A 144,179-nucleotide genomic window follows, 5' to 3' on the forward strand; every position below is an offset into this window, starting at 1 on the left:
AACAGCTAGTGTGTTCTGGATAATAGTAAATATTAATAAGACAGTTTGGGGTTTTGTTTTAACATTTTCCACAGATTATTGTCTCAAGGACATTGTGAGGTAAATTCCCCTCCCTGTTCCCTGAGGAGTTTGGGAGGCCCGGTCTATTGAGGCCAGGGCCTTGTTAGCGTAGGGCTGGCGGGCTGCAAGTGGAAATTGAGCGTCCCAAGGCAGTCCGCAGGCTCTGTGCTCTCGCAATATTGGCTGGCCCGGATGGCCTCCAAACCAGAAGGTAGATTCGGGGGAATCTGTTTGCGGGAAGTGGGGGGACTCAATGCAGCAGAATGTTTTGTGGGGCCCGGAAGAGCACTTCTGCTCCTCCCAGCATCACAAAAATAAATGAAATGTTACCTTCTTAACTCGTCTACGACTGGACCGACTGGGTGTAGCAACATTTATAAAGAATATGTTTATGATTTTTTTTACCCCTGGCAAATAGAAGAACTTCTAGTTTCTTTTCTGGTAATTCCTGCTTCCTGGTGGAAACACTTACATTTGGATTTTCCTTCTCCCCCCCAACTCATTATTCAGTTCAAGTTGTGATTTTCACTTTATGGAGAATCATAGCATAGGAATCAGGTTCAGCCATTTCTCACTTTAAAGGAGAATTTTAAGGGAAAGCTGTTGAGTCTGTGTGTCCCAGTTATGCGTATGATCAATCACTGGACACAGACAACAAGAATAACTTTTAACAGGTCTTTACTATTCGGAGGTCAGGGCTGAACCGCCCAGCAAATCCCTACACAACACTTATATACCGGTGTGGTCACCACCGGTATTACAGTATACAGCAGCCAAGAGAAAGTAGTACATCTCTTAAGGTAGTTCTCTTAAGGTGGAACAGGTTACATACACCACAATCCTCCCTTTTTAGCTTAACAGTGTATATCCCCATTTAACATAACATAATAACTAATATATATATATATATATATACAACTTCATGCAAAACAGTTCAAAGATTCAGTCTCTGAGGAGGCCTCCTGATTCGAGTTGGATAACGCCTTTCAGGGGTCTCTGATTCTCGTTGCTGGGGTGACTCATCTAGTTGGTCTCTTATGGATTGGACATCATCAGGTACATTCACTTCTGAGGTAGATGCTTCAGGTTCACTAACTTCTTCCACGGTTGTCTCTGCTGTAACCATGGGTTCGACCCTTGTTCTCGATTCTACCAGTTGGTCAGCATGACGCCGTATTACTTTTCACCAACATCTACCGTGTACATCAGGGGTCCTTGTCTGGCCCGAATTGTTCCAGATTGCCATTTCTCGTTTTTATAGTCCCGGGCTAACACTGGTTGTCCTATTTCGAAACTCCGAGTGGTCTTGTGATTTATATGCTGGAACTGTTTGTTTTCAACTTCCCTCCGCACATTTGGTTTTAACAAGTCCAACCTGGACCGCAACCTCCTGTTATAGAACATCATGGCAGGACTTTGGTTTGTCACTGCATGAGTGGCGTTTCGATATGCCAGTAGGAATTTGTCCACCTTGTGTTGTAGTGGAATCTGATCTTCGCTCATGGCCTTCATTGCTTTTTTGAACGTTTGTACAAATCTCTCGGCCAACCCGTTTGTAGCCGGATGATATGGGACAGAGGTATAATGTTTCACCCCATTCTTCATGAATTTCTGGAATTCTTCTGACACGAACTGCGGTCCGTTGTCTGAACATATTTGTTCTGGCAATCCATTTCTTGCAAATATCGTTCTTAGCACCGCGATCGTCTTTTCCGAGGTAGTGGTGGTCATCTTAATCACTTCTGGCCATTTAGAATGTGCGTCCACCGCAATTAAAAACATGGAGTCCATGAATGGACCAGCAAAGTCAATATGTACACGTTGCCATGGGGTTGAAGGCCATTCCCATGGATGCAGCGGTGCAATCGGAGGTGCATTTTGCACTTTTTGGCACCCTGAACAGCTTTTTGTCAGATCCTCTATCTGTTGGTCGATACCCGGCCACCACACATAAGCCCTAGCAAGGCTTTTCATCTTGACTCCCCCCAGATGACCTTCATGCAGTTCCTTTAGAACTCTCTCTCTTAACTTAGGAGGAATAATCACCCTTGTTCCATACATCAATGTTCCTTGACAGACGGACAGCTGTTCTCGTCTTGCTGAGAATGCCAGTAACAGTGGATCACCATGTGCTGGCCATCCCTTCACTGTCACTTCGTAGACCCGGGACAGTGTCGGGTCGTTCCTGGTTTCTCTTTCAATACTTGCATTGGTGACTGGTAAACATTCGATGATGGTCGAGTGAAATAACTCAACAGGGTCAACCGTCGGTGCCTCCTCCTCTGTAGGTAGTGGCAGGCGCGACAGCCCATCAGCATTACCATGCTGCTTTGTACCTTTGAATTCGATCTGATATTGATGTGCCCCTAGGAAAAGGGACCATCTCTGGAGTCTCTGTGCTGTCATCACCGAAACACCCTTCTTAGGGTTAAAAATGGATACCAACGGCTGGTGGTCTGTCAGAAGCGTGAACTTTTGGCCCTGCAGGTAATGATTAAACTTCTTTACTCCTCACACAAGGCTGAGAGCCTCCCTATCTATCTGAGCATAGTTGCGCTCAGCGGAGGTCAATGATCTGGATGCGAACGCAACTGGCCTCTCCAGGCCATTTGGCAACTTGTGTGAGAGTACTGCCCCAATACCATATGGAGAAGCATCACAAGCCAAACAAATAGGCAGCGTTGGGTTGAAGTGAGCCAACACTTCCTCTGAGGTGATCAATGCCTTGCTTTTGCGAAAGGCCCTCTTACAGTCCTCGCTCCACTTCCATGGTACTCCCTTCTGCAAAAGAGCGTTCAGCGGGTGCAGCACCGTGGATAAATTTGGCAGAAACTTATGGTAATAGTTAATCAACCCGAGGAACGACCTCAACTGGGATACATTATCCGGAGCGGGAGCCTTCACAACAGCTTCGATCTTGTCAGGAGACTTATGAAGCCCCTCCTGGTCAATGACATGACCACAGTACGAGATCCTCTTCTGAAAGAACTCACATTTCTGGCGATTAACTCGAAGTCCATATTCTTTCAATCTGGTGAGCACCAGTTCCAAATTTGCAAGGTGTTCCTCGTCATCATCTCCTGTAATCAGAATATCGTCCAGGTAACATTGTGTGCCTGTAATTCCCTGTAATACCTGCTCCATGGCCCTCTGCCAAATTGCTGGAGCCGATGCCACTCCAAAAACCAGTCTATTATACCGGTACAAGCCTCTATGCGTGTTGATCGTGAGATACTGGCGTGACTCTTCCGCAACTTCCATCTGTAAGTACGCCTGCGCCAGGTCTATCTTGGTGAAGTGTTTCCCGCCAGACAACGAAGCGAAGATATCCTCAATCCGCGGAAGCGGATACTGCACCGTGTGAAGCACCGGATTAACGGTGATCTTGAAATCTCCACAGATGCGAACCTTCCCCAGTTCCCCCGGCTTGTTGCTCGATGAACGCTTCATGACGGGAACAATGGGCGTGGCCCACTCACTCCAGTTTACCTTAGACAGTACTCCTGAACGTTCTAGCCCTTCCAGCTCAGCTTCCACAGCAGGTCGTATCGCATAAGGTACCGGTCTGGCTTTGAAAAATTTCGGGTTTGCATGTTCTTCAACCTTGATGTTTGCCGTAATTCCTCTCAGTGTTCCCAGTCCCTGTTGGAACACCTCTTTAGCATCGTCCAATATTCTGGACAATCGTTTAGGTTTGACATCTTTTTTACCGGAATCTACCGTTAGTGCTTTTAAGGAATGCCAGTCCATATTTATTTTCCTAATCCACTCCCGTCCCAGTAGTGGTGGACCTCCCTCAGGTAGCACATATAAGTCCATTCCTCGGCTTTCTTTGCCCTTGTGGACCACCTTTACCTCAATCTTCCCGATGGGGTATACTCTTTGCCCCGTGTATGTTTTCAATACAATCTCCGTATCCCGTAGGGGAATATGTGGGAATAACCTTTTGTAATCTTGCTTATTCATGACCGTCAATGATGATCCAGTGTCCAATTCCATCTTCACTTGGACTCCTGCTATCTGAAGTGTGACCCAAATTGTTTGGAGGTCTGCTTCCTTACCAACATTGTGTACTCTTAGACTACCCAGTTCATTACTGCTGGAGTCTGAATCTGACTTCTGTTCGTTCGAACTGTTCTCTGTCACCTTGTGTACCTTTCTGTACTTTTCCTGCAGTGACTTTTTGTTGCTGGTCTTCTTTCCTGACCGGCATACTTTAGCTATGTGACCAAGCCTGCCACATTTTCTGCATTCCTGATTTTTGAACCAGCACTGGTTCTGATCGTGCGTTGTCTTTCCACAACGATAACATTTTACTGTACCCAAGACCATTTGATTGGTGCGGAGTTCCGGTGACCGTAGCTGCATTTCCGCCATGCCTCTCGCTGCGGCTTCTTGCGATGCTGCAATAGTGACAGCTTTATCAAGCGTAAGATCATTCTCCTCAAGCAGTCGCTTTTGTGTTCCTTCTTTTAACAATCCACACACAAATTTATCTCTCAGCGCATCTGCTAGTCCTGTTCCAAACTGACAGTACTTCGATAGCTTACGCAGTTCAATTAAAAATTCAGCGTTGCTTTCGTCTTTCAGCTGCGTTCTTCTGTAAAATTTAAATCGTTCCGCTATCATCAGCGGCGTGGGGTTTAAATGATTTTTCAGGACAGTAACAATATTCGCGAAAGTCTGATCCGCCGGTTTATTTGGTGATAGAAGGTGCTTCAATAGCCCGTATGTCTTCGCACCCATTGAGCTTAATAAGGGTAGTGCTTTCTCATCATCTGGTACCTTATTTGCTTTACAATAAACTTCCATGCGTTCTACATACGTGGTCCAATCTTCGATATCGCTATCAAAGGTATTAATGTTCCCATGTTTAGGCATCCTTGCAAGTTTTCAAAATGGCGGCTTCCCACGCTTGTCTTCTTCCCCCGCCTACTAAAATGGCGGCTTCCCACGCTTGGCGGTCTTTCCCGCGCTCGTCTTCTTCCCGCCGACTACAATGGCGGATTCCCGCATTTGCCTTCTTCCCCCGCTGGCTGCAATGGCGATTGCCTTGCTGCTGCCGTTCTCGCCTCCCCAGCGGTTCTCAATTCCCCGACGCTGCTTTGCCTCGCAGCCCCGCTTGCAGCCCGGTCCTTTACACCGGCTGCGTTTGAGTTCTCCGCGGCTCTCGTGCCTTAAGCTGCCCCAGTCGCTGCGCCTCTCGGCCTCGATTGCAGCCCGGCCCTTTTTACCGGCCGTGGTCGAGTTCTCCGCCCTTATTCCTCCGTTTTCCCTCCCCTACTCCACAGCCAACGCGGCCGACTTTCTGCTCGTGTCGCTGATCGGCTTACCCACCACCATGGTAGAAGGGATGATCACTGCCTGTCGCTGATGGAGGGCTTAGTGGTCAGAATTTTTCTTTTTCTTTTTAACCCGGGTTCTCGATGCCTCCCGTGTGATGGTGCTCAGCAGGATGATGAGGGCGGATGCCTCTTCTCGACGCCCGTTCTGAGGACGAAGCTGCCTTGGATGTAAAACTGCCGCAGGGTAAGATCGGACTTGTCGCCACTGTTGAGTCTGTGTGTCCCAGTTATGCGTATGATCAATCACTGGACACAGACAACAAGAATAACTTTTAACAGGTCTTTACTATTCGGAGGTCAGGGCTGAACTGCCCAGCAAATCCCTACACAACACTTATATACTGGTGTGGTCACCACTGGTATTACAGTATACAGCAGCCAAGAGAAAGTAGTGCATCTCTTAAGGTAGTTCTCTTAAGGTGGAACAGGTTACATACACCACAAAAGCTATTTAAAAATAATTGCACAGCGACTTTAGTTATTTACCGACAAAATCGGTAATGTGATCTGAACAAAGTGCTGATCTGTAGTGACATTTTATTGCAACATTTTATTCAGCCATGATCTCATTGAATGGCGGAGCAGGCTCTTTTACAAGCAGCAAAGTATTAATGTAGTTAATTAAGCATCAGACCATTTGATCCTCTGCAGAAGTTGTGATGGGAGGAGAATTATGTCAAATAGTTACAAACTCCATGGGGGTGAAGTTCAATAAGGCCTGAAAATGGGCACGGGCATGGGCACCACAATGCGAGAGATGCCCACGCCCATTCAGGAAGTGCAGGCAGCATGTCAATTTGGTGCTGCTTGCTAATCAACAGGATAGGAGCGCACAGCCTAGCGACAAACAGGCTACTGACAGGCTGTGCGCTCAGCAGGGGGATGAAGTTCACGTCACTGGTGCGAGTCTAGCTTTAAGTATAGGTGGGCTGCTCCTTTTCAAGGCAGTCACCAGCTCTTAAAGCTGAACTGCTGTGGTTGTGCATTGAGCAGTGTGTGAGGCTGGTGGTGCAATTAGTAGGCGATGGCTTTGGAAGATGCATTCACTGACCTTGATCAATGGTCTGAGGACATGAAGCTTTTTTGGGCACTGGAGCCAGGTCCTGGGGGCGACACAGTGACCCCCTTGACGATCTGGTCCCACATCCTTCTTTCTGGAGGGCCTCCTGGCCCCCTGTGGGTAGAGAACCTCTCTGGCAGTGTTGCTTTCTGCACATAAAAAATGCTAAAAGTGCTACTATCACAAATGGCTCAACAGGCCAGTGAAAGATCCCTCAGGGTCTCGGACGTAGCACTCCAGCTTTGTGCAGGGGGGTCAACACTGCAAGAGAGATCTTCTACCCACAGGGGGCCAGGAGGCCCTCCAGAAAGAAGGATGTGAGACCAGATCGTCGAGGCGGTCACTGTGTCGCCCCCCAGGACTTGGCTCCAGTGCCCAAAAAAGCTTCATGTCCTCAGACCATTGATCAAGGTCAGTGAATGCATCTTCCAAAGCCATCTCCTAATTGCACCACTAGCCTCACACACTGCTCAATGCACAACCACCCCCATCACTCACCTACCAACACTCTCTACCAAACACGAGGCACACCTCACATTCCTAGCTTCACCTCACCCCCTTGGAGGAGACAGTGCTGGCCATCCTTGGCCAATGGCGGGGCTGATAGAATACAAGATGCCGGTATCCTCCTACGTTATCCTCCTTCTCACATTCCACTTCCCCCTCATCCCACAATCTCTTCTGATTTACAAGCTGCACATAGTGTAAGCATGCACCACTTCCTTTAACCACTTCCCCTTACACTACCCTTGTGACTTCCTCATTTCAGACACCCAAGAAATCCAGCCTGTCCAGTCAGTGGTTGACCAAGAAGAGGGAGAGGAGTGTGAAGAAGAAACACCGTCACTCAATTTCACTCTCCCAGCCACCAGCTCCTCGAGGTTGTCCTGCAAGTCCATCTGCAGTGTCCTCCACTGAAAGTCAGCAGCCTGCCACCAGCTATGCTGCAACCACTGGGGTAGCACTGCATAACATCACTAGGATAGGCAAAGGCACACACAAGACAGTTACTAAAAGAATGCACAAGGGTGATTAGTTTAAAAAAAATGTAATATTGAATGCATAGATCGATAAAGTTGGATCGGAAAGGTTACTTTGTGGTGGCTTTTATTTCAGCATTGTTGCCAAGAGGAAAGAAAGACAGACAGACTTGCATTTATATAGTGCCTTTCACGACCACTGGACATCTAAAAGCGCTTTACAGCCAATGAAGTACTTTTCGCATGTAGTCACTGTTGTAATGTAGGAAATGCGGCAGCCAATTTGCGCACAAACTCCCACAAACAGCAATGCGATAATGACCAGATAATCTGTTTTCGTTATGTTGATTGAGGGATAAATATTGGGCAGGACACCGGGGATAACCCCCCCCTGCTCTTCTTCGAAATAGTGCCGTGGGATCTTTTGCTTCCACCCGAGAGATCAGACGTGGCCTCGGTTTAACATCTCATCCGAAAGACGGCACCTCCAACAGTGCAGCACTCCCTCAGCACTGCACTGGAGTGTCAGCCTAGATTTTTGTGCTCAAGTCCCTGGAGTGGGACTTGAACCCACAAGAGGACACGGTGATGGTCAGTAACAGAGGGAAGGTAAGGTGTGGGACAAATGTTGAAAGGGGAATTGGGGTTGTGTTCACTGGTACCGCAGGTGGATAATTTAATCCTGGATATTCCGGTCAGAAAGGGACTGTCTGGGTTGCTTCCTTCCTTTTGCTTTTTCCCCTTCTGCTTCTTCCTCCCTCTACGAGAAGCTTGTCCCCTTTGCTGCATTTCTATGTGATGCTGCAGCCCAAGAGGAACTGCAGCTAGAGCCTCCAGGACTGGGAGAAAGTGGTCTTCTCAGAGGCCTTCCTTTAAGAGCCAAAGCCTTGCAAACGTCCAGCAGCACACACTGCATTATAACAACTTTTGAAATATATTGCACCAAGCCACTACGCCAATAAAATGCAAAAAAAATCCAAAAGCAAAAAATCTAAGTTGTGTGTGTCCCTTTAAGAACTTGCAGGGCTACGGGGATAGAGCAGGGGAATGGGACTGATTGGAGAGCCAGCATGGGCTCAATGGCCTCCTTCTGTGCCATTGTGACTATGACTCAAAGGAGTCCCTTTGGATTGGTGAAAGGTTAACCCAAAGTTTTATTTCTAGAATATGTAGTATGTGCTAATTTTCAGACAATTCCTATTGATGCAGAGCAGGATAAAAGTACGATATTGCAATTTCCAATGTCAAATGGAATTCAAAAAACCTAAGGCAAAAATAGGATGTTCTCTGAACGTGCTGAACCTTAGCCCATATCTTCTGAAAGGCACGCGTTAGCCTAGATTTTCCAATTGAGTGCAATGCCCACTCGAAGTGGGGCAAAGTGTGATTCCCACCTTGTCTAATGAAAACTAACCCCACTCTAATGTGGGTACGCTCCAGGTGTTAGAAATGCCCGATTGAGATCTCACTCAATAGGGGTGATAAAAAGCATGTTGCTGCAGGATTTAAAGGACTGCAGCATCTTAAAGAGCCAAGCATCATTCAATAGTTTATTTTTGCTGCACCAAATAAATGACTGACTGTGACAATGTCTGCTGCAGGACAGAGATCCCCACTCACCCCCACTTTACGGATACTGATGTGGAAGTGCTGCTGCAGGAGGTTAGGTAGAGGAGTGAGGCCCTTTTTGGAACAGGGAGACATAGGGCTCCAAAGAGATCTGCACAGACCCAGTGGAAGGAAATGGCCAGGGCCATTCGTGCCAACTCCAATAACCCACCACTGTAACCCAGTGTCAGAAAAAGGTTCATGACCTCACCAATCAGCCAAGGGCCACCCTTCCAACAGATTTGGTGACCGATCTCAGACAAGCATCACCCAAGGCCTCATTAACATCATTGATCTCATTAGCCCTGCTGAGCTGTAGATCAGTGACTATGCACAGCCAGTGCCTATTACTATGGCGTGGTAGGAATATGCATTGATAATGCCGGTCTCTCAGGATAGCAGCACATGTACCCTCTTGCCAGGCCCCTGCGATGCCTGCATATGTGGTAAAAAGGAGACAGGGTCAGGCTGCCTGTGCAGCAGCACAAGAGGTGCAGGTCTCAGCTGCTGAGTCGGACACCCTCAGTCCCATGGAATGCAACGACCAGCCACCTCACACAATCCTGCCAGTCAGGTAGCACCAAAGAAAAGTGATAGATTAAAATTGAGTTCATACATCACACACTGGTACCAAGGGGAAGCATTAGAGGAAGACATTGGCACAAGCACACAGTATAGGTGATCAGTAAATTTATGCTGGCACTAAAGTTGTGCGTGCACACATCGTTTTGGGGAAAATCTAGAAGTTGCTTTCACGAGGTTGCCTGAATAGGAACTCTGTATTTTAGGACATGTGTATTTTTAGTGTAGGGACTGCAGTTGATGGAATATTTTTGGAGGGGAGAAGGCCTTCTGTACAAGAGATGTACTAATGTCTCTTGTAGCCAGCGACAGGTGGTCCTCTGCTAACAGCAGGGGCTATCCTCCTCCTCCAGGGTCTCCACAAGCCTTTTCATAAGGCAAAGTTGTGCAGTGGACATCAAACAACCACACTCCTGGAGTGCCTAGCCAAACTGCATTGCAGTACACCCTCAGATTGATCAAGGCAGCCGAACCATACCTTCAACATGCTGACCGTGTGTTCAATCATCGCTGCGGTGGTGCATAGATCTGATTTATACTCAGCATAAGTCTTGGGATCCCGTGTGACGCACGGCTGCAGAGGATAGCCTTTATCTTCCAGGAACCATTCCATGACAACAACAACAACTTGTATTTATATAGCCCCTTTAACGTAGTAAAACATCCCAAGGCGCTTCACAGGAGTATTAAAATATCAAAAAAATTTGACACTGAGCCATATAAGGAGAAACTAGGGCAGGTGACGAAAAGCTTGGTCAAAGAGGTAGGTTTTAAGGAGCGTGATAAAGGAGGAAAGAGAGGTAACGAGGCGAAGAGGTTTAGGGAGGGAATTCCAGAGCTTAGGGCCCAGGCAACAGAAGACACAGCCACCAAAGGTTGAGCGATTTTAATCAGGGATGCTCAAGAGGGCAGAATTAGAGGAGCGCAGATATCTCCAGGGGGGGGGGGGGGGGGTTCCTGAAGGAGAGTACAGAGATAGGGAGGGATTTGAAAACAAGGATAAGAATTTTGAAATTGAGGCACTGCTTAACCGGGAGCCAATGTAGGTCAGTGAGCACAGGGGTGATGAGTGAATGAGACTTGGTGCGAATTAGGAAACAGACAGCCGAGTTTCGGATGAGCTCAAGTTTACATAAGGTGGAAGTTTAGAGGTAACAAAGGCATGGATGAGGGTTTCAGCAGCGGATGAGCTAAGGCAAGGGCGGAGACGGGCGATGTTACGGAGGTGGAAATAGGCAGTCTTAGTTATGCTGTGGATATGTGGTCAGAAGTTCATTTCGGGGTCAAATACGACACCAAGGTTGCAAACAGTGTGGTTCAGCCTCAGCCAGATGTTAGGGAGGGGGATGGAGTCAGTGGCTAGGGAACGGAGTTTGTGGCGGGGACCAAAAACAATGGCTTCGGTCTTTCCAATATTGAATTGGAGAAACTTTCTGCTTATTCAGAACTGGATGTCGGACAAGCAGCCTGACAATTGAGACCGTGGAGGGGTCGAGAGAAGAGGTAGAGCTGGGTGTCGTCAGCATACATGTGGAAACTGACTCTTTGTTTTCGGATGATGTCACCAAGGGGCAGCATGTCGATGAGAAATAGGAGGGGGCCAAGGATAGATCCTTGGGGGACACCAGAGGTAACTATGCGGGAGCGGGAAGAGAAGCCGTTCCCTTTCAACATCAGAGTGGTGGCAACTGGATTGCATTAAACTTAAACACATTGGCAGCTGCCAGGTGAACAAGCACTGACTTGCATGCCACAGTGCTGCTGGTTGCGATCGGGGTGCACGTTGAGTGCAATCCTTTTCTGTTGATATAGGTGGTGACATTGAACAAAACAACACATTTGGCTACGTAGATGCAAGATTTGACTTGATCTTACCTTCAGGAATCCTGCCATCCTGAAACTGCAGTGCCTTGTCATGTTGCCGTCAGTTGTCCAAGCCTCCAGAAATGGAACAGTTGCTAAAGTGGCCAGAGTTCTGACAGAACACAAGTGCTCCCCATTTGCTGCTCCCAGTAAACTAATTTACTCAAGCACAACAGGTGGCTGTTGTGTATAGGAGAAATATTCAGATTGCTGTGTTAATTAATTTAATATTTGCATTGAATTACAGCGTATTCTGACACCCAGCAGTAGTAAGGTTAAGGACAAGAAGTACAGGAAACTCTCGTTTAAACGGCACCTAAATATCCGGAATTCTCTATTAACCGGCAAAATTCTCACTCTGAAAACAACACCTCAATAACTGGCAATGTTGCAGAGTCCGAGTCTCCCGCGGTGGCCGAGTTAGTCAGTGGGGGTAGTTCTCCAAACTGCCACTACTCGACTTCTTGGCACTGTCGGAAGTCGGAACACCTCAATAACAGGAGTCTGACTCTCCCGCGCTGCCGGTAGTCTCTTCTGATCTGCCATTTTACAGGGGTACTGTGTGTCTCCCTCGCTGCTGGTAGTCATTGCATTGCATTACCCTCAACTGGCAGTACTGTACTTAATCAAGCATCTTCCACCATCCATTTAACACAACATTCTGTAGGTGAGTACCCAATTACTGTATACTGCACATTTCTTGATTTTTTTTATTTTTCTTTGTTAAAAATAGCCTCGGTAGATAACCCTCTCCGTCATCCGGAATTTTTGATCAACCGGCAACACGCCGGTCCCGGATACCAAAGAGTTTCCTGTACTTCACAAATTATAATTGTTTATCTTAGGTGCCAGCCAAGTCCTTAACTGTGTGGTGAATATATAGTAAAAGACGGGAGGTAGTGAAGAGCAAGTATCTAGCAATTTAAGTCATATGCAACTACAAAATTCATGAAGGAGGCGTTTCATGGGATTAGATTGAGCTTTCTCCTAAGATTTCACAGGGCTGAAAATGTTAAAACCATCTCAAAAGCTTTGCTTGAATTAACACCAGGCAGCAAAGGGAGAGTTATCTGATCACAAGTTAAAAGTTACAAATCAAGAGTGATCAGGCCTCTTACCTCAGTTTTTATTATTACAGCAAAGGTAATAACAGATTAACAGAAGTAGGTCAAATAAGAGACTAAAAATCCAGGGTCCCTGCTCCACAGCTGGAAGTGCAGTGAAGCTGAACTCCCGATGACCTGCAGCTACAGACACCGACCCTGTTCTAACTGGGGTGATGCAGATGTGACTTTCTCTTTCCGTCAGTATAAAGACGCCTTCTGTACAGCTCCTGCCATGGCTTGAATGGTAAATGCAGTGCCTAGTGTGGAACTTGCTAAATGAAATACAAGATGAGTTGACTGTCCTTTGGACAGAAACGAGTTAATGCACTTCAAGGCATTTTGATCAATGCATCATATAAAAACAGGCATTTATATGATAACTATTATAACTGAACCAGAACGAGTAGGAAAGGTCCACGTTTGATCGCTGATGTGTGCTGATTGAACCAATCTCAGTTCAGATGGATGTGGGAGCTTTACAATTAGCCTTGGTGCCCCTGGGTAAGGGGAGGGGAATGGGGAGGGGGGGTTCTGATCATTATCCATTCCACAAGCTAGAAAGAAAAATATTAATAGACACAAACCAAATTCCCACAACCTATGAAGGCAAGTTAAATTTTTATTTTTTTAAAAAATAAATGTACACTTTTTCTGTAAGGTTAGTTTAGGAATTGATTTAACAACGTAATGCCAACAATACATGTTTGTTTTTGAAAACCTCTGCCTTGATAATTCTGGCCTATTTTCTTCCCCCAAGTAAAATTGAATAAATTAGGTAAAAATCACCTAAATTTCAACACAAGTGGCCATTCAGCCCATCATGCCTGTGCTAGTTTCACGCCAAGCTATGCACTCCGATTGCACGTCCCTTTTCTGTACCCTTTAATATTTTTCTTCAAGTGCCTCACTTTTAAATGTCATGGTTGACTTAACTTTACTTGGCATTGCATTCCAGTCTATTAATCCTTTGTGAAAAAAATTCTTCTAACCTCCCTTTTTATATTTCTAATACGAATCCCAAATTTATGCACCAACCACTGAAAATAATCTTTTACTATTTACCCCCTTGAATCTTTCAATAAATTTGAACACTTCGGTTATGTCCCTCTTAGCTTTCTCTGCCTCAGTTTTTCTCTCCCAAGTCTCCCATCCCTGGGATTACCCAAGTGAATCTACATTGCACTTTTTCCAATATCCTTTCTATAATGGGGTGCCCAAAATGGCACATTCAACTGCGTCCTAACTAATATCTGTACAGAATGATCACTATGCCCTTGTATTTGTGTTCAGTGCATCGATTTATAAAACCCAGAATCTCTCTCTTATTTTAATGCCTTTTTTTGTGTGTTTCTAAGTGCACTGCAATCCCGCTTTTAAAGATCTGTTAAGCTGCACTCCTGTTCATCCACTCAATTAAGCATTGTACCCCATTGAAGGTATAGTTCCATTTTCTGTTCTTTTCCCCCCCTCCCCCCAAACATGTACAACTCCATATTTATGCATCATGAACTTAATTTGCCACATGCTCCCCTAACCGGTTTTCTACATTACAACAGTGACTACACTTCAAAAGCACTTCATTGGTTGTAAAGCGCTTTGGGACGTGCCGAGGTTGTGAAAGGCGCTATATTATCGCTAGTCTATCTTTTTGCCCTCTTGCGGCCTCCTACATTCTTCTTTCTCAGCTTTTCATGCTCGCAATTATTGCAAATTTTGATCTGCCCATGGCCAAATCTTGTGTGTACATGGAGAAGGGAAGGTCCCAACACAGGCATGCTGCCAATCTGAGAAAGATCCATTTACTCCTACTCTCTGCTTTCTATCTTTCAGCCATCTCTTTATCCATGCTGCAACTTTCCCCTTAATATCATGGATCTTAAACTTTGTAACAAGGCTCTAATGTGGCACTTTATTAAATATTTTTTGAAATGAAAATGAACAACGCCTACTGCATTCTCTGCCTATATGCTTGGCAATTTCCTTGAAGAATTTGACTTAATTAATCAGACATGATGTTCCATTTACAAATCTATGTTGACTGGTTTGGATTAGTCCATACCTTTTGTTATGGTCACTGGCGGTTTTTCTACTACTGACGTGAGGCTAACTGGTCTACTGTTACATGGCCTATCCCGGTCTCCCTTTATGAATGGCTCCTTTGGCACAATATCTGTTTCCAAAGAATTTGTAAAAAAAATTATGGTTAGTGCAAATGCTATTTCATTGCTAACCTCTCTCATAGATTCATAGAAGATAGGAGCAGGAGTCGGCCATTCGGCCCTTCGAGCCTGCTCCGCCATTCAATGAGATCATGGCTGATCATCCAATTTCAGTACCCTGTCCCTGCCTTTTCCCCATATCCCTTAAGCCTCAAGAAACATATCCAACTCTTTCTTGAATATATTTAATGAACTGGCCTCCACTGCCCTCTGTGGCAGAGAATTCCACAGGTTCACCGCTCTCTGGGTGAAGAAATTCCTCCTCATTTCAGTCCTAAATGGCTTACCCCTTATCCTTAGACTATGACCCCTGGTTCTGGACTCCCCCGCCATCAGAAACATCCTTCCTGCATCTAGTCTGTCCAGACCTGCCAGAATTTTATAGGTTTCGATGAGATCCCCTCTCAATCTTCTAAACTCCAGTGAGTATAAGCCCAATCGACAAAATCTCTCCTCATACGTCATTCCTGCCATCCCAGGTATCAGCCTGGTGAATCTTCGCTGCACTCCCTCCATGGCAAGAACGTCCTTCCTCAGGTAAGGTGACCAAAACTGCACACAATACTCAAGGTGCGGTCTCACCAAGGCCCTGTACAACTGCAGCAAGACATCCTTGTTCCTGTACTCGAACCCTCTTGCTACGAAGGCCAACATACCATTTGCCTTCTTAACCGCCTGCTGCACCTGCATGCTTACCTTCAGCGACTGGTGCACAAGAACGCCCAGGTCTCGTTGCACTTCCCCTTCTCCCAATCTATTGCCAGAAGCCACCTGAACAAAAGTCACTGGAGACACATCTCCCCTCCACATGAATATGTAAAATATGTTTAAAAATTACTTGCATTTTTTGTTGCAGAGCTCATTTGCTGTTACTGAAAACAATGCATGCCAAGTGATGTCAGCCTGCATTCATGTGGACTATTGTCATTTCTTTGCTCAGTTAAAACTTCACAATTCTGTGAATGAAATAGGTAAAACTAAGAAATAAGACGTTTAGCACAAAATAAATACGTTCCTAGTGGTTTAATACACAAAAGTAACATCCAGGGAAAACTTTGTACCATTCTGAAAGCTTCTGTGTGAGCAGAAGATAGCAGCAAAAGGTTTAAACTGGCAAAATGTTAAAGAATGTAACGTGGTGTGTTCCGACAGCCTCAATAACTCAACAGGTGGAAATACTATCTGAATCATAAGTTTAATGCAAAAGCAATTATTTGTAAATGTTTTGCAGAAAACAATGTACAATATGCAGGTGTAGGAGAAAGGAAACCATTCAAAAAAGATGGGACGCAGCGTTATGAAATTAGTTTGTCACAGAAAGTAGAACTTTCATGAATGACAATTTTCTTTAATATGTTTTGATTTAATCCTTACTGCCAATTTTCTTAGGCATCACTTCTTACACGTAGCTTGTATTTTTTTTGTCGGAATACTTAAATTAGATTTTAGTTTACTTCTTTCACAACAGCAGATTGCTTCGATAGCACTTCTGATTGGATCTCTGCAGTTCACAGCCACACGGTCCAGATTGAAATTTCATCAATGGGAAACGGAAAACATGCACCATCTCGCCAATCAAAACGAATGTGAATCAAAAATCAAGAGTCAGTATGACAAAACAAAGGCTTAACATGAGGATAGCCACACATTAACTCACAAACATCACGAGCAACTTTTCTGCAAGCAACTGGAATGCTGGTTCATGGAAATTCAATCGTTGCATGCTAGTCAGCTAGCATTAACTTCCAAATATAATGCAGCTCTTAATCCGGAACCATTGTAATCTAGCTCGTCACTAAAAATATTTCAAGATTTGAAAGTTGAAAATTGTAGGTACAAAACTAGAGGATTACTATTATTTGGCACTGGGATCCAATGTCGAAATGATGTGGCATTAACCTAATTCTGTGTTCATTTATTAAATACTTTTATAATAAATCTCAAGAGTACGAGCACGGGCACAGTTGTCACTATCAATTGCACTTTGATTAGTCCTTAGTTTACAAGAGCTGGACTCGTCAGCATCCAGAATCACTTCAGGGAAACAAAAGAACTTTAGAGTGCTGACAGATTGGTTGTAAACTTACCATTCCAGTACATTTCTCTGAAATTACCACTGGCAGATACATGCCCTGTATTGGTACTGCGAAAAGCTGCTATAAACCAGGAAACAATACGGGAATTCGAACTTCAATTTAGGACTTACACTGGACCTATACAAGCAATGTCTGTGTCACAGTAAAGGTCTAACAATGGAATACACATCCCTGCACTGGTACAAGTATGGTATCTGTACCGATCCAAAAATCAATGACTTCAAATGTTCCAGCCAGTTAATCAAAGGTGACAAAATGAATGTATAACTTTTCACTCCATCCCATTCACCCATTTGAAAGTGCTGTAATATCCGATTGTACTGTAGTTGAGTTAGTGGCATTTGACCCTATTGTAGTGTTAGTCATCAGCGAAGCTGTTGGGTCCATAAGATTCTCAGTCTCTTGAATTTTGAAGTACACTACGTAAAATATCGGGACAATAATACCCACTAAAAGCATGATTACCACAGCATTCCACCATCGAATACCCCAGTCTGCTCCATGATGAGCATCCTTTGGAGATAACGCGTCTGAATTAAATCCATTGGGTGTTTGACAATAGACCACTTCTTCCAAGCGGTCTTTACATTGATCTGTAGACTGGATGATTTTCTCAATATCCTTGTCAATTTCCTCAAAATATTCACTCAACTTATTCTCGTCTGTTCCTTGGTCCTCTGCAGGGCAAGCCTCTGCATACGTAGCAGTTCTGCTCTTTGCAGAATTAGCCCGTCGCCGTTTTGCCTCTTCGTGTGCTTCTGTCAACAAACTGTGCTTTTTCACAGGAATTTTTATCGTTTTTAAGGCAAAGAAGTCTTGCTCTCTGATGAGGTTGTTCACTCGTTTGAGGTCTGCAACCTAATGCAAGCAAACAAAACTTTATTTTAATCCATTGAAGTATTCTTGGATACCTTGTTACAATTTCTCAATGTAACTTTAGTATTTCACAAAGTTTTTTGGAGGGTTTATTTTCCAGCTTGGAAGCTTTGATCAGAATTTTTTATTTTTTAAATCCTATTTACTGGATGAGCAAGTCTTTAAAATGGGAAAATTTAATTTTTGCTTTGCAACTTATTTTTAAATAAAGTGGAAGCATAAACTAGAATGAGAGCCATCCAGCACAGGCACGATCTCCCTCTGTGCTGCAAGATTCTACGACCTGGAATTTCCTGGAAAGTTTTGGCATAACCATGGCGCAAGAGCGTTGCTACGCCATGTCTTCCCCCCCCCCCCCCCCCCCCCAAGAGGTTTGCGCTTAACCGATTTACGCTGGCTCTACACTGACATCAGCATACGTAAATTTCCTCAATCGTTTGCGCCACTCCAGAGATTCGTCTGCCGAAACGCGGATACTCATTTGCATAGTGCCCCCCCCCATGCAAATGACCAGCTCGCGAGAGTTTCCTAGATTTACACGAATAACGTGCTGACGTAGATCTACGGCTAAAAATTTAGGTGCAGCACTGCCCGAAGTGACGTGATATCGGCATAACTCTGCTGAGGTACCAAAGGGTTGCTATCACTGTCAGTGTATCCCAGCATAAATCACTTGTCGATGAAAGGTACACACAACATAAGAACGTAAGAAATAGGAGCTGGAGTAGGCCATTTGGCCCTTCGAGCCATTCAACAGGATCATGGCTGATCTTCAACTCCACCTTCCTGCACTATCTCCATATCCCTTAACTTCCTTTGATCCCAAAAATTTATCAACCTCTATCTTGAATATTCTCAATGACTGAGCATCCACAGCTCTCTGGGCTAGAGAATTCCAAAGATTCACAACCCTTTGAGTGAAGACATTTCTCCTCATCTCAGTCCTAGAAGGCCTACCCCTTATTCTGTGACTGCGACCTCGTGTTGTAGATTCCCCAGCCAGGGGAAACATTTTCCCAGCATTAAATTTAATCCATTAAATTCACAGATAATGTACCTACTTATTTCTATATTAACAGGGAACAGCTCCATAATATTTTCCCATGTGACTGAATGCGGCACTTCCCTGCTGCCAGGTGGATCTATTGGAGTTACTCTAAAAAGGACCGATTTCCCAATCAGACGCTGCCAGCACATCAATAAAATCAACTCTAGTGTAGATGCAGATAGAAATCCATCTTTTGTCTATAACTTTAGGGAACCTTATAACACATTAATGCTGCATATGTACAGATCACCAAATATGATCTTAAAGAGTGCAATCTTAAAAAGATTTTCAGTATAAAAGTTAGCCACCAACTGTATAACTGTAACACACACACATCGCTCTTTCTGAACTAATTCTAAGGCATTGATTAAATGTAATGACTCATTTTTCCCTGCCATATCTGGTCTCATGTCATGCCTACGAGCAAATTCCAGAGCAGGGGGCCTAGGCTGTTGAAGGCACATCCCCCAATGGTGGAGTGAAGGGCGAAAGAGGAGACAAGTGGCCAGAGCCAAGGGAATGAAGAGTTCAGGGGAAGGCAGGGGCAGGGCGGGGTGGGGGAGGTTAGAGATAGGGAAGGATGAGGCCATGAATGGTTTAAATATGAGGATGAGTATTTTCAATTTGAGGCACTGGGAGACTCGGAGCCCATGTAGGCCGGCGACGACAGGGTGATGAATGAATGGGACTTAGCGTAGGATAGGCTACAGGGTGTGGAGTTATGGATGGGCTGGTTTACGGAGGATGGAGGTTGGGAGGCTGGCCAGGAAAGCATTGGAAAAGTCAAGTCTGGAGGTGACAAGTGCACAGATGAGGGTTTTGTAGTGTATGTACTTTGAAGATGGAACTATATTCTGCAGCCCCTGTATACTGCAGTACCAGTAGTGACCACCCCTGTATATAAGCCTGTGTAGTAACTTTGTACAGTAGTTCCCGTTTTGTCTCCATTCAGTAAACACCTGTTATAACCAACTTCTGCAGTCCGTGTCTCAATTACACACGGACGTTACAGGTTTAACCAAACATTTTGGCAGTCAAAAAAGAACAGTTTGAAACTCCACCTATATTACCTGCCAAATATGTGCCAAAACTAAATTTTCAGCAGTCTCGATGGTTGACAGCCAGTGATGAACCTACATGTTACCGATTGAGTCTTTACCAAAAGGACTCCAATCTTGAAGGGTGTCTAGATCCTATCTGTAAACAAAATCCGCACCCGAGCTTAAAATTAAGAGTCTCAGGACCCAAGTCTCATTTTGGCAGAATCTACCGAGACACAAAACACAATATCTAGGCTTTCATTAAAACACTACGGAGACACTGCGTCATTTTCAAATCTCTGAGGCAAGGCAATATAGCAGAATCTAAAAGGCAGTCCCTTCAGAGGCTCATGTTAAATGTAAAAGCTGCAGCTTCACTCTTTGAGCTAAATGTAAGTCTATAACAAAATAACATTTTCAGTAAACTACTATTTATCTCTCTGTAATTACCATCTCAACTATTATCATCAGCCCCCAGCCAGCAAACTAGGTGCAAATGTCTGAAATACATTATGTCACCTCCACAGGGATAAAAAAAAATCCTGACACAGCTTCCTTATTACCCCACAAGTACATCCGTGGTGAAGCGCACAGCACAACCCCACCCCTCCCCCCCGAAGAGGGCTTGTACAGGACAATCTGTCTCGGTGAGAAGGTTATACACTAAACATGTTTATAAGTATTAATAGGAGGAAAGGAATTGCATTTATATAGTGCCTTTCACGACCTCAGGGCGTCCCAAAACACTTTGCAACCAATTAAGTACGTTGTAGCCACTGCTGCATGAAGTAAATGAACACTTCTGGGGAAACCATTACACAGAAGTCATCTGAGTTTAAAGTAAATTGATAAGAATAGAAGAGATACACTTTGGGTTGGACTTTCCTCAAAATGGTGGCTTAGGACTTCTGCCTGCCCCTATGAGACCCCCAGAACCCTGACCCATTTTCCTGGGTCAGGATTTATTACTCATGCATTGTGGTCTCTTGGGTGACCGAGGCCCACAGCCCCGAGACCGGAGAAGCAGCAGACCTGCGCGGGAGCAGCCCGAGGCGGGAGAGCTTAAAGGCTTAAAAGGGAGCAGTCAGAGGCACCGAGGCCCACAGCCCCGAGACCGGAGAAGCAGCGGACCTGCGCGGGAGCAGCCCGAGGCGGGAGAGCTTAAAGGCTTAAAAGGGAGCAGTCAGAGGCACCGAGGCCCACAGCCCCGAGACCGGAGAAGCAGCGGACCTGCGCGGGAGCAGCCCGAGGCGGGAGAGCTTAAAGGCTTAAAAGGGAGCAGTCAGAGGCACCGAGGCCCACAGCCCCGAGACCGGAGAAGCAGCGGACCTGCGCGGGAGCAGCCCGAGGCGGGAGAGCTTAAAGGCTTAAAAGGGAGCAGTCAGAGGCATACCAATCCAGGTTCCAGGAGAGAGGTAAAAAGTAATCCAAGTGTGACGTCACCAGGGAGCAGGTAAGTGATTGGTTGGTGAGTATTTCTCTCTTTTCAATACAAGCTTGAATTCTGTGGTGTTAAATTTCTGTGGTGTAGTGGGGACAGTTGGTAAATAAAGCGCCCTAGAGTATACCTGTAACTGGGGTATTGAATAAATTTTTTAATTAATTAAAGGAGTAAGTCATGGCAGGAGAGTTCAGACCCGTGTTCTGCTCCTCTTGCTCCATGTGGGAAGTCAGGGACGCTGCCAGTGTCCCTGACGACCATGTGTGCGGGAAATGCATCCAGCTGCAGCTACTTGTAGACTGCATTGCGGCGCTCGAGCTGCGGGTGGATGAATTTTGGAGCATGCGCTATGCTGAGAGGGTCGTGGATAGCACGTTTAGCGAGTTGTTCACGCCTCAGGGTAGGGCAGCACAGGGGGTGACCATCAGGCGGAGCAACAAAGGCAGGCAGGTAGTGCAGGGAACCCCTGCGGACATCCCCCTTTCAAACAGGTATACCAAGTTGGATACTGTTGAGGGGGATGACTCACCAGGGGAAGGCAGCAGCAGCCAGCTTCCTGGCACCAGGGACGCTTCTGCTGCTCAGGAAGGGAGGAAAAAGAGTGGGAGAGCAATAGTGGTAGGGGATTCTATCGTAAGGGGAACAGATAGGCGTTTCTGTGGCCACAAACGTGACTCCAGGATGGTTTGTTGCCTCCCTGGGGCCAGGGTCAGGGATGTCACTGAGCGGCTACAGGGCATTCTTAAGGGGGAGGGTGAGCAGGCAGAGGTCGTGGTCCACATTGGGACCAACGACATAGGTAGGAAGGGGGATGAGGTCCTGCATCAAGAATTTAGGGAGCTAGGTAAGATTAAAGAGCAGGACCTCAAAGGTTGTAATCTCTGGATTACTCCCAGTGCCACGTGCTAGTGAGTATAGGAATGGGAGGATAGAGCAGATGAATGCGTGGCTAAAGAGTTGGTGTAGGGGGGAGGGTTTTACTTTCCTGGATCACTGGGCCTGCTTCTGGGAAAGGTGGGACTTGTACAAGTCGGACGGGTTGCACCTGAACCAGAGCGGGACAAATATCCTTGCGGGGAGGTTTGCTAGCACTGTTGGCGGGGGGGGGGGGGGGGGGTTTAAACTAACTTGGCAGGGGGATGGGATACAGAGGGGAGCTGAAATAGGGGGTGATGTGCTGCCAATTATAGAGAAAAAAACAAGTCAGCTTGGTAGACAGGGCAAATATATAAGGGCAAGGCTGGATGGCATCCATTTTAATGCAAGGAGTCTTGCAAATAAGGTGGATGAACTGAAGGTGTTGATAAACACATGGGAGTATGATATTGTTGCTATCACGGAGACATGGTTGAGGGAGGGGCAAGACTGGCAGCTCAATATTCCGGGGTACAGAATCTTCAGGCGAGACAGAGGGGGAGGTATAAGAGGAGGGGGTGTCGCAATATTAATTAAGGAGTCAATTACTGCAGTAAGGAGGGATGATATATTAGCAGGTTCCTCTAATGAGGCCATATGGGTGGAGCTTAAAAACAAAAAGGGGGCAAGCACTTTGCTGGGAGTGTACTATAGGCCTCCAAACAGTCAGGGGGAGATAGAGGAACAGATATGTAGGCAAATCTCAGAGAAATGTGCAATAGGGTAATAATAATGGGGGATTTCAACTTCCCCAATATTAACTGGGATAGTCAGAGTGTGAAAGGCTCAGAGGGTGTAGAATTCTTAAAGTGCATCCAGGAGAGCTTTTTGAGCCAGCATGTAGAAAGTCCTACAAGAGAGGGGGCGGTACTGGACCTAATTCTAGGGAATGTGGCCGGCCAAGTGGAAAAAGTGCGAGTAGGTGAGCACTTTCGTGACAGTGACCATAATATGGTAAGATTTAAGGTGGTCATGGAAAAGGACAGGGATGGGCCGGAAATAAAGGTTCTAAATTGGGGGAAGGCCGATTTTAATAGGATAAGGCAGGATCTGGCCAAAATGGACTGGGATCAGCTACTTGTAGGAAAATCCGCATCAGAGCAATGGGAGGCTTTCAGAAGGGAGATTGGGATCATACAATGGCAACATGTTCCCGTAAAGGTTAAGGGTGGTTCCAAAAACCACAGGGAACCTTGGATGTCAGGGGATATACAAGAATGGATTAGGAAAAAGAGGGCTTTTGGCAGATACAAAAGGCTAAAGACGGAGGAAGCCCTAGAGGAGTACAAAAAGTGCAGGGGGATACTTAAAAAAGAAATTAGGAGATCAAGGAGGGGCCATGAAATAACACTGGCGAGCAAAATAAAGGAAAATCCTAAGATGTTTTATAAGTATATTAAGGGTAAGAGGATAACTAGGGAAAAAATAGGGCCCATTAGGGACAAAAGTGACAATCTGTGTGTGGAGCTGGAAGATGTAGGAGGGGTTCTAAATGAATTTTTTGCATCTGTTTTCACTATGGAGAAGGACGATGTAGACATAGAAATAGGGCGGGGGGACTGTGATATGCTCGAACATATTCACATCGAGAGGGAGGACGTATTGGCGGTTTTAGCTGGCCTAAAAATGGATAAATCCCCAGGCCCGGATGAAATGTATCCCAGGCTGCTGTGTGAGGCAAAGGAAGAGATTGCGGGGGCTCTAACACATATATTCAGGACCTCTCTGGCCACAGGGGATGTGCCAGAGGACTGGAGAACCGCTAATGTAGTACCATTATTCAAGAAGGGAAGTAGGGAAAAACCGGGGAACTACAGGCCAGTGAGCCTAACATCAGTGGTAGGAAAATTATTGGAAAAAATTCTGAGGGACAAAATTTGTCTCCACTTGGAGAGGCAAGGATTAATCAGGGATAGTCAACATGGCTTTGTCAAGGGAAGATCATGTCTGACTAATTTGATTGAATTTTTTGAGGGGGTGACTAGGTGTGTGGATGAGGGTAACGCAGTGGATGTGGTATATATGGATTTCAGTAAGGCCTTCGATAAAGTCCCGCACAGGAGACTGGTCAAGAAGGTAAGAGCCCATGGAATCCAGGGTGCCTTGGCACATTGGATACAAAACTGGCTTAGTGACAGAAGGCAGAGGGTGATGGTCGAAGGTTGTTTTTGTGACTGGAAGCCTGTGGCCAGTGGGGTACCACAGGGATCGGTGCTGGGTCCCTTGCTGTTTGTGGTCTACATTAATGACTTGGATATGAATGTAAAAGGTATGATCAGTAAGTTCACGGATGATACAAAAATTGGTAGGGTGGTAAATAGCGAGGAGGGTAGCCTCAGTCTGCAGGACAATATAGATGGGTTGGTCAGATGGGCGGAACAGTGGCAAATGGAATTTAACCCGGAAAAGTGCGAGGTGATGCACTTTGGGGGACTAACAAGGCAAGGGAATACACAATGAATGGTAAGACCCTAGGCAAGACGGAGGGTCAGAGGGATCTGGGTGTGCAAGTACACAGATCCCTGAAGGCGGCGGAACAGGTGGATAAGGTGGTAAAAAAGGCATATGGGATACTTGCCTTCATTAGCCGAGGCATTGAATATAAGAGCAAGGAGGTTATGATGGAACTGTATAAAACACTGGTTAGGCCACAGCTGGAATACTGTGTGCAGTTCTGGTCGCCACACTACAGGAAGGATGTGATCGCGTTGGAGAGGGTGCAGAGGAGGTTCACCAGGATGTTACCGGGGCTGGAGCGCTTCAGCTATGAAGAGAGACTGGGCAGATTGGGTTTGTTTTCCTTGGAGCAGAGGAGGCTGAGGGGGGACATGATTGAGGTGTACAAAATTATGAGGGGCATAGATAGGATGGATGCTGAGGAGCTTTTTCCCTTAGTAGAGGGGTCAATAACTAGGGGGCATAGATTCAAGGTAAAGGGCAGGAGGTTTAGAGGGGATTTGAGAAAGAACTTTTTCACCCAGAGGGTGGTTGGAGTCTGGAACTCACTGCCTGAAAGGGTTGTGGAGGCAGGAACCCTCACAACATTTAAGAAGCATTTGGATGAGCACTTGAAATGCCATAGCATACAAGGCTACGGACCAAATGCTGGAATATGGGATTAGATCAGGCAGGGCTTGATGGCCGGCGCGGACACGATGGGCCGAAGGGCCTCTATCCGTGCTGTATAACTCTATGACTCTCTATGACTCTATTCCTGCTGCCAAGAGGGAGCCTGCTAGTTACACCAAGGAAACTCCAGCAGTGTTGCAACAAGGGAGCTTAAAGGGGCAGAAGGCACCAAAGATGGCAGGAATTACAACTTACACAGGTAAGTGAGTGGGGCCTGGGGTTAGATTACATAGGATATCCGGCACAGAAACAGGCCATTCGGCCCAACCAGTCCATGCCGGCGTTTTTGCTCCACTCGAGCCTCCTCCCGTCTTTCCTCATCTAAATCTATCAGCATAACCCTCTATTCCCTTCTCCCTCATATGCTTGTCTAGCCTCCCTTTAAATGCATCTATACTATTCACTTCAACCACTCCCTGTGGTAGCGAGTTCCACATTCTCACCACGCTTTGGGTAAAGAAGTTTCTTCTGAATTCCCTATTGGATTTCTTGGTGACTATCTTATATTGATGGCCTCTAGTTATGCTCTTCCCCACAAGTGGAAACATTCTCTCTGTATCCACTCTATCAAAACCTTTCATAATTGTAAAGACCTCTATTAGGTACTGAATTTACTGCAGCAGTAGCATAATGCATAGCCGCCTAATCCGATTCAGTTGTACCATCTTGAAGATGCAGCCAGGCTGATGGTCTCCTAGTGGAGTTGTTGTATATATGAGGTGGCAAAGGTCACTCAACCCAAGAGTAAAAAACTTTCTTTGTGAATATGGCCAATCAAAAGGAGATTAACGTGGCTGCATGTAACAGATTTCAGAGTCTCGGCTGAGCTGGACCTGTTTCTGGCTGGGGCGGAGATCACCTCTTACAGAAGGTAGGTGCTGCAGGGAATTCAGGGCCAGAATGATCTCCTGGACTCGTTTCAATCACCTAGATGGGTCGGAGAGGAATTTCCAGATTCCCCCCCCCCCCCTCAAATTGGCCTGGGTTATTTAATGTTTTTTTTGCCTCTCCCAGGAGATCACATGGTTTCCAGTGGGGTGGAGTGTATATGTTGTGATACACAAGGTATTGCAATTGTGCGAGACAGGCTCGATGGACTAGATGGTCTTTACCTGTCCGTCCTACACTTACCGAACAGCCATACTGCAAAGCAAAAGTATTGAGGTGGTCACCGTCGACAACCTCTCGAACAAGAAGCACTGTACTGTCAGACTTCTCCGCAGTAACACTGGGCCACTGACACTCTCGACCTCTGGGCCGCAGTTCAATGCTATCCTTGTCTTCGTCTGACTCCTCGTCCGATGTTGCTGCATCACTTCCAAAGAGATAAATTTGACCATCTTTTGAAGCGTGAACGTCTACAGGTGCCTGGAAGGATCGTGTCTGCCCATCTCTCAGCCTCATCATACTATTGATACCTACAACAGAGAATTAAATCTTGGGTTTATTCAAGCAAGTAAATTAAATTTTGTTGTCATCCTGGAGGTGCAAGGAAATTTAGTTGTGTGTAATGAGGTGAATACACTCAATTGCACTTTGACCACAGTACTGTATACATAACAGTACTTAGCAGAGGCAGAAACCTTCTCTGGCTTTATCTTTTAAACTAATAGAAACAGCAGGATCCATGAGTCAAGGGGTTATCAGGGGCTGACGATGCTTTTTCAAATTTAACTTATGCAGTGCAGACAAAACAAACACAGACCTTTGTGAGCGTACAGTCACTCTGGGTACATTCAAAGTCGCCCTCGTCCCCTTTCTAACCTTGTTATACTGTAGTTTTCGTACTAAACTTACTGCAGCAGTAGTATAATGCGAAGCCGCCTAATCTGATTCAGTTGTACCATCTTCAAGTTGCAGCCAGGCTGATGGTCTCCTCGTGGAGTTGTTGTATATATGATATATGCATGTTTGTTATGAATCATCGTGCTATGCTAACTACAATTAAGTTTCTGGAGAAATTGAACGACATGGGAAAGGGTTAAAGGCCCACGGCAATTAAAATGTATGTCCCTGCAAAACAAGGATGTGGGTTGCAGTTGTTCTGGCTCGAATGAGATTACAATAAGGACATTGTTGACAGGAAAATGAATGTTTTAAAGTTCTGACATGAAGATGTGTATATGGCAAGCATGAAAAGGCTGAGGTGATCCAGCAAACCGCTGAAGAATACTGGAGGGCAACGGAGGGAAGTGAAGAGGAGTGCAGGGAAATGGACGTCTGCACTCGGCGTGCAATTAATAATGGACTGCTGAAAAGTAATAAGCAAAAAGGACCTTGAGGATAGCTAAAGTAGGGAAGGAAACGGTCCGTAAACACAAGCTGAAGAGGATGGGTGAAGAAGGCGAGGAGTCATCCTCGAAGAAAGAAATCTCAATATTGGTGGACATTAGTACATGTAAGCATGCCTGAACTTATAATGTAGTTGAACTATATATATCATGAAAGACTAATAACTATTTATTTAATTTGGATACTAGTTAGTGAGAATTAATCAAACTGACTGAAATCTAATCGAATCAGTGTGGTGCTCTCCGATTGAGTAGTTGGACTACTCCGGATGTCTGTCTGATGCAGAATTAGTTAAGAGAAAATTTATTTATTGACGTCTAAACCTAGCGTTATTACTCTGTTATAGTTCCACGACTAATATCGCATCAGCACTAATAGTAAAGTGTTATTCATAAAAACTTATTTTTTGTTTTCACAACAATGTGCAGGAAACTTTCGTTTATCCGGAGGTTAAATGTCCGGAAAGCTCTAGCTACCGGCAAAATTCAGGAGTCGGTTCAGATCATTTTTTTTCTTTTCGTTGCTTCTTTTCTCCAGTCCTGGCTCTGCCAGCATCTCTGTAGCTAAGCAACAGCTTCAGCTAGACGCTTGCAAGCTGCGCCGACTGTTTTGAAGCTGTTGCTAAGCAACAGGGTTTGTTGCTTCACACGGAGCTCTGTATGTTTTAACATTAGCGCTGGTTTCTACAGCAGTTTTGATCTAACGGCACCAGCTCGGTCCCGTCGGTGCCGGATAGCAGAAAGTTTCCTGTAGATTATACAACAAACGGCAGTTTCCGTGTCACAGGAAAAAGTACTGATTTTGACAGAAAATATTTGCCACTAACACCACGATCCTTTGGCAGCTAAAGCACCTTCTCACACAGGCTCCAAATAACACCCCAGCTGACAGGCACACATTGTCATACATGTTCTACTGGACATCTTGTAGTGAAATGACACTACCTGCACCAAATACCAAAGTGTTCAACGTGGTTACTATTTACTGACACTTTCCTTTCAGGTTTACTGGTTACCTTCTGTCCCCCTCTTGTGCTCCACCTACACATGGAGCAACAAAGGCTGCAAATACATCCATTAATTTAATAGCAGTAGGAAGCTGCTACAATACCTGGGGGATCAGATTTAAACATTGTTAATACTTTATTTTTGTACAAAAATAATGAGGTTAAAATAAAAGATACAACAATTTATCATCGCTCAGAAATGTTTTATGTACAAGGAATTATTTTGAAGGGCAGTGACTGTAGTTATGTAGACAAATGTGGCAGCAATCCTACACAGAGGAAGATCCTTCAAACAACAATGAGGTGAATCACCCATCTGTTTTGATAGTATTTCTTGAGGGAGAAATGTCGGTACTTTAAAAAATAAAAATATTGCAATGGGATCTTTAACATCCACTCAAACCACTGGATCAGATGTTCTCGGATGGGACTATGCTATTGCAGAATTAGCTTTTAAATTGCGCATTCCTTCATTTAAGCATCCAGCTATGAAGAGAGTGTTATTTAAAAGCCATTATTACACCCATGGCTCAACTAGTTTCTTCTAAAATGCAAATATAGAAATCTACACAGCCCATCAGAAAATCCTGGCTAGCAAATAACATGCAGCTTTTTTTCGTTCTCACATCTCCAGGCAGTCTTCAAATGATGTGATTGTCCAGTCATAGATGCTGAATGGTTATTTTCACAACAGAACATTGTGCACACTGTGGGATGGGCAGAACGCTGCACGAAGAAAAGTAAAGCTGCATTTAGGATTTGACAAGTATGTGTTATATATACAGCATGAACTAATGTTTCTGCTTGTGGGAGAAAGGTTTCAGTTTATGTAATTTATTAGGGAACGGACTACTTCCTTATCGGGCAGTCCACCAGACTTTGCGGTTTCTCATCGCAGCTCTTAAATCTTTCACTAAACAGGGATAGTTTAGACGACTAACTAACTCATTCAGACTGCAATAACAGCAACTTGCATTTATGTAGCACCTTGAACATAGAAAATTGTCCCAAGGCGTTTCATCAAGGCATGGGGAAAACAAGCACCGAGCCAATGGCGGAGCGATTAGGAGGCGTGTCCAACAGTTTGATCAAAGAGGTGGGTTTTAAGAAGAGTCTTACAGGAGGAGAGGGAGGTGGAAAGTGGTAGGCACCTCTGCTAATGGTAGGGCGATGGAAGGCCATAGTTGCTGGAGCGATCCAGCAGGGTGGGGGGTGTCTAGAAGAAGTTACAGCGATAGGGAGGAGTGAGGTGATGGAGGACTTTAAACACAAGGATGAGAATTTGAAATCCAAGACACTGGGAGATGAGTAGCCAATGTAGGTCAGCGAAGACGGGAATGATAGAGGAGTGGAACTTGGTATGGAGTAGGATATACAGGGTAATGTTGAAGGCTTCATATATTGGTATATAAAGTCAGCTTCATATATTGGTATATAAAGTCAGCTAACAGCTCATTTTTTTTGGTGTAGACAGTTGGAGAAGTCAAAGCTCACCCGATCAAGGAAACACTTGCAAGCAGATATTCTGGTGACATTAATTGACGTTGTCTAAACAGGTGAGACTGTCTTTCTCTTGAGACATCAGAGCATGACGCCAGGGTCGATTCTGCCTTCAGTGATTTGAAATCAGATTCTAAATTAGGAAGAGTTTGTCGTGTGCGAATACTTCAACATCACACAAGTTATGGACAGATCCCTCAACAGTGCCTCATTCAGCATGTTGGAGAAGACTGGTGATCGTTACTGATGGCTAGTGAGAAACTTGGGAATGTATTTTAACCTTCCAAGCGAAGTCGTGGAACTGAAACTAAAAATAGTTTGGTGCAAATTATTAAAAGACTGTACTTTGTGATGTGAAGTCAAACTTGCCACCAATTTTTAATTTCAATTGTTATTTAAGTAATATTGCAGCACCCTTGGTTCTGAACAGCTGATGCCACGACTGCAGCAGCTCCATGGACTTGAATGGAGTCGGCGCTTTCAATTGGCTTGGGGACTGCCTGATCCTTGGGGGGGGGGGGGGGGGGGGGCGGGGGAGAAAGAGAGGAAGGAAATCTCTACTGTTACATTCCAACGTCGGATCGCATTACAATCAATGGGTTTGCTACAGGGCCTTTCCTGTAACCTATGACCAAGGTTATTTCGTGCAAAGCATTATATACAGTTGTATGTGTAGCCTTTGGAGAAAACTGGGGTGGAGAGGGGGTTGTTACTGGCAGAAAGAAATTCTTTGAAATCTAATCCTCATTCCTAGCTCCCTGCCAACAGCTGGTTGGCACAAACATCTCCACCTACATAGATTACACAACAACCTTCTTCAATAAGCGGCACCACACCCAGATAGGTAATTGTTAAAGCTCTGGTAGCACAGCCAAAATCAATCAGGCACTGACACAGCAAATAAGCACAGTCATACATCACTTGCACACTTATCAATCTCTAGGGCTTCCCATAACAGTAAAGCTTACGTGTCACGTTGGTAGTACTCTCATAACCGAGTCAGAGGTTATGGGGTCGATTTTCCCGAAGCTGTCAGGAAGGAGGCGGGACTACAACTTTCGGGTTTTAGTCCCGCCTACATCGGCGCCTGGCCAATCCGTGCGATTTTCCCTTGATTGACCTTGTTGAGCCCGCCCAGCGGGCTCAGCAGGCCAATTAAGGGCCTCCCGGCAACAGGTGACATCACAGACTGCAATTTCATCTGTCAAGAGTTCTTGACAGATGAAATATCAGTGTTTCACAGTTGTTTGAAGCTGTCAAACACTGACAGTCTGAGTTCTGACATGAGTCCTTCTGCACAGACTCAGTTAGAACTCACACCAGCACTCAAAGTTGAAGGCTGTCACTTTTGACAGATCGCAGCCGTTCAGCTTTTAGTGCCGGCTGAGTGATGGGCTCCCGACAGTTACAGGAAGAAAGGCTGTGATGGTAAGTACAGGTAAGTAAAAGTTATTTACACACTTAGACACACCAAACACACTTACCTTTGCACTCATGCACCCATCACTCACCTGAACACTGACATCGCGACCCCTCCAACCCGACGGCCCTCCTGCTCTAACCTGGCGTGGTTTGGAGCCGTCGGGAAACCCAGACGAAACCCCTCAAAATAGGGATTAGGCTAAAAACTGCCTGTTAACTGGCAGTTAATTGGCACTAATCCCTTCCCACCTGGGGTCGGCGGGTCCCCGCTGCCTCTGAAAGTTGCGTGGAGCGGGGTTTTGGGCGGGATGGTGTCGGAACCCCCGAAATCGGGATTTTCCCACCCCCCACACGCCTGACGCCCCGCCTGACGGCTCCAAGAAAATCAACCCCATGAGTTCAAATCCCCACTCACGATTCGAGTACAGAATCTTGGCTGACATTCCCATGCAGTTATTGTTGGGGCCCCATCTGTATGTTCCGGTGGTCCAAGTAGGGTGCTCAAGATCCCACAGTACATTTCAAAGAAGAGCAGGAAGTTCTCCTAGTGTCCTAGCCTCAACTGTCAGCTGTGAGTATGTGTCAGTGGGTAGCCTGAGTCAGAAGGTTGTGGGTTCAAGTCCCACTCCAGGGACTTTGAGCACAAGAATCTAGGCTGACACTCCAGTGCTGTGCTGAGGGAGTGCTGTACGGTTGGAGGCGTTGTCTTTCGGAGGAGATGTTCACCCGAGACCCCGTCTGCTCTCTCAGGTGGACATAAAAGATCCCATGGCACTATTTCGAAGAAGAGCAGGGGAGTTATCCCCGGTGTCCTGGCCAATATTTATCCCTCAACCAACATAACAAAAACAGATTATCTGGTCATTATCACATTGCTGTATGTGGGAGTTTGCTGTGCGCAATTGGCTGCCACGTTTCCTACATTACAACAGTGACTACACTTCAAAAAGTACTTCATTGGCTGTAACGCGCTTTGAGATGTCCAGTGGTCGTGAAAGGTGCTATATAAATGCAAGTCTTTCTTTCAACCACCACCACCAAAAATAGATTAAAAGGCCATTTTTAACAGTCTCATTTCTGTTTGTGGGATGTTGCTGTGCACAAAATGGTTGCTGCATTTACCTGGCTAACAGTCACGGAACTCCAAAGCAATTCATTGTACGTGAAGCGCTTGGAGACATATCTGAGGGATAAGATGCCCGTCTTCTTCTCGCTTCCCCACCAAAAACAAATCAAATTCTGAGGTTCAAGGAGGATAGAGACCAGATTTTGTTTCTTGAGGTTTCTTTTTTTTTTATTATAAAAAGAGCACCACGTGAAAACTATCCAACATGTTAAAAAATGGCCATTCCTTGTAAACACTAGATAAGAACAGAAGAAATAGGAGCAGGAGTCGGCCATTCGGCCCTTCGAGCCTGCTCCACCATTCAATGCGATCATGGCTGATCTTCTGCCTCAACTCCATTCACCGGCCCTATCGCCATATCCCTTGATGCCTTTACTAGTCAGAAATCTATCGACTTCTGTTTTGAATATACCCAATGACTGAGCCTCCACAGCCCTCTGGGGGAGAGAATTCCAAAGATTCACCAGCCTGTGTGAAGAAATTTCTTCTCATCTCAGTCCTGAATGGCCTACCCTTTATCCTGAGGCTGTGGCCCCTGGTTCTAGACTCCCCAGCCAAGGGAAACATTCTCCCAGCATCCACCCTTTCAAGCCCTGTAATAATTTTGTATGCTTCAATGAGATCCCCTCTCATTCTTCTGAATTCAAGAGAATACAGGCCTAGTTTACTCAATCTTTTCTCATACGACAGTCCTGCCATCCCAGGAATCAATCTCGTGAACCTTCGTTGCACTCCCTCTATGGCAAGCATATCCTTCCTTAGGTAAGGAGACCAAAATTGTACACAGTACTCCAGGTGTGGTCTCACCAAGGCCCTATATAATTGGAGTAAGACATTGATATTGTTTGAAAATACTTTAAATTGGCAAACTGTATTTTAAGACCTTTATTATATCCTCCCCGTGGTGATTTTTCCCTCCCTTCTGTGGTATAGTTCCAATGGTTTCTTATTCCGTGACTGACAGATAACAGCAAATGCCAATATCAGCTTTATGCAGGATCCATTAACATCAAAAGGAAATTCAGTTTGATTTGACCAGAGATGTTGGGTGAGTTGCTGCTATCAGGGACTGTCTCTTTTTGAAGGTTCTTTCAACACAGACTTTGCATGTCAGTTCCAAGTGTTTATACTGTTAAATTCATTTTCTGTAACCTAGCAGTAGACCCATAAGCTCAGTTTTAGCTGCGAATCAGTGATATAGCTCATTTCTTTGATTTGCAGCATTTACACTCATCGGGCCTTTAACCAACTGCAAGCATTTTCCTCCATATACCTGTGTGCTTATACAAGCTCTGTTTACAAAGATGACCACAAATCTGTATTGAATAGCCAGTTGTGAGCAAAAGGAGCATCAACATTTACGACAGCATGTTCAAAGTGAATGCCAATAGGGGGGCGTTTACACTGCTTTGCAGCAATGCTAAAGTTATAAATCTGGAGTCAGTGCTTTGCCTGACTACAGAGAGAAGCAGTGCGAGACTCCTTGGAAGGGGTAGTGTCACACCAACAGAAAATGCCCAAACATAGAGCAGGTCAATCAGCATCTGTGGAGAAATCAGACACATTTATGTTTTGGGTGCTAGCTCTTTTCTCCACAGATGCTGACTGACCTGATGCACATTTTCCACCGCCTTCTGTATTTGTTTCAGATTTCCAGCATCTGCAGTATTCTGCTTTTTACTTGTGGTTTCACACCACTTGGGTCTGATACGGAAAGGGGTGTCTTCCCAGTGTAGTGTCAAATTAGGTGCAAAATGTGTTGAGGGGGGTCCCCTGAACTTCCTGGACATTTTTTTTTAAAACCTTCCAGCAATTAATTCCAATGTTTAAAGAATGCAGATGTCTCGCTGCTGAAACATTTAAAATTGAACTGCTGTGACAGGAGCTCTGTATAAATGCAGATAGTTCTCACCCCCCCCTGGGCAACAGAATTGAAGTTCCACACAGTTAGTGTAAAGCCAAACTGCAGCTACCAATCTCAGGCCTGTAGCTGCAGTCTAAATGCACCCACAAACTGCAAGGCGTTTGTATGGAAGGATCATTATCTTATCTGTCAGCAACATGATACAAACATGGCAGTGAGATTCTGGCACTCGTAAAATCGACATGCCTCCCATTTCCTGACCCACACCTTCCATTTCCTTATGATAAACTTTTAGAATGGAAACCAAGGCAGTTAACCTGGGTCTATTAAAACAGATGCAAGAAGTCACACAACACCAGGTTATAGTCCAACAACTTTATTTGAAGTCACAAGCTTTCGGAGCGCTGCTCCTTCGTCAGGTGAAGTGGAGAGATGCATAAAGACACAGCTTATATAGTCAGAGAATAATGTCAGATGTTTACAGGTAATCGTTCTGACATTATTCTCTGACTATATAAGCTGTGTCTTTATGCATCTCTCCACTTCACCTGATGAAGGAGCAGCGCTCCGAAAGCTTGTGATTTCAAATAAAACTGTTGGACTATAACCTGGTGTTGTGTGACTTCTTACATTTGTCTACCCCAGTCCAACTCCGGCATCTCCACACCATGGCTATTAAAACAGGTAAGAGATCAAAAATTGATTGGCACTCTAAAGTCAGGACACTATAGCGTGCACTGCAGAAGGTGACATTCCACGGTGCCAGGGAGAGTTAGGATGCAGGTTATATCCAGAACTCTCCATCTAATGCAGTCTCATTCTCAGCTATGTCGTCAGAAAAAGGGGCTGATCAGAGGCCAGGTCCTTACCCTGTGCGGGAGAGAGGCAACACGAGAGAAATGAAGGGCAAAACAAGAGACACGCACACTTTAAGCAAATAAAGGTGGATCAGTCCAGCACATTCTCAGACATCTCTCCATGACTGGCTCAACAGGAGGCCGGGCAAAGTCCTAGGGATAAATCATGAACCCACAACCTAGTTGAGGAAAGTTACAAGTCCCACTCCAGGGACTGGAGCATAAAAATCTAGGCTGATACGCCAGTGCAGTGCTGTGCTGAGGGAATACTGCACTGTCAGAGGTGTTGCCTTTCGGATGAGACGTTAAGCCAAGGCCCCGTCTGCTCTCTCAAGTGGACGTAAAAGATCCTATGGCACTATTTCAAAGAAGGGTGCCCGGTGTCCTGGCCAATATTTATCCCTCAATCAACAAAACAAAAACAGATTATCTGGTCATTATCACATTGCTGTTTGTGGGAGCTTGCTGTGTGCAAATTGGCTGCCAAGTTTCCTACATTACAACAGTGACTACACTCCAAAAGTACTTCACTGTCTGTAAAGCGCTTTGAGACGTCCGGTGGTTGTGAGAGGCGCTACATAAATGCAAGTCTTTTTTTTAAGTGTTGTAAGAGCTGGAGAAGGACTTGCAAAATAAACAAATAGATGCATTTTGTGCGAATGATTTCTGTAGTGAAGCTGTACTTCCCTCCCCCTCTCCCCCAATCCTTCCTTCACCAACTCCAAAGGTATCCCAGGCTGTGCATAGGTGTAGGTGAGGGGACAGGTAGCCTGCCTATTTCCAGGCCTCTGCCAATGAGCTGACTACTACAAGTAGCTGACAACAGCAAGTTTCTTTTTGGAATTTGTTGCTGCCTTCCTGTGTAAAGGTCACTTGGCTTCTGCTTGTTGTTTGCCTGCAGCAGTGCAGTTGAGACTGGCAATTCAGCAGCGTGGAGCGACACCGAGTGTGTTTTCTGGAGTAGAAAGCTCAGAGCTTTGACAAAGCTGTAGATTTGTGGGTTAACAGCTGGATTAAAAAATGACCATAAAAACTGCTGGATTGTCCTAAAAACACGACAGTCACCAATGTCTTTCAAGGAAGGGAACCGACTACCACGACCTGGTTTGGCCTACAGGTGACTCCAGTCCATTCAATTATACAAACAATAACCAGGGATAGGCAAATAAGAACAAATAAGACCGAAGGTAAACCAGCTCATGTGGTTTCAACAACATTACCACATGCACAATAATTCAGTTATACTGGCTTATGGCGCTCAGAGAGCAGAATGCTTCTAGTCACCAAGATCCAACCTGGCTTAGTTATACAGCAGTCCGAACCACAAAAGCCAGAACAAAATTTCTTGTTTTGTTTGCGTGTTCATTCTGAACACACAATACAACCAGGGCAAATGGCAGCCAATGTTACAAGCAATCCACCTTTGACTATTCAGAAGGGGAAGGATAAATGGTGCAAGAAATGGAAAATAAAAACATGCTAGTGTAGTCGGTTGCTGTTAGTGGACAATGTTACACTATCGGAGTGCGGTGGACTGAGACATCCAGTCTCCTTCCATCAGCACTCCAAACCATCGTGTAAATAATCAGAAGGTTCAGGAAGCAACGGCATCATAGGCCGACTAAAATGTGGACATCATGTTTCAGCTGTCAGATTGAGGGAGCCAGCTTTAGTAATGTAAATGTGGGGAGCTGGATCCATGCATTTGCTCCATGTGGGGCCCTATATAAACGTAGAGCCGAGCATGCCTAGGGAGACTGGCTCCTCAGTCCAAATTGAAAGTGGGCGAGAGGAGTAAGGATGTCACTCTTCCAGTACTGCAGGAAGCGCTGTATATTGCATAAAATATAGACGATTCTAAAGCTGCTTCTTCTTCTTGTGTCCACGGACAGTCTATACATAGCCCAGCCAGAACTGGACACATTTTTGCGCCTTGTTGTTGGATTCGGCAAGATCTGCAACAGTGCAGGGTTCCTCTAACGGTGGGCATTGCAGGAGCTAAGGTAGAATAGAGGGCGCTTTCCCCTAAATCTGGCTTGCAAGCTATCCAGACTGGGGTTGCTCAACACCAAAAATGAATGTGTATAGAATCATAGAATGATACAGCACAGAAGGAGGCCATTTGGCCCATCGTGCCTGTTCTAGCTCTTTGGTAGAGTTATCTAATTAATCCCACTCCCCTGCTCTTTCCCCATAGCCCTGAAATCTTTTTCCCTTCAAGTATTTATCTAATTCTCTTTTGAATGTTACTACTGAATCTGTTCTCATCACCCTTTCAGGCAGTGCATTCCAGATCACAGTAACTCGCTGTGTAAAAAAATGATTCCTCATGTTGCCTGTTTCTTTTGCCAATCACCTTAAATCTGTCTCCTTTGGTTACTGACCCCTCTGCCAGTGGAAACAGTTTCTCCTTATTTACTCTATCAAAACCATTCAAGATTTTGAGCACCTCGATCAAATCTCCTCTGCTCCAAGGAGAAAGACGCCAACTTCTCCAGTCTCTCCACATAACTGAAGTCCCTCATCCCTGGAACCATTCTAATAAATCTCTTCTGCACCTTCTCTAAGGCTTTGATGTCCTTCCTAAAGTGTGGTGCCCAGAATTGAACACAATACTCCAGCTGAGGCCCAACCAGTGTTTGATAAAGGTTTAGCAATAACTTCCTTGCTTTTGTACTCTATTCATCTATTAATAAAGCCAAGGATCCCGTATGCCTTTCTAATAGCCTTCTCAACTTGCCCTGCCACCTTCAAAGATGTATGTGGGATGTAACGGAATCAGGCTCAGTTCCAATGACATCATGTTATAGAGACAGCTAAGAAGGAAAAAAATTAATGAAAGTAGAATAGGAGTCAAGTACTTTATTGATGGTCTCAAACTGAAGTTGCAAGCTTCATTAGCAACCCACTAAATAGTACATTTGCAATAGGTGATAAGAGTGTGTAAACCTTCTTCCCTAGTTAGGTCCTCGAGACTGGATACATTCCATGACAGTAGTACGAGGTTGTCCTAAATCTACTCAAATAATCTTGCTAGCTAAATGTCAGCTTTCAAAAAACCTAAAATCACAAAGACAGAGAGTTCTGCATGTAACAGGCAGCTAGTGCTTTACTGTGAAATTCTTACATTCTTATTTGATAAATTGTTCAGTCTCAGTAGTAAAGTACTGTGAAGCTAACTAGATACATTATTGGGCCGTAATTTGCGGCCCCTATGGGTGCGTACGTGCCCGTAGGGGCCGCGCAAGTTCCGGGTTTAGGCATGCAAAGCGCATGCGCTAAAACCCGGAACTTGCGATGTCAAGAATCATCTTGACAGATCGCACGCATCCCCAGGGGAAGGGCCTCCACGGGCGGAGAGTTGCGCTATTTGCTCAACTTCTGTCCAGCGAATGCCCATGAAATTCTTACGCCTGGTAAATAAAATGTTTTCATTCATTTAAACATTAAAACAATGTACAATAAGGTACGGTTATTTTTAGACCATTTAAAATATGTAAATTAATTTTTTTTTAAATTAATTTTTGTTTTAAATGTTTAATTATATTGTATTTTAATGAATTTTAAATATGTAATTTGTTAAAATTTGTTATGTTAAATCTATTTTTACTGTCATCCCCATTCATGTTTATAGAGGTTCTGTATAAACGGAACCTCCATAAGTATGAATGGGGATCTCCCTTCTTTGATTGGTTGGGCCGGCCCATGTGATCCCATGGGCACTTGTGAACCACCTGCACCCCTTGGGTACGTGGGCCTCTGCACAGGCCTACGCACAGAGGCCCAGGAGCGCGAGTGTCCGAACCTCCGGGACCATCAGGTAAGTTCGTAGATTTTTTGCCGGTCGGAGGCATCCGCCTGCGGGAAGCCTCCGACCTCAAGTTCAGGCCCATAATAGCTTGAACCGCACTTTAGGCCACATCAGTATGTCAACAACTCGAGAGAGTAATGCATTGCCACCAAAATAAAGAAAAGCGCTCTGGTAACTAAGGTTACACAAGTAGCAAACCACAAAAATTATGCAATTGATATCACAATACACCTGTATGCATTTACATACTGTAAAATAGGAGACAGTTCATCTTATCCTTGTTGCGATACTTATGCAAACACTCACTGACTTACCAAAAATCAAAGTTAACCTCCCAGCTGCAGTGAAGCATTTGCTCCAGCGTGTTAGCATCTCTGTACATTCAGACAAGGGTATCAAGGGAAATGGAGCAAAGGTGGACAAATGGAGTTCGATCAGCCATGATCTAATAAATGGCAGGCCAGGCTCACGGGGCAGAATGGCCTACTCCTATGCTCCTAGATACACATGCTTTGCAGTAGTTTGAATGTACTGCATCAGCCAACAGACCTCAGTGGCATTTTGGACTGGTACACTTTACTCCTCACAATTCAGTCATTTTTTGCGCTAAACAAACTGGAATTATCCAATAATTCAAATTATGTAATGTAACTAACACAGCAAAGTGGGAATTTCGTGCTCGCAAAATTGAATTAATTTGAAATAAGCAACTTTGATTAAGAGTAGACTGTACTGATGTAGGATTACTGTGCATGACTTGAATAATTGACTTTTAAATTCATCAATGTATTCTGCAGACAGAGGAGACTATCATACTACCCTGTTGGCATCATTAATCTGTTGTTCCTGGCATAGAGTCTCACCCAATGGGACCGGATATCAGGAAATCGTAGGAGTGATTAAAATTGCTTTACGAGATTTCAAATATGCTCTCCTGGCAAGTGAGGCGCTGAGCTGGGAGTGAACAGGCAGAAAATAAGCACTCAAATTTTTGTGGAGGAGCTATTTTTGTATCGTGCTACAAAATGGTTGAAAAGACCAAAGATTCTGCTGTGGCTTTACACTAATTTCAGACCAGTTCTGCTGCTGCAAACTTTATTGCAAGGCTGACTATCCACTGTTGTGTAAACAAGGCGCATTTTGCGCCAAATTACCTAGTTACTGAAAAACCATTACCTTTCTTAATAAATGTTAGCAAAGTCAAACATTACCTAAACATGGGGTTTGGGTCTACAGCTCAAACGTTTACATCGCTCGTCCTTCTCTACTTGGTTGCAAAACGGAATGTTGTTACAATTAAAACTTTGAAAGCAACTCCGTTTTTGACTCACTGTGGCCTTTTGAATACATCACTAATGATGCGATGAACAGTTGTATGCCTATTCATCTTCACTCCATAATAAAATAGTAATTCCAGAGGTGCTAGTAAGACAAATCTTACTTGCGCTTTATCCCAAATCAAATAATAAAACTGTTCTGAAAATTACTGACAAGATTGAATTGTTCCCAAATTAGCAGCTTTGTATTTTTAGTTTGCTTTAACAGGTGGACACTTGTAACAGTGAACTTTATCCACAGCCAATGGGAAGAAAAGGTTATCTAATTCAATTTAACACCCCGCCTGATTTTACAATGCATTGACCCTTCTAAAAATTCACCTCTTCGACCAAGCTTATGATCACCCCTCCTAATATCTCTTTAGCTCGGTGTTCGATTTGTTACACCTCTGAAGCACTTTGGGATTTTGTTTCCACGTTAAAGGCGCTACATAAATGCAAGTTGTAGTTGTTCTATATACCCCTAGAAAAGCACCTCTCAGATACTTCCTTTCAAGACTGAAAAGCCCGTTTCTCCAGTTGTTCCTCATAGCTCAGATCTCGAACAGTAGGGATTCGCCTCAATGCTCTTCTCTGCACTGCGCACAGTATTCAAGGTCTGGTCTGACCACAGCACTATACATTAATAAAAAGTAGGGGGACAATATGGGAAACAGTATGGAAATGATAAATCTGAAAAATCAGTTTCATCACTAGTCATGTAATTGGGCCTCTCCCTTTTTACATTAAATATTATTAATAATCTTGCATATATGTAATCTGTCTGTCATCGCTATTATTTATCTCACTTTTAGGGATGTGGTGCTGAAAATTCTTGTCTATAGTCAAACATATGTGCAACGGAGCAGGAATCCTGTTACATTTCCAGCTTTTTCCAGTTCTGATGAAGGGTCCCAGACCTGAAACGTTAACTCTGTTTCTCTCTCCACGGATGCTGCCTGGCCTGCTGAGTATTTCCAGCATTTTCTGTTGTTATTTCAGATTTCCAGCATCCGCAGTATTTTGCTATTGTATGATGTCAAAGGTTTATCAGGCACAATTCTGGGGGTCTTCTAGGCCAAGACTCGGATCGGAAGACCTCAGTGGGCCCCACTTCCGTCCCTACCAGGATCTGGCTGCCAGTTTCTTTCTGGCTGCGAGATCAGCGAGTGCAAAGGAAGTAGGAGCACTTGGAATTCCAGTGTGGGAAGCCATCCCGCTGGCCCTGCTTCCTTGTGGTGTTATGGGCCTTGTATGGCGCGGGTGGACGGTCCAGTAACCCACCCAAGGCACCAGTTGAAATTGGTGTTGGCGCCTCTTCTGGAAGAAACCCAGAGTTTCTGGGTTTCACCCGACTGCCTGTCTGTCTGTCTGTCTGTCCTGCCAAGTCTCTTGCACCCACTTCACTCCCCCATTGCACGCCAGCCCGTGAGGAAATTCAGGGCCAAGATATCTTCCCTGAATGTTCTCAATATAAGACGTCTCCACCAAATCCAGCCACGAACAGGGTAAAGTGACTTAGTGCTCTGAATGCAAGTACCCAATATTACTCCTTACAGCAAAAACAATGGGGAATTAGTGCTCAAGTTTTAATTATGAGGAGTGTTATTCCACATAGCATGATAAGTAAACTGCACCAATGTTTTTCCCATCACCATCAAAACATATTTAAGTTCATTCAACAGTGGTCCTGGCTAGACACCAAACTGTATGGTAAAGTGCATGTACAGGGAAACACATAATTAAATGTCTAGAAAAATTACAATGGTAAGCATAATATATGGGTTTTAATTTTATAAACAAATAGAACTTTGTTTTCAAAGCTTATGATGTCATCAGAACCAGCAGGATTAGTTAGAATACGTTATGATATTCTGTGTTTAACTATTGTTTCAAATTAAAGTACAACAAAGAACAAGGCTAATATGCTGTCAGAAGTAGTACCTTGTTTAAGTTGACTAGCCTCCGCAACTCAATTTATTGGGGTGTTTATGCTGCTGGGCAGCTCCACTGAAAATACAAACCTGCCCATTCCCCGTTTCTCCCACCCTGCTCCTTTCTGGTTCCCGTTCCCACCTGTCAATTTCTCCCTTTCCCAACATCATGTTCCCAAATTGTACGAACCTACTAAACTCAAACATTTCTGTTTTACAAACTGCGAACAAAGATTTTGTTTCTTTTGCAAATTCAATCTGAGCAGACAGGAGAGGCCAGTAAGCAAGTGATCGAGCTGGGGATTCAGAAGCGAAGTCTAGCTGCTGAGGTGGATCTCACGCTGCTCGAGAAGTACAGAATTTACTTCGCTAAAAATCTCATCTATATCCGACACGTGCGGAGATTAGCGGGAAGAATGCAGGTTATGAACACTGGACAAAACCATTTCCTGTTGAAGTCTCTAAACAAGCTGGCTTTACCAAGAGGAAAGAAAATGGCCATCAGCCAACTCGCCCTCTATGCAGGCAGATTGACATGGACTTAAATTAGGATCTTGCCCCATTAAAGGAAACTGAGGCAGAACTCATTCAATAGACCAGAGATTCTTGCGCGGATACACTTTATTCATTTTATTTTTTCTAAACTATTTTGCAGGCTTGAGGTGCTTCGGTAAGCTCAGAATGGTTATGCTGAACTTGAGAGAGAGCTCTTCTACTGTACCTTCAATGTTGCTACTCTTCTCATTGTAAAACAGCAGAAAAGAAGGATTCTTTTTTTATTTAAACTGAGCATGTGTTGGCACTCAGTGTGTACTCTAATTGTTGTCATTGTGACTGACATTCTATGCATTTCTCCAAGACATAACAAGAGAAGGATTATTACTGAGATAAAATACACTCAGCTATACCAGTGAACAAGACACTTGTGCCCACATATTACAACTGGTTTGTTGTATCAAGAGGTGTGGAAAGTTACAAATCATTACTTATACTTGGATGATTTGACACTATTGGGATCAGGGTTGGAAAATGCCCATTTACTGTACTAATGTAAAAAAATAATTTCACTATTAACAGCAATTTCCTGATTTAGAAACATAGAAACTAGGAGCAGGAGTAGGCCATTCGGCCCTTCGAGCCTGCTCCGCCATTCAACGAGATCATGGCTGATCATCCAAACCCTAGCACCTGGTCCCTACACCGACAGCCATCCCACCCAAGCCCTATCCCCGTAACCCCACATATTTAATCCCCCCTAACACTAATGGCCAATTTTTATCATCGCCAATCAACCTAACCCGCACATCTTTGAACTCACCAAGTTTAAATGCTAGAAGAACATAAGAACATAATGGATGTGGTTTACTTAACACTTTATTATGTAATCTAACAACTAAGCCATTACAGGTCCGTTCGAAACAAGAAAAAGTCCCTATTATACGAAAGGGAATCACAACTACCAACAAGAAACTACAGTATTAATAGGTACAGGTGTAAAAACTTTTGAGAGCACCCTATTGCTAAACAAAGCAACACTTCGCTTTATTAAATCTAGCAGCTTAAATTATACCAAACACTGTTGCATTAAAAAAAACAAATGATCAGTCTACTTATTGAATAATACATGTGACTAATATTACTCAACGTATTGGGGAACAATGTGGTGAAAAATCCATCCTAAACCTCATGGAAGTAACCCAGTTGTGCACAGTAATACATAACTTTTTGGGTTTTTTTCACCCAACTTTCTTCCCTTCTCTGAAGATATAGGTCAATTTGGGGTAAGGTTTTACGAGATGCCTCCTATACCTCACCCAAGCGCTAGCTTAGCTGGTGAGTTGACTCGATGTGGGTCATCACTGCGGAGCTGGATCTCGTTCTCACTTACCATCCACACATGCACACTCTTCCTCCAGGGACGCTAAACAGCAAATCTGGCCAATTTGTTCCTCATTAGCTCAAGGACACTGGGCCCAAGTGAAAAGCTTCTGCCCCATCTGAGATCACCTAACTCGGCACACGCAAGGCATCGAACCAGTGTTACACAATATGGTGCAATTACATACTGAAAGAAATCTCAACAAGCTAACTGATATGAATCTATGAAAGCTTTCCCATTTCATTAGAGGGACTGAAAAACCATGGTGCCTTGTATTTCACCGGAGTGATCCCATTATCAAGCATAATCCACTCACTAATGGCACATTTGGTAAAAATTCACAAATGATCTAAGCTATCTAGGGGGACACACAAAAAATCAAGCTAGCACTTGAAATGAATTGTGCTGTCAGATATTTGTACAGTATATGTATACAATTTAAAAATTACATGGTTGATTTCTTAGATAGCTTAGTGGAAGCTGACAAACTTCTCCCCCTAGGGAAGCTTAAGCTTAGTGGCACTTCTTTTGGGACACAAGCCTTACATGACAACAACTTTTGCACAACTGTAGATTTCAGCCTTAGCTCAGTGGGAACACTCTCATAGAAACATAGAAGATAGGAGCAGGAGTAGGCCATTCGGCCCCTCGAGCCTGCTCCGCCATTCAATGCGATCATGGCTGATCATCCAAATTCAGTACCCTGTCCCTGCTTTCTCCCCATATCCCTTGATCCCTTTAGTCTTAAGAAATATATCTAACTCCTTCTTGAATCCTCTCGTCTAAATCAGAAACCGTGGGTTCAAGCCCTACTTCAGCACATAATCTAGGCTGGCAGTTCAGCGTAGTACTGAGGGAACGCTGCACTGTCGGAGATGCCGTCTTTGGGACGAGACGTTAAACCTCGAGTGGACATAAAAAATCCCATCGAAGGAGAGGTGGGGAGTTCTCCCAGTGTCCTGGCCAATCTTCATTCCTCAACCAATGCCATCAAAAACAGATTATTTGGTTATTTATCTCATTGCTTTTGAACCCTTGCTGTGTGCAAATTGACTGCCACATTTCCCTACATTACAACAGTGACTACACTTGTGCTTAATTGGCTGTAAAGTGCTTTGTGATGTCCGGTGGTCGTGAAAGGCACTATATATATATGCAAGTCTTTCTTTTTTTCCTTCCAGCTGAGAGGGCAGACAGGCAATTAATTTGCTAGTCCCTGACAGTGGAAGGGTCCTAGAGACTCATCTTGTGATTGTGTTTTATTGATAAACAACAACTTGCCTTTATATAGCACCTTTAACATAGTAAAACACCCCAAGGTGCTTCACAGGAGCGTTATCAGACAAAAATTGGCTCCATGCCAAAGAAAGAGACATTAGGACTGGTTACCAAAAATGTGATCAAATGGGTAGGTTTTAAGGAGAGTCTTAAGCAAAGAAGAGGTGGGATGCTTTACAGGGAGAATTCCAAAGCTTAGACCTAGAAGGCTGAAGGCACAGCCGCCAATGGTGGGGTGAAAGAAGTGGGGGATAAAGTCAGTAGCCTTTTTCCAGAGATTTTCCCTTAAATGACATGACAGAGGTCAGCAGCTACCCTTGCAGAGAGACTGCAGTGCTATCCTACCAATGGTCCTCCAACACAAGATCTATTGTCTGGGTTCTGATGAAAGGTGCTTCATACAATATATATTGTTGGGGTGCTCGATGCCCAGGAAGCCCTTGGGTGTTATGGTCAACTCGAGGTAACTTGTGCCAATGGCTCAAGCATAGTCAAAAAGATTTGCATTTCTATAGCACCTTTCACAACCACCAGACGTCCCAAAGCGCTTTACAGCCAATTAAGTACTTTTGAAGGGTAGCCACTGTTGTAATGTAGGAAATGCGACAGCCAATTTGTGCACAGCAAGGTCCCACAAACAGCAATGTGATAATGACCAGATCATCTGTTTTTGTTATGTTGATTGAGAAATAAATATTAGCCAGGACACTGGGGAGAACTCCCCTGCTCTTCTTCAAAATAGTGCCACAGGATCTTCTACACCCACCCGAGAGAGCAGACGGGGCCTCGGTTCAGCGTCTCATCCGAAAGACGGCACCTCCGACAGTGCAACACTCTCTCAGCGCTGCACTGCAGTGTCAGCCTAGCTTTCTGTGCTCAAGTCCCTGGAGTGGGACTTGAACCCACAACCAGAGGCGAGAGAGAGAGAGAGAGAGTGCTACCCACTGTGCCACTGCCTGACACCCGAAATATAACTGACAGCTGAACTAAAGGACTACACAACACAACCCTGTTGGGGAAAGAGAGCAGCAGAAATACTCACCACAGTCAGAGCCTCCATCCAAGCGCGAAGCACGGTGCCCGGGCGGACAGGCGATCCGGGCGCTGCTCCCAATCGCTTAACAACTGTTCACATGAGGGAGGCCTTCAGCTGTTGGATCCACTCGTCTCCGGCCGCTCACTTACACAGTAAACCCGGCGCTCCCCGGGCCGGCCGCCACGCTCCCCGCCCGCGGTACATGGCGCCGACCGCTAGCGCCCTCACTGCTCCTCAGCGCAACAGGCCCAGGCCCTGATCGACAGCCGCGCCGACCTATCGGCGGCTGGGAGTCGGCCTGCCGGCGGGCCGAAACCACCAATGATAGGCGGCGGTGGGCGGAAGCGACCAATGGTGGCCGCCGGGCCGAAGCGACCAATGGTGGCCGCCGGGCCAAAGCGACCAATGGTGGGCGGCGGTGGGTGGAAGCGACCAATGGTGGCCGCTGGGCCGAAGCGACCAATGGTGGGCGGCGCCTCCGCAGGGTGAGGTAGCGCCGCGCGGTGTCGACGTGTCCGCAGTGTTGAGGGAGTTTGCGCTAGCCGAGTTTGTTGGAGCGGTTCGGTGTTGCAGCCTGCCCAGTGGACAGTGCCGGCTGCATGCGAAGTGCAATTGTGGCCGGTATTGGGTGTGTCCATCGCCCACAACCTCAGAGATAGTCACTGAGCGGGCAGGAAGTGGTTAATAACCTGAGCTCTAGAAAGGAGAATCTCAGTGACTGGTTTAAGAGGAAGATCTCCAGGCTCCATCCCTGCTCTCCCCATGGCAGAGGAGTTATTCCCAGTGTTCTGGCTAATATTTATCCCTCAATCAACATCACTAAAACAGATTATCTGGTCATTATCACATTGCTGTTTGTGGGAACTTGCTGTGTGCAAATTGGCTGTTGTAGTTCCTACATTACAGAGTGACCAGATCAAAAGTACTTTATTAGGTAAACACTTCTGCAGAGCACAGAGCGGGATTAAACCGAGTGGACTTGAACAGAGTGTTTTATTTGTAAAGAGTGGGAATTTGGAGAAGACAGGGAAGGAGTTTTTGCTTTTTGCCTACACTACTTGTACTGCTTTGTATTACAGGTAGATACTTAATTTCAGTACCTTCAACTTAATCTAGCTCAAGTAAGTAATCAAGAAACTACACTGTAAACGAAGTTACCTAATTACAAATTAAATTAAATAAAACCAGGTCATATAGGGATGGCAGTGCAGGTGGTGTGCCGCAACTGTAGCATGTGGGAGTTTGTGGAGATTCAGGAAAGAGTAAATTTAAAAGCAGCGAGAGAAATGTCAAGGCTCTAGAGCAGAGTAGAGTTTGAGGTAAAAATATGCAGAGTGAGTCAGGAAGGGACAGAGAGAGTAACAAAGGTAATAAGGCATCAGTGAAAAATAGAAATAAGTCAAAGCTAAAGGCACTATATCTGAATGCGCGAAGCAGTCACAACAAAATAGATGAATTAATAGTGCAGATAGAAATTAACAGGTTTGATCTAATGGTCATTATGGGGACATGGTTGCAAAGTGGCCAAGGTTGGTAACTAAATATTCCCAAGATACTTAACTTTTGGAAGAGATAGGCAAAATGCAAAAGGAGGAGGGGTAGCCCTGTTAATAAAGGATGGGATAAAGACAGCAGAAAGGATCTTAGCTCTGAAAATCAAGAAGTAGAATCAGTTTGGGTGGAGCTAAGAAACAGCAAGGGGCAGAAAACATTGGTGGGAGTTGTTTATAGGCCCCCAAACAGTAGTTGTAATGTAGGGCAGTGTATAAATCAGGAAATTAGAGGCGCATGTAACAAGGGTAATACAGTAACCATGGGGGACTTTAATCTACATATAGACTGGGCAAACCAAATTTGCAGTAATAGTGTTGAGGATGAATTCATGGAATGTATGCAAGGTAGTTTTCTAGATCAGTATGTTGAGGAACCAACTAGGGAACAGGCTATTTTAGATCTAGTATTGTGCAATGAGAAAGGGTTAATTAATAACCTTGTCGTAAAGGAGCCTTTTGGGAAGAGTGTCCATAATATGATAGAATTTTATATTGAGTTTGAAAGTGATTTAGTTAAATCTGAAACTAGGGTCTTAAATCTAAACATAGCAAACTACGTAGGTATGAGGGGCGAGTTGGCTAAGGTAGATTGGGAAAATACATTAAAGGGTATGACGGTGGAGAAGCAATGGATAGCATTTAAACAATTGATATATAATTTACGACAAATACACATTCCTTTAAGTCACAAAAACCCCACAGGAAAAGTGGTCCAACCATGGCTAACGAGAAGTTAAAGATAGTACTAGATCAAAGGAAGAGGCTTATAATGTTGCCAAAAAGCGTAGTAAGCCTGAGGATTGTGAGGATTTTAGAATTCAGTAAAGGAGGACCAAGAAATTGATAATGAAAGGGAAAATAGAATATGAGAGTAAACTAGCGAGAGACATAAAAACAAACTGTAAAAGCTTCTATAGGTAAGTAAAAAGGAAAAGATTAGCGAAAGTAAGTGTGAGTCCCACACAGGCTGAGACAGGAGAAATTATAATGGGTAATAAGGAAATGGCAGAGAAATTAAACAAATACTTTGTGTCTGCCTTCACGGAAGAAGACGCAAAAAACTTCCCGGAAATAATGGAGAACCATGGCTCTAGCGAGAATGAGGAACTGAAAGAAATTAGTATTAGTAAAAAAATAGTACTGGGGAAATTAATGGGACTGAAAGCCGATAAATCCCCTGGACCTGATGGCCTACATCCTAGGATTTTGAAAGAGGTGGCTATAGAGATAGTGGATGCATTGGTTGTCATGTTCCAAAATTCCAAAGATACTAGAATGGTTCCTGCGGATTGAAAGGTAGCAAATGTAACCCCACTATTTAAGAAAGGAGGGAGAGAGAAAACGGGGAACTACAGACCAGTTAGTCTGACATCAGTAGTAGGGAAAATGCTAGAATCTATTAAGGATGTGGTAACAGGGCACTTAGAAAATAATAGGATTGGGCAGAGTCAACACGGATTTATGAAAGGGAAATCGTGTTTGACAAATCTGTCGGAGTTGTTTGAGGTTGTACGTAACTAGCAGAATAGGTAAGGGGGAACCAGTGGATGTGGTGTAATTGGATTTTCAGAAGGCATTCGATAAGGTTCCACACAAGAGGTTATTAAACAAAATTAGGGCTCTTGGGATTGGGGGTAATATACTAGTATGGATTAATGGACAGAAAACAGAGTAGGAATAAACTGGTAATTTTTGGGTTGGCAGGCTGTAACTAGTGGGGTACCGCAAGGATCAGTGCTTGGGCCTCAGCTATTCACAATCTACATCAAGTTTGCTGATGATACAAAGCTGGGTGGGGATGTAAGTTGTGAAGAGGATGCAAGGAGGCTTCAAGGGGATATAGACAGGCTCAGTGAGTGGGCAAGAACATGGCAAATGGAATACAATGTGGAGAAATGTGAAGTTATCCACTTTGGTAGGAAAAATAGAAAAGCAGAGTATTTTTTAAATGGTGAGAGATTGGGAAATGTTGGTGTTCAGAGGGACCTGGGTGTCCTTGTACACGAATCACTGAAAGTTAACATGCAGGTACAGCAAGCAATTAGGAAAGCAAATGGTATGTAGGCCTTTATTACAAGACGATTTGAGTATAAGAGTAAAGACGTCTTACTGCAATTATATAGGGCCCTGGTGAGACCACACCTGGAGAATTGTGTACAGTTTTGGTCTCCTTACCTAAGGAAGGATATACTTGCCATAGAGGGAGTGCAACGAAGGTTCACCAGACTGGTTCCTGGGATGGGGGGATTGTCCTATGAGGAGAGATTGAGTAGACTAGGCCTATATTCTCTAGAGTTTAGAAGAATGAGAGGTGATCTCATTGACACATAAAAAATTCTTACAGGGCTTGACAGAGTAGATGCAGGGAGGATGTTTCCCCTGATCGGGGAGTCTATAACCAGGGGTCACAGTCTCAGAATAAGGGGTCGGCCATTTAGGACTGAGATGAGGAGAAATTTCTTCACTCAGAGGGTGGTGAATCTTACGAATTCTCTACCCCAGAGGACTCTGGAGGCTCAATTGTTGAGTATATTAAAGACAGAGATCGATAGATTTTTGAATATTAAGGGAATCAAGGGATATGGGGATAGTGCAGGAAAGTGCAGATGAGGTAGAAGATCAGCCATGATCTTATTGAATGGCAGAGCAGGCTCGAGGGGCCAAATGGCCTACTCCTGCTCTTATTTCTTTTGTTCTTATGTTCTCATTGGCTGTAAAACGCTTTGGAATGTCTTGAGGTTGTGAAAAGTGCTATAAATGCAAGTCTTTCTCTACATCACTGCTCTGCCCATGGCTCCATTCCTGCTCTGCTCATGGCTCCATTCCTGCTCTGCCCATGGCTCCATGCCTGCTCTGCCCATGGCTCCACCCCTGCTCTGCCCGTGGCTCCACCCCTGCTCTGCCCATGGCTCCACCCCTGCTCTGCCCATGGCTCCATTCCTGCTCTGCCCATGGCTACATTCCTGCTCCGCCCATGGCTCCATTCCTGCTCCCCATGGCTCCATCCCTGCTCTGCCCATGGCTCCATCCCTGCTCTGCCCATGGCTCCATCCCTGCTCTGCCCATGGCCACATTCCTGCTCTGCCCATGGCTCCATCCCTGCTCTGCCCATGGCTACATTCCTGCTCTGCCCATGGCTACATTCCTGCTCTGCCCATGGCTCCATTCCTGCTCCCCATGGCTCCATCCCTGCTCTGCCCATGGCTACATCCCTGCTCTGCCCATGGCTACATTCCTGCTCTGCCCATGGCTCCATTCCTGCTCTGCCCATGGCTCCACGCCTGCTCTGCCCATGGCTCCACTCCAGCTCTGCTCATGGCTCCACCCCTGCTCTGCCCATGGCTCCACCCCTGCTCTGCCCGTGGCTCCACCCCTGCTCTGCCCGTGGCTCCACTCCTGCTCTGCCCTTGGCTCCATTCCTGCTCTGCCCATGGCTCCATGCCTGCTCTGCCCATGGCTCCACCCCTGCTCTGCCCGTGGCTCCACCCCTGCTCTGCCCGTGGCTCCACCCCTGCTCTGCCCGTGGCTCCACCCCTGCTCTGCCCGTGGCTCCACTCCTGCTCTGCCCATGGCTCCATGCCTGCTCTGCCCATGGCTCCACCCCTGCTCTGCCCGTGGCTCCACTCCTGCTCTGCCCGTGGCTCCATTCCCGCTCTGCCCATGGCTCCATGCCTGCTCTGCCCATGGCTCCACCCCTGCTCTGCCCGTGGCTCCACCCCTGCTCTGCCCATGGCTCCACCCCTGCTCTGCCCATGGCTCCACCCCTGCTCTGCCCGTGGCTCCACCCCTGCTGTCTGCTAAGTTTTGTTGGTCTGAGCCAGAGGAGTTGTAAGAATGCAACAAGTGAGCTTAAAGCCTGTGGGCTGGGGAGGAGAAACATCAGCCTGCACTTGCGACCAGTGATTTTTGCTGGAAGACGAATGAGAGGCTGTACTGCCTAGTGTGGTACAATTGCCTGCTGATCCTATCTAGGCAGTGACTAGCAAAGGACACTGAGCCGAAGGGAGCAAAAGCACGGCCATAAAGAAGGGTCCTGAGGTTTGTTGCAGGGAGGGAGCGGGGTGCCAAGGAGAAAGATGCTGAGAGAGTTCCAATGGGCTGGATATAATGGCTAAAGCAGCAGCCGATATGGAGGATGGATGATAATTTGGCCGACAGGCTCTATCTAAATTACACTGGATAACTTCACAGTGCAACATTGGACACTTAATAGTGGGAAGCCCTAAACCTTTATTTGAATGAAAACAAGTATGTTTCAAGAGAGCATAATGCATATTCCCATTTGCATGACTTAACATCATTGATGCATGAACAATTGTGCATTAGTACAGTATATTACAACTCAGATTCAGTGTATTCTGGAATTAGACTAAACGGATAAAGAACTTGCATTTATATAATACCTTTCACATAAAGGACATCCCAAAGTACTTTATCACCAAATGTTATTAAAAGTAGTCTATGACATTTTACTTTAAGGACATCAGGGTGAAATACACAAAGTGCATATTGCTGCACCACTATATTTCTAAGCACTGGGCGGAATTTTGTCGACTATGTGGCCAGTGTCAGTGCATGCTTAAAACTGGGGATAGCAACATAACTCAGGTCGCGATCCCTACTAATTATCAACAAATCTTTTGGGAGGAACGGCATAGATATTGTAGGTCTCCTGCATGTTGTAAATAAATCAGGGAAATGATATTGACAATGATGGACTATGGCCTACTTTCTGCTGGTCCAACGGCTTATTGCTGGTGTAATTTGACCAGGTGTATGTTTCTGTCAGTTTGTTAGAATCAGTAGGGAAAATGATTGCATTTGCAAAGAGTCGCACCTTCAAATTTGGCCATGTTTTCAGTCTTGTTGCAGATGATTTAAACATCTTTAGTGCTCTCCATGGTGCCTTTATTTTACTGTAAAGCTGTATTTGTTTTGTACTTTTAAAATGGGAAGGCTGCCATGCAATCCAACAGTTTTGGGTGGGACCAGGGGAACAGTGCCAGCTCTACAGCACTGAGTGTGGCAGGGAAAAAATGCGATCAGAAAACCGATGCAGTCATCTTAACTACCGGGACAAAGGGGCTTTAGCTGTTGGAGGTTGGGATTTTGTGCCCTGGAAGATCTTGGCATTTAGCGGACAGTGTCTGTACTGAGGCTATTTTCCATTGCTTGCCATTTATGTGGAATGGTGAAAAACTCACTGGCACAGCTCAAGTTTGATAGTTTAAACTGCTGAATCCACTTACTGCAGGGGTAATCTGATTAAATAGATTTCTGTCAGGAGAATGTTCAACGTGCTTTATCCAATGGAGATTGTTGAGAGGGTTTTATTCCCAGAATCTGCTCATAGAGCCTCTTCATTTCATAACATGGCATAGTTTTCCTGTAATCTTACAAAACCTGTGAAGATTTTGGAAGAGATGGTGGCAGTTCCTTGTGTTCGGCACTATTCTAAGCTTTAGTACATTATAGTGAAATCTTCATGTCTTATGATTTCAGATGTTTACGAATCGTTTCCATGTGGAAGGTGCGAACCAACAGCTTCAAATAGGCTGATATAACCCTAAAAAAGTGAACTGAAAAAAATAGTCCTGATTCTAGGTTAGCCTGTCGAAACAAGCTGATAATCAGAAAATGAAATGGAACACAGGCATGTCACAACAACTTACCATTAAGGTTTTTGAAAACATTCCTCTTGCATATTCTGTTACTCCGATACGCAGCTTGTAATATATCCTAATATATTTACAGCAAACCAAAATTCTTTCCCTATTTTTTTTACTCTGGTGTTTATTCAATAGAGGGTCCCCTATTTCAAGTTTTTGGGAGTGTGGAGATCTTATAGCTTACAATAGTATTTTCGCTGTTGCAATGAAAGATGTAAGGGTCAGCGAGGGGTAGGGATTACAAATCACTTATCCAAATATGTTCTTTTCAGTCCCCAAGGCTTATGAAAATGAGTGACATGAATCTTGTCATTCATGTGGCAATGACTTATGAAATAATACTGGGCGGCCTGCTGGTGGCGCTGTCCAGGGAGAGTATAAATATTCGGGCACGAGCCCAGCTTGCTCAGGACATTCTTTAACAGGAACTAGTGAAGGACACAACTAGATCTCCATGTTGAAAAACAGTTGATTAAAGCCTTGTTTAATGCTTAGACCAAGTGCTCTCGGCCACAGCAACAGGAGGGAGGCGGGGGAAGGGAAGGGGGTGGAGAGGATCAGCCAGAGTTCCTTCTCCGATTTACTATCCAACAAACCCTGCTGGTAAAAAGAAAGAAAGAAAGACTTGCCTTTATATAGCGCCTTTCACGACCACCGGACGTCTCATAGCGCTTTACAGCCAATGAAGTACTTTTTTGAAGGGTAGTCACTGTTGTAATGTAGGAAACGCGGCAGCCAATTTGCGCTCAGCAAGCTCCCACAAACAGCAATGTGAAAATGACCAGATAATCTGTTTGTTTTTGTTATGTTGGTTGAGGGATAAATATTGGCCAGGCCACCAGGGATAACTACCCTGCTCTTCTTCGATATAGTGCCATGGGATATTTTACGTCCACCTGAGAGAGCAGACGGGGGTCTCGGTTTAACATCTCATCCGAAAGACGGCGCCTCCAACAGTGCAGCGCTCCCTCAGCACTGCACTGGAGTGTCAGCCTAGTGCGTGTGTGGACAGGGTTGGGCTTTTCCGCTTGGATGTGATGCCCTCTACAGTCGAACAGTTTTCGACATTCCCTGGTAAAGCTCACATGTGTATAACCACCACCTGAACCCGTACCCCAGCAATTGGTGAGAAAGATGCATATATATATATTTTTAATTGCTAAATACCTGTACTTACTTGTGCAGAAAGCTTCCCAGAGGTCAGGGCAGTGCAGTGAGTTGGACGCTAGCCTTTCACCTCTAGGTCCTGCCTTTGAATCTGGCTCAGACCAATGGGGTGAAAGCCTCTGGCTGCTGTTCGTGAAGGTCTTGTGTGAAATGAGCTTGTCTTAATCCAGTTTCCCACTGTTCGTGAAGGTCTTGTGTGAAATGAGCTTGTCTTAATCCAGTTTCCCACTGTTCGTGAAGGTCTTGTGTGAAATGAGCTTGTCTTAATCCAGTTTCCCAGATTACAACTCCAAAAGTACTTAATTGGCTGTAAAGCACTTTGAGATGTGAAGTGGTCATGAAAGGCACTACAGAAATGCAAGGTTTTCTTTTCAAGTGCAGGGCTTGGGCATCCTGAGGCAAATATGTATTCCTTTGTTAAATTGCACTTAAAATGCAAATTTCAATTTATTAAAAATGCAATCAGTTTACATCAAAATGTCTGCCTCAGGTACTAAGTTACTTTTGAAAATGATGCAGTGTCACGGAAGTCTTGGGAGCAGATCTCCGAAACTTCCTTACTGTGAAGAGTTTAAAAACTTTGACTCAATCTGTACTCTGTGCTAATCTGGTTTCCATTTCCACATACATGGCTCAATACAAAGCCCAAAAGGTCCGTCAGTCAAGTCACATACTTACATTGGCTTTAAAAAAAAAAAGCAAAGGGGACATCATGAGAAAGGCCCAGGACTGCGGAGAGAAAATGGCCACAAACAACTCAGGGAATGGAGTGGTTAACAGCTTAAGAGAAAGGGAGAGCGAAAGAGGCTGATAAATGTAAAGTCAGTGGAAAATTAAAAGTTCAATTAGAAGACATGATTTTAAAACAATGAAGAATAGAACCTAACAGGAGAGCATTTGTCTGCATCCTGTGCCAATGAATGTGGCTCTGTTGAGATGTGGGAGTTAGAACTGTACACAGTCAACACTTCATCAGAGAGGAGCAGTTTTATGGCAGGCTGAGAGCATAGGAACGTCCGACTATGAAAATATCTCCTCTGCTGCTGCACTTGCTCTTTAGTGCCTGTCACCAGACAACAAAGCGCTGAATGTTAGCTGCTAACAGCACAAACAAAATGCTCCTGCTCCCGCCACTCTGAGATGTTCTACCCGTAGATGCAGAAGCCTGACGATGTTCGGCTAAAGTGACTTAGTGAAATAAAAACAGAAAATGCTGGAGATACTTAGCAGGTCAGCCAGCATCTGTGGAGAGAGAAACAGAGTTAACATTTCAGGTCGATGACCCTTCGTCAGAACCAGTGACTATAGTGACATTGGGTCTCTGATATGGAAAGTTATCCCTTCCCCGGCACTAACACGGTAACCCTGGTGAGCATAAAATTCCTTTGAATAATGTTTAGACAGTGTCCCTTTTTATCAGAGCAAATCTAATTTGTTCGAACAGAAGAAGGCCGATTTTCCTCTCTGAGTCCCCACATGCTTCTGACAGACGTGGTGCACTGACAGAAGTTTTGGAGCCAGGCTTCCTTCTAGGAGCATCCTCCACTGGAAAGCCACCAGGATTATTGCTGGAGACAGGTTTATAGCTCCAGCCGCCAGTTTAAATACGATTATACAAGATTAATCTAATGATCAGTGATGTGTTTTGTACTTATGCACCACTGCGTGCTTCACACTTCCTTCACAAGGGTAACCTGATCATGTGCCCATACATGGACAGCAACTCTCTGTCCAACAGCATTCTGGGGCCACTTGGGAGGTTTAAGTCCCCTGTTGATTTTTTTTACCAGGAAACACTGATTGTCAGCTGGGAACTCTGATGGTTGGCGCGCTATTATTTCTGATAGTGTTGACATTGTCCTACTCAACCAAAATTGCCTCACTCAATGATTATTGGCACGTAACGTTAGTGGATAAATGGTGAACCACGGTTTTTCGCCTTGTGAGGTGGTGAGTTTTCTTGCATAATAGTTAACACCAATTAAAATGGTCTTTATCATTATTAGAATCAACCAGCGATGTTTTGTTAGCAAATTGTACAAAATATTAACTGTAATTGACAAAAATGGCTGTCAGAAACATTTACATGAATGAAAGTTGTGCCACATCACAAAATAGGTTCCAGGAATGGCAGGAGGCTTACCTGTGAGATGTCTAATCACATTAAATAAAAGTGTGTAAACATGATAATTGCCAAAATTGCTGTTTGCTTAATAAACAAATGTCTATTTTATTATGTACATATGCTTCTTATTATCAGAGTGAGGTCATGAGCTGCATTTTACACAGGAACTATGCTGGAATTGTCCTCTCTCTGGTCATAAAGGGTAGTTGGCAGTAACTAAACATTAACCAGGGGATTTCCTGCTGAACTGATACGGTTCCACATTGTCACGTGGTGATTTACTACTGCCAGTAAATTAAAGGTCATATGTAACAATAAAATCATATTCTGCCTCTCTATATCAAGAAGAAGTAAGCTTGGATATCAAACATTCAGTATTTCATCTTTGTAACCCAAAGAAACAAAATTAGAAAATCATAACATAGAATGAAGCCTATCGAGTAGGCCTTGTGTTATAATATTCCCTTCCCATAGGGTTGCTACGTTTTGCTGAATCGAAACCTGGACAAATGAATTCTATGAATGGAATTGGTGTCCATAAAATATACCTTTCTGATTATTAGTAAACATACATTTAGTGTGCATCTCTGAGCATCTGTACCCATTAAAAAGGCTTCACCCCAGCCCTGATATTCCCCATACCTGGCATTGACACAGTAAAAGAAAGAAAGAAAGACTTGCATTTATATAGCACCTTTCACGACCACCGGACATTCCCAAAGCTCTTTACAGCCAATGAAGTCATTTTTTTTTAAAGTGTAGTCACTGTTGTAATGTGGGAAACACGGCAGCCAATTTGCGCACAGCAAGCTCCCACTAACAGCAATGTGATAATGACCAGATAATCTGTTTTTGTCATGTTTGGTACTCCCCTGCTCTTCTTTAAAATAGTGCCATGGGATCTTTTACCTGAAAGAGCAGACGGGACCTCAGTTTAACATCTCATCCGAAAGACGTGCATTAAGCACTGACTTCTACCACAGTACAAAAATGGCAGAACTGTAAGGGCTGACTGTTCCCCATCTGTTATTCTTTGATGTGTTTTAAATAGTCAAACAGAGGCCTCCTACAGCAGGATGAGTTGTCTGTGTGCCTGTAGTATGCTTGCGCCTGGACACAATAGCTCCCAAATGCAATAGTAAATCTGCACAATAAACTCTGTCCCAAATATCTGAATATATTTACCATTACCAATTCAACTATTGAGAATGTCAGATTTTTGTAATGCTTACTGTTATTAATACCCCATAATCATACTTAATAACAATCATTAGTCTGATTGTTCTCAGACTGGACAGGCCGGTGTCCTTGGTAAATATTTGTCCCTGAATCAACATCACTAAAAAAAAACAGATTATCTGGTCATTATCACATTGCTGTTTGTGGGAGCTTGCTGTGCGCAAATTGGCTGCCACGTTTCCTACATTACAGCAGTGACTACACTTCAATAATGTACATTGTTGGCTGTGTCAGCCATGGCAAGAGTAGCACCCTTGCCTCTGAATCAGAAGGTTGTGGGTTGAAGTCCCACTCCAGGGACTTGAGCACAAAAGTCTAGGCTGACACTCCAGTGCAGTGCTGAGGGAGCACTGCACTGTCAGAGGAGCCGTCTTTCAGATGAGGCATTAAACCGAGGCCCCGCCTGCTCTCTCAGGTGGACGTAAAAGATCCCATGGCACTATTTTGAAGAAGAGCAGGGGCGTTATGCCCGGTGTCCTGCCCAATATTTATCCCTCAATCAACATCACAAAAAAAAAACAGATTATCTGGTCATTATCACATTGCTGTTTGTGGGAGCTTGCTGTGCACAAATTGGCTGCCGCATTTCCTACATTACAACAGTGACTCCACTTCAAAAAGTACTTCATTGGCTGTAAAGCATTTTGGGACATCCAAAATGGCCGTGAAAGGCGCTATAGAAATGCAAGTCTTTCTAAATATGGTTAAAGTGTCAGAATTTCTGGCAGATCTCTGCCACGTCGATCTAGATTAACCAAGTAATAGATCGGTTACCCAAATTAATCCTCCCAGCCCAATAAAAACAGCACTTCTGGAGAATTAATCTTCTGGAAAGGCTGCGTTGCAATTTAGGCTTCATCTTCATTACTTTTACGTTTATGTTTACAGCAAATTGCAATTTCTAGGAGTGGGGCCGCATCCCCGACGATCAGAACCTGACAAACTTTGGCGTGCCGTGAACACGATTAATGTGCCTCAGGACTGTCAATGACCCTTTCACCATGATAGTTCACGCTGAAAGTTGTACAGATTACTCACCATGCACTCCTGTTCTATGCTACAGAAGGAAAAACATTGCGTTGTTGCAACATATTCTTCAGGCTAAAACTACAAATACTATTTATTACAAAAATGAAAAATACACAGAAGCAAAAAAGGACAGTGCACAACTAATGCATATTAATGCTTATACAACAATAACAATGTAGATCAGTCTGTAAGAATTAAAAAAAATAACTTCTGAGCATGTTTCTTAATACAGTCTGATAAATTTCAAGCATTCTTATATCTTTCAACTCTAGAGCAATGGCAGTTCTACCGTTCTGCTGGTGTCCAGTGTTGCCTTTGACACAACCAAAAACTGAACTGAAGAAATGGCCAACACTGAGTGCACTGAGCACAGAGCCTTCGATCAAGGAGGATTCACACTTAAGCTATTTTTTTGAAGAAGCCTCCAGTTCTTTCTCAAAAGGGCAATAAATGTTTATGCCGATCACCCAAATGGACAAATGGATGCGATAGCAGCCCCATTACTGTCCGGACAGATGATTATTAGGTCAAGCATGATCCCAACACCTTTTTGGAATTTCCCTCTGTCATCATACTCCATAAATACTTTGGCAAATCACAGACAGCGAGCTCCATTTTCTCTCGCAGCGGCAACCTTGCATAAGTTACAATTGCACAAACCCTTCCCTCTTTTCCCAGGCAACTTAAGGCTAATTCGGTATTGTTGAAATACAATAACACAAACAATGTGGTTCACCCTCCATTGAAAGTAATTACACATTTCAAACAGTAGCTTATGTTGTTTAAACTTAGGTCCCAAGCCAAGAAAGTTTATCTCAGACTGCAGTAACAAAGTTCCGTGTTAAAAAGAAAAATTCCATTTTAAACTCAAGTATGTGGTGTAGCTAAATAGTGATATGAAATTATATAACGCAGAAATGTTATAATATGAAATGGGACGGAGATCAACTTTTTTATGAAGCAATTTGTTTGCTGGATTAGTTGCAGCATAACTAATTAGCAATGATCTATTTTGTCTTTTCCTATTATACGGATTTAACTCGATCTCGGGATTCCTTTACACGAAACAAATGCCACAGTTGGACATTCCTGCCCTACATCTGCCAGGTGGCACATGAACGTCTCCGTCTCATGTTAAAGAAAGAAAACATAATTCGGGAAAATCCTTGTTTGGATCCGTTAAAAGGGCCACTGTAGAGATGTCGAACCTCCTAACAATATCTGCTAGCTATACAGCAGACCATGGCCAATCCCTCCGTGGAATGGATTTTTTTCCTGGACATGACTGCAGTTCTGCTGACATAAAAGGGAGCATCATTAGATGGGTAAATCTGACTGCTAGTCCACGCTGAAGCCAATGTACTGATATTATCCGCAAACTGCAGAATCCTGAAAACGAAAGTTCGTAGGTACTCATTGACGTAAGAAAACTACTAGGCACTTGGTCTAAGCGTTAAACAAAGCTTTAATCAACTGTTTTACAACATGGAGGTCTAGTTGTGTCCTTCACTAGTTCCTGTTAAAGAATGTCCTGAGCAAGCTCGGCCCATGCCCGAGAATTTATACTCTCCCTGGACAGCGCCACCAGCAGGCCACCCAGTATTATTTCATAAGTCATTGCCACATGAATGACAAGATTCATGTCACTCATTTTCATAAGCCTTGGGGGCAAAGAGCAGTCTTATCCGCTTCAATTAGTGGTGATTCAGGTAAGCACTGTAGCACGAAGAGCTTTCTTGTGTAGATATATGTTGCAATATCTGGAACGTAGAAGCCTGTGGGCAGTCCAATTATTAACAGATTATTCACTCTCGAGCGATATTCCAGGTCATCTTGTTTGCTCTCCACAATGGCTGATCTGGTTTGAAGGGCTGCGGTTTATTTGTGGGCATCCCGAGCTTTTCTGATGTTTCACAAACCTTAACTCCACCAGGCATATTTTAGTTTCCTTTTGTTCAGGTTTGGATAGCTGTAATATACTCCTTCATTTTGTTATTTTTTTTTTCTGTGAGGATACTGATATTCTGTCCGCCCTTTTCATTAATTCCTAGCCCGATATTCTTAAGAAGCACTTACATTAAAATATGACATTTAGCTATTGCTCGTGCAGCAGAGGAGAATAAATGGGTTGTGCCAGCAATTCTGACTTGGCTGTTTTAAGTTGTACTCACGGCCAAAGCTACAGTTTCAAAGCTGATGACTGGGAGATATTAAGCATTATTAACTGTATTTCTGTACATCTTACAAAGCTTCTGTCAGTACCAATGCTTCAAGTTATGTCACTTCCCTGAAAAGCTTGAGGGAGGAGCCAAGCTCCTTTCGAACAAACACGGACAGTGTGGTTTATTCCGTGACGTGTATGACTAGTTCTTTCCAAATGTGGTCAATAATTATTCAAATCCAGGCAGCCCAATTAATTGTTTTCCGGGAAATTTAAGGAATTGCAGCTGTTCGAATCAGAGTTCATTTGGAGCTACATAAGAGCTAGTTCAGACTAGCACAGTTCCCACAGTGGAAAGAAATACAAGAGTAAACACATAGGCCCGGAGTTTCTGCTCGATTGTGCTGTTTTTTTCGCAATTTGCCCGATTACTGTCTAACCGGCGCAAAATATCATGGAATTTTGAGTGCAAAGAGGGTTATGCTGATAGAGTTTGATGAGGAAAGACGGGAGGAGGCGCGAGTGGAGCATAAACGCCGGCACGGACTGGTTGGGCCGAATGGCCTGTTCCTGTGCCGTATCTCCGATGTAAAATTGCATTCAGCGCAACTCGAATTTCCGTCATCTTTTGCGCTAGTTTTAAAAACGTCGCGCTAGAAGCTGGCCCCGCCCACAAAACTGGCCACGCCCCCAGGGTGAATTAATCACCATCGGGAGTTTCCGCTGACTGCGCTCGTTTGCAGACCTTCGAGGAGGCTCCAAAAATTCAGCTGGTCCTTTTGGGTGCACGGACACTACGGACCTGACGACTGTACCCCAATCGAACTAGAAAATAGTTTTGTATATTTTTTAAAAGCCATTTTCAGTCATTTAAAATCGGGTTACTCACAGGTGGTGGATTGGCACTGTGAACTAAAATGCTTATTTTTTTGCAATAAACCCATTTTCAGCTGAATTAATCAAACTTTACCAAGTTAACACTCTTAAATATATCAAGGAATACTTTTTAAAGCAAATGTTAAAAAAAGAATGCATTTTAAAACTGCCTGATCGCGCCGGTTCATGGCAGATTTTGTGTTCGGCAATATGCAAATCAGTTTGAGCAGAAACTTGGGGGAAAAACACTTTTCAAAATGGGCGCAATTTGTGCCGGAATCGCCGCTTGCGCTCAAAGTGGAAACTCTCTCTTTCTCTCTCTCTCTCTCTCTCCCTTTCTCTCTCTCTCTCTCTACATATATATTTATTTATATATATATATAATAAGAATAGCTCGAGATTTAGATTGCAACCTTTTATTATTTTTCTTTTGAGGAGCTAGGTAAGGGAATTTATACTGTAAATCTATCTATATATCATTATATTACTGTTATTTATTCATTTAATCACCTTTGGTTAAGTAGCTTCACATACACATGTTTGACATGTCTCGCCGTGTAGACCTGTCAAAAGTATGAATGGGGATCACTCAAAAAACACACTAAAACATTAAATAATTTTTTTAAAATCACGTATTTAAAATTAGTTAAAATTACATTAAATTAAATACTACCTGTATAAACAAAAATTTAATTTTTTGAAAAAAATAATTAAAGTCTTTTACGGGGCTAAAAATAAACTTACCTTTATTAAAACTATTTTTAAATTATAAATGAGTGAAATTAAAAAAAAAAAGTTTTAAAACTCTTATGCTGGTAAAAGCAGGCCTTACGCCTGCTTTTACCAGGCATAAGATTTTTAAAAGTTTTCAGTAGGCAGAGGTTCTGCAGAAAGCGGAACACCCTGCCCGAGGAGGCCCTTCTCCAGGGCAGGCGTCCAATCTGACAAGAGGATTCTTGACCGATCGGAAATGCCGGTTTTCAGTGCATGCGCTTCACATACCGGAACCGGCACTTGCGAGGCCCCTACGGGTGTGTACACAGCCCGTACACACCCGTGGGGGTCGGAAAATACGGGCCAATAGTTTACACCTAAAGCTAAAACTAAGTCTGATGTTGTGCTGGTTTACCACTTCTTATAGACAGAAACAACCTGATTGAGTCCCACTCGCCAAAATAATCAACAGAAAGGCTGCTGTAATATTTTGGCACCTTTACCTCTGTGATCTGTAAGGAATTTTGCTTCAATTTAGGATATGGTTTCGCTCAAAGGTTAGATTCAGCTTAAAATGGGGAAAGGGGCAGATTTTTTTGGACATAACATTAACCAGCAGACATGGAACTAGGTTGATTTGAAGTGTTAATGAACTTCCCAAAGCGGGATGGGAGCGCCATCAGACTTTGCTTTTGCATGTTACTGTAACTTTTAAACCGTAGGAAGCCCACAGGAGCCCATTAGCTAAAACCATTATCTCATTAAGAAATAATCTGCAGTCATCAACATAGATGGGCAATGCTGGTGGAAGGCTAATTAAATTAGGAATGCCTTTTGTCACGCAGAATTAGGCAGGAGAGTGATCTCTTTCTCTGAGTCAGAAACACAAGATTGGGGTGTGTGAGCACGTACCGCTTATCGCCAACGTTCCCGCTAAGCAGCACGGCCGCGCAGTGGTCTGGAGGTCCCATGCAGGCCACTCACTGGCTTTTACATGGGAGAAACCGCACATGCGCGAAAATATGAATGGGCCGCGCAGCCAGTTAAAGGGACCTCCTCACGAAAAAAAAATTAGAGGGAACATTGCTTATAACCTTATACAAAGGCAAACAACACTCAAGAAGCTTGACATCATCCAGGACAAAGCAGCCTGCTTGATTGGCATCCCATCCACCACATTAAACATTCACTCCCTCCACCACCGGCATACCGTGGCTGCAGTGTGTACCATCTACAAGATGTATTGCAGCAACTCGCCAAGGCTTCTTCGGCAGCATCTCCCAAACCCGTGACCTCTTCCACCTAGAAGGACAAGGGCAGCAGGCACATGGGAACAGCACCACCTCCAAGTTCCCCTCCAAATCACACACCAGCCTGACTTGGAAGTATATCGCCGTTCCTTCATAGTCACTGGGTCAAAATCCCAGAACTCCCTCCCTAACAGCATTGTGGGAGTACCTGCACCACACGGACTGCAGCGGTTCAAGAAGGCGGCTCACCACCACCTTCTCAAGGGCAACTAGGGATGGGCAATAAATGCTGGCCTTGCCAGCGACGTCCACATCCCATGAACGAATAAAAAAAAATACTGTGGATACTGGAAATCTGAAATATAAACAGAAAATGCTGGAAATACTCAGCAGGTCAGGCAGCATCTGTGGAGTGAGAAACAGAGTTAACGTTTCGGGTCGATGATCTTTCGTCAGAACCCTGATAAAAGGTTACCGAACAGAAATGTTAACGCTGTGTCGCTCTCCACAGATGCTGCCTGACGTGCTGGGTAGTTCCACCATTTTCTGTTTATATTTCTGCTTGTAATCAAACACTAGCAGTATCAGTTAGCTTGCAATTAGTTAGCTTGAAAAGTGAGTTGTTTCCTGGAGTGGTGGCAGAGGTGCATTTCTTCAGTCATTTTACATGGAATGAGAAGCAATAGGAAGAAGCTGAACTTCACTGTGGCAACTGTATTTTGTTCATTCATGTATTTTATTTAAAACCTGCCCATTTGTTTGTTTGTAATGATGCCTCATCTCACCAGATTGCATTTCAGTCTGCCTGTCATAAAGGCGAGAGATGATGGCAGGTACAAGCTTAAAGTATCCAATACACGCTGACATGAATCAGTCATTCATGAAAGAAAGACTTATGAAATAATACTGAGCGGCCTGCGGGTGGCGCTGTCCAGGGAGAGTATAAATACTCGGGCATAGGCCCAGCTTACGCAGGACATTCTTAACAGGAACTAGTGAAGGACACAACTAGACCTCCATGTTGAAAAACAGTTGATTAAAGCTTTGTTTAACGCTTAGATCAAGTGCCTAGTAGTTTTCTAACGTCACACGCAATGCGGGTTCTATGTTACTGTAACCCCTTCACGGTTCTCTAGATATATGTGAGATGTGGTCTCTGTTGTAGACAGTATTCTATAGTCCAGTAAGGAGATCACTACTACAATGGCTTAATTCTAATGATCTTACTTTATAGTTTTAACGTCAGACAGTATAAGAAGATTACGGGTCAATGACCTAAATTAGACATTTGCATACATTAGAATGAATCTAGACATAATAAACATACATTCTCCATTTATATGGATTCAAAGGAGAATCTGTCCCTGTGTCCAAATTCGAGTGCACTCTTTCGTTGGCGCGCTTAAGTTGGAGCTCATGGTATGTATAATGTCTGCAAGACTTACGACTCCGAACCCCTTCGTTGAATTCTCTTCACGATCACTGAATCCCACTTTGAGTTCTGGATGCAGAGCTACTAATACGAAGGGCGGCGGCCGAGTTTGGAAGCCCGGGACGGGATGCGGCAGCCATTTGCCTCCTGAGCCCTCTTTTCAGAGCTCCTGCCCTCTTTTCTTCCAGTCGCTCCTTTCCCGCTCGAAAAACCCGACTCCACCCCTTCCTCCTGGGGTTTCTGCCTGGAGACTGCGCAGCCTCACTGTCTGCAACAGTTGATACTGGTGCAGAATTATGGAAAGTATGCTCTTAGTCACATTGTGTCCTTAAAAGTTCTTGCCGTACCTTCACATGGGCAACTTTAACCCAGGGATTTATAACAATGATAATACAGTGTGTAAGTTAAAGATTGATAACCATACTTAGCGTACATAACATTTCCAGTGGGTATTACATTACAATTTCTAGATTAACCTACTGTTTAACATGATATTGGACAATAAAGGCCATAATGGACATGAGGTCTGCTTACGGGAATTGGAACCGTTGTTGTTTGGAGCATTAGCCAAAGCTTCGCTAGATATCAAAGCTGGAGAAGATGCTACTGTAGACTTGTGGAGTTGGGACTCGCTTATGAGAGTGATATGAAAAACGGAGGAGATAAATCTAGAGTAAGAAGGGTGGAGAAGACTCAAAACGTGATTGTGCCCACCCCCTCTTGTTGCGTAGATATCACGATGCATTCTTTAGATACAAAAGATGAGGAGTCATCTGCCTAATATGTTTTATGAACAGAAGACATTATCAGCCTCACATGAGCTTTAAAAAAAAACTTCACCATAAGATACTGATGTTTGCTTACAACACTTTATGGACAGCGTAGACAGTGAACATATGCCGCTTTTAGAAGGCTTTGCGTAGGAACCTTAATGACGCAGGCAATATGTTGACAATGAGTTACCCAATACTGTGTGAATGTGAACGAAACGCAGAGGCCTAGGGTGTGGGGCACCCTCCTCCTTGTGGATCAGTCTGGCCATTGCTCTTTCTGGTGACCGTGACAACTGCATGGAGGCTGGAAATCGGCAGCCTGCGCACTGAAACTTAGGCAGGGGTCCGCCAGAACAGCCGACAACTGGGGACCTGCCTACGCAAGCTTTACTGAGTGCTCTGTTGGGGGGTGTGGCATCTGCCCACCTCAAACATGGGCCGAATGGCCTCCTTCTGTGCTGTAAATGTCTATGATTCTATGAAGGGCGGTCGGTGGAGGTGGGACAGGACACCAATTGAGAATATCGCAGATTTTGAGCCTCATGGCTTAGTCAGGGATTAGGTAAGACCAGGCAGTGGCCGAGCAACAGGCCAGGATCGTGGCCTGGAGCCCTCAAGATTGCAATAGGAAAATGTATTTTTAACTTTTTAAGGTGGTCCCCCAATTTTGGGGCTGCGGGTCACCTAATTGTTTCTTGTGCGGGGGTTTGGGGAACCCGACACCCTCCTGACCCCGAGGCTCTGTCAGACTTTCCGGGGTGCGGTGGGGGGGGGGGGGGCGGGGTTGTTTCTGACATCTGCCCCCCCAGCCCACCAAAGCCATGCAAAACGTGTGACCACTCCCTGGCTCTAGGAACCCTTGGCAGGGTCAGTGGTGGAGTCAGGGGCAGGCACATCTACCCATGTGTGCGAAGGTGCACTGCCCTGCAGATATTCAGGACCTCCCCTTCCCCTTGCTTCACAAATCCTGTATTGTACAGTAGATCATTTTTCTCCCTTCCCATCTATTCCAGATCATCCCAAGGCTCTTTGTCGTCCTCTGCATCCCACCTGCTTTTGGGAATTACATTTTTTTTGGGGGGTAATTTTTTTACCCAGGCATTTTGATATTAATCACATGGAATAATGACTATGAATGAAAGTGGGTGGTGAATGAGGAGAGCAGCTGATAGTAAAGGGCTGCTGCTCCATTTAAACATGGGCCCCGGGATTTGCGGTTGGGATGCTGGCGAACCGGCAGTGTTTGCCGTCACCCCACCTTTGAAACTGACTGCAACTTCGGGATTTGGCGAATGTGCAGGGGCCTGCCGAAGTGCCACAGTTGCGGTCAGTCATTGACAGCACCGAAACAGGCTGCGCTGTGCCCCCGCACCCCCCCGCTCCCCCCCCCCCCACAGAGCCGGCAATCAGTGAAATCTCGTAAATCATTGAAACTGATGGAAACTTCGGCTCTTCCGCGGTAAGTGCGCTGTTAAACATCCACTAATAGTTAGACCCAAAGGGATTAGGAGTAACTGGGGGTTTTAACAGTACATTGACTGCTAAACAAATGTTAAGGGCCTGGAAAACGAATGTTAATTTTGTGCAGTGTGAAATGTGTCCATTTTGATAAAAATGAACATTTTAAAGAAACTTTTCAAAAAAATTAAAAACAATTTTTTTTTAAAGTTTGTCCATCTTTATTTCAGGTTTGCCTTTTCCCCGTGTGGAGAGCCCCAAAACTTTCTTTTGCTCTCTCTAACTATTTAAAAAAGTTAGGGGGAAAAATTTGGTGTCGTCACTTTTGGGGCACTAATGTAGCGCCCCGAAAAAATTAGCGGCCCTCTGCCTGAGATTCAGTGGTAGCGCCCCGAGCAGGAGGCGGGGCGCTACTGGAAGCGCTCCACACCTTTCTTGGGGCGCTACAACTGAATATCGCAGCGCTATGTGCAGCAGCGTCACGTGTGTCGACACGTAGCGTCGCTTCACTGCCGGCCTCCTCTCCTGATTAAAGGGGAGGGGCTAGCGCTGCACGCACCGGGCCCCTGCTGGACCACCGGGGAGCGGGGTGCTGGGAAAACAGCCCAGCACTTAAGAGGAGTGCCGGGCTGAGCGATTATGGCCGGCCCCCCCGAAGAAAAAAGGGGAAGGGGGGCAGGTGCTGGCAGTCGGCCCAAAAAGAATGGCCGCCCGACACCTGCCCTTTAAGTAGCGCCGCCGCGGCTGCAAAAACGCCCCCCGATCCTGTCGGACATATCGTCCGGCGATAGGTCGGGGGCGCGACCCAAGTTTGCGGCTGAGGCGCAAGTGGGGCGCTGCGCACGTTGATGATGTCATCGCCGGTGGCGCAGTGCTGCGGGGCGCTACCCGCTACCGGCTACCGCCGCTGCTAACCTCCCGCTGAATTTTGTGGGAGGCGTTAGCGGTGCCGCGCCCAGGCGCGAGCAGATTTGCGCCCCGTTAGCGCCCCCGAGAGGCGCAAATCAACCCAATTTTTCCCCCTTAGAATTTTAAGAGCTTACTCTCGTCCTTGTCTGTGAGAATTCTGCCTTCTGACTGGCTGTTTAGACAGCCGGTTGACGTCACAGCAGCTCGCAGTAGGGAATCCCCACTAACTTCCGTTGAATTGAATTGAAGGTCGGAAAACCCGCCGTTCTCGACACAGGGATTGCGAGATCCTTGTGCGGAGCGTACTTCGGGGCCGGTGGCGCACGCCTTCGCCTCACTGCTGACCGCAAGTTCCGGGCCATTGTGTTTGTTTTGGTTCAGTAGAGAAGCAATGGAATGTCGTCAAGAGTCAGAGAGGCAGAACTGCCCCCTTCAAGGAAAGTACATTAGATGTGCTGCTAGAAGAGGCGCAAGAGAGGAAAACAGCCAGGGCAGAGGGGAATCTTCCTATCTGAACAAATGTACATCTATGGTAGGAGATGGTTGATATGTCTCTCATGTTACAGGCCATGAGGACAGATGGGAGAAGATGAGGAAGAAATTCTCTAGTCTGAGGAAGAATAAGGTTGCCCATCACTTGATGACTGAAATGAAGTCTCAGCCCGTAGTATGCGTGTTACAATATACTATATGGTGCAGTGTCAGCAACATAGGATGGAATGCACTGTAATAACTCCTCACTTCTTTCACACCAAAACAAAGCATGATGCGCCTATATCTACCCAACATCTCGGTAAATGTAACATGTTTTAGGGGTGGAATGAGAACATTTGATACTGTACTCCAGCTTATTTGAATTATACCACATTCCACTACATAAATGTTTGCAACTTTGGTAGATGGTACAGCGCAAGTCTTGGGCTATAAGCCAACTGGCCAATTTATTTAACATTAAACAAGCAAATGAACAGTATCCAATACAAACAGTATGTTTACAGTGATTGCAATCATTCTTGTTATTCTCAAAATTCCAAAATAACAAAGACGCTTCTCCTGTGCTAATTTTGAACGTTAAAATCGAATTTTTGAAACATGGCTGCTTTCTTATTAAAAGTCTCAAGTTGAACAGAATGGCTCCTAAACAAAAAGGTGTCAAGAAATACTCAAGAATGATGCATCTAAAATTGCATTCCCGATTGTAATGTATGCAATGGAAGTGCTTCTGATGCACATTATACCGCGCTCATCAGATGCACTGCAGACCTCAAGCCTCTGAGCCCACGATGAAAGTTGCCAGCATCTAGCTGTTGAGTCGAGCATTATTGCATGTTTGTGAGAGTTAGGAAGGTAAAGGTGCAGTAATCATAACTTGCCACAGGAGGGCAGTATTAAACCATGTTAGTCACCAGCTCACGTCTAACATTGGGTGATGCAGAGAGCACTGCATCTTTTAAGGGAAAAATGGATACAGATTTGAAGCAAAGGAAGATACAGAAATATGGGGAAAGAGTGGGACAGTAGGTTTAGTTTTGGATGGCTCTAGCAAAGAGCCGTCAGAGACACAATGCGCCAAGTGGTGGACAATGAACTTCAATGGTTCTTTGGACCTGCTGGCATTCAAAGGGTTAACCCTAAATTACAAAAATAAACACGTAGCTATTCTTTAAAGTTTTAGAAACTTTTCTTTTGCTGGTCCTGTCTTATATTCCCCCATTCTCTCTGCTCCAACAGCTCTCCCTTCCTCCCTCGCTCTCTCCCTCATATTTACTTTTCCTTATTTCTGATACCTCTTCTAAATTTTCATGCTTTTTGTTTCTATAACCTAATAAATATTGAACGAACCTTTGTTTCCTGTGTTCCCAGTCTGTGACCCAAATCATAAAATGGGCTCCAATGACCAGTTTTCGAGCCAATTGAAGTCAGGACTCTAGAGGTTAACCTGGTCATGTTATAGAAAGAAAGAAAGACTTGCATTTATATAGCGCCTTTCACGATCACCAGACGTCCCAAAGCACTTTACAGCCAATGAAATACTTTTGAAGTGTAGTCATTGTTGTAATGTGGGAAACACAGCAGCCAATTTGCACGCAGCAAGTTCCCACAAACAGCAATGTGATAATGACCAGATAATCTGTTTTTGTTATGTTGGTTGAGGGATAAATATTGGCCAGGACACCAGGGATAACTCCCCTGCTCTTCTTCAGAATAGTGCCATGGGATCTTTTACATCCACCTGAGAGAGCAGACGGGGCCTCGGTTTAACATCTGATCTGAAAGACAGTTCAGCAATCCCTCAGATCTAGCACTGGAGTGTCAGCCTAGCTTTCTGTGCTCAAGTCTCTTGGAATGGGACTTGAACCCACAACCTTCTGACTCAGAGGCAAGTGTGCCACCCACTGGGCCACAGCTGTCATGAACAATTGTCAATGTTTTTCGAAGCAGCAATGTTCTGAATGTGGACCAACAGAATTACAATTACTGTAGTACTTTAACAAGCTATTAATCGGTTGTCATTAGACAATATTTTTCATGCAAAATAAATAAAAAATGGGGCAACTTGTTACATCCGGGATTTGAACATGTAATCTGGGCGGACAGTCTGGTGCAGTTACTGTAGGAGTGTTATATTGTCGGAGGTGCTGAGCTTTATTGAAGACATGAAATCAAGGCTCTATCTGCCTGTTCCAGTAATTTGGGTGCACTTTAACCATCCCGTAGCACTGTTCAAAGAAGAGCAGAGAATTTTCCTGGTGTCCTGACCAAAATGCCCCCCACCCCCCTCTAATCAGTTCTATAAAAAATAGGTTAATTGACTATTCATGTCATTGCTGTGCACAGAATAGCTGGTGCATTTGCCTCAATAACACAGGTATTGTGTCAGAAGCATCTTGCGATGTCTCAGCGATGTGATAAGGCATAAAATAAATGCAAGTTTTCCTTTAATATTGATCAGAAATTTGAAAGCAGTGGCTATAGAAATCTATAAAAGAAAATATATAAGCAAAATTTGAAATTTGAGCAATTGAATTGGTATCACTTAAAATTTTTTTTTGCTGACTGGTCATTATTGATTGGCTGTTTTCATATATCCTTTGTAGATTTCTATTCTATTTTATGTATCTGGTGTTGATTGATATATTTATTATTATTTAACCAGTTGTGATTTGTTGCTGCTTTGTATATATGAAATTTGAATCAATCAAAACACTTGTGTGAAAGGCTCAATAAACTAATCCACCACGTTAGAGATCCCACGGCACTGTTTCGAAGAAGAGCAGTGGAGTTCTCCCCGGTGTCCTGACCAATATATACCCCTCAATCAACATCACTAAAAAACAGATTATCTGGTCATTATCGCATTGCTGTTTGTGGGAGCTTGCTGTGCGCAAATTGGCTGCTGCGTTTCCCACATTACAACAGTGACTGCACTTCAAAAAGTACTTCATTGGCTGTAAAGTGCTTTGGGACGTCCGCTGGTCGTGAAAGGCGCTATAGAAATGCAAGTCTTTCTTCATCTACCAGTAAGATTAGTCAGTTACGGGACTTTCTTACTTGGAAAAGTATCACCAGAATTTATTGTCACTGTTATAGCTGTTGGATAGTTTCTTGGCTAGGATACGATTTCACTGATTATAAAAGCAAATCATTTAAACCAAATGTTTTTATTTGTGGCAATGGGTTAATCTGTAAAAATAATTCACAGGTGATCACACCCTTAAAGATTCCAATTTGCTGCCCACCAGCTATTGGCCTGCGACCAACAACCTGAGCACAGAAAGGCGCCGCATAAACCGATCCACCTGCCTCTCTTGGCTTTAGTATCCTGAAGGCTTCTTCATTGCTTCTGTGCATTTGTGGCAGTCTGAAGAAATCCAAATGCCCTTGTGAATGACCCCACTCAAGCGCCACATACCGTAGTAAGGCGGCTGTTGATTTAGGAACGGGATTAGCAACAAGGCTGCCTGCTGTGTGCAGTCTCATCCTTCAAACAACCTTCCTATCCCAGTCCTACCATGGTACAGGCTGCTGCCTATTGTTATTAATCACATGTGTGGCAACTACTGTGCTAATGTATCGGGATGTTATTGCTAGATTTACTGTACAGAAATAGTTTTGCACCTTTACTTACCCCATCCTTAAGTAGCATTGCAAATGACATATATTCACGATCTTTGTCAATTGTTTCCTCTTTTATAGGAAGTTTTAATACATTAAATGGCAGGACTTGTCTTCCAACGAACTGCCTGTCAATGTCAAGTCAATTTCATAAATTGCATTCAGTGTACTTGACTTGAATAAAAGCAGGGTCTATTGGAAAATTGATTAGCTTAATGATATTTAAAGTGAGCCTAATTAAGTTTAAGTAACATTTAAAAGCCAGACTATAGCCCTCTCCCTGGCGTAGTGGGTAAATACATTGCGCAGCATGAGGCGTACGTAGCCTGAAAGGTTCAAGGTTTGATTCCTGGTCTGCTCCCAGTTAGCCACTTTCAGCCAGAGTGGTGGTACAGGTGACCTCTGGATCACTGAGTTGAAAGGGTGGGGAAGGATGTGTGTGTATGAGAGAGAGAGAGAGAAAGAGAGAGAGAGAGAGAGAAAGAGAGAGAGAGAGAGAGAGAGAGAGATCAGGCAAGGATGTGACGGCCTCACTCTCAAATACTCATCAATGCTCACTGTCAGAAGAAGGGGCACTTGGGCGATGTAATGAGGACCAGTGCCCATGGATTAGTATCCTTCAAGGAAGAAAGGATAAGTGGAGAAAATTGGTCCACAAAGTCACACGAATAGAGAATTACTTTTCAAGTGTGCAAAACTAATAATTTACAAACCAATTTTCATGGTCTTCCTTACAACTGAAACAGCCTGCATAATGCAACCTTGACAGTTCGGTACTCTATAATCATTAATGGTTTGGAGTTTTATAAAATTCATAATAAATGTTCAAGTGCGTTTAAATTGGGTCAGTTGGAAAGTTTTCAATTTTGAAAAGTTTTATCTGTAGTGTTTGTTGGGCAGTTCTTTAGACTGTTATGTGCTTATTTTAAGCTGGTAAGTTACTGTTTCTATTGCTTCTAGAGTGCTGCATATACGCTGATAACAAATGTCAGCTTGGCTCAGTTAGTAGCACTCTCACCTCTGGGTCAGAAGGTTGTTGGTTAAAGCCCCCCCCCCCACCATGGACCTGAACGAGTAATCGCAGCTACTGTTTAGTGTAATACCGAGAGAGTGCTGCATTGTCAGAGGCGTTCTCTTTCAGATGGGACATTAAGAGAAGGCCCACCTGCCTGGTCAGGTGTGTTATTATTTGGAGAAAGAGCTGAAAGTTCTCCCAGTGTCCTGCCCAACATTTATCTCTTAACCATCAAAATCAAATCATCTGTCATGTATCTGTGTTTGTGGGAATTTGCTGTTTGCAAATCTCCCCGGTGCCCTGGCCAATATTTATCCATCAACCAAAATCACGAACAGATCATCTGGTGATTATCACTGCTGTTTGTGGGATCTTGCTCTGCGCAAATTGACTAACACGTTCCTCCATTACAACAGAGATTAGACTTCAATAAGCTTTCATTGGCTGTAAAGCACTTTGAGACATCCTGTGGTCATGAAAGCTGTTATATAAATGCAAGTCTGTCTTTCTTTCCTTCTTTCTTTCTTTCCTTCTTTCTTTCTTTCCTTTTTTCTTTCCTTCCTTCTTTCTTTCTTTCTTTCTTTCCTTCTTTCTTTCTTTCCTTCCTTCTCTCTTTCTCTCCTTCTTTCTTTCTTTCTTGTAGGGGGTTTTGGTTTGGGGTTTGTGTCTGGTCAGTCAGTCGTGTGCCTGAGCTGCTCCAGCCCCGTGCGGTTCGAATTGCTTCCCCTTTGGTTCTGACCACCGGACTTATTTACAAGTAGCGATATAGACAAACGAGACCAGTGGTTCGGTGCAAAGAAAACCAATGTTTCTTAAAATAGAGAACAATTACTATACAGAGAAAATGACTATGGATGCAGCACAATTACACTTAACGGGGGAGGAGAAATGGACACATCGAGGGAAAATGACTAAAATGACACTTTAGCAATTCCCCTTAACTCCCACCCTTTACACCTATCTAGATTATCTTGTGATGGGCCAGAAAATTGATGCTCACCAGTCTAGAATGTTGAAACACCTGCTCCGTGCCCTGTTGCCTGCCGATGTCTTAGGTTTCCACCGGCCAAAGCAGAGATACCCCAGTAATTTAAACGTAACTGCGGGTATTCTACTTCCCTGGACGGGCTCTTCGTCGACGATCCTCTTGCTGGGTTGATGGTAAGGCAGGGCACCGGAGGCGGGGCAGGAGAGAGAGAGAGAGAGAGAGATGGCCTCCCAAGGGACTAGTTATACCCTTCCCGGTAGCCCTTATCTCCCGCCAGATCAGCTCATTTCTTTTGTCTAATCTGGACGTATTGAAACTCATACAAAAGGTACCGATCTGGGCCCATCGACCTGGATGGCCGGTAATCGGTTTTACTGGTCTCATCAGTGTTCCCCTTTGTCCAACTGGTTTCGTGATGGGGCCATTCCAGTCTGAATGCCGGCCATTCCAGTCTGAATGCCCCGTTGATCGTTTCGAAGTACTTGGGTAAACAATGTTGACGTTCTCTAAACGAAGGCCTGAATGCAGCTGAGCTTGTCCTGCTACATATTCAATAGGCCCTGTCTGCTCTTGATTGTTTGTGCAAACAACCTTGATGGCTTTTAATCAGAGGCCCGAATGCCACTGGGTTTGCTTCCAATGCATAAATGCAGAAGGTCTGTCTGCATTCAAGTTCTGGAAAGTTCCTTCTCACAGTCATCAGAATACAAGCTGTCAGTCCAAACTGAAACTTACAGGCTTTGGCCAGGAGGCTGTCCGCAGCCATCTTGTTGTGCCCTGGATTTTAAACTCAGTCCAACCAGGGTTTCTTTAATAAACCAAAAGTAAATCCTCAGGGGAGACATGAAATTTGCGAATCCTTTCAGTCATTCTTTCCTTTTTTCTTTCCTCCCTTCTTTCTTTCTTTCTTTCTTTTTCTTTCTTTCTTTCTTTCCTTCTTTCTTTCCATCTTTCTTTCTTTCTCCATATACATTGCTCCCTTTGTCATAATTCAAAAAGGACATATCACTATTACTCATGTATTCTGTCCGTACTGTACAATTCTGTGTTTTAAAAAAAAAACTTTTCTTAGGTTGGCTTTTTAACTGATTTGGATCACACTAGCGTACTGAACCTCTGATCACTTTTAATTTAAATTTTATGTCACTTCAGATGTACTGTAGCTTACAGGCCCTTGAATATGTATAGGGGAGCAGTGGATAGGATTCTAACCCAAACCAGCACAGGTAGGTGAATGAGGAACCATGGTTTATTTATTTGTTTAGTTTAAGTTTCAATTACAAAGCAGTCCTATCCCTGACGTTAACCCATCAGCAGTCAGGAAGTAACTGGTAGCCTACGAAAGCTCTAAAATAGTTCAGGCTGAGCCTTGCGTTCATTGACTATCAGTAATACACCATTGCTGGTGTCTCCATGCATATGATGTAAGTACAGACAGAGGCAGACAAGACTGGGCACTAGTAGATAGTGTTTGAAAAATGCAGCATCACCTGACACCTGGCCCAATACCTCATTAGTCGCCCAGCATGTATAATATACAAATATAACCTTTTCATTTTTAATAATGATAGATTTAGAACCTATTGTAAGAATGAACACTGTTTCCACCTAGTGGCTGTCGCGCAGTGACTTCCCACGTTTGACATCATAAAAAAGGTTCAATTTGATGCGGACACACGTCAGATATAGTGCACCTGTACAAAGAGAGGCACACACACTTTAAATGTATGGATGGGAGGCTCACTAATTGTACTAAGAATATATCTGAAACGCCATACAATAGTCTCAAAAATTAAGACTACAAGCAGTCTAATCGCGGGACTTCATATCACATCAGCTAAGATGTCAAATACTGTGGCAGCTCGTCATCTCCCCTGGTATCTCAGCCAGGCTACCAGTCCCTCTGGCTGTCTGCACTGAGGTCCTTGCTCCAGGTACCTCGTCAGCTAAGATCCTTCACCAATATAAGCTCGGCAATATTAAAATGCACAAAAACACTTTAGTAAGTCCCGTGCATAATATCTCTAAAACAAAATAAAATCCATCTAAGCAAGTGTTTCAAGGATTTAACGTGATATTCAGAAACTATTGTTGCAATTTAGCCAGTTCATCTTGTGTGGTTCTGACTGAGCTGAGGTGCGTGCAAGCCCCAGGCTTTGCTTAATACTGAGAAATGTCCCAAATCAGATCATCTGCCAGGAGGTACTGAATTAACTGGCCTGTCGACTATTGGCATTCAGCCTTAACCTGTATAAGGTTGGCGTCAGTCATTATACTAATTAGATGTGAATCTCTCACTTCACATCAGGCATTGTGCTAGACAGATGCAAAGCTGCTTCAGAAGCCCAAAAAATGTGTGAGGGAAGTGTGGGAGTTTGTGATTGCTCCGTTGTTGATTCTCGACGAGTATCTACAAGTTCGCTGAAATTTCTCAACAAATGGGAATAGGAGATCGCTTTTCTCCAAAATATCATAAAACATAAGGGCCCAGATATTCTGATCCCTACGGGTGAGTACGCGCTGTGTACCCACCCGTAGGGACATCGGAAATGCCGGTTTCAGGCATGCACAGCGCACGCGCTGAAAACCGGCATTTCCGATCTGTCAAGAATCTTCTTGACAGATCCTCTGCCTGCCCTGGAGAAGGGCCTCTGTGGGGGGATAGATCTGCTTTCTGGAGACCCTCCGCCCACAGAAAACGCTTACGCCTGGTAAGGCCTGCTTTTACCAGGATAAGAGTTGAAAAAAAGTAAAAAAAAAAAAAAAAAAATTTCACTGATTTATCATTTAAAAATACTTTAAAAAAGGTAAGTTTATTTTTAACCCCGTAAAATACTATAATTATTTTTTTCAAAAAATTACATTTTTGTTTAAAATACTTAATTTATTGTAATTTCAAGTCATTTTAAAAATGTGATGTTTTAAAAAAAAATTATTTAAAGTTTTACTATGTTTTTGGGGTGATCTCCATTCATATATTTGACAGGTCTTCCTGTCAAGTGAATGAAGGGAGATTCCCTTCTGTGATTGGCTCCCCATGGCCCATGTGATCCCAAGGACGCTTGTGAACTGCCTGTGCCTCTGGGATACGTGGGCCCTGCGCACCGGCAGTTTGGTGAGGCCCAGGAGCGGAAGCGTGTGCGTCCCGGGAGCTCCTAGGTAAGGGCGCAGATTTTTCCGGATCGCAGTCCTCCGCCCGCGGGAGGCCTGCGATCGGAAAATACGGGCCAAGGACAACTAATCCTGTAAACTCTTTAGTGATTACATTGTTAAGATAACTGAGAAAACTTAGGACCTTAAATGATACCAACAATATGAAATGGTTCTCTCTTTTGAACAGACACTTTTGAATAAATTGAGAAGGAGAACTTACATTTATATAACGCATTAGAACATCCCAAAGCTCTTTGCAGCCAATGGATTATTTCTTTTGAAGTTTAGTTACTGTTGTTATGTAGGCAAATGTAGCAATTTGCTCATAGCAAGGTCCGACAAATAGGAATTTACTACATTATCAGACAATCTGTTTTTGGTAGTGTTGATTGAGGGAGGAATGTCGAGGATCCAGGAGGCCTCCATGCACTTTGATCTTTGTGCATGTGATTTTTGACATCCACCTAAGCCGACATGCAGGGCCTTGGTTTAATGGCTCATCCAAGAGATGGCACCTTGACAATGGAGCAATCCTTTAGTCCTCCACTGAAGGGTCTGCCTAGACGATGTGTTCGAGTCTATAGTGGGGCATTAATCCACAACCTCTGACTCAGAGGTGAGAATGCAACCACTGAGCCAAGCCGTCACGCAAAGGACTGTGCTTTCTCAGTGAGTTCCTCCTCGGAGTACATAATTAGGTCTGACCCCATAAGATTTGTTGGAGTTGGATGTCCATTAGTCTGGTAGATGCAAAACCTGCACCGCAATGTTCCCTCACCATTTGTAACTATTGTGGAAAATCGAGCCCTATCTTCTCAATTCCAATCCATTTGTTTTTCAGGAAATGTAATCAAAATTTATGTAACTGTGCGCTGCAATGCAACTTTTGTAGTGAACTGCAGGAGTTCCTCAGGGCAGTGTCCTAGGCCCAAAATCTTCAGCTGCTTCATCAATGACCTTCCTTCCAACATAAGGTCAGAAATGGGGGCGTTTGCTGATAACTGCACAGTGTTCAGTGCATTCACAACTCCTCAGATAATGAAGCAGTCCATGTCCGCATGCAACAAGACCTGGAAAACATTCAGGCTTGGCTGATAAGTGGCAAGTAACATTCGCGCCACACAAGTGCCAGGCAATGACTATCTCCAACAAGCGAGTATCTAACCACCGCCCCTTGACATTCAACGGCATTACCATCACCGAATCCCCCACCATCAATATCCTGGGGATCACCATTGACCAGAAACTTAACTGGACCAGCCACATAAATACTATGGCAACAAGAGCAGGTCAGAGGCTGGGTATTCTGTGGTGAGTGTCTCACCTCCTGACTCCCCAAAGCCTTTCCACCGTCTACAAGGCACAAGTAAGGAGTGTGATGGAATACTCTCCACTTGCCTGGATAAGTGCAGCTCCAACAACACTCAAGATGGCACAAAGCAGCCTGCTTGATTGGCACCCCATCCACCACCTTAAACATTCACTCCCTCTACCACTGGCATACCGTGGCTGCAGTGTGTACCATCTTTAAAAAAAAAAATTTTTTTTATTCATTGATGGGATGTGGGCGTCGCTGGCTAGGCCTGCATTTAGTGCCCATCCCTAATTGCCCTTGAGAAGATGGTGGTGAGCCGCCTTCTTGAACCGCTGCAGTCCATATGGTGTAGGTACACCCACAATGCTGTTAAGCTTATTGTTTTTTGTAGCGGTTGTTTACAACTGAGTGGCTTGCTGGGCCATTTCAGAGGGCATTAAGAGTCAACCACATTGCTGTGAGGTTTGGAGTCACATGTAGGCTAGACCAGGTAAGGATGGCAGATTTCCTTCCCTAAAGGACATTAGTATCATGGTCGCCATTACTAAGATTAACATTTAATTCCAGAATTAAATTGAATTGAATTTAAATTCCACCAGCTGCCGTGGTGGGATTTGAATCCATATCCCCAGAGCATTTGACTGAGCCTCTTGCTTACTAGTCTAGTGACATAACCACTACGCCACCACCTCCCCTACAAGATGCACTGCAGCAACTCGCCAAGGCTTCTTCGGCAGCACCTCCCAAACCCGTGACCTCTTCCACCTAGAAGGACAAGGGCAGCAGGCGCATGGGAACACCACCACCTCCAAGTTCCCCTCCAAGTCACACACTATCCTGACTTAGAAGTATATTGCCGATCCTTCATCATTGCTGGGTCAAAATCCTGGAACTCCCTATGTAATAGCACTATGGGAATACCCTCACCACACGGACTGCAGCGGTTCAAGAAGGCGGCTCACCACTACCTTCTCAAGGGCAATTAGGGATGGGCAATAAATGCTGGCATTGCCAGCGATGCCCACATCCCAGGAACAAATAAAATAAAATGAATACTTTTTTTCTCAAGGTTTATTATCTAACATTCCATCTTCTAGCTCCCGGTAAACCTCAGGGTTAATGTTAGTCTGCTCCCTTTTCATCACTTTGACCAAGGTTTGCAAAGTTCATTGCACTTGACCGAATTACTTTATTCTTTGTGTGAAAAGCTAACACTGCTGACCTCCGATTGCCATAGGTCAGCGATATATTTAACTGTGCGGCTGACCCATAGTTAAAAGCATTAACACTGCAATTTCTCTTATAAATGTTGATGGACTTAGTCATCCAAAACTGACTGCATGACAATTGATCTCTGATGAAGAGGATATTGTGACCTGGTGACCTTTCACATTGAACTTTCTTAATTGAGCCATTAGCTGTTTGAGTGCAACCCGCATGTCAATTAGTGGCATACACACCTGATTAAAGCTGAAATTAAAACGACAGCATTTTGTCGCATTCGCCTGGTCATGTTTACTAAGAAAATAAGATATTGTAGGAACGTGGGTTCCCAACTAAAAGACTAAGTTCTACTCAGGTGATCAAACAAAACGAACTTTAATGAAACAAACAGGCTTTAACAAGAAACTGCAGGATAATATCGAATGTAGGTCTGCTCTCTCTGGAGGCTCCTCGAGGACTGCCCCTGCAGTCCTGTGGCTGACGTCATGACGTCATCACATTTTCCCGCCAGTGGGGGATCACGTGATGAACGGTGTGACGTCATCACGTTTTAGCCACGCTGTTAAAGCAACCACACTCTGTACAGTTAAACAGCATAAATAAAGATACAGACTCAGACTGTAGCTAACATGTTGTTAAAGGAATTATGTACAAATGATCTGAGTCCTTTGGTGGCTCCGCCACATGCGCCCCCCCAGAATTATCTTTAACAGCAAAAGTGAGACGTCGAGGAGGCCTGACAAGTCTGAGGACTTGCAGAGGAAGCTGATGGACGGTGGTCGAGCTGGCGGGCAGCTGTGCTTGATCTGGCACGGCGGCTGCGGGCGGTCGGCCATGTTTCAGCGGTTGAGCGACGACGACTGGGAGGTCCAGGTCCAGGTGAGCCGGCTTCAACCGGTCCACCGAAATGTGATCTGGCTTTCCTCCGATGTCGACTGAAAAGGATTTGTCTCCTGATTCGATGACGCGGAAAGGACCAATGTAAGGGGGTTTGAGCGGATCCCAGTGAGCGCCGTGGCGGATAAATACGTACTCGGCATTCTTCAGCTCTGCTGGCACGTGGGAGCCCTGTAAGCCGTGATTTGATGTAGGCACCGGAGCGAAGCATCTGGCCGCTTCCTGGTGGCTGATGAGTTGCTGGGAGGCGGACCATGGCTCTGTGGGAGAAGGGAGGAAATCCCCATGTACTCGGAGAGGCTGGCCATAAACGAGTTCGGCTGAGGACGATTGCAGGTCTTCTTTGGGCGCTGTACGAAGACCCAAAAGGACCCATGGGAGTCTGTCCAACCATCCTGCACCTTGAAGACTGGCCCGAAAGGCTGCTTTAAGCGACCTGTGGAATCGCTCGCAAAGGCCGTTCGCCTGTGGATGATAGGTGGTGGTGCGATGAAGTTTGGTGCCGAGCCCCTGAGCTACAGCGTTCCAGAGCTCCGAGGAAAATTGTGGCCCACGGTCGGAAGAGATGTCCGCCGGTACCCCGAAACGGGCAACCCAACAGGAGTTGAAAGCTCTAGCGACGTCTGCCGAAGTGGTGGAAACCAAAGGAATTGCCTCTGGCCACCTAGTGGCACGGTCCACCATGGTGAGGAGATGCGTATAACCATGAGAAGGCGGAAGTGGCCCAACAGGTCCACATGCACGTGGTCGAAACGACGCTCCGGAACAGCGAACGTAGCCACTGGAGCTTTAACATGAAGCTGGACCTTGGCCTTCTGGCAGACCACGCAGGTGTTGGCCCAGTCACGGACATCGAGGTGCATACCTTTCCAGACGAACTTCGCCGACATTAGCCGTTGTGAAGCCTTCATACCAGGGTGCGACAACCCGTGTATGGCGTCAAACACCTTCCGGCGCCATGCGACTGGCACGATAGGTCGGGGAACGCCCATGGAGACGTCACAAAGGAGCGTGGCGCCTGCGGCCTGGAAACTGACGTCGGTTGCTTGGAAACTAGAGGGGACGGTTCTGTATGATTGGACCTCTGGGTCCGAGGCCTGATCCGCAGCCATGAGGGCGTAGTCAATCCCCAGGTGAACCACATGGACCGTCGCGCGGGAGAGGCAATCCGCCACCAGGTTGTCCTTACCAGACACATGTTGAATGTCTGTGGTAAATTCAGAAATAAACGTCAGGTGACGTTGTTGGCGAGCGGACCACGGTTTGGCGGTCTTGGCCATGGCGAACGTTAGGGGCTTGTGGTCGACAAAAGCCGTGAAGGGACGTCCTTCTAATAAGAACCGGAAATGGTGAATGGCTAGGAAAAGGGCCAGTAACTCCCAATCGAAGGTGCTGTATTTTTTTTCATTTTTCCGTAGTTGACGGCTGAAAAACGCCAGCGGTTGCCACGTGCTGTTCACCCACTGCTCCTGCACTGCACCGATGGCGTAGTCTGACACGTCTGTGGTAAGGGCGATGGTGGCACCTGGAAGTGGGTGCACCAGCATGGTTGCATTGGCCAAAGCGCTCTTGGTGTTGCCGAACGCCTGGTCCATCTCGGCCGTCCAGCTGATTGGGTCCTTACCGGACTTGCCCTTGAGGGCCCTGTACAAAGGCTGCATTAGCTGAGCCGCCTTAGGGACGAATCGGTGATAGAAGTTGACCATCCCCAGGAACTCTTGCAGGGCCTTGACAGTTGACGGGCGCGGGAAAGAGGTAACAGCTTCCACCTTCGTCAGTAAGGGGACGGCGCCGTCTGATGTTATTCGGTGTCCCAAGAAATCGATCCGCTGCAGGCCGAACTGGGACTTGGCCGGGTTGATGATTAAACCGTGCTGGCTGAGGCGTGTAAAGAGGGTACGCAAATGGGAGATGTGCTCTTCCTTGCTAGCGCTGGTGATGAGAATGTCGTCAAGGTAGACGAAGATGAAGTTTAGCTCTCGGAGCACGGAGTCCATTAAGCGCTGGAAAGCCTGTGCCGCGTTCTTCAAGCCAAACGGCATCCACAGGAACTCAAAGAGGCCGAAAGGGGTGATGACTGCGGTTTTCGGGACATCTTGCGGGTGCACGGGAACCTGGTGATACCCCCGGACGAGGTCGACTTTAGAAGAGATGGAATTTCCCGCCAAATGGGCCGAGAAATCCTGAATATGCGGGATCGGGTACCGATCAGGAGTAGTGGCGTCGTTCAGGCGTCGGTAGTCACCGCATGGCCGCCAGCCGCCGCCCGGTTTCGGAACAATGTGGAGAGGCGAAGACCAGGGACTATTCGACCGGCGAATAATCCCCAGCCGCTCCATCGTGTCGAACTCTGCTTTCGCAGTCGCGAGCTTGCCGGGTTCGAGCCTTCTAGCCCGTGCATAAACCGGGGAGCCAGTAGTGGTGATGTGATGTTCAACACCATGCTTCGTGGCCGAGGAGGAGAAAGTGGGCCTTGTCAGCTCCAGGAACTCTCCGAGGAGCCGAGTGAAGTCATCCGGAGAAGGGAAAGCGCAGGCGATAGAGCGCACCACGGTGGTACCGTGGTGGCACAGAATCCAGTGGAAGGTGGCTGCGTTGATCAACCAGCGGTGCCGAACATCGAAGAGGAGGCCGTTAGCACACAGAAAATCTGCCCCTAGGATGACCTGCGAGACTGTGGCTGTGACGAATTCCCAATGGAAGCGCTGACCGCCGAAACAGACTTGGACCCGCCGCTTTCGGAAAGTTCGAATTGCTGCGCCATTAGCCGCCATGAGGGAAAAACCGTGGTTCCCAGCTTGCATATCGAGATTCGACGCAGGTAGGATGCTACACTGCGCCCCGGTGTCACAAAGGAAACATCAACCCGATAGAGAATCGGTGATGTAAAGAAGTTTCCCCGTAGATCCGACGGCCATCACAACCGCGGGGCGCCCGTTAGACCCGGTCCTCCCTCACCAGGAACGCTGCAGGAGCTTTGTTTTTTTTGGGGGTGAAAAATTGCAGGGAGAGCGGCAGCGTCGTGCTTTCGTGCCAAAACGGGCATGGTAGGAGCACCAGCCCGCTGCAGGAGGAGCTGAAGCCGCGTCTGTGGGGGATGGGTGCTTCGTGGCCGCGCAGCACTGCTGGGTTACTGTGAAAATCTTATCTGCTTCGGCAGCAAGCTCGGCGCAGTCTGTAATCTCGGATCTGGCTAGGGCAGCCTGCACCTGCTCCGGCAGTTGGCAGAGGAATAGCTCCCGGAAGAGGAAGCATTCCGGTTCGGCACCCAAGAGCGTGAGCATTTGGCTCATGAGCTCGGACGGTTTGGAGTCCCCGAGGCCAGGCATCATGAGGAGCCGGCGAGTGCATTCTGACTTCGAGAGCCCGAAGACCTGTAGTAACCGCGCCTTTAACGTATCATACTTGCTGTCAGTAGGAGGACTACCGAGGAGGCTGACGATCCGCGAGGCAGTTGTGCTATCGAGGGCGGAGACCACGTTGTAATAACGGGTCTGAGCCGCGATGATGTTCCTGATGACGAACTGGGCTTCAGCCTGGCTAAACCACGCGGCTGGTTGTTGCTCCCAGAACTGTGGCAGTTTCAGAGTCACAGCGTTCGTTTCCATGCTGAAGATCTTCCGCAAAAACTGTTCACGAAAGTCGGGGTCACCAATATAGGAATGTGGGTTCCTAACTAAAAGACTGAGTTCTACTCAGGCGATCAAACAAAACGAACTTTAATAAAACAAACAGGCTTTAACAAGAAACTGCAGGATAACATTGAATGTAGGTCTGCTCTCTCTGGAGGCTCCACGAGGACTGCCCCTGCAGTCCTGTGGCTGATGTCATGACGTCATCACGTTTTCCCGCCAGTGGGGATCACGTGATGAACGGCGTGACGTCATCACGTTTTAGCTGCGCTGTTAAAGCAACCACACCCTGTACAGTTAAACAGCATAAATAAAGATACAGACTCAGACTGTAGCTAACATGCTGTTAAAGGAATTATGTACAAACGATCTGAGTCCTTTGGTGGCTCCGCCACAATATTTTCATTCAGCACTTTTTCCCAGAAATTAACCGCGTAACTCAAATCAGATTTAGGTTTCTGGAGTACACTGAAAACAGATTGTAGACCGCAGAATGACTGCAGCACATCTAGTAATAATCTGCCCCGAGATAATTTCAAACAACAAAAAACAACTTGCATTTATATAGCGCCTTTAACACAGTAAAACCGCCTAAGGTGCTTCACAGGAGCGTTAGCAGACAAAAATGGACACAGAGCCAAAGATGGAGACATTAGGACAAGTGACCAAACCCTTGGTCAAAGAGGTCGGTTTTAAGCAACGTCTTAAAGGAGGAGCGAGAGGCGGAGAGGCGACGAGGTTTGGGGAGTCAATTCCAGAGCTTCTGGCCTAGATGGCTGAAGGCACGGCCGCCAATGGTGGGTTGAAGGAGTTGGGGGATGCGCAAGAGGTCAGAATTAGAGGAATGCAGAGTTAGAGGAGGGTTGTACGGCTGGAGGAGGCTACAGAGATAGTGAGGAGCGAGGCCATGGAGGGATTTGAACACGAGGATAAGAATTTTAAAGTTGAGATGCTGGTGGACTGGGAACCAATGTAGGTCAGCGAGCACAGGGGCTATTACCACCATTGTGGACAAACATCCTTCTGGATTCTGGATCGCATTATGAAGTACAATGGACAATGGGTGCTGAGCAGAACTCAATGCTCAGTAATATGGGACATGAGTGCCCAATGTGCAGCAGTGCACCAAACACTGCATTATTGGCTCCATAAAACTTCTATAGAGAGGAACAGAGTCAAATAAATACCTTGCACTTTAACTGGGAACCTTGGAGAATGCTGCCAAATACATATAGAAACTAATACAAAAATTAGTTCAAAATATAATACAAATACTGAACAATAACAAAGAATCAGAGATACCACCCCCAAGTCTCCATCATTTAAGCAAAGAGCTGGCAGGAGCTAGGAAGTCCTGCAACAACAGAGAGGGAGGGCGAGAGAAAGCATTGGAATAAATAGATCAATCTATACCAATGGAATGTTGGGGGCAAACAATAGTTGAAATAATCTGTATTAATCTAATTTCTCTGGGTAGATGTATGGTGGACATAATCTACAAAGTCTATGGTGGGAACAGACCATGTATAATTGATGGGCTGAATGGTATTTTCTTGTTCCATACTTTATATAGTCCAAAAGTTGAAGATGGCAAATGCAATGTCTGACGTTATCATTATAAACTGTCGTAGGTTTGAAAGTGAAGGAAGTGATTAAAAAACACTTTGTGGCTGTTTGATCCATTACCCAAGCCATCTCCTTGTATGGCCAGTGGCTGGTAACCACTTACAGGTGAATATTTTAAAATTGTAGGTGCAGTAGTATGGCTCTGGTAGGCTGTGTGTGCATTCACAATGGCTGGTGCATGTGCAGTTTCATCAATGATTATAAAATCATTTCAATTGCAGTGCAGGAAGGAACAGCAGAACCAAGGCAGCCAAGAACTAGCAGCTGGACCTGGGTGGCCATATAGGAGCAGTCAGACCTGGGTGGCCATGAAGGAGCAGTAGGACCTGGGTGACCATATAGGAGCGGTCAGACCTGGGTGGCCATATAGGAGCAGTCGGACCTGGGCAGCCATATAGGAGCAGTCGGACCTGGGTGGCCATATAGGAGCAGTCGGACCTGGGTGGCCATATAGGAGCAGTCAGACCTGGGTGGCCATATAGGAGCAGTCAGACATGGGCAGCCATATAGGAGCAGTGGGACCTGGGTGGCCATATAGGAGCAGTCAGACCTGGGTGGCCATATAGGAGCAGTCGGACCTGGGTGGCCATATAGGAGCAGCAGGACCTGGGTGGCCATATAGGAGCAGTCGGACCAGGGTGGCCATATAGGAGTAATCGGACCAGGGTGGCCATATAGGAGCAGTAGGATCTGGGTGGCCATATAGGAGCAGTCGGACCAGGGTGGCCATATAGGAGCAGTCGGACCTGGGTGGCCGTATAGGAGCAGTAGGATCTGGGTGGCCATATAGGAGCAGTAGGACCTGGGTGGCTGTAAAGGAGCAGTAGGAACTGGGTGGCCATATAGGAGCAGTCGGACCTGGGTGGCCGTATAGGAGCAGTAGGATCTGGGTAGCCATATAGGAGCTGTAGGATCTGGGTGGCCATATAGGAGCAGTCGGACCAGGGTGGCCATATAGGAGCAGTCGGACCTGGGTGGCCGTATAAGAGCAGTAGGATCTGGGTGGCCATATAGGAGCAGTAGGATCTGGGTGGCCATATAGGAGCAGTCGGACCTGGGTGGCCATATAGGAGCAGTAGGATCTGGGTGGCCATATAGGAGCAGTAGGATCTGGGTGGCCATATAGGAGCAGTTGGACTTGGGTGGCCATATAGGAGCAGTCGGACCTGGGCAGCCAAGTTGACAGTAGCCATGTTATTTGGCTGCTATCTTCCTCTCTTCTCATGACAGTTTAACAAACAGGAGAGCTACAAAAGTAACAAGTCACCTTTAAGCAAGTTTTCTGCGGCTTTTTTGAAAAGCAACTTTCTAAAATGGCTCTGTTTTACAAGTATGGTTGGTGTGAGATGTTGTTTTGTGAACCTGTAGGCTGGGATCTCTGGGCTTTTTCTATCAGTGTCAGTGAGATGTCTGCACTGCTGGTTCCTGAAGTGGCAATCCCAATGTAAACTCTCTAAATCTGACCAATGAGAAGAGTCACTTTTTACCTGGACTTGCCTGATTGGGCAAACAACAATGTGTATTTATATAACACCTTTAACAAAGTAAAATGTCCCAAGGCGCTTCCAAGGAACATTATCAGACAAAATTTGACACAGAGTCACATAAGGAGATATTAGCACAGGTGACCAAAAGCTTGGTCAAAAAGGTAGTTTTTAAGGAGCGTCGTAAAGGAGGAGAAAGAGGTAGAGAGGCGGAGAGGGAAGGAATTTCAGAGCTTAGGGTCCAGACAGCTGAAGGTAAGGGCAGTAATGGTGGGGTGAAGAATATCAGGGGTGCAAAAGAGGCCAGAATTGGAGGACCAGGGGTAACTTTGCATTGTGGTTGCTGCTGCCAAATGATGTTCGTGCTTCTGAAACTGACAGCTCAAACACCCCACTGACACCAATATAAAAGTAGCTTTTAACTTGTTGAGTAGTTGGTTGTGAGGGTGGCATGCATCAGTACCTTCAAAACAATGGAAGTGTCAATTTAGATGCCCAATGTCAGATGTATTTTTCATGCTCTCACATGCTCCCATTGACAATGAAAAGTGTAAGTGCGTGTGTTCAAAACAGTGCTCTGATACCTTGTTTGAAAAGTCACTTTTCCTGATTATACTGTTGACTATGTAAAATGAGCTCGCAGAGCCACCATTCCTCAGTATGCAGACTTGAGTTAACAATGGCTGATTTAAAGACACAGCTCTTCTACTTCTTAATGTTACACGTGAAATCAAACAGTTATTAACCAGCCTTGTGATTGATCTGTTATTGTTGCTGTGCATAACCTATACTTCCAGGTTTGTCGATTCCAGTGATCTGCATGATGGAATGACTTATGTATTGAATTTTACAGTAATTTGAAGTAAAGCAATACTCACATTCTTTGCCTGTAGTTAAAGTAATTGTGCGCCTGTATGGCATGCTGATTAACTGATCCACTGCACTCCTTAGGCCTGAGTTACCTTAGGAGCTATTTTATTCCATTAGATCCAGCCCTAAGGAGTGTAGTGGATCAGTTTTGCACATGTTTATTACCTAATGCTAAAGCCTTGTTGCTATGATAACAAGGCAATGGCTAGCAGGAATACGCTCCTTACAAGTGTCCTGGCCAATATTTATCTCTCAGTCAACATCACTAAAAAAAAACTGGTCATTATTTTACTGTGGGACCTTGCTGTGCACACACTGGCTGCCGCATTTCCCTACATTACAACTGTGACTACACTTCAAAAGTACATCATTGGTTGTAAAGCGCTTTGGGACATCCTGAGGTCATGAAAGATGCTGCACGGAAGCAAGGAGGCAGGACACTTTAGAAACTCTTACAGACGGGAAGTACTTTGTACATAAAGTATTGCCACTTGCCTCTTTTCTTTGATGATTTTAGTTCTTGTGCAGTTGCCACTGTCTGGGAAAACAAATGTATTTTTCAGAGGATACTTTAATAAAGAGAATATTTTGCTGACCATAGGATGCTTCCCATTAACCAACTTATTCTGTGCATGACTTAGTTTTAGTGTAATAGGGATTTAGCAATGTTAATTAGCAAATGCATAATAATACATGCCACTTTGACATACAGTTATAGGAACGATTAATTATGGGAGTGGCTACATAGCCCAATGTGTGACACACGTTAGCACACTTCCATTGTCCATTTGCCAACTGTTGCTGCTTGACTTTTCTTCTACATTAACACTCAGTTATCTTCAGCATTTGGCACCTACTTCATGGCAAATTTACAGACTTTGGCTAAATTTCCCCCTGGTTTTTAGATAATTTCTGTCTTTTCTTCAAGTTATACTGGAAACATTTCAGATAGGTGCAGTATAGGCTTTGGAAGGCCGTTCATCCAACACCTGGACAACTTAAACGGTCCACAGGAGCAGCGGCTCTGTAACCATGACTTCGTCCTCAGCATCTGGCCATGTTGGTTCCAAACATAATTGAACAGGTGGCCTTATGCTGTATTGACCCAACGCACTCCTGGCTGGCCTCCCACATTCCACCCTACGTAAACTTGAATCATCCAAAACTCGGCTGCCTGTGTCCTAACTCGCACCAAGTCCCGTTCATCCATCACCCCTGTGCTTGCTGACCTACATTGGCTCCTGGTTAAGCAGCGCCTCGATTGCAAAATTCTCATCCTTGTTTTCAAATCCCTCCATGGCCACGCCCCTCCCTATCTCTGTAATCTCCTCCAGCCCCACAACCCCCCGAGATATCTGCGCTCTTCTAATTCTGCCCTCTTGAGGATCCCTGATTTTAATCGCTCAACCATTGGTGGCCGTGCCTTCTGTTGCCTAGGCCCTAAGCTCTGGAATTCCCTGCCTAAACCTGTCCGCCTCGCTACCTCTCTTTCCTCCTTCAAGATGCTCCTTAAAACCTACCTCTTTGAACAAGCTTTTGGTCACCTGTCCTAATTTATCCTTATGTGGATCGGCATAATACTCCTGTGAAGTGCCTTGGGACATTTTACTGCATTAAAGGTGCTATATAAATACAAGTTGTTGTTGTTATTATTGACCTTTTTGATGGCGCTGTTGAGTTCCTGGTTCAACTGTGCATGAAACTTCAATATGCTGCCTATGCATGTAAAACTGTTCACAACAATTAGCTTTATGTCACCATCATAATATTGGGCACATTGTAAGGTGAACCCTGGGGTAATACAGTGGATAACTTTTGATCTTCTCAACCTACAATGTAAGGCTGATCAGGCTTCAGAGTACAGGGCAGTCATCAGTGAATAAAGATTCATGATTGACGTGTAGCCTTATCTTTATTTTGACCCCTATTATATTGAGTTTGAGAATGCTGCCATCTGTCTGAAATTGTATGTAGATGGCTGTGATCAACTTTGTTGTGGCATCATCCAGTGTAGATGTGAGAAATGGCCTGAAAATGCTTGGGGCAAATACAGAGCTTTGCCTAATGCCTTTCATTATGAGGAATCTATCAAACGTTTGTCATCCAGGCCCCTCACCTGATTTTGGCAATGACCTTATCAGGTTAGTCAAACTTGCTTAACAGCTTCTGGAGTCCGCTCATAAGCACATTAAAGCCTTTCTACAGGTATCCCACTGCAATCTGGCACTTCACTACTTTATGCATGCTGTGTGGTTTGTGTTCTTTGGCAATAGCAGGTGGCTCACCTAGGTTTCCTCGCACTGTTCTTTGTTTGATCTAATCTATTGCTCTGTTGGAAATGCTGGCGAATAAGCTGAAGAGTGAGTGAAAATATTCTTTCTAACAATGCAAAAGGCTCATACACGCTGAGGTATCAGTTCAGTTTATCAGTGGGCAGAGGTTACAACCTTTCAGCTGAGATATATGTTTCAGGATATCAAGGAAGTTTTTCTGATCTTGGTCTTTTGGCAGAGTTTTGAATTTCGGAACCGAGGATGACTTGCTTCCACATTAAAAATGAGTTCTCAGGTGACTGATGAGTCTAATGCGGGACCTGCAGTCTCTGTCACAGGTGGGGCAGACGGTGGTTGAAGGGGCGGGTGGGTGGGGTGCTTGGGTTGATGTGCTCTCCTTGCACTGCCTGCGCTTGGCTTCCGCTTGCTCCCGGCGAAGAGACTCGAGGTGTTTGGCGCCTTCCCGGATGCTTCTCCTCCACTTTGTGCGGTCTTGCGCCAGGGATTCCCAGGTGTCGGTGGGGATGTTACACTTTTTCAAGAAGGCTTTGAGGATGTCCTTGAAGTGTTTCCTCTGCCCACCTGGGGCTCTCTTGCCATGCCGGAGCTCCGAGTAGCGCGCTTGTTTTGGGAGTCTCGTATCGGGCATGCGGACAATGTGACCCGCCCATCAGAGCTGATCAAGCATGGTCAAAGCTTTGATGCTGGGGATGTTCGCCTGAGCAAGAACACCGACGTTGGTGCACCTATCCTGCCAATGGATTTGCAGGATCTTGCGGAGGCAGCATTGGTGGTACCTCTCCAGTGCTTTGAGGTCCATGTCTCTGAGGCATACAGCAGGGCGGGTATCACTGCTGCTCTGTAGACCATGAGCTTAGTGCCGGGTTTGAGGTCCTGGTCTTCAAACACTATCTTCCTCAGGTGTGACCGAAGACTGCACTGACACACTGAAGGCGGTGTTGGACTTCGTCGTCGACGTCTGCCCTTGTTGACAGTAGGCTCCCGAGGTATGGAAAGTAGTCCACGTTGTCCAAGGCCTTGTCATGATTTTGATAATTGGGGGGCAGTACTGTGTGGTGGGGGCAGGTTGGTAGAAGACCTTTGTCTTATGGATGTTTAGTGTAAGGCCCATGCTCTCGTACGCTTCGGTGAAGATGTTGACGATGGTTTGGAGTTCGACCTCTGCAAGCGTCGTCTGCATACTGTAATTTGACGACAGAGGATGGGACAACCTTGGATCTGGACTGGAGGCAACGGAGGTTGAACAGTTTCCCGTTTGTTCTGTAAATTAGCTCCACTCCAGCGGGGAGCTTACTGAGGGTGAGATGGAGCATTGCAGCAAGGAAGATTGAGAAGAGCGTTGGTGCGATGACACAGCCTTGCTTGACCCCGGTTCGTACGTGAATTGGGTCTGTGGTGGAACCGATGGTCAGGATCACGGCTTGCATGTCGTCGTGAAGCAGGCGGAGGATGGTGACAAACTTTTGAGGGCAGCCAAATTTGAGGAGGACACTCCATAATCCCACACGGTTGACAGTGTCAAAGGCCTTTGTGAGATCAAAGAAGGCCATGTATAGTGGTTGGTGCTGTTCCCTGCATTTCTCTTGTAATTGACATGCAGTGAAGATCATGTCCATTGTGCCCCTTAGTGGGCAGAATCCGCATTGCGACTCTGGGAGGAGCTCTTCGGCCACTGGGAGAAGGCGATTGAGGAGGATTCTTGTGATGACGTTCCCTGTGGTAGACAGCAGGGAACCTCCTCTGTAATTACCGCAATGAGTTCATGAATTCGCGCCAGTAGTGCTTCTCCGCCATGCTTTAGTGCCTCGGCGGGGATTCCATCTGCTCCTGTGGCCTTGTTGTTCTTCAGTTGTTGGATGGCCTTTTCAACCTCATGCTGGGCTGGGGTTGTGCTGAGATGGTGACGGGTAGCATGCTGCGGGATGGAGTTGAGGACACTCGCGTTGAAGACAGAGTCACGGTTAAGAAGTGCCTCTCTGTCCTTGATGAGTACCTCTCCGTTCTTGGCCCGCAGTGGGGTAGGGCCTTGGGTGCTTGGGCTGTAGATGGTCTTGTCTGCGCTAAAGAATCCACGCACGTCATGGATGTTGGCTAGTTGCTGGATCTCCTGCGCTTTCTCCACCCACCATCTGTATTGCAGAATTAAAAGGCGGGACTGCACTTTAGTACGTCATTTGATGCACTTTGCTTTCTTATGAATAGGGTATGCAATCTCAGAATCCCATGTCCGAGCACCTTTGGGTACCTGACTATTTTAATGACCTGGAAATCCCTTGATTGATAGTCTAAAAATCACAGGGTTTCAGGATTGCTAACAGTGAGAACAAAATTCATCTACTCCCTAGGAACGGCGCTGTCTGTGTGAACCAGAAAAAGAGAGCAGTAGGTGAAAGGGCAGGAGAGAGAAGCAGAGGAATCTAAGAGGGCGCTAATGGGGCGCAAAGCAACTAGCGCCCGGACGCGTCGATTTTTGTGCCACTTGCAAAATTGACCAGACATTTTGCGGCGGCGCTAAACACTACCGCCACAATCCCCTGCGCCCGCAGATCGTGACGTCAGTCGAGCGTGCAGCGCCCCGGACCGGATATTGAGTGGTGCCCCCTGCTGTACCGCCTGCTGCTAGCAATGACAGGTTGAGGGGAGCGTTTTGCAGTTGGGAAGGGACTGGGGGAGCGCTATTTAAAGGCGACCACTTCCTGCCTTTTTTGTCAGCGACATTTTTGCACCACACATTCTGAGAGAGAGAGAGAGACTTGTGGAGAAATTCAACGCTGTGTGAAGGAGTTTTGGGTACTGAGCAGCACTTTGCAGGTTCATATTGATTTGCCGTTCCTTGCATCGATTTAGAAGAGACTATGGGGGCTGCACGCTGAGCTCTTTCCCTGGGCCTCTCCATTGTTCTTTCCAGCAGATTTGATGTACAGGTCTCTCCAAGCCGAGCAGGGTGTGGATGGAGAGCAAGATCGACCATTCCCTTTAAGAACTGGCCGGTGCCAGTGTGTCTGTGTTCCATTGCTGACTGACATCACATGAGCTTCACCAGCGCTCTGAGGTAGCGCCTCGCTTCTCAGCGTTAGCGCCTTAAGAGAGGTGTGTATTGCCTGATTTAGCGCTCCAATCACCTCCAGGGGCGATAGAAGCCAAGTTTGCAGTCAGAGGCGATAATTAGCGCCAGTCGCTAAACTTTGCGCCTGGCCGATAATTGCGCCCCAAATGGGGCGATACCGAATTTCTCCCCCTTAGAGCATTAAAGGAGGAGACGGTGAGAGACAGAGATCCTGATAGCTATCCTGGGATTGAATTCTGCTGAAGATCCTGGGATTGAATTCTGAAATCACAATAGGCATCTGGATTGCAAACCCTACTTAGGAATGTATGCAAAGTTGTTGTTAATTTGCAACCCTAGTAATATACAATCAATATTGGGGAAAGTAGATATTGATGACGGAGCAATGATTTCTCTTACATATATGTGCAAAACAGATTATAATATTCTCTATTTTTGCTTAGAAGTAGACTGTGTAGAGGTGTTCAGCTGTAAGAGGAAGAGAGTAGGAGAGGCGAAATGATCATAAAAGCATAACTGTTCTCAAACCGATTCTGAAAGATAACAATGCAGGTCGTTGTCGTACGTGTCTTCACACTGTTCCCTTTGGGGAACTGTATGAAGTGGTGGAAGGATTTCTGGCCGCGATTAACGCTCCTTCTGTGACCGTAACCATCTTCGTACCAGCCATTAGGGTGGTTAGTCCTATGGCGGGAGGGTTTTACGGGCTCCCACAACCCATATGAGGGAGGGGGGGGGCCACCCACACCCACACCCACGGACGCAAGTATCCCGCTGGATGTCAACCCAGAATTTAGAGCCGGAGCTCCGACTCCACTTGCCGGGACTGTCTGGAGCGGGGTTCGAAACCCTATGCTTTCTGGCCCAGCGGCGGGGATGCTACCGCTATGCCAAAGGCCCACTCCACAATGCAGGTGAATGAAACAATCTCCTTCATTGCACTGAATGACTATGCCATTTTTGCTCTGATCAACCATAGTATAAGTCTGAGGTACAGAGGGTCCAGAGGGGTCCATCCATTGCTCTGACAATTTACCTTTGCCTTAAAGAAGACTCCCCAGTGCACCAACATGGCATTTCCATTCCTGCACTCTTAATGCCTCTTTGAATATGAGGGCATAATAACACTGGAGAAAGACACATTAGGGACATGTTTCAAAACTAAAACTTAGCATTTAAAAAGTTCCCTTTAAGTGCTGCTGAACTAAATGAATCTTTACAAGAGATGATGGCCATTTCCTTCCCTCTTCACATGTTGCTATTGGCTTTGACTTGAGATGTATATTACAGTTTGTAAAATAATTTGGATATTCTAACATGTAGTAACAGAACCGTCGCGCTCGCCTTAAAATGATCTAATCATTGCAACTATTTATGAGCCGAGCCCCAGTTCGGCCGGCCCCGTCATTTCACGTCAACAACAGTGAATTTAATGAGTATAAGACAAGATCAGGGAATGGGTCAGTTGCTTTAATAGAATTCGATTATTCGTAGAAAGAAGCCAAACTAGGAAATAGCACAGACTATATAACACAGTCAGTAAATCCTGAGATTGTTTGAATAGTTTCAATGGAGCTTAAAGAAGCTGGTAGTTTTGATGAGCAGATTTCTAGATAGAAAATCCTCTGTAGTGGATTATTCTCCTTTATCTGACTTTGTATGGCTGGGATCATTGCGTAAGCCCACTGATTAGGTTGATGACTTGGCAGGAAGTCTTCCAAAGGAAAATATATATATATCAATTCTTATATGTATCAGCATTTGTTTAATAGTTCTGCAGTAACGTAATGCAAGATAAACACAAGAAACTTATTTTTTGGTTTTCTGCAAGCCTTAATTTGGACCAGTTCACTTATTCTTTGGCCTTTTTAAGTGTAATGGAATGGTGCAGTTGTAGTTCTGAGTAAACTGATGCGGATAAAGTCTTTCCATTCATTTGCAACAAAAAGCTATTAGAGCATGAAGACTTCAGGATGTACCAGTGCCTTTGAGCAGCATTCAATAATTGTCAATCTTCCAAGTATTGATTACGTACCATTCTTTAAGAACCAGTTGTTTACAACGCCACTGTTACCGTAAGGTACAAGTTCTTGTCAGTAAAAAGATAAAGGACAGCCCATTCCTTGGCTTATAGCGTTGCCTGAGAAATGAAAAGAAATGCTTTATTTTGGTGCGCAATTGAAATTGTCATGCTTGATATGTTGACCTTTTATTGAGACAATTTGTTAAGGCAGCAGTAATAAATATCCGCAAACAATATTTTGTTGTAACATTCGTGAATTGCAAAATATGTACACTAATGAAAACTGATATATTTTCAGTTTAATACACTACAAAGCTCAAGGCAAGTAATTTGAACGACAGTATCTGCAAGCAGTCTGCTGAATATGGTGTTTAATCTCCAGTCTTTGTGTTACAATTATTTACAGTGCGAAAGCACCGGATAAGTGTGTATTAGAAGGATTACTGTCCATCTTTTTCATGGATTATTGATTGCAGAGCATTAACATTTTGATGTGCTGTACTTAATATTTGAACCTTTGTATAAAGTTTAAATACTAAGTGAAAAAAATCAATCTCACAGTCATGCATAATGTTAGATATTGAGGGTTAACTCCATGTAATAAACACTGAGGGTTAACTCCACATGATTTTGATATTGAGAATTAGCTGCACAAAATATAGTTCGTATGCAACTATATGAATATTTACTTAACAGATAGCTGATCAATCAGACTTTAAGGTTTTCTGCCAAAATGGTGATGAGTAAACACGGCACTGAATATTTTAAGTGGTCAGCAATTGGATGCTAGGAATTGCTCCGCCAATGCTTTGTAAATTGAAAATAAAGCCAGCTAACAGAGAAATAACATTGTAGGGACAGAAAGAAAACAACCAAAGCAATAAATAAATCTTCCAACAACTACCTTTTGACAAATGCAACTGCACTTTCCTGACTTGTTTCTTTTAATACCTTAGGTTGGAATCCATCAGGTCCTGAAGATTTCTCTATCTTAAGTCCCATTATTTTCTCCATTACCATTTAAAAAAACTTATATTAAATCCAATAAGTTCCTTCCCTTGACTTAGTTTTAGATTCTCTTGTACTGCTGGTGTTTTGGCCTCTTCTACTGTGAAAATGAATACAAAGTATTCATTTAGTAAGTCTGTCATTTCCTTATTATCCACTGTGGTATCACCTGCAATTGTATTTAATGGGCCACATTCCCCCTTATCACTCTCTTTGAATTTATTTATAAAAACTTTTACTGTTAGCTTTGATATCTCTTGCAAGTTTTTTTTATACATCTTTTTTGCACCTCTTATTACTTTCTTTGTATCCCTGTTGTTGTTTTTTATAGCTCTCCCAGAATGCTGAATTTTCACTTTTCCTTGCATTTGTGTAAGCCTTTTTATAAGCTTAATACTGTCTCTTACCTCGTTTGTGACCAAGGTTGCTTAACTGCACAAGTGACTCTTTAGCCTTTTTAGGGGTATTTACTGGTTTTGCATTGCACCAAAAACTTTTTGAAAACTTCCCACTGTTTGTCTGTAGGTTTACCCATTAACAGCTCAGCCTAGTTTACTGTGCTCCATTTATTTCTTATCCCATCGAAGTTTGCTTTACTTAAATTTAAAATCTTGGTTTGTGATTCTTGCTTCTCCCTTTGAAACCTAATATTAAATTCAATCATATAATGGTCACTATTTGCAAGATGTTCCCCTACAATCAGACTGTTAACCATTTCTGGTTCTTAACTCATCATTAAATCTAATATGGCCTTATGCCTTGTTGGTTCTAATACATATTTGTTCCAGAAAACTGTCCTGAATGCATTCTAGAAATTAATTGATTCCCAGTCTATGTGAAAATTAAAATCTTTTATTCTAACCACGTTGTTTCTGCTACTTACTTCCCTGATATCCATATTTATTGATCACTCCACTACATCACTACTGTCAGGAGGTCTGTAGACAACTCCCACCAGAGCCTTGCCTCCTTTACTGTCCCTTATTTCTGCCTATACTGTTCACCCTGACTGAAGTCCTTTCTTTCCACTGTTGTAATTGTACCTTTTATCAATGTTGCTGCTCCTCTTCTTCCAATTTCCCTGTCCTTTCTAAAGAATAGAAAAGGCTAGTCTTAACTATAAGCGAGACTATCATTACAGTACCTCTGGAAGTATAGCCATGTTATGGAAAATCTATGGCTGTTAAAAGATTATAGCCTGAAGATTCCGCTTGGGCCATTGTATTTCTAGAAGAGCGATTGGGCAGGACTTCCACTTACCGGTGTGCCCCGATGCTGACCTTACCCCAAATCCTAGTGATGGTTCATTTGTATAAAAGGGACGAGCACCTGTTTCATTTTTGGCACTCCCTGGGCATCTGCCCCTCTGTGAGGGAATGGGTGGAGGGGGCTGGGCATGATCTGGTTGAGGCGTTGGCCTGCTCTTCAAGTTCTGGCCTGATCTTTAAAGCCCACCTGAGCAACTGGAACTGGTAGACAGGCCCTTGGTCTAATGTTAGTGTCACGTGAGGAATGGCACTTCTGACATTGAAACAAAATGCTGGCAACACTCAGCGGGTCAGTCAGTCTGTGGAGAGAACAGATAAGTTAACATTTCAGGTGTTAACTCTTTATCAGCACTTCTGACCAATGCAGCACTCCATCTGTAGTGCATTGTGCCAAACTAGGTTAGGTGCTCAAATCTTCCACCCACAACCTTCTGACTCAGGGGCAAAAGTGCTCTCAACTATGCAAGGCAGATGTAGGTACTTGCAGAAACAAACTCTGTTGATGGGGTGTGTAGTCTTTAGAGGCAAGAGTGACATCTTGTTTACTTTAAGGGAAACTTCCTACCCTTTCCTATACTGTTACCCAGATTGCCTCCAATATGGTTTTCCTTGTGTACCATCAAGACAAGGAGCTGCTTCATTTGCACCACAGTCACAGTGGGGGAGCTTGACTTACTAACAATGCTGAACATAAGTGTGCCTGTAACTATTCATTAGCATTGCTCTATTGGTGTGTCCATTCCCATTGCCAGGGATCCTGGTCATGGTGCCATGCTGAGGAGGCCTAGGCTGGCAGAGCTCTGGTGTAAAACATACTGAACCAATGCACTATGGGTTCGGACATGAGTTTTAGGCTTGATAGATACAGTGTTTGTACTGTAGATTTTATTCCAGGATTGCAGTTTTGACACACACAAAAAAGTGTGCCATGTAAACGGGATTTAAGGTTCTGGTAGCATCCGTAGAGATGCTGCCTGGCCTGCTGAGTGTTCCCAGCATTTTCTGTTGTTATTTCAGATTTCCAGCATCCGCAGTATGTTGAATTTGATGGTAATTATTTAGGTTTGGAATGTCAATGTATAACATCACACAAATACACATTGTATGCGTAGGAAATTGCTGTTGTAATTGCAATTGGATCCCTCGTATACCTTTAACCTAAAGTAGCAAAATTATAACAGCACAAAAAGCACAGTTAAACATTGATAATAGGCAGGAGTTGATACAAACAGTTTACAGATCAACATAAATGGACCTCTATTGAAAGGATTTGGAATTTAAAATAATTGAGAATTGACAGTGAAAGTGATGACAAGAAGTGGACGACAATCTATGTGAGACACTCAGTACGTGATCTGTTTCATTCTTTACATGTTTAACTGGTTTTTTATTTCTACTAATTATAGATGAGGCACATTTCGACTCTGGAATATTGAGAGCTGCCACCAACTGACCCTAACTGCATAAATTGTGAGCCAGAAGGGCGAATGAGTTATGAGGTGAATTTTTATTTGCTATCCTGTCCAAAATTAGATGGGATAACAGTGGAAAAGGATGTGAAATTGGTTGCTGAGGCCTACTGCTGCCTCATAGCCCCAACCTCAATTTCCCTCCCCCGATACTTGCCGGGACCATTGGAAATGATGCTTACCCACTCGCTGTGTACAAATGTGATGGGGGGGGGGGGAGCGGGAGGTTTAGGGTGGGTGTGGTTCCTGGCCCATTTTCCTCTCATCTTCCCCTGTTTCCACTGCTCGCTAGGTTTGCCAGGCGACTCATGGCAGTAGGCCCAGTGTAGCCATGGGAATGGGTTCAAATGAAAGGAGAGGGCCTAATAGAGGCTTCCTCTCCCTCTAGCTGTCCACCATGCCTTACCTGCTGAAGGCATTGAGCTCGGTCGAGGTGGATGACTTGGCCCAGTCTTCATGGCCCTGTGACCCCTTTAAGATGTCTTTAACCTTCTTCTGTTGCAGCACCTTCTGTGTCTTCCTTGGTGTCTCCATAAACCACTATGTTTGGCAATGTACAGGAAACTCTCGATTTACCGGCACCCAAACAACTGGAAATCTCGGCTAACCGGCAAAATTCAGGAGTAGGTTCAGTTAAGTTTTTCTTCATATTAGTGGCCGTTTCTTGATTCTTGGCTGTGTAATCGGGGGTTTCTGCACTAGTTGCTAAGCAACAGGGACGCTTGGTCTGTGGCCGGGCTTCTTGCACCTGTTGCTAAGCAACAGGGAAACCTGGATTTGTTGCTGTGTATGGAGCTCTCGTACCTTTTAACTATACCTCTCTGTAATCCGGACTTTTTGATAAACCGGCACCACGCCGGTCCCATCGGTGCCAGATAAAAAAAGAGTTTCCTGTACTTGGTTTATCCTACATGTTGACTGACTTTACAAGTTTATTTGTTTTTTTAAAGGATTGAGATAAGATATTCTGTGGAGATAAAGCATGGCAAAAGACTGGTATATGCTCACAGATTGTGATACAGATTGTGGTGAGGCCATTTGATAGGCTCAGTACATTCAATGTGAAGGCCAAGTAGTTGGTATATATCTCACTGAAGAGTAGAGCAGTCAAAATTCCAATTGTTTAAAATTATGATATATTCAAGAAATTATATACTAAATATTAAATGGCAGAAATGTCTGGTGTGAAATAGGATAGCTTAAAAAGCTGTCACCATTTGTTATGCATGTGGATGTGTCACATAAATTGATGCAGGATTACACGTTCCTGTTGCAGAAATGACCCACTGCAAATAAACCAGCACTGCTCACTTCACAGATGTGATAAAAGTAGGAATCGCACAAAGTGTTGTGTTGTACAACTAATTATTTAATTTTCAGATAGCGGGACAGGTGTACTTCTGACCTTACATTGTATTCTTGCTCTTCTTTTGCAATGATTACCCTTCAACCCCAGTGCATTGGGAGTCTTTTAAATTTCTAATACATAGAATTACATAGAAGTACATAGAATATACAGCACAGAAACAGGCCATTCGGCCCAACCAGCCTGTGCTGGTGTTTGTACTCCACACGGGTCTCCTCCCATTCCATCTACCTCATCTCAGCCTTTCAACATATCTTTCTAGTCCCTTTTCTCTCACATACTCGTCTAGTTTCCTTTTGCAAACTTCTAAGCTATTTGCCTCAACCACTTCCTGTGCTAGCGGGTTCCACATTCTAACCACTCTCTGAGTAAAGACATTTCTCCTGAATTCCCTATTGGATTTATTGGTAACTATCTTGTATTTATGGCCCCTAGTTTTGGGTTCTCCCACAAGTGCAAACATTCTCTCCACATCTACCCTGTCCAACCCATTCATAATTTTAAAGACCTCTATCAGGTCACTTCTAAGTCTTCTCTTTTCTAAAGAAAAAAGCCCCAACCTGTTCAATCTGTCCTGATAGCTGTAATATCTCAGTTCTGGTAGCATCCGTGCAAATCTTTTCTTCACTTTCTCCAGTGCTTCTATGTCCTTTTTATAATACATTTGTATCTTATCTGTAGATGGCAGTATTGTACTATATTACTTTGACATTACAGCCCCCGCCACCACCGCCCCCCCAACAATTACACATGCACACACAGTGACCTTTCCCCATTCACTCATGTCTTGTTAATCTGCATCTTAAGTTAGCTAAAATGAATCCTTTCTGAATTACAACATTTCATACCTTGCTTATGTAGTTCTTAAATGTTTTCTTTTCTTTTTCAATTTGAACAAAAAAAGTGCAAATTTAACCTCTGTTATTTCTATTCGACACGGAATACTTCCTGTGACTCCTGACATTTTGGGTACAGTGCGGTTAAAAGACTGGCATTAATGTCGTTACAACTTCTGAAATATTCATTTCTGCTTTATAGCAACCGGATCTGCTGCAATTATAATCTTTTCTTTCTTTCTTTCAATTATAATCTTTATTAATCATCAGATTTTGCCCAGTAAAGTGCCTTATGCTGTATTATTTGCAATGTCAAAACTGAAATTCTTCATGCAACATCTGACAATGTATTGATGTCCTGTACTACAGGCTCCGTTGTAGCAGGAGACACTGAAATGGACTGGGACGTGCATTTTATTGGAAACCCGACCGAGTCAAAATAATTATGTTCCAATGCATTGAAGAGGGAGTCGCACCAGCAGGACCTCTTTTAAAGGGAGTTTCATCAGGAGCCCCACTTTTAGAAAGAGAGTCTGACTCCTTTTAAATAATTTTTTTTGTGTGTGTATCTTGTATTTATTGAGATGTTAGTGGTAGGTGGGGGGTAACTTTCCAAGTGCAGGGTGAGGAAACCGCTGGCATCACATGTTGGGCAATCACGGGCGCAGAGCTCGCCACTTCCTGATGGGCGCTCCCTGGCACCAGCAAGTTCTCAAAGAACTATACCCAGTGAGATCACTCGAGGAACTGGTTTGGATGAGTAACTGAGTGTGTAAGGGAACTGATATTAACTCACCATTGCAATGACAGATCACTGAAGCGCTGTAAATTAATCTCTGCAGAGAATGTAGCATTTGCTCCACTCTCAGGCTCGGTGAATCCTTCAAACCAGTTTCACTGGTCAGTACAGTTATCCCGTATTGAAACACATCTTCCAAAAGTGAAAAGTGTTACAGTTGATCCTAGTTCTTTTAAAAAAAAGGGGCTTGGTGGTGAGATTCCTTTTAAAAATGGAGCACACATAAGGGAAATTGCATACAAAGGGCTGGCTTCTCTGTAAGCTTTTGCTTCATTATATTTTCTTCAGTCTTGGGATGTGGGCATTGTTGTGTATGTACCTTTAAGAGAATAACTGGTCTCAGACTGCAGTACCGGCAGTGACCACCCCTGTATAAAAGGCGCTAGAGAGCCTCTGTTTAGTTTCGTTATGGACTTCCACCAGTAAGCATCTGTTTGTTTTCACTCCTGCTAGTCCGTGTCTAAATCATTCACGGACTTAACACTGGCGACGAGGAAAGAAACGAACTTACCTGCAACTCAGCAGCAGCTCCGACGACGTTGTTGAAGGTCGGAGCCAGAAGAAAGAAAAAAAAAAAAATAGAGGCCATTGAAACTCGAGAAACGGGCATCGGCCGTCAATCATCGGGTTCAAGGCTTTGCAGGAGCGACTTTCCAGAGCCAGGCTGGGTTCCTCAGTCCGTGGTTTCCCAGCTAATCGGGCTGGTGGCAGGTACTGCTCTGATCCTTCCTGGGCTGCGGCGGGCTGAAGCTCGATCGGGTGGCCTTTCAACGGGGCCGGGCAGCGAGTCGGGAAGCAAAGAGAGAGAGAGAGGGTGGAGCACACAGGGCGCGGCCGGTGTTTCGAAGCCGGGCAGCGTTCGGACCTCAGAAGAGGGAGGGAAGTGTCTCAGAGGGTCCGCTCCACGACGGGAAAATAATAAAAGAAAAAGAATACGCGCAAGAAACCGTGGAAAGCAGCGTTAACAACAGCGGGGAAGAAGACAAAGCGCGGGAGGCGCCATTTAGTTAAATCGGAGAAGAAGGCAAAGCGCGGGAGGCGCCATTTTAGATTTGCAAGATGCTGAAGACTGGCTGTATCACTGCTTTTGATAATACATTAGAGGACTGGACCACGTATGTGGAAAGAGTAGAGGTATATTTTGAGGCAAACGATATAGCGGAGGAGAAAAAGGCATCGATATTGTTAAACTTAATGGGCGCTAGAACGTACGTCCTATTGCGGGATCTGATTACTCCAGCCAAACCGAAGGCGAAGAGTTTTAACAAAATTGTTGCTGTTCTACAGGAGCACTTAAACCCTGCACCGCTGTTGATAGCAGAAAGATTTAAATTCCACAGGAGAACTCAGCACAAAGATGAGAGCAATGCTGAGTATCTTACGGAACTGCGCAAGCTATCAAAGCACTGCCAGTTCGGAGCAGGACTGGCAGATACCCTACGGGACAAATTTGTCTGTGGACTCCTGAGTGAAGGAACACAGAAGAAGTTACTCGCAGAAAAAGAGCTGACGCTAGATCAGGCTTTCAGCGTGGCAGTATCGTATGAAGCAGCAGCCAGGGAAGCAGCAGAAATTCAACAAAAACCACAGGAATACGGCACCCACGAAATGACACGGGGATTTGCAAAATGTTATCGCTGCGGCAGAACTAACCATGACCAGAAAGACTGTTGGTCCAAAGACAAAATATGCAGACAATGCGGGAAGATTGGACACATTGCACGAGTTTGTAGGTCTGGGAAGAAGACCAGCGACAACAAAAAGGCTACTAAGGAACCGTACAAGAAAGTACAAAAGATGACAGACAGTAGTTCCAAAGACCAGATGAGCGATAGTCAATCCAGAAACAGGAGACTAAGCTGTCTCAAACTTCACAATGTAATCGCAAAAGAGGATCACCGAACCATTTGGGTCACTCTCACGATAGCAGGGTCCCAAGTTAAAATGGAATTGGATACAGGATCAGCGCTAACCGTCATGAATCGACGAGACTACGAGCGGCTATTTTCACACATACCCTTGAGAGAGACATCCATCGTCTTGACGACGTATACGGGGCAAAAAGTATACCCCAGAGGAAAAATAAGGGTGCCTGTCGAATACAATGGCAAGAAAATACGGAAATTGTATCTCTACATACTGCCAAATGGTGGACCACCGTTATTGGGACGGGAATGGATCAGGAAGATAAACTTGGATTGGCATTCCATTCATGCAATGACGGTGGACGGTAAAAAAGATGACGACGTCACTCCTGGACGATTGTCAACAATCTTAGCTAACGCCAAAGAGGTATTTCAACAAGAACTGGGCACGCTTAAAGGCGTAACCGCCTCGTTAAAAATAGAAGAGAATGCAGTTCCCAAGTTTTTCAAAGCGAGACCGGTACCATATGCAATTCGCCCAGCCGTCGAGGCAGAGCTGGAGAATCTGGAGAAGGCGGGTGTGTTGTCTAAGGCCGACTGGAGCGAGTGGGCGACACCCATCGTTCCTGTCATGAAGAAAACGTTAAGCAATAAGTCCGGAGAGCCAAGGAAGATTCGCATCTGTGGGGATTTCAAGGTGACGGTGAACCCAGTCCTTCACACAGTACAATATCCTCTTCCAAGGATAGAAGACATCTTCGCCTCACTATCTGGAGGGAAGCGTTTTACAAAAATTGACCTAGCACAAGCATATTTGCAGATGGAGGTTGAAGAATCCTCTAGGAAGTATCTCACGATAAACACTCACAAAGGTCTTTACCAGTATCATCGATTGGTATTCGGAGTAGCATCGGCTCCAGCGATATGGCAAAGAGCGATGGAACAAGTCCTGCAAGGGATTCCGGGGACTCAGTGTTACTTGGACGACATCCTTGTAACAAGTGAAGATGACAGTGAACACCTTAACAACCTAGAACAGGTGCTCACTAGACTACGGGAACATGGGCTGCGAGCCAACCGCCCCAAGTGCGAATTTTTTAAGAAACAGATATCATATTGTGGCCACGTGATTGATGAAGAGGGGTTACATAAGTCCCCTGACAAAATTGAAGCGGTTGTTAAGGCCCCAGCGCCTGAAAATGTGTCGCAACTGAGGTCATTCCTCGGGTTGGTGAATTACTATCATAAGTTTTTGCCGAATTTATCGACAATTCTGCATCCACTGAACGCCCTGCTACGAACGGGGGTAGCATGGAAATGGAGCGATGATTGTAAACGTGCTTTTCAGAAGAGTAAGGACTTAATCACTTCGAAGGAAGTATTGGCTCACTACAACCCAGCACTGCCAATCAGGCTGGCGTGTGATGCGTCTCCCTACGGCATTGGGGCGGTACTGTCACATAAATTCCTTGATGGTTTGGAGAGGCCGATAGCTTTTGCGTCACGCTCGTTAACTTCTGCCGAGCGTAACTACGCCCAGATTGACAGAGAGGCCCTCAGCCTAGTGTGGGGGGTGAAGAAGTTCAATCACTATCTGCACGGTCAAAAATTTACTCTACTAACCGATCATCAACCTCTTGTCTCCATTTTCAACCCTCAGAAGGGCATACCGATAATGACAGCACAACGGCTGCAGAGATGGTCCCTTTTCCTAGGGGCACACCAATATGACATCGAGTACAGGGGAACTAAACAGCATGGAAATGCTGATGGATTGTCACGTCTACCGTTGCCGACGGTGGAAGAAGAAGACCTTGCAGTGGATCCAATGGAGTTATTCCACTCGACCATAGTCGAATGTCTCCCTGTGACGAATGCAAACATAGAAAAGGAAACACGGAATGACCCGACACTATCACGGGTCTATGATTTAACGGTGAAGGGATGGCCAGCACATGGCGAACCACTGCTGCCAGCATTTTCGTCAAGAAGAGAACAGCTGTCAGTGCGCAGAGGAACCTTGATGTGTGGATCCAGAGTAGTAATTCCACCTAAGTTGACGGATAGAGTGCTCAATGAGCTTCATGAGGGTCATCTGGGTGAGGTAAAAATGAAGAGCTTAGCCAGAGCGTTTGTGTGGTGGCCGGGAATCGATAGAGAAATCGAAGAGATGACCAAGAGCTGTGCAGGATGCCAGAAGGTCCAAAACGCCCCACCACAAGCTCCTCTGCATCCATGGGAGTGGCCCTCATCTCCATGGCAAAGGGTGCACATTGATTTTGCTGGTCCCTTCATGGACTCGATGTTTTTAATTGCGGTGGATGCACATTCAAAGTGGCCAGAGGTAATAAAAATGTCCTCAACCACCACGGAAAAAACTATCGCAGTTTTACGAACCATATTCGCCAGGAATGGGCTGCCTGAACAGATTTGCTCTGACAATGGACCACAGTTTGTGTCTGAAGAGTTCCGGAGGTTCTTAAAGAACAATGGTGTTAAGCATTACACATCTGCCCCATATCATCCAGCCACTAATGGATTGGCTGAGAGGTTTGTCCAAACATTCAAGAAGGCTATCAAGGCAATGTGTAATGAAGATATACCCCTACAACACAAGGTGGACAACTTCTTGTTTGCCTACCGGAATGCGACACATGCGGTTACCAACCAAACTCCAGCCATGATGTTCTTCAATCGAAGACTACGATGCCGCTTGGATTTGGTTAAGCCAAACGTCCGAAGAGATGTGGAGAACAGGCAGTTTCAGAATATGAATGAAAGGCCGACCAGGAGTTTTAAGATAGGTCAACCAGTTTTGGCCCGGGACTACCGCACTGAGAAATGGCAGCCAGGAACGATTTGTACACGGCAAGGACCTCTCATGTATACCGTGGACGCTGGGGAGAGCATTGTAAGACGCCATGCTGACCAGATTGTAGAGTCACTGGAAAACGTCAACTCCACACCACGATCTGATACACCTGGTAATGAAATCGACGTTCCAATTGCAGCTACCGCAGAACCGGTAATATTGGAAGCAGATGAACCAAACAACGACATTGATTCCGACTCAACATAGCCAGAAGAACCTGATACTCCAAAGAGGCGTTATCCAGACAGAGTTAGGAAGCCTCCTCAAAGACTGAACTTATAATTGCTTAAACTTAACCAATGTATCTAGCAACAGTAATTGTGATTGTAATTCGTTATCATTAGTTGTTAAATGAATGTTATGTACTGTTTATCTAAAAGGGGAGGAATTGTTGTGTATGTACCTTTAAGAGAATAACTGGTCTCAGACTGCAGTACCGGCAGTGACCACCCCTGTATAAAAGGCGCTAGAGAGCCTCTGTTGTTTAGTTTCGTTATGGACTTCCACCAGTAAGCATCTGTTTGTTTTCACTCCTGCTAGTCCGTGTCTAAATCATTCACGGACTTAACAGGCATCACTGACAAGGCTGGTATTTAGTGCCCATCACTAACTGCCCTTGAGAAGGTGCTGGTGGGCTTTCTCCTTGAACCGCTGCAGTTCATGTGGTGATGGTCCTCCCACAGTGCTGTTAGGCAGGGAGTTCCAGAATTTTGCCCCAGCAGCAAGGAAGGGTCGGCGATATATTTCCAAATCGGGATGGTGCGTGACTTGGTGGGGAACTTGGAGGTGGTGGTGCTCCCATGCACCTGTTGCCCTTGTCCCTCTAGGTGGCGCAGGTCGCGGGCTTGGGAGGTGCTGCCAAAGAAGTCTTGGCGAGTTGCTGCTGTGCATCCTGTAGATAGTACACACTGCAGCCATGGCACGCTGATGGTGGAGTGAGTGGATGTTTAAACCAGTGGACAAGGTGAGTATATGATGTGTATATAAAACTTGTGTATGCAGATATTTCCAGTTGTTGCAATTTTTGGTCACTCTGTGATGTCAACATTTAACATTAAAATTCCCTACAGAAACATTTCAAACAGAAATCCTGTATGTAAACAGTTGCCTTTAACTATGTTCTGGCCAGTAGGTTGTCCTGTGGAGCAAATATCTGAAGTCTATCTCCCAACTTCACTGCCACCTTGTATCTAAAAAATAACATCAACAGATTGTGGGTGAAGACCAAGTGCTAATACTTTTCATTTAAGGCCAAGTTGGTTCAAATAAGAGCAGCAGAAAGGTAAAAGAAAAGGCTCTGCTCGATTTATCACCGAGCTACTTTTGAAACTGGCTCTGTGGATTAAAAGAATCTATAGATCTCGTTTATAACGAGGACCACTTTCACCATCAAGAGGGAGGAAGTCTTAGCTGATAAAGCAGTGCAAAAGGCCTCTGGGGGTCCCACATGGTCACTTGTAACAGGGATCGTGCTGCTCAGTCACATGCTACTGGCTGTGGGCATGTGATTGCCCATCTGCTTTGTTCTAATTTCCGGTTCGGCGTTAGTTTATATTCCTTTGAATTTGTATTTTGACGGTTCACGTTTCTGCATGTCCTTTCATTCTGTTTGGATTTTTTTTAATGAACCAAAAAGACATTTTATTTAACAAAATGCTTAATGAACAGTACTCATTGTATTTACAATAAGTTTTTCACAATATATCAAAGCAACAAAGGCCCCCCACCAACCTGCCGAACAAATCGTTCAACATAACCAGGCCGCTGAAAATGACTGGTCATCTCTCTCTCAATGTAAAGTTACAAAAAGCCAGCCACAGCACACTCACCCTGAATGTCTGCCCAGGCACACGCGCAGCCTTTAAAATACTGGCTGACGACCTGGGGGTGCGGTACTTCTCACGGAGAACATTTAAAAAAGTGTTTTCTGTTTAGAATGGAGCAGGCCTCAGCAGCCGCGACTGAGCTTTCAACCCAGTTGAAACTTCACTTAGAACTGGAATTATTAATTGTTTACATCTGCACCAACTTACTTGGCTAAAATTTCAGTTCCAGTTAAATTGTTAGAGTTATTTTAACTTTGCTCACTCAAGCATTTGGTTGGCGTGGGCATGTGATGGCTGCTGGCTGCATTTGCTCTGGGATGTGATTCCTGGATCTGATAGGCCCCTGCCAAATGTGGCTGATGATGTGTGGTTGGCAAGGGTCAATCAGAAATCAATGGAGGACACAAGGTTCCTACAGTCCGACATTCATACAGACATTAAAATGTTACTGTATAAAATAGTCAGGAGACATTATTTGTCATTTGTTACCCTCACCAATTTGAACAAATATAGAGGCACTATATTTCTGGCAAGTAGTATGGGGAGATGGGAAGGAATCAGGACAATCAGGATTGGAGCAATCATGATTTTTGGCTGCTGTATTCCTTTGAGTTTTGAAAACCGTTTTTCGAAAACAATTTTTAACGTGCCTCATTTATAGTAGCAAATGAAAGCATAATTCTGCATTAATTCAGCTCTTGATTGCTTTTATTGGTGCAAAGCTATGATAAAGGTACCAGCCGACCCAATTTATTTTGCTGGTTGCATAAACGTGGTTTGTATTCCCTTGATTTTTGAAGGTTGAGGGGTGATCTAATTGAGGTGTTTAAAATGGTAAAGGGATTTGATGGGGCAAATACAGAGAAGCTATTTCCTCTGGTGGAGGAATCCAGAACAAGGGGGGCACAATCTTCAAAGTGGAGCTTAAAGCATTTAGGAATGAAGTCAGGATGCACTTTGTCACAAAAAGGGACTGGAACTCTCTCCACCAAAAGGCAGTGGATGCGGGATCAATTGAAAGGTTCAAGAATGAGATTTGTAATTTATGTGGGTAGAGCAAATGAAGGACAGAGACACCAGTTGCTAGTTCATGTGCTTGCTTTAACTAGGCCGGAGCGAACTGAGCATGCTCATACTAAACCATGTGATGATACATTACACTGCTTTCACCTTAAAAAAAAGTATGTATTCGGTTCTCAAATTCAACAAAACTCTGGTCCCACCTTTCCCAGCATTACATGTACCACATAACAAAAACTCCTGGCTTTTTCTTTTAAATGGACTACAAATCTAGTTTAATAACAGGTGTGTGGAGCCTTCCTGATCTCCTTACAAAAGGTTTTGGTGTTGAAACAATTTTCGGGCTGTTTTGTTCTGGTTCCGAACTCAAAGAAGTAGGTACCACCACTCTGTTTCCCCACTTGATACAACCTTGCTCACAAAACAATTCAGTATGACGGTTATGGAATGGTTTCAACTCTGTGTCCAGACACTGATCAGTCCATCCATTCAAGGTGTTTTCATACACTCTTTCCAGTACTGAGTCCTTTTGAGTCTCATCTGCAATCTTAGTTGTATTCACGGGAAAGTCCTTGTCAACTGCACCTAGCGTGAAAATCTCACCTTCACTCCCAACACTTGAGTCCTCATGTGGCAACCTGGACAAGGCATCTGTGATTGCATTTTGCTTTGAAGTGCGATATTCAATCGTGCGGTTATATTGTGACAACAACACTGCCCAACATTGCATTTGTAATGCGGCCATTGCAGGGATGGCAGATTTGGGCCCCAATTGTACTAGGAGTGGTTTGTGATCGGTTATCAGGGTAAACTTTCTGCTGATCAGGAACAGTTGGAATTTCTTGATTCCAAACACTATGGCAAATGCTTCCCTTTCAATTTGCGTGTAGTTTCTTTTGCTCTTTGTGAGGGTTCGCGATGCGAATGTGATTGGTTTCTCTTGGCCGTCATTCATTACGTGGCTTATGACAGCTCCCACACCATAGCTAGAAGCATCACACGCTAACTTACACGCTCTGTGACATAGTGCACAAGTAGAGCATTGCTAGAGGGACTTCTCTTACAAACATCGTAAGCTTTCTGTTGCGCTTTTGTCCACTTCCACTGGACATCCTTCTTGAGGAGCTCGTGCAATGGAGCTAACATGGTCACTAACTCAGGTAAGAAACATGCGTAGTACTGGACCATTCCAAGGAAAGATCTTAACTCAGACACGTTCTGTGGTTTTGGAGCATTGATGACAGCATCAACCTTTTCCTTAACTGGTTGCAAGCCATTTTCATCAACTTTCAAACCAAGGTGCACAACCTCGGGCTGAACAAAAGCACATTTGCTCCTTTTCAATTTGACATTGTGGGCACTCAACCTTCGAAGTACTATATCTAACATTTCTAGATTTTCTTCCTCACTGCTTGTTGCGTTCAGCACATCGCCTTGATTGCATAAGCAATTTGGAATTCCTAGCAAAATCTTATCCATCGTAGCCTGGAAGATTTTGGGGGAGGACTTTACACCATACGATAGCTTGGTGTATGAGTACAGTCCCTTGTGTGTGTTAATAGTTAGATAATGTTGACTTCCTTTGTCAACATTTAGCTGAGCGTGCGACAGGTTAAGCTTGGAGAAAACCTTTGACCCAGAGAATGCTGCATACAAATCTTGTGATGTAGGTAACGGGTACTGCTCATCATCAACTGCTTGATTAATGGTAACTTTGTAGTCACTGCACAAGCGTACAGTTTTGTCTGCTTTGGGCACTACCACAATCGGGGTAGCCCATTCACTTTTGTCAATTTTTACTAGCACTCCGTTCTCTCTGAGCTTCGCTCGCTCTTCCTCCACCTGACTTTTCAACACATAGGGGACCGGCCTTGCCTTACAATAGACAGGCTTCATGTTGGACTTGATGCGGACATGCGCTTCATACCCAGTGATGCCCTCATAACTGTCTGAGAACATGCTTTTATACTTGTTCAGCATTGTGTCGAGTTGCTTCTTTGAAGCATCTACACTGAAGATGTTTTTCCAATCTAGTTTTAACTTTCTCAATCAATCTTTGCCCATGAGGGTTGGCCTGTTGTTGTAGCTTGCTACAATAATAGGCAGCTTTACTGACTGGCCATTGTACTGAACTGTACATTGCATTTGTCCACATGTCTCTAGGATTTCTCTGGAGTAGGTTTTTAACTCTACGGTACTCTTTATAAACATCTTCAAGAAAGGTGACAAGTCCAATTGCGGTAATTACAGAGGAGTATCCCTGCTATCTGCCACAGGGAAAGTTATCGCAAGAATCCTCCTCAATCGCCTTCTCCCAGTGGCCGAAGAGCTCCTCCCAGAGTCGCAATGCGGATTCCGCCCATTAAGAGGCACAATGGACATGATCTTCACCACACGTCAATTACAAGAGAAATGCAGGGAACAGCACCAACCACGGTACATGGCCTTCTTTGATCTCACAAAGGCCTTTGACACTGTCAACCGTGAGGGATTATGGAGTGTCCTCCTCAAATTTGGCTGCCCTCAAAAGTTTGTCACCATCCTCCGCCTGCTTCACGACAACATGCAAGCCGTGATCCTGACCAACGGTTCCACCACAGACCCAATTCACGTACGAACCGGGGTCAAGCAAGGCTGTGTCATCGCACCAACGCTCTTCTCAATCTTCCTTGCTGCAATGCTCCATCTCACCCTCAGTAAGCTCCCCACTGGAGTGGAGCTAATTTACAGAACAAACAGGAAACTGTTCAACCTCTGTCGCCTCCAGTCCAGAACCAAGGTCGTCCCATCCTCTGTCGTCGAATTACAGTATGCAGACGATAGCGCATCAGAGGTCGAACTCCAAACCATCGTAAACACCTTCACCGAAGCATACGAGAGCATGGGCCTTACACTAAACATCCGTAAGACAAAGGTCCTCTACCAACCTGCCCCCGCCACACAGTACTGCCCCCCGATTATCAAAATCCACGACAAGGCCTTGGACAACATGGACCACTTTCCATACCTCAGGAGCTTACTGTCAACAAGGGCAGACGTCGACGACGAAGTCCAACACCACCTTCAGTGTGCCAGTGCAGCCTTCGGTCGCCTGAGGAAGAGAGTATTTGAAGACCAGGACCTCAAACCCGGCACTAAGCTCATGGTCTACAGGGCAGTAGTGATACTTGTCCTGCTGTATGCCTCAGAGACATGGACCATATACAGCAGGCACCTCAAAGCACTGGAGAGGTACCACCAACGCTGCCTCCGCAAGATCCTGCAAATCCATTGGCAGGATAGGCGCACCAATGTCAGTGTTCTTGCTCAGGCCAACATCCCCAGCATCGAAGCTCTGACCACGCTCAATCAGCTCCGATGGACAGGTCACATTGTCCGCATGCCCGATACGAGACTCCCAAAACAAGCGCTTTACTTGGAGCTCCGGCACGGCAAGAGAGCCCCAGTTGGGCAGAGGAAACGCTTCAAGGACACCCTCAAAGCCTCCTTGAACAAGTGTAACATCCCCACCGACACCTGGGAATCCCTGGCTCAAGACCGCACAAAGTGGAGGAGAAGCATCCGGGAAGGCGCCGAACACCTCGTGTCTCTTCACCGGGAGCAAGCGGAAGCCAAGCGCAAGCAGCGCAAGGAGCACACGTCAACCCAAGCACCCCACCCACCCGTCCCTTCAACCACTGTCTGCCCCACCTGTGACAGAGACTGCAGGTCCCGCATTAGACTCATCAGTCACCTGCGAGCTCATTTTTAATGTGGAAGCAAGTCATTCTCGGTTCCGAGGGACTGCCTAAGAGAACTCTTTATAAGTGGTATTTGATTAAACTTACTCTCATATGTGCACTTACTCATGATAGAGCAGTCTGCCGCTGTGTTGATACACATATCAATATATTGGTCATTAATCAAAAGTTTTGTACAGAAGTCTTTCTCACGGCTGCTAGCGTTGCTGCTAGTGGAATAGATGCTGCAGATAGCTGGGGGTGATTTTGCCAATGGGGAGCTTTTGGAGGCGGGACTCCCACTTGTCAGGTTTCAGTCCCGCCTCCATCAACGTCTGGCCAACCCACGCTATTTTTCCTTGATTGACCTTGTTAAGCCCGCCCAGTGGGCTTAGCAGGCCAATTAAGGTAAAGCCGGTTACAGAGAACGTCAGCATATGACGTTTCATCTGTCAAATTGTCATCGTTTGACAGCTCTGTGAAGCTCTCAAACAGTGACATTCTCTGTAGTTTGATGAGTTCTTGAATTCAAGACTCATCAAACCTCTTTCTTTTGCAGAAATTAGATGGTTGTTGCACTGGAGAATACAACGGCCATCTGTCATCTCTACCGCGGAGGTACGAGACTCTCCGTATACCCACCGACTGAAGCCTGTAGGAAGAAACAAAGGTAAGTACACTTTTTGTAATACTTTGCACTTACCTCAGATACTCACCTCTCCACACTTGCACCCATCACTCACCTCCACAGCACACTTTTGGACCCCTCCGACCCCCGCAGACCCACTACTCGCCTTGGTGACCCTGGCGGGTTTCGGAGCCTTCGGGAAGCCCGCACTTGTGTGGGCAAAAAGGGGATAATCCTATTTTCTGTTTACAGGCAGTTAAGTGGCTTTAATCCCTTCCCGCCTCCAAGGAGAAGGGACCTGGCGCGGGACGGCTACCCGCCTCCTGGCAAGATGGCATGGAGGCGGGTTGGGGGCGGGTTGGGCACCCGCCCCCAAATTCTGCCATTTTCCCGGCAGTCCCGCCTCCATACCCGCCTCCCCAGGGCTGGTAAAATCACCCCCCTAGTTCTTCAACATCAGGTGTGTTCACTTCAATATTGTGAATTCCTCCCTTTTGTTGTCACTGCTTTGCAGTGCCACTAGAATGGTTCTTACTTCCTGCTTTCGATCTAGCTCTGCAAGCTGTTGAAATATGGCCTTGCTTCTGGCAGTGAAAACATTTTGCATTTCTGTATTGGCAGGACTGTGGTGAGTGATTTCCATTGCAGCAATAACAATTCACTGAACTGCTCTCACCGACATGCTTTTGACCCAGTCTCACAACTTTAGGTTTGACGGTAGCTTTGTGGCTGTAAACCTCAGCTGCACTCATCACTTGAGTTGGACGGATCTCCCTTGCGTTCTTAGACGCCATCTCCAGAGATAGGGCAATTTTGCATGCTATGTCAAACATTAGGTTCGGAGTGTTCAGTAACTTGGACTGTGTGCGCTCACCCACCAGTCCACACACAAACTTATCTCGCAATGGATGATCCAAAAATGTGCCCAAGTTACAATGCAAAGACAGGTTTTTAAGTGCTACAATGTACTCCCTGATGGTTTCACTTTGTTTTTGGTTTCTGGTACCAAACTTATAGCTTGCTGCTATTTCTAATGGCTTTGGGTTGAAATGGTCCTCGAGTTTCTCAACAATGTCTTCAAACAACACATCCTTCGCTTTCCCTGGCGCAAGTAGATTTGTCAACGCTCCGTAGACATCTGGCCTGATCTCCGTTAGAAAAATTGCTTTCTTCTGTTCACGAATTACTTTATTTTGAGCTTGAACATTTTCATCTGCACCTTCAGTCGCAATAATGGCCCAGAAATTCGGGTCCCAACGTGTGAGTATGCACGGGGTACTCACCCGTAGGCCCAACGAAAGTGCTGGTTTCGTGCATGCACTGCACACGCGCGGGAAACCGGCACTTCCGTTCCCCTGAAAGAAGGGGTTCAGAGGTCGAACACGTGTGCCGGAGAGGCAGCGCGTGCGCATTGAACTTATGTTTTTTTTGCAGCTTTCTCCGGGAGGGTAAGTCTCCAGCAGATACACTTTAAAAAGCAGGTGCAAGACCTGCTTTTAACAAGGTAAGTGGTGAATTAATTAAAATTAAAACATTTTTTCCACAGGTTTATTATTTTTAAATACTTTAAAGAAAGGTAAGTTTATTTTTAGTCCCGTTAGAAAATGTAATTATTTTTTTCAAAAATTTAAATTATTGTTTAAAATAGTTATTTCATGTAATTTATAGTTTATTTTTAAAATGTGATGTTTTTAAAAAAAATTTTAGTGATGTTTTGGGGCTTATAGTATTTATAGGTTTGACAGCTCTTCCTGTCAAACTTATGAATGAAGCATTCCCTACTACCATTGGCTCTCCATTGCCCACATGATCCCAGGGGACGCATCGAACTAACTGCGCCCCTAGGATATGCAAGCACTGCGCGCCGGCAGTTGGAGGAGGCCCAGGATCGGAATCCCACGCGGGCCCACAGCTCAACGGCCGGCGCGTTAGGTAAGTGCAGGTCGGGGGCTTGCATCCGTGGGAAGCCCCCGACCTGAATTTCTGGGCCATTGTTATTGGCCTTAAAAAACATCTCCATCCGCTCAATGTAAGAACTGAATGGTTTGCGAGCTCGGTCATACATGCCGAGGCTTCCGATGAATCCTGTAGGCGCGGCCATGATTGTCCCGATCCTGTTGAACAGTGACTCAGCACGCTACCTGTGTACCTGTGAGAATCAACGCCGCTGTTGCTGTGTATACATACACACAAAGGTGAAGCACAGATAATTCTGCATCAGTATTAACAGTAAAACATCACAAAAATTCAGTTTAGGTGTCACAAATTCACTTTAAACGTGTCCACTCGAAGGTTGAACGCTGTGCCTTGCCATGATCCCTAAAAATGGCTTTAGAATCTCATCCTCGTTGCCAAAAATGTAATATATGTGGGTGGAACAAATGAAGGACAGAGACAGGAGTTGCTTGTTCATGTGCTTACTTTACTAGGCCAGAGTGAACTGAGCATGCTCATACTAAACCATGTGATAAACCATGTGATTGTAGGAATGTCTAGTTCCTATCAAAAGACTGAGGTCCACTCAGGCGATCAAATAAATGAGGTTTAATGAAAGCTAACAGAGTTTAACGGATAATTACAGGAGAACATCGAATATAGGTCTAGTCAGTTCGGAGGCTCCACGAGGACTGCTTGGGCAGTCCTGTGGCTGACGTCATCACGTCATCACGTTTTTCCCGCCGGTGGGGGATCACATGATGAACGGCGTGACATCATCGCGTTTACCCGCGCTATCAAAGTGATCGCGCTCTGTACATGTAAACAGTGAAAACAAAGATACAGACTCAGGCTGTAGCTAACATATTATTAAAGGGAATTATATACAATTGATCGGAGTCCCTTAGTGGCTCCGCCACATGCGCCCCCCCAGAATTGTCTTTAACAGCAAAAGTAAAATGGCGAGGAGGCCTAACAAGCCTGTCAGATCGACTTCTGTAGCCTTGAAGTGGAAGCTGATGGACAGTGGGCGAGCTGGTGGGCGGTTGCATTTGATCTGGCATGGCGACTGTGGGCGGTCAGCCACGTTTCGGCGGTTGTGCGATCGTGACTGGGCGGTCAAGGTCTAAGTGTGCCGGCTTCAACCGGTCAACCGAAATGTGGTCCGGTTTACATCCGATATTGACCGAAAAAGTTTTGTCTCCCGGCTCTATCACGTGGAAAGGACCAGTGTAAGAGGGTTTGAGCGGATCCCGATGAGCATCGTGGTGGATAAACACATAGTCGGCGTTCTTCAGCTCAGCTGGGACGTGGGAGCTCTGCAAGCCGTGATGCGACGTAGGCACTGGAGCGAAACTTCTGGCTGCCTCCTGGTGGCTGATGAGCTGCTGGGATGCGGACCATGGCTCTGTTGGAGTCGGAAGGAAATCCCCTTGTACGCGTAGCGGCTGGCCATATACGAGCTCCACCGAGGACGATTGAAGATCTTCTTTAGGTGCCGTACGAAGACCCAAAAGGACCCATGGAAGCCGGTCCACCCAGCCCGCGCCTTGAAGGCCGGCTCGCAGTGCGGCTTTGAGCAACCTGTGGAATCGTTCACACAGGCCATTCGCCTGTGGATGGTAGGCAGTGGTGCGATGTAGCTTGACGCCGAGCCCCTGAGCCACAGCGTTCCAGAGCTCAGAAGAAAACTGCGGCCCCCGATCAGACGAGATGTCCGCCGGTACCCTGAAACGGGCGACCCAAGCGGAGATGAATGCCCTGGCGACGTCTGCGGAAGTGGTGGATGCCAAAGGAACCGCCTTAGGCCATCTAGTGGTGCGGTCCACCATTGTAAGAAGATGAGTAAACCCATGCGAAGGCGGAAGTGGCCCCACCAGGTCCACATGCACATGATTAAACCTACGTTCCGGAACAGCGAAAGTGGCCAATGGAGACTTGACGTGACGCTGCACCTTGGCCTTTTGGCAGACCACGCAGGTGTTGGCCCAGTCGCGGACATCCATGTGCATGCCCCGCCACACGAATTTGGACGACATCAGCCGTTGCGAGGCCTTCATGCCAGGGTGCGACAACCCGTGTACGGCGTCAAAAACTTTTCGGCGCCAGGCGACCGGCACGATAGGACTAGGATCTCCTACGGAGACGTCGCAGAGTAGCGTAGTGCCCGCGGCATGGAATTTGACGTCGGCCGCCTGGAGGCTAATGGGGTTGGTTCTGTAAGATTGTACTTCCGGATCCGAGGCTTGATCCGCAGCCATGAGGGCATAGTCGATGCCGAGCTGGACTGCATGAACGGTCGCGCGGGAGCGGCAATCCGCCACCAGGTTGTCGTTACCGGATACATGCTGAATCTCAGTGGTGAATTCTGAGATAAACGGTAACTGACGTTGTTGCCGAGCTGACCACGGTTTGGCGGTCTTGGCCATAGCGAACGTTAATGGCTTATGGTCCACAAAAACCGTGAACGGACGGCCCTCTAGCAAGAACCGGAAATGGCGGATGGCCAGAAAAAGGGCCAGCAACTCCCGGTCGAACGTGCTGTACTTCCGTTCGTTTTGCCGTAGTTGGCGGCTGAAAAACGCCAACGGTTGCCACGTCCCATTGACTCACTGTTCCTGCACTGCGCCGATGGCGTAGTCTGACGCGTCGGCGGTAAGGGCAATGGTGGCATTTGGCAGCGGGTGCGCCAGCATGGTTGCTTTGGCCAAGGCGCCTTTTGTGTCGATGAACGCCTGGTCTATGTCAACCGTCCAGCTAAGCGGAGCCTTGCCGGACTTGCCCTTGAAGGCCTCGTACAGGGGCTGCATGAGCAGAGCTGCATTAGGGACGAACTGGTGATAAAAATTTACCATCCCGAGGAACTCCTGCAGGGCCCTGATGGTCTGCGGGCGCGGGAAAGAAGTAACTGCCTCCACCTTCGTTTGCAGGGGAATTGCGCCATCCGATGTGATGCGATGGCCTAAGAAATCAATCTGCTGCAGGCCGAACTGGCACTTGGCCGGGTTGATGATCAAGCCGTGTTGACTGAGGCGTCTAAAGAGGGTGCGTAAATGGCAGATGTGCTCCTCTTTATTAGGGCTGGCGATGAGGATGTCGTCGAAGTAGACGAATAGAAACTTGAGGTCCCGAAGCACAGAATCCATCAAGCGCTGGAAAGCCTGTGCAGCGTTCTTCAATCCAAACGGCATCCGCAGAAATTCAAACAGGCCGAATGGGGTGATGACTGCAGTTTTCAGGACGTCTTGCGGGTGCACGGGGACCTGGTGGTAGCCACGGACAAGGTCGACTTTTGAAAAAATGGTATTTCCCGCCAAATGGGCAGAGAAATCCTGAATATGAGGGATCGGGTACCGATCAGGAGTAGTGGCGTCATTCAGGCGGCGGTAGTCGCCGCAAGGCCGCCATCCGCCGCCAGGTTTCGGAACAATGTGGAGAGGCGAAGACCAGAAACTATTTGACCGGCGAATAATCCCTAGCCGCTCCATCGTGTCGAACTCAGCTTTCGCAGCCGCGAGCTTGCCAGGTTCGAGGCGCCGGGCCTGTGCGTAGCCCGGGGAGCCAGTAGTGGTGATGTGATGTTCGACACCATGTTTCGTGGCCGTGGAAGAGAAAGTGGGTCTGGTGAGGTCTGGGAAATCTCCGAGGAGGCAAGTGAAGTCATCCGGAGGTGGGAACGCACAGGAGACAGTGCGTGACACGGCGTTGCCGCGGTGGCACGGGATGGAGTGAAAAGTGGCCGCATTGATCAACTGGCGGTGCCTTACATCCACCAGGAGGCTGTTGGCGCACAAAAAATCCGCCCCGAGGATGGCTTGAGAGACTTTGGCTGTGATGAAATTCCAGTAAAACCGCTGGCCGCCGAAGCACACCTGGACCCGCCGTCTTCCGAAGGTCCGAATGGCCCCGCCATTAGCCGCCTCGAGGGAAAGGCCGTGCCCCCCGGCTTGTATATCAAGATTTGATGCGGGTAGGATGCTACACTGCGCCCCGGTGTCGCAGAGGAAATGTCGACCAGATAGGGAGTCGGTGATGAAGAGGAGTTTTCCCGAATCACCGATTGCCATCGCAGCCGCGGGGCGCTCGTTATAACCGGTCCTCTTTCGACAGGGTTGCTGTTGATTTTTTTTTTGAGCGAAAAGCTGCAGGGAGGGCGGCAGCATCTTGCTTTCACGCCAAAATGGGCGTGGTAGGAGCACAACCCCGCAGGTTGAGGGGCTGGAGCAGCGTCTGTGGGGGATGGGCACCTCGTGGCAGCGCAGTACTGCTGTGTCACCGCGAAAATCTTGTCCGCTTCGGCAGCCAGCTCTGCGCAGTCTGTGACTTCCGACCTGGCTAGGGCAGCCTGAATTTGCTCCGTTAGCTGGCTGAGGAATAGCTCCCTGAAGAGGAAGCATTCCGGTTCGGAGCCCAGGAACGTGAGCATTTGGCTCATGAGCTCGGATGGCTTGGAGTCCCCAAGGCCGGGCATAGCGAGCAGCCAGCGGGCGCGCTCCGACTTCGTGAGCCCGAAGACCTGTAACAACTGTGCCTTTATCGTTTCATACTTGCGATCTTCTGGTGGATTACCAAGCAGGCTGACGATCCGCGAGGCTGTGGCGCTGTCGAGGGCGGAGACCACGTTATAGTAACAGGTCTGATCCGCAACGATGTTTCTGATAGCGAACTGGGCTTCAGCCTGGATGAACCACGCGGCTGGCTGTTGCTCCCAGAACTGTGGTAGCTTCAAAGCAATGGCGTTCGTTCCCATGTTCAGTAACTTCTGCGAAAACCGTTCGCAAATGTCGGGGTCACCAATGTAGGAATGTCTAGTTCCTATCAAAAGACTGAGGTCCACTCAGGCGATCAAATAAACAAGGTTTAATGAAAACTAACAGAGTTTAACGGATAATTACAGGAGAACATCGAATATAGGTCTAGTCAGTTTGGAGGCTCCACGAGGACTGCTTGGGCAGTCCCGTGGCTGACGTCATCACGTCATCACGTTTTTCCCGCCGGTGGGGGATCACGTGATGAACGGCGTGACGTCATCGCGTTTACCCGCGCTATCAAAGTGATTGCGCTCTGTACATGTAAACAGTGAAAACAAAGATACAGACTCAGGCTGTAGCTAACATATTATTAAAGGGAATTATATACAATTGATCGGAGTCCCTTAGTGGCTCCGCCACATGCTGCCATGATCCCTAAAAATGGCTTTGGAATCTCATCCTCATTGCCAAAAATGTAATATATGTGGGTGGAACAAATGAAGGACAGAGACAGGAGTTGCTTGTTCATGTGCTTGCTTTACTAGGCCAGAGCGAACTGAGCATGCTCATACTAAACCATGTGATAAACCATGTGATAATATATAACAAGATTGATAGACTTTTGTTAGCTCAGGGTATCAAGGGATAGGGACAAAAGTCGGGTAAATTGAGTTGAGGTACAGATGGTCTGGTTGAATAGCAGAACATGCTTCGATAGCCTACTGCTGTTCCTGTGTTGAGTCTGAGTGGCATCTAATTAGATCAAGCTGACCTGCCCTCTACGTCAAGGAGAAGTGTTGGGGAGATCACAGGCTTTCCCAGGAAATTACTCCATTTACACCCTTAAAAGGCCTCAGTGGAACTGATGTTAGTTGAGGCCTGGCATGAGTTCCTTTGAGGCCTAACTAAAGGCCCCAAACCATCACTAGAGTGAGGTCATCAATCCTGGTAATTACCTTTTCTGGTTGAAGTGGCTCCTGTGGGGGCCAAAGAGGTTTACCTTTTTTTTCCCCTCTTTGACCCATTTAGGGGATTGGAGGATTGTGCTCTGCCTTACATGGGGGGATTGGCTTGGATTAGAGCGGCCATCACTGATATGCCCCTTGTAGGTGCCGATAGCCTATCTCAGCCTCTGTAAATGGCACTGTCCCCGGAATTGGGGATGGGGTCCCTGGCCTTGGGTGAGGATGGGTGGGGGATTGTGTTCTACCGAGATTGCTCTGGCAACGTGGGGACACTGGCTGCAATGTTTACCATCCATTTTCCATTACCTGGGAGCCACAGGTGCACTTTTGTGTGGTGCAAAGAGAAACAACATTGTGGAGCAGCCGGCAACACACGTTCAAGGCCTGCAAGCACCTTTTAAATTGTTTGAAGGTTAAAAGTCCCACAGCTTCTGTAAGAAAAATGTTGCCAAAAGCTCCAGAGAGCTTTACCGGACAGCAGCGGAGGAATCCTTTAAATATTGCTCCATATGGCTGCCTGCCAGCTTGTCCCATCTATGGTTGATGGGTGAGAGCGGGAACTGGCGGCTGTCAGGTGGTGAGGGCGGAAAATTGGTGCCAGGGTCTAAATGACATCACTTGACCCCTATTTGTATGGACGAGGCTCCCGCCTGTTCCAGACAGAGCTCTGACCGAAAATCAGACCGCAGCAGGAAATGGGCGGGACGAATGGCGGCTTCATTCATGGGTCGCTACTACAAACGGCAGGGTTACGAGATTAAAATCACCTCCATTGCCTCTAAGGGGGAGAAAATGAAGATAATATACAAATCTGGTCCAATTGATTTTCGTATCTTTCATATTGTATAAATCCAAATTAACAAGTTGTTATCTTTCATTGGAATCTTTGGGGCTGCACTTACAAAGAGTAAAATTCAAAAGATATTCAGGAGGGAGTCATGCCGTGAATTAGTTTATAAAATGAGTTTAAAATGCGAAGCAACTTTAACGTTTGTTTTGTTCTCTACATTTGTGCAAAGCCTTTTGCATGTTTTTATTTCAATATGTCAACAGGACATAGAAAGGCTAGCAGAATGGGCAGACAAGTGGCAGATGGAATTAAATATGGAGAAGTGTGAGGTGATGCATTTTGGTAGAAGGGACAGGGAGAGGCAATATACACTTAATGGCAAAGTTTTAAAGAGTGTGCAGGGACAGAGGGACCTGGGAGTTAATGTGCATAGGTCCCTGAAGGTGGCAGGACATATTGAGAGAGTGGTTAGCAAAGCATACGGGATCTTGGGCTTCATAAATAGAGGTATTGAGTACAAAAGTAGAGAAGTTATGCTGAACCTTTACAAAGCGCTGGTTAGACCACTACTGGAGTATTGCGTCCAGTTCTGGTCACCACACTTTAGGAAGGATGTGAAGGCCCTTGAGAGGGTGCAGAAGAGATTTATCAGAATGGTTCCGGGGATGGGAGGTCTTAGCTACAAGGACAGGTTGGCAAAGCTGGATTTGTTTTCATCAGAGCAAAGGAGGTTGAGGGGTGATTTGATAGAGGTGTACAAGATTATGACGGGTTTGGATAGGCTAGACGTAGAAAGGCTGTTCCCACTAGTTGATGGTACAAGGACTAGGGGACACAGATTTAAGATTTTGGGCAAGAGATACAGGGAGGACGTGAGGAAAAACTTTTTTACGCAGCGAGTGGTGAGGACCTAGAACTCGCTGCCGACAGAAGTGGTGGAAGCGGAGATACTCAATGTTTTCAAGGGGAGACTGGATAGGCACTTGAGGGAAATAAATTTGCAGGGCTATGGGGATGGAGCGGGGGAATGGGACTGACTGGATTGCTCTGCAGTGAGCCGGCGCAGACTCGATGGACCGAATGGCCTCCTTCTGTGCCGTTATGACTCTATGGGCAGGATTTTCATTGGGCCGTGAAGGCAGGATTGGAGGCGTGTGGGGGGTTAAAATCGCAAAATCGGGGGGGCACGAACCCATCCCGTCCCCAACCCACTTCCATGCCAGTTTCAAAGGAGGCGGGTATCCGACCTGTGCTGGGAGCCGCCTCCCCGAGGCGGGAAGGGGATTAGTGCCAATTCTTCTTCTTCTTAGGCAGTCCCTCGGAACCGAGGATAACTTGCTTCCACATTAAAAATGAGTTCGCAGGTGACTGATGAGTCCAATGCGGGACCTACAGTCTTTGTTACAGGTGAGGCAGATGGTGGTTGAAGGGGCGGGTGGGTGGGGTGCTTGGGCTGACGTACGCTCCTTGCGCTTGACTTCCGCTTGCTCCCGGCGAAGAGACTCAAGGTGTTCGGCGCCTTCCCGGATGCTTCTCCTCCACTTTGTGCGGTCTTGGGCCAGGGATTCCCAGGTGTCGGTAGGGATGTTACACTTTTTCAAGGAGGCTTTGAGGGTGCCCTTGAAGCATTTCCTCTGCCCACCTGGGGCTCTCTTGGTAGTTAACAGGCAGTTTTTAGCCTAATCCCTAAAGGTAAAGTAGTAAAAGGGGTAAAAGCAGGAATAAATTGCCAGAAAACATATTTGAAAGTTCTTTATCTGAATGCACGCAGCATTCGTAACAAAATTGACGAGTTGACGGTACAAATAACTACACATGGGTATGATCTGGTGGCCATTACGGAAACATGGCTGCAAGATAATCATGACTGGGAACTAAACATACAAGGGTATTTGACAATTAGGAAGGACAGACAGGAAGGAAAGGGAGGTGGGGTTGCTATGTTAATCAAGGATGGAATCACTGCAATAGTCAGAAATGATATTGGGTCAAAGGATCAGGATAGTGAAACAGTTTGGGTGGAGATAAGGGCCTAGAAATTCGGTATAGCCCCGTTTGGGGCGTTAGATCTGGCGAAGCGCTAAGAGTACCGCCAGCTGCGACTTAGCGCCACCTGGCGCGATATTGGGTCATTGCGCCCCTGATGGTGTTTGCGGCGGTAAATCAGGCGCTGCACGCGACTCTTAAGGCGCTAACGCGGAGGCGCTACCCAATATCGCTGTGGCGGGGCGCAGCGCAGGTGCTTTCAATAATCACCTTCCCTGAGACACAGTGGCGCCGGCCAGCTCTTAAAGGGGCAGGTCAATTGGCATCACCAGACACACTCACTGCCTTGTAGGCCTTCAAAGCGGTGGGAGCCTACCTGTGGCGCACCAGCCTAGCAAGAAATGGAAAGGGTGAGGCAGAGGGCGGAACGCCTCACTGATGGGGCATTGGATGCTTTGGTTGGCGCAGTGGAATCAAGGCCAAGGAAGATGGTCGGAATGTGATTTATGTTTTGGACAGTCTCCCGGGTGTGAGAGGCAGTTATGTGTCAATGTATTCGTTTTGCTTTCTGTTGCCATAGCTTTCTCATGTTTGAAGGAACCACATTTTGTGTAATGAAACACTTTCTTCATTTACAATGGCCATGCCTGCTATTTACATGCATCTTGCCCTTCACAGGCTTGGGGGTATCAGATCTGGCTGAAGCAGCTGGTACAGCTCAGTCACCACCTCCTTTCTAAATCACAGCCTTCTGACACACTGCTCCTCCGGCATGTTCATGTAGGAAAACTGCTGTCGGAAAACCCTGCCAGCGTAAGGTCTGCTGTGGCGATGTCTGTTGGCCCTCCTCCATCTGGCCATGCCCGCCCCCCTCTCCCAGCGTCTCAGTGCCCTTTCCAGATGATTCAGCAGCAGGACGTTCCCCTCCAATGCAGGCCCCATAATAAGTGCCCACAGGAAGGTTCCCCGTTGTCAAGGCTCACCAACAGCAAGGCGATGGTCAGAAGGCTGCTGTTCCTCTGCCAGCGTGGGCCAAGTGGTCAAATGGCTCTCAGTGTGCAGGTCAGTAACTCTTTGTAGCTCTCGAGGAAGTTGTGCACCAGAAATGTGTGCCGTTTTTAAACCACACCAGTCCCCTTTAAATAACGCTCCTCCAGCCCGAAAGCGACTTGGTAAGGCCCAGGAAAACTGTCACTAATAGCGCCAGGCGCTACAGAGGGTGGCGCCACTGAATTTCCCATCTGGGGCGCCGAAAAGGCGTTGCACACTCAGATGACATCATAATTAGCCTGCGCCCATGAGCGGGCGCTAAGCATTAGCGCCGGCGTTAAATGCATACTCAATATGGGGTGAGGCGCTAAACGCCTTGTGCCCCACCGGAATTTGGCTATCGCCCCAGTTATTGCCCTCTTTAGGCGCTAATCCCTGGCGCAACCAACCGAATTTCTAGGCCATGGAATAATAAGGGAAAAAAGTCACTAGTGGGCGTAGTCTATAGGCCTGCTAACAGTTGCAACTCTGTTGGTCGGAGTATAAATCAGGAAATAGTTGGGGCTTGTAATAAGGGAACAGCTATAATCATGGGGGATTTTAACTTTCATATTGACTGGACTAATCAAATTGGGCATGGCAGCATTGAGGAAGAGTTCATAGAGTGTATTAGGGATGGGTTCCTTGAGCAGTATGTAACTGAACCAACCAGGGGGCAGGCAATCTTAGATCTGGTCCTGTGTAATGAGACAGGATTAATAAAAAATGTCCTAGTAAAGGATCCCCTTGGAATGAGTGACCATAATATGGTTGAATTCCAAATTCAGTTTGAGGGTGAGAGAGTTGGATCTCAAACCAGCATACTAAGCTTAAATAAAGGAGACTATGAAGGTATGAGAGTAGAATTGACTAAAGTGGACTGGGAAAACAGATTAAAGTGTAAGACGGTACAAGAGCAGTGGTCTACATTCAAGGAGATACTTCACATCTTTCAAGATAAATATATTCCACTGAGGAAAAAGGGGAGTAAAAGAAAAGACAGCCATCCGTGGCTTAGTAAAGTAATAAAGGATAGTATTCGACTGAAAACAAGGGCATATAAAGTAGCCAAATCTAGTGGGAGGATAGAAAATTGGGAAGCATTTAAAAGCCAGCAAACAATAACTAAAAGATTAATTAAGAAAGGGAAGATAGATTATGAAAGTAAACTAGCAAAAAATATAAAAACAGATAGCAAGAGTTTCTACAGCTATATAAAAAGAAAAGGGGTGGCTAAAGTGAACGTTGGTCCCTTAGAGGATGGGACCGGGAAACTAGTGGTGGGGAACATGGAGATGGCAAAGACGCTGAACAAATATTTTGTATCAGTCTTTACAGTAGAGGACACTAAAAATATCCCAACACTGGACAAACAGGGGGCAATGGGGGGGCGTGGGGGGGGGGGAGGAGCTAAGCACGATTAAAATCACTAAGGAGATGGTACTCAGTAAAATAATGGGACTTAAGGCGGATAAATCCCCTGGACCTGATGGCCTACATCCTAGGGTCTTGAGAGAACTGGCGGTAGGGATTGTGGATGCATTGGTGATCATTTTCCAGAACTCCCTGGACTCAGGAAAGGTCCCGGCAGATTGGAAAACTGCTAATGTAACACCCTTATTTAAGAAGGGAAGTAGGCAAAAAGCTGGAAACTATAGACCAGTTAGCCTAACATCTGTGGTTGGCAAAATGTTGGAGTCCATTATTAAGGAAACAGTAACAGAGCATTTGGATAAACATAATTTAATAGGACAGAGTCAGCATGGTTTTACGAAGGGGAAGTCATGTTTGACAAATTTGCTCGAATTCTTTGAGGATGTAACATACAGGGTGGATAAAGGGGAACCAGTGGATGTAGTGTATTTGGACTTCCAAAAGGCATTTGACAAGGTTCCACACAAAAGATTACTGATCAAGATAAAAAATCACGGGATTGGGGGTAATATACTGGCATGGGTGGAAGATTGGCTATCTAACAGAAAACAAAGAGTTGGGATAAATGGTTCATTCTCGGGCTGGTAATCAGTAACTAGTGGTGTTCCGCAGGGGTCAGTGCTGGGACCCCAACTCTTTACAATCTATATTAACGATTTGGAGGAAGGGACCGAGTGCAACATATCCAAGTTTGCCGACGATACAAAGATGGGAGGGAAAGCAGTGAGTGAGGAGGACATAAAAAACCTGCAAAAGGACATAAACAGGCTAAGTGAGTGGGCAGAGATTTGGCAGATGGAATATAATATTGGAAAGTGTGAGGTTATGCACTTTGGCAGAAAAAATCAAAGAGCAAGTTATTATCTAAATGGAGAGAAACTGCAAAGTGCTACAGTGCAAAGGGATCTGGAGGTCCTGGTGCATGAAACACAAAAAGTTAGTATGCAGGTGCAGCAGGTGATCAGGAAGGCCAATGGAATCTTGGCTTTTATTGCAAGGGGGATGGAGTATAAAAACAGGGAAGTCTTGCTGCAGTTATCCAGGGTATTGGTGAGGCCACACCTGGAATACTGCGTGCAGTTTTGGTTTCCATATTTAAGAAAAGATATACTTGCTCTCGAGGCGGTTCAGAGAAGGTTCACTCGGTTGATTCCAGAGATGAGGGGGTTGACGTATGAGGAAAGGTTGAGTAGGTTGGGACTCTACTCATTGGGGTTCAGAAGAATGAGAGGCGATCTTATCGAAACATATAAGATTGTGAGGGGGCTTGATCAGGTGGATGCGGTGAGGATGTTTCCACTGATGGGTGAGACTAGAACTAGGGGGCATAATCTTAGAATAAGGGGCTGCCCTTTCAAAACTGAGATGAGGAGAAACTTCTTCACTCAGAGGGTAGTAAATCTATGGAATTTGATATCCCAGAGAGCTGTGGAAGCTGCAACATTAAATAAGTTTAAAATGGAGATAGACATTTTCCTAGCAGATAAGGGAATTAGGGGTTACGGGGAGAGGGCAGGGAAGTGGACGTGAGTCTAGATTCAGATCAGCCATGATCCTATTGAATGGCAGAGCAGGCCCGAGGGGCCATATGGCCTACTTCTGCTCCTATTTCTTATGTTCTTATGTTCTTATTCCTGAAGTGTGGGATTCCCGACGGCTCCAAACCACGCCAAGTTAGCGAGGCGGACCGTCGGGCTGAAGGGTGTGAAGGGTTCGAGATGTCCGGTGTTCAGGTGAGTGATGGGTGCATGAGTGCAGAGGTAAGTGTGTTTGGTGTGTGTAAAGTGTTTAAATAAGTTTAATTACCTTCACTAACCTTTACAGCCTTCCTTCCTTCAGGTCTCGGGAGTCCCTCATCTCACCGGCACAGAAAGCAGAATGGCCGCAAGCTGTCAAAAGTTGCAGCATTCAGCTTTTTGTTCTGGAGAGATCTCTAAATCAGCCTGAGAGGAAGGAATTAACTTAGTGTACAGATTGTCAGTGTTTGACAGCTTCAAAGAGCTGTCAAACGCTGATATTTCATCTGTCAAAAGCTCTTGACAGATGAAATGTCAATCTGTGACGTCACCTGTTGCCGGGTGGCCCTTAATTGGCCTGCTAAGCCTGCTGGGCGGGCTCAACAAGGTCAATCAAGTAAAAATTGCGTGGGTTGGCCACAACTCGATGGAGGCGGGACTACAACCCCAAAAGTTGTAGTCCCGCCTCCTTCATGCCTCCAGTATCAAAATCCAGCCCTAAGACTCTAATATTATCAAAGAACTGACTGGGAGGAGTTATTGAGCTGGACAATGCAAGAAGATGAGTTAATAGGCAAATTTGAAATGAGAAGCTCATTTGCGTGATGGGGCAGTCTTGCATGTGCTGACAGGATTATTCTGTTCTATAGTTGTTAGGCCACTCCAGGTCACAGACCTGTAACTCAGGATGTTCTTGAGGCTATCCAAATCACTTTACCCAAATACATACATTTACAGAGGGTGAATTACCATTACAGTCATAAAGCCAGGGATGATTCAACATTAACTGCTATGTTATTTCATCTCCCTCACACAGTTGGGCTTACCCTCTCTTCCAAGACAGTAGTCTTAACGATGTCGCTCAGTAGCCTAGATTTTCCTCTTTTCAGCATCATTACTCCCAGGGTGGCCTTTTAGACAGACTGAAGTAGAAGGGGGCACTTTGCGCCCAATTTTCTGCTCATTAACATAACTTCAGGTGCAAGGTGGATGGATCTAAAAAGCAATCTGTTGGCGGGAGAGCAAAATTGCATGTACATCAAAATTAAAGGAATGACAATGTCATAATAAGAGGACAAAGATTCTGAAAGCCTTTGGAGTGCTTCAAAAGGCTTCTCAACCATTAGCAGCCTTTGCTAAGGGTGAAGGGTCAGGAGACTAAGAAACGAGCAAAAATTACAGAAACGTAACCCAAGGTACAGACATGAGTCTGCAGGAAAGAGCTGGAGCAATGCTAGACACTCCACCATCATAACTTCACCGGAAGTGTGGCTGAAACCCTGTTTATGAGGAAATTCCTGACCATTATTTATCTTATTCCAAGAAGCCGCAGGATTGGAAAATACAAATGTTCCATTGGTGCAGTAAGTGGTGCTGTTCTGAACTGGGGCTGAACATAAGAACATAAGAAATAGGAGCAGGAATAGGCCACTTGGCCCCTCGAGCCTGCTCCGCCATTCAATAAGATCATGGCTGATCTTGGGCTCAAAGCCACTTCCCCGCCCACTCCCCATAACCCTTCACTCCCTTATCTCGTAAAAATCTGTCTATCTCCACCTTAAATGTACTTAATGACCCAGCCTCCACAGCTCTCTGGGGCAGAGAATTCCACAGATTTGCGACCCTCTGAGAGAAGAAATTCCTCCTCATCTCAGTTCTAAAAAGGCGACCCTTTATTCTGAAACTATGCCCCCGAGTTCTAGATTTCCCCACGAGGGGAAACATCCGCTCTGCATCTACCCTGTCGAGCCCCCTCAGTATCTTATATGTTTCAATAAGATCACCTCTCATTCTTCTAAACTCCAATGAGTATAGGCCCAACCTGCTCAACCTATCTTCATAAGTCAACCCCCTCATCTCAGGAATCAACCGAGTGAATCATCTCTGAACTGCCTCCAATGCAAGTATATCCTTCCTTAGATAAGGAGACCAAAACTGTACACAGTACTCAAGGTGTGGTCTCACCAATACCCTGTACAGTTGTAGCAGGATTTCCTGGCTGGGCAATGTAGTGGCATGTAAGTATGATATGGGCGTTCTTGATATTAATTCATTCCCAGCACTGAGATCCCTGTCTTTGGTGAGTTACAAAATCACAATGCCTTACTCATCTCTACCAAAAGAAATTCACACGAAATGGAAAATGCAGGTGGACCACACGGGACTGCTGTAGAGTAAATACTTTGCTGGCCTAATTTATTGTATTATTAAAATATCTGGTGCTGCGATTATACCTGTCAATTGATGTTAAGCACTTGGAACTGAAGCTCATTTCGCCCAAATGGAAAGAGCAGAGGAGAATTAGGCGCTTAACCATGTTTAATTTTTACATTTATTTTCAGCTACTCAAAACTGGTTCGAAGCCATTGCACTTGGGCAGAGAGAGAACTGGTTGTTTTTTTTTTAGAAATGAATAACCCATTAATGAAATTGCTGGAACACATGGTTCTTGGAACACGTAATTCTTGAGAATTTCAATAGTGGCAATTAAAGTATATCAGCCAATCAGGATGCACCTGCAATGCACATCCTCGAATGCTTCTCAAGCAGCTAACAAGCCGCTTAACTGACAAGTGCCAAACTTTATTCATCTACCCAAACAAATTTTATTGGAAAGTGACTGGATTGGAACCAAAAAAAAACCCTGATTTACCCGCAAGGCACTGCATGTACTCAATGACTGTCCTCACTTTCTTGCTCAAGAAGAGTTTGAAGAGCAGTACGACGCTGGATTTTTAGAACTCGTGGATAATTGCGTTGCAGTTGAATGCCAACAGAAGACCCAATCTGCATCATCAACATGACCTGAAACCGCAGCAGTTAAAGATATGATCCAACCCAGCCTGAATCACTGACATGACTTTACCTGATTTAGTGTGGCGAGTTTTATTTTGAGTGAACTTTGTATGATCCAAGAAAAGACAAGACAACTGGAACCCTCAATCCTGACCTGAACTGAACTGCATGTAAGGCATGACCAAAGGTTCTCGCTCAACATTTGGAAAGTACAACCTGAATCAAAGCCCTGAGGTCTTAGAGGCCTGCAGTAACACTGAAGATTGTTGTTTGTTGGGGGATGGGGTGGGGTGGGGTGGAGGGTCGCAGTAACATTTAAAAATGAACTTGGTAAACCTGTCATAACAACAGAAAATGCTGGAAAAACTCAGCAGGCCAGGCAACATCTGTGGAGAGAGAAATAGAGTCAACGTTTCAGGTCGAAACCCTTCATCAGGACTGAAAAAACACAGGAAATGAAACAGATTGAAAGGCCAGTTTGGGGGCTGGGAAATGGGGATGAAAGAACAAAAGGGTTTCGACCTGAAACGTTGACTCTGTTTCTCTCTCCACGGATGTTGCCTGGCCTGCTGAGGATTTCCAGCATTTTCTGTTGTTATTTTGGTAAACCTGTCTCTTTGTTTCTTTGGCGTGCTCCAGAGACCCCTGGAAATTCTCTCGTCCATGGAGGGCCTTGATACAAGCCCCACCACAAGTCTTTTTGGGGCACCCCTCTCTTTGGTTGTCCCATGTGTGCAGAGAGAGGAAGGTGAGGGTGGGTGCTGTGAAAACCTCCCCACCCCCACCAACATTAATTTCGTTAGAATGCCAACTCTGGGTGTGAGCCTACTCCAGGTGCGGGCTCAGTTATGTTATTTTGAGGAAGCCCAGGAAATCATGCAGCAGCATTGTAGGGGGCAGTGATCTGATGCCAAGGGTCTCTACTGCATTTCTTTTTCACTGCGCCTCAGACTGAATGTTCCTTAGATGTAGCGATATAGAAAGTCTGCCTCTCTGTTTTTAGGCAGCAGAGTTTGAAACCTTAAGTTACGGGTTTGAAGCTGGTCTACACCAAGGACCTACCAAGGCTAATTCGATCAATAGAGTGAGTAATAGGTGAGAAATATTTAGCGGCTATAGAACTAAGTATCACTGTTACCATGTACAAAAGCGAAATAATGCGGATGCTGGAAATTTTAAATAAAAACAGAAAGTACTCAGCGGGTCAAGCAGCAGCTGTGGAGAGAGAAAGAGAGTTAACGTTTCAGGTCATTGACCTTTCATCAGAACTGGAAAATGTTAGAGATTTGTTACCATATATGTTGTCATGTGTTTTTTTTGCATAATATTGCAGAGTAATTCCTTGGAGTTGTGGGTAGAAGATAACAGGTCAGGTAAAAAAAAGAAAGACTTGCATTTATATAGCGCCTTTCATGACTTCAGGACGTCTCAAATCGCTTCACAGCCAATGAAGTACTTTTAAAGTGTAATCACTGTTGTAATGTAGGAAACACGGCAGCCAATTGGTGCACAGCAAGGTCCCACAAACAGCAGTGAGATAATGACCAGATAATCTGTTTTTGTGATGTTGATTGAGGGATAAATACTGACCAGGACACCGAGGAGAACTCCCCTGCTCTTATTTGAAATAGTGCCATGGGATCGTTTACGGCCACCTGAGAGAGCAGACGAGGCCTCGGTTTAACATCTCCTCCAAAAGACGGCACCTCCGACAGTGCAGCACTCCCTCAGTACTGCACTGGAGTGTCAGCCTAGATTACCTGGAGTGGGACTATGAACCCGTTACCTTTTGACTCAGAGGCAAGTGTGCTACCAATTGAGCCACAGCTGACATCTGTAATATGTACCTAACTCACTCTATAAAATCCTGCAGAATGCAGCAAATGAAATGTCAAAAAATATTTGGGGAGGGGACTATGACCTGACTTCTCCAGAAAATAAGTCTTGTGCCTTTAGTCCTTGAATCCCCCTTCAGAAACCACTGCTTGTTGGCTCCTTTTACAGTAGATTAGAATAGCCATTAATTTGTTAACTAGCTTATGAACATATTTCTTTTGCTTTGTTTTTCTTCTCTTCCTCCACAGTATGTGTCATGCCTCATTTCTGATCTACTGAGTGAGCCAACTCTTGTGAGATTACCTCTGTTGATCCTTAAAAATTGCCCCCTTCGTTTTGCTCAGTAATACTCAATCAGGCCTGGAGTAACATAGTCACTTTTTGATTTGACTGTAATAGTGAACAAGTTCCTCATTAAAGACCTTAACGAGCAGAAATTGGCTCCTTTTTATAATGAACTTGTCGGTAATGTTCTGAAATCCATTCTTGAATTGGCCAGGGCAGCGTTGCGTATGTCAGTCAGTATTTCTACTTAAGTTCCACCACTTTTAATCATATCTTTTTTTAGCTAAAATTAGTACAGAGGAGGGTTTAGGGCCCACATATTATGTGAAATAGCTTTCATCTCAATAATCAAGGCTGGATTCAAATCCAGTGACCCCATCTCCAGGGAAAATAATGCTCTCTTTTTCTGCCCTAACCCATTCTCTTTAGATTTCAATCCGAAGAAGACAAATTAACGAGCAAAATATTTCTCATCATTTAAAATCTCATGCAGAATAATAATAACATATAAGTGCATTTGATATTCAGACTTCAAGTGTGGTTGAAATCATTTTCTTGTTTCTATCTCCCAAATTTTGCCCCAGTTTTTGCACCTCCTGCTTTCCTGACGATGCCAGCTCCTGCCAGGGTGTCAGCTCCTGCCAGGATGCCAGCTCCTGCCAGGGTGTCAGCTCCTGCCAGGGTGTCAGCTCCTGCCAGCCTTCCTTATCTTGCCAATGTGGCCATTCTTCATGTGTAAACCTAGATAGAGCATCAGCATGCCATTCGATTGTGGGGTGGGGCGGGGGGGGAGGGGTTAGTGGTGGGGAGATCACGGCCAGGCCGGATCCTGTCCTCACATATCATTGTTAGCAGAATTCACTAAATAGCAGTCAAGAGTGGGAACCCTGTATGATTTTTCCACTCTCTAGCCCTGAGGCTACTTGACCGAGAGTAGATAATTCCGCACACACCACATATCAAACTAGGACGTTCTAGTTTGGGAAATATCAGAAGGACCCCATTGGCCAGAGTCTTTTTTGATCAGGGTTGATGCCACAACAATCATAAGGTCAGAAGTGGGGATGTTCGCTGATGACTGCACAGTGTTCGGTGCCATTCGCAGCTCCTCAGATAATGAAGCAGTCCATGCCCGCATGCGCAAGACCTGAATGACATTCAGGCTTGGGCTGATAAGTGGCAGGTAACATTCGCGCCACAAAAGTGCCAGGCAATGACTATCTCTAACAAGTGAGCATCTAACCAATGCCCCTTGATATTTAACGGCATTACCATTACCGAATCCCCCACCATCAATATTCTGGGGGTCACAATTGACCAGAAACTTAACTGGACCAGCCACATAAATACTATGGCTACAAGAGCAGGTCAGAGGCTGGATATTCTGCAGCGAGTGTCTCACCTCCTGACTCCCCAAAGCCTTTCCACCATGCATTTACAAGGCACAAGTCAGGAGTGTGATGGAATACTCTCCACTTGCCTGGATGAGTGCAGCTCCAACAACACTCAAGAAGCTCGACACCATCCAAGACAAAGCAGCCCGCTTGATTAGCACTCCATCCACCACCTTAAACATTCACTCCCTCCACCACCGGCGTACCATGGCTGCAGTGTGTACCATCTACAAGATCCACTGCAGCAACTCACCAAGGTTTCTTCAGCAACACCTCCCAAATCCACGACCTCTTCCACCTAGAAGGACAAGGGCAGCAGGCGCATGAGAACACCACCACCTACAAGTTCCCCTCCAAGTCACACACCATCCTTGTTGTGTATGTACCTTTAAGAGAATAACTGGTCTCAGACTGCAGTACCGGCAGTGACCACCCCTGTATAAAAGGCGCTGGTGAGCCTCTGTTGTTTTCAGTTTCACTATTGACTTCCATCAGTAAAGACGTGTTTTGTTCAACTCCTGCTGTCCGTGTCTCAATCATTCACGGACGTAATACTGGCGATGAGCAGATACGAACCTACCTACAGTCTGCACCACCTCCTGGGATCCATTCCTACAGCGAAGTGAGCAGAGGTCGAGGCCAGAAAGAAAAGAAAGTAAGAGGCAGTAGAAACGGGCGTCGACCGTGGGCATCCGCCCTGTGTTGTGGAGTTGAAGATTGTTGGAGAAGCTGTCGGAAGCGGGGCCTGGTTCCTGTCGACGGTGCTTCAGCTAATCGGGCTGGTGGCAGGTAGTGCACTGATCCTTCCTGGGCTGCGGCGGTCGCGAACTCGAGCGGGTGGTTTGCAACGGGGTCGAGCAGCGTTGTCGGGAAGAAGAGAGAGAGAGGGTGGAGTACACAGGGCGCAGCCGGTGCTATGAAGCCGGGCTGCGTATAGACCCGCAAGAGTCCCACAGGGTTGTTCCACGATGGGAAAATAAAAAAAAAAGAAATATTAAACGCGCAAGAAACCACGAGGAGCTGCAGGTTGCAATGGGAACTGCGGAAAGCAGCGCTAGCAACAGCGGGGAAGAAGGCAAAGCGCGGGAGGCGCCATCTTAATCAGCGGGGAAGAAGGCAAAGCGCGGGAGGCACCATTTTGTTAAATCGGGGAAGAAGGCAAAGCGCGGGAGGTGCCATTTTAGATTTGCAAGATGCCGAAGACTGGCTGTATCACTGCTTTTGATAATACAATAGAGGACTGGACCACGTATGTGGAAAGAGTCGAGGTACATTTCGAGGCAAATGAAATAGCGGAGGAGAAAAAGGCATCGATATTGCTAAACTTAATGGGCGCTAGAACGTACGGCCTATTGCGGGACCTGATTACTCCAGCCAAACCGAAGGCGAAGAGTTTTAACGAAATTGTTGCTGTCCTACAGGAACACCTAAACCCTGCACCGCTGTTGATAGAAGAAAGATTTAAATTCCACAGGAGAACTCAGCATAAAGATGAGAGCAATGCTGAGTACCTTACGGAACTACGCAAGCTATCAAAGCACTGCCAGTTCGGAGCAGGACTGGCAGATACCCTACGGGACAAATTTGTCTGTGGACTCCTGAGTGAAGGAACACAGAAGAAGTTACTCTCAGAGAAAGAGCTGACGCTAGATAAGGCTTTCAGCGTGGCAGTATCGTATGAAGCAGCAGCCAGGGGAGCTGCAGAAATTCATCAAAAATCACAGGAATACGGCACCCACGAAATGACACGGGGATTTGCAAAATGTTATCGCTGCGGCAGAACTAACCATGACCAGAAGGACTGCTGGTCCAAAGACAAAATATGCAGGCAATGCGGGAAGATGGGACATATTGCACGAGTTTGCAGGTCTGGGAAGAAGACCAGCGACAACAAAAAGGCTACTAAGGAACCGTACAAGAAAGTACAAAAGATGACGGACAGTAGTTCCGAAGACCAGATGAGCGATAGTGAATCCGGGAACAGGAGACTAAGCTGTCTCAAACTTCACAATGTAATCGCAAAAGAGGATCACCGAACCATTTGGGTCACCCTCACGATAGCAGGGTCCCAAGTTAAAATGAAATTGGATACAGGATCAGCGCTAACCATCATGAATCGACGAGACTACGAGCGGCTATTTTCATACATACCCTTGAGAGAGACATCCATCGTCTTGATGACGTATACGGGACAAAAAGTATACCCCAGAGGAAAAATAAGGGTGCCTGTCGAATACAACGGCAAGAAAATACGGAAATTTTATCTCTACATACTGCCAAATGGTGGACCACCGTTATTGGGACGGGAATGGATCAGGAAGATAAACTTAGATTGGCAATCCATTCATGCAATGACGGTGGACGTTAAAAAGATGAAGATGTCACTCCTGGACGATTGTCAACAATCTTAGCTAACGCCAAGGAGGTATTTCAACAAGAACTGGGCACACTTAAAGGCGTAACCGCCTCGATAAAAATTGAAGAGAATGCAGTTCCCAAGTTTTTCAAAGCAAGACCGGTACCATATGCAATTCGCCCAGCCGTCGAGGCAGGGCTGGAGAATCTGGAGAAGGCAGGCGTGTTGTCTAAGGTCGACTGGAGCGAGTGGGCGACACCCATCGTTCCTGTCATGAAGAAAACGTTAAGCAATAAGTCCGGGGAGCCAAGGAAGATTCACATCTGTGGGGATTTCAAGGTGACGGTGAACCCAGTCCTTCACACAGTACAATATCCTCTTCCAAGGATGGAAGACATCTTCGCCTCACTGTCTGGAGGGAAGCGTTTTACAAAAATTGACCAAGCACAAGCATATTTGCAGATGGAGGTTGAAGAGTCCTCTAGGAAGTATCTCACGATAAACACTCACAAAGGTCTTTACCAGTATCATCGATTGGTATTTGGAGTAGCATCGGCTCCGGCGATATGGCAAAGAGCGATGGAACAAGTCCTGCAAGGGATTCCGGGGACTCAGTGTTACTTGGACGACATCCTTGTGACAGGTGAAGATGACAGTGAACACCTTAACAACCTAGAACAGGTGCTCACTAGACTACGGGAACATGGGCTGTGAGCCAACCGCCCCAAGTGCGAATTTTTTAAGAAACAGATATCGTATTATGGCCACGTGATTGATGAAGAGGGGTTACATAAGTCCCCTGACAAAATTGAAGCAGTTGTTAAGGCCCCAGCACCTGAAAATGTGTCGCAACTGAGGTCATTCCTCGGATTTGTGAATTACTAGCGTAAGTTTTTGCCGAATTTGTCGACAATTCTGCACCCACTGAACGCCCTGCTACGAACGGGGGTAGCATGGAAATGGAGCGATGATTGTAAGCGGGCCTTTCAGTAGAGTAAGGACTTAATCACGTCAAGGGAAGTATTGGCTCACTACAACCCAGCACTGCTGATCAGACTGGCGTGTGATGCGTCTCCCTACGGCATTGGGGCGGTACTGTCACATAAATTCCTTGATGGTTTAGAGAGGCCGATAGCTTTTGCGTCACGCTCGTTAACTTCTGCCGAGCGTAACTACGCCCAGATTGACAGAGAGGCCCTCGGCCTAGTGTGGGGGGTGAAGAAGTTGAATCACTACCTGCACGGTCAAAAATTTACTCTACTAACCGATCATCAACCTCTTTTCTCCATTTTCAACCCTCAGAAGGGCGTACCGATAATGACAGCACAAAGGCTGCAGAGGTGGTCCCTTTTCCTAGGGGCACACCAATATGACATCGAGTACAAAGGAACTAAACAGCATGGAAATGCTGATGGATTGTCACGCCTACCGTTGCCGACGGTGGAAGAAGAAGACCTTGCAGTGGATCCAATGGAGTTATTCCACTCGACCATAGTCGAATGTCTCCCTGTGACGAATGCAAACATAGAAAAGGAAACACGGAATGACCTGACACTATCACGGGTCTATGATTTAACGGTGAAGGGATGGCCAGCACATGGCGAACCACTGCTGCCCGCATTCTCGCCAAGAAGAGAACAGCTGTCAGTGTGCAGAGGAACCTTGATGTGTGGATCCAGAGTAGTAATTCCACCTAAGTTGACGGATAGAGTGCTCAATGAGCTTCATGAGGGTCATCTGGGTGGGGTAAAAATGAAGAACTTAGCCAGAGCGTTTGTGTGGTGGCCGGGAATCGATAGAGAAATCGAAGAGATGACCAAGAGCTGTGCAGGATGCCAGAAGGTCCAAAACGCCCCACCACAAGCTCCTCTGCATCCATGGGAGTGGCCCTCATCTCCATGGCAAAGGGTGCACATTGATTTTGCTGGTCCCTTCATGGACTCGATGTTTTTAATTGCGGTGGATGCACATTCAAAGTGGCCAGAGGTAATAAAAATGTCCTCAACCACCACGGAAAAAACGATCACAGTTTTACGAACCATATTCACCAGGAATGGGCTGCCTGAACAGATTTGCTCTGACAATGGACCACAGTTTGTGTCTGAAGAGTTCCGGAGGTTCTTAAAGAACAACGGTGTTAAGCATTACACATCTGGCCCATATCATCCAGCCACTAATGGATTGGCCGAGAGGTTTGTCCAAACATTCAAGAAAGCTATCAAGGCAATGTGTAATGAAGATATACCCCTACAACACAAGGTGGACAACTTCTTGTTTGCCTACCGGAATGCGACACATGCGGTTACCAACCAAACTCCAGCCATGATGTTCTTCAATCGAAGACTATGATGCCGCTTGGATTTGGTTAAGCCAAACGTCCGAAGAGATGTGGAGAACAGGCAGTTTCAGAATATGAATGAAAGGCCGACCAGGAGTTTTAAGATAGGTCAACCAGTTTTGGCCCGGGACTACCGCACTGAGAAATGGCAGCCAGGAACGATTTGTACACGACAAGGACCTCTCAAGTATACCGTGGACGTTGGGGAGAGCATTGTAAGACGCCATGCTGACCAGATTGTAGAGTCACTGGAAAACGTCAACTCCACACCACGATCTGATACACCTGGTAATGAAATTGACGTTCCAATTGCAGCTACCGCAGAACCGGTAATATTGGAAGCAGATGAACCAAACAACGACATTGATCCCGACTCAACATTGCCAGAAGAACCTGATACCCCAAAGAGGCGTTATCCAGACAGAATCAGGAAGCCTCCTCAAAGACTGAACTTATAATTGCTTAAACTTAACCAATGTATCTAGCAACCGTAATTGTGATTGTAATTAGTTATCATTTAGTTGTTAAATGAATGTTATGTACTGTTCATCTGAAAGGGGAGGAATTGTTGTGTATGTACCTTTAAGAGAATAACTGGTCTCAGACTGCAGTACCGGCAGTGACCACCCCTGTATAAAAGGCACTAGTGAGCCTCTGTTGTTTTCAGTTTCACTATTGACTTCCATCAGTAAAGACGTGTTTTGTTCAACTCCTGCTGTCTGTGTCTCAATCATTCACGGACGTAATAATCCTGACTTAGAAGGATGTCGCTGATCCTTCATCGTCGCTGGGTCAAAATCCTGGAACTCCTTCCCTAACAGCACTGTGGGAGTACCTTCAACACACGGACTGCAGTGGTTCAAGAAGGAGGCTCACCACCACCTTCTCAAGGGCAATTAGGGATGGGCAATAAATGCTGGCCTTGCCAGCGACGCCCACATCCCATGAACAAATAAAAAAAAACAAAAGACATTCTACTGTAATAGGAATATTTTCAGTCATGTGGCCCATATGAAGAGCAGTAACCTCATTCACAGGTGATCTGTGTCAGGGTAGCACATTGTAGATCTGTGTAAGTAATGGTATTATAATGCACTTTTCCAGAATAGCTGAGGTGAGCCCTTGTATACAGACTCCCCCGTGCAATTGGAACACATGGCAGGGTATGCTTGATGCTGTCTTTCAGATGGAGGCTTTACTAGTTTTGAAGGAGCTACTGACAAAAAAAAAAAGATCTCTAAAAGCGAGGGCCTGTTTGACCGGAACTCAAATGGAATGAAAATTATTTGCGCTAACTTGGATCAAAGTTGCTTTTTACTGTTAGTTTAATTAATGACTACCGCAAAAAAATAATCATGCTAAATGGACTTTGAAGTTTTCTTTGAATTGTAAAGTTATAGCTTGAAGTTGCTGCCATGGGAGAACGCTTTCATTTCAGTAAGTGGTTACTCCGCTCATTCTGACAGCGTTATTGCGAGGGATGATCACGGGTGAATTTGTAAAAACAACACAAATTCTTACGGAGGTTTAATTAGCTTTTATGAACACTGTTGAGAGACCATTACATGTGATGTAATTTTGCGCTATTAAATTCAGTTAAACAGTAAGACGTGTTAAACCCTCCCATGGCTCAAGCTGTTAAGCAGCTGTGGGGACCAGAATCTGACACTGAAGCAGCACAGCACTGCAGATAGGAGTTCTTTTGTCAAACTGATTTAAAAGATGAGGAATCTTCAATTAGCCGAGGAGCTTCAATTCATGAAAGAGCGCAGTACAGCAGCGTTATCTCAGCCTCCTTTGTTTCAGTGAAACCATTATGGTCTGCAAGGAGGAGTACTGACTGAATTGAAAAATCAAAGTGATCCTGAGTTGGTCCATTCTGAATTAATTAGTGGAACTTGAGCCAAGTTCTTACCATTTTTGAGAAACAAACAGTGGAGTGAGCAGCAAAGGACAAACTCGGGCAGCAGGAAAATTACAATTCACTCGAATTCTAATTTGTACTTCAACGCATGCTACCCATGATTAATTTAATAAATTCATTACTCAGGATTGAATTACATATATTGTGCATTTAAAGGGGCATTGTTGCTGGTTTGGAGGGTTTGAGACAGGCTCAATTTTGAGAAGATTTACAGCAATCTGCTCCAAAAACTATGCTCAAACTCTCACCGCAGCCCACGAGGAAAGTCTACAGCCCACACTCCCTTGTTTGGTGCTGAGGTTCGCACTGTCAAAGCACAGGAACAAGGAAGCAGCAGTCACTGGATTGCAGTTGTGTGTCTGAAATCATGGGGGCGATTTTGCCAGCCCTGGGGAGGTGGGTATGGAGGTGGGACTGCCGGGAAAATGGCAGAATTTGGGGGCGGGTGCCCAACCGGGCCCCAACCCGCCTCCATGCCATCTTCCCAGGAGGCGGGTAGCTGTCCCGCGCCGGGTCCCGTCTGCTTGGAGGCAGGAAGGGATTAAAGCCTATTATCTGCCTGTTAACAGGTAGTTAACAGGCAGAAAATAGGATTATCCCCTTTTTGCCCTCACAAGTGCGGGCTTCCCGAAGGTTCCGAAACCTGCCAGTTCAGCGAGGCGAGTACTGGGTCTGCGGGGGTCGGGGGGTGCAAAAGTGTGGTGTGAAGGTAAGTGATGGGTGCAAGAGTGTAGAGGTGAGTATCTGAGGTAAGTGCAAAGTGTTTTGAAAAGTGTACTTACTTTTATTTCTTCCTGCAGGCTTCAGTCGGTTTGTATACGGAGAGTCTCGCACCTCTGTGTTGCAGATGAGAGATGGCCGTTGCATTCTCAGATGCCACAAACATCTCATTTCTGTAAAAGCAAGAAGGTTGATGAGGTCTTGTATGCAAGACCTCATCAAACTGCAGAGATTGTCACTGTTTGACAGCTTCACAGAGCTGTCAAACGATGACAATTCATCTGTCAAAGATTTTTGACAGATGAAATGTCATACGTTGACGTTCTCTGCAACCGGCTTTCCCTTAATTGGCCTGCTAAGTCCACTGGGCGAGCTTAACAAGGTCAATCAAGGGAAAATAGCGTAGGTTGGCCACAAATCGATGGAGGCGGGACATCGACCCGATAAGCAGCAGCCCCGCCTCCAATGTGCCCCCAGCCA

At 45.5% G+C, this 144,179-nt stretch overlaps 1 protein-coding gene across 1 annotated transcript; it reads right to left on the minus strand.

The window, feature by feature from the left end:
• Positions 1-13,205: 13,205 nt before the first annotated feature.
• On the minus strand, positions 13,206-46,973 carry lysmd4 (LysM, putative peptidoglycan-binding, domain containing 4). Its single transcript, XM_085968816.1, has 3 exons — positions 46,696-46,973; positions 26,500-26,786; positions 13,206-17,777 (listed from the first exon to the last, which is right to left on the minus strand). Exons 2-3 carry the CDS (start codon positions 26,773-26,775, stop codon positions 17,205-17,207), a joined length of 849 nt encoding a protein of 282 aa, XP_085824942.1. The 5' UTR covers positions 26,776-26,786; positions 46,696-46,973; the 3' UTR covers positions 13,206-17,204.
• Positions 46,974-144,179: the final 97,206 nt, after the last annotated feature.

Source organism: Somniosus microcephalus, chromosome 27 (genome assembly GCF_052327205.1).
Source record: "Somniosus microcephalus isolate GS21.2 chromosome 27, FLI_Smic_1.0, whole genome shotgun sequence".
Classification (NCBI taxonomy): domain Eukaryota; kingdom Metazoa; phylum Chordata; class Chondrichthyes; order Squaliformes; family Somniosidae; genus Somniosus; species Somniosus microcephalus.

Excerpts from the sequence above, each read along its gene's own strand:
- lysmd4 (XM_085968816.1), bottom strand. The coding sequence starts at position 26,775 with ATGATGAGGCTGAGAGATGGGCAGACACGATCCTTCCAGGCACCTGTA. Across the intron at positions 17,778-26,499 it reads CTTTGCAGTATGGCTGTTCG|GTTGCAGACCTCAAACGAGT; the intron begins GTAAGTGTAGGA and ends TGCTTGCATTAG.